At 45.1% G+C, this 143,473-nt stretch overlaps 3 protein-coding genes and 1 pseudogene across 10 annotated transcripts; 3 read left to right on the top strand and 1 right to left on the bottom strand.

Annotated features, from left to right (window-relative positions):
* The first annotated feature begins 1,690 nt into the window (after positions 1–1,690).
* Positions 1,691–2,622, top strand: LOC109558144 (olfactory receptor 9A4-like; annotated as a pseudogene).
* A 66,070-nt stretch (positions 2,623–68,692) lies between these two features.
* On the top strand, positions 68,693–94,788 carry KEL (Kell metallo-endopeptidase (Kell blood group)). Of its 8 annotated transcripts, none has more exons than XM_070788294.1 (19): positions 68,693–68,847; positions 69,240–69,325; positions 69,636–69,780; positions 70,041–70,217; positions 72,144–72,268; positions 72,574–72,720; positions 77,971–78,030; positions 78,124–78,351; positions 78,543–78,691; positions 81,206–81,365; positions 90,113–90,223; positions 91,279–91,377; positions 91,613–91,690; positions 92,344–92,444; positions 92,599–92,709; positions 92,857–92,924; positions 93,157–93,326; positions 93,680–93,775; positions 94,504–94,788. In XM_070788294.1, exons 2-19 carry the CDS (start codon positions 69,278–69,280, stop codon positions 94,663–94,665), a joined length of 2,235 nt encoding a protein of 744 aa, XP_070644395.1. In that variant the 5' UTR covers positions 68,693–68,847; positions 69,240–69,277; the 3' UTR covers positions 94,666–94,788. The 8 variants fall into 8 exon arrangements, with proteins under 8 accessions (XP_070644395.1, XP_070644393.1, XP_070644394.1 ...); XM_070788292.1 differs by having other exon boundaries at positions 69,211–69,325; XM_070788293.1 differs by having other exon boundaries at positions 68,693–68,902; positions 69,211–69,325.
* Positions 94,789–94,873: 85 nt separating this feature from the next.
* On the bottom strand, positions 94,874–96,290 carry LLCFC1 (LLLL and CFNLAS motif containing 1). The gene is made up of 2 exons (XM_070788299.1): positions 96,066–96,290; positions 94,874–95,519 (listed from the first exon to the last, which is right to left on the bottom strand). Exons 1-2 carry the CDS (start codon positions 96,205–96,207, stop codon positions 95,341–95,343), a joined length of 321 nt encoding a protein of 106 aa, XP_070644400.1. The 5' UTR covers positions 96,208–96,290; the 3' UTR covers positions 94,874–95,340.
* Positions 96,291–99,598: 3,308 nt separating this feature from the next.
* Positions 99,599–133,438, top strand: TRPV5 (transient receptor potential cation channel subfamily V member 5). Its single transcript, XM_019959601.2, has 16 exons — positions 99,599–101,100; positions 101,413–101,616; positions 103,546–103,643; positions 103,781–103,903; positions 104,367–104,504; positions 104,797–104,895; positions 105,056–105,231; positions 105,603–105,749; positions 107,570–107,782; positions 121,414–121,500; positions 123,187–123,263; positions 123,499–123,664; positions 123,963–124,029; positions 126,132–126,400; positions 130,819–130,925; positions 132,038–133,438. Exons 2-16 carry the CDS (start codon positions 101,489–101,491, stop codon positions 132,336–132,338), a joined length of 2,196 nt encoding a protein of 731 aa, XP_019815160.1. The 5' UTR covers positions 99,599–101,100; positions 101,413–101,488; the 3' UTR covers positions 132,339–133,438.
* Positions 133,439–143,473: the final 10,035 nt, after the last annotated feature.

Raw genomic sequence — 143,473 nt, 5'->3', positions numbered from 1 at the left:
TTTGTCTTAAGAATATATTTTAAATATTTAAATATATTGGGTCGGGAAGATTCCCTGGAGAAGTGCATGGCAACCCACTCCAGTATTCTTGCCTGGAAAATCCCATGGACAGAGGAGCCTAGTGGGCTATAGTGCGTGGGGTTGCAAAGAGTTGACTAACACTCTCAGGGAATTTTCATAATTTTTAATTTCCCAGGTGGTCCAGTAGCTAGAACTCTGCTCTCCCAGTGCAGGGGGGCAGGTTTGATCCCTGGGTGGGGAACTAGATCCCACATGCCTCAGCTAAGAGTTCACATGCCAGGAATAATACCCAGTGAAGCCAAATAAGTGATATATATAATTATATATACTATATAGAAGATTCGTCTTTGCTCTCGAGGAGCTTATATTCCATCATCACACATGGACAACGAACAAATAAAATGAAATTTCATGTCCTGTTTCTTGCTTTTTTTCCTATGGCATTCTTAGTAAACTAACATCTTCAATATTTTAATTTCTTGTTTGCAGAATGATCTTGAACCCCTCCTTAAATGTAAGCTCTACCCAGTCACAAGTTTTATTTGTTTACTGTTGCCTTTGTTTCATGTTCAATTAAGGAATAAAATAAACAATTAAATATTAACATAATATAAGGCAATAAGAGCTGGGAGGAGAATGGAAGTCCAGAAATGAGCAGGTCGGACCTATTTTAAGGATGGTGATTTTGGAAAGAGTCCTCTGATGAGATGACATTAGTGTAGTGGGATGGTTGAAGTGAGAGGTAGAGATTCTGGCATCCTGAGTGCCTGAGAGCCTTAGGTCTAAACTTGTTAAAGCTGGGTGCTATCTTTCCTTCCTGCCAAAACTTGGAAGGCAAATGGAGTTAGAGAAGAATTAATCTATCTGGAAAATTATCTCAGGCTCAAAGAGTTATTGTTTTGGAACACTTGCTGCTCTGTCATATGGAGATTCTAAAAGCCGGGAAAATCAGGGATGTTGTTCTTAGACCCTTTGCTTTTTTTCTGCTGACCCCTACCTGGGTCTCTGCAGTACCAATCAGGATGAAGGGTGGGGTAAATTTCAGACTTTTGTACATTCTCTGGAATGCTACTATGTCATCTGCTACAGCTAACCTCGGCTTCCCTTGTGGCTCAGAAGGTAAAGCATCTGCCTGTGATGCAGAAGACCCAGGTTCGATCCCTGGGTCTGGAAGATCCCCTGGAGAAGGAAATGGCCACCCACTCCAGTATTCTTGGATAGAGGAGCCTGATGGGCTACAGTCCATGGGGCCGCAAAGCAGCAACTACACTTACTTACACTTACACAGTTAACCTAAGTGGAAAGAACAACTCCCAGATCCAAGAGGCTGACTCAGCATCAAAACTGGCCTCCTTCAAGTCTCAACCTTTGTGCCCTGTGAGAAAGAACATCTAGAGGGGAAAAAAGACAAGAGAGGTGTTCTTCACACAAGTGGAGAGGATGGTATCTTCATCCATTCCAGGCAGTGAACTTTCAGCTGGACCGGAAGTGACAACATTTGGGTCTGACTTTGTGCAGAGCATCCTCATAGGGGCAGCTCACCTGGTCCCCAGGTTGGAAATGGTTCCTCATCCTAGGCTGTCCTTCTCTCTTGAGAGCAGGACCATGTGGAGCAGCGTTTCTCTTCTTTTGATCTCTAGGTTTCCCAAGGAGCAGAAACAAGAACTGAATGACGAGCAATCACTCAAGTGCCACTGAACTGAATTCTGCCTTTTAGGGTTCCCTGGGTCCCAAGAACTACATCAAATTCTTTTTGCTGTATTCTTTCTCTTCTACTCAGTGACAGTAATGGGGAACACGGTCATTGTTTGCATTGATAAACGTCTTCAGTCTCCCATGTATTTTTCCCTTGGTCATCTCTCTGCCATCATCACCTACATTATTGCCCCTTTGATGCTCTGGGGGTTGCTGCTCCCTGGGATGCAGACAGTATCTCTGACTACATGTGTTGCCCAGCTCTTCCTGTACCTTGCTCTGGGGACCACAGAGTTTGCACTGTTGGGAGTGATGGCTGTGGACGGTTATGTGGCTGTCTGTAACCCTTTGAGGTACAATACCATTATGAACAGCCACACCTGCATCTCGGTGGTGACTGGGTCATGGGTGTTTGGGTTCCTTTCTGAAATCTGGCCAGTCTATGCCACATTTCAATTTACCTTCTGCAAATCAAACGTGTTAGACCATTTTTATTGTGACCAAGGTCAGTTGCTCAAACTATCGTGTGATGACACTCTTTTCACAGAGTTTGTTCTGTTTTTAATGGCTGTTTTCATTATCATTGGTTCTCTGGCCCCAACAATTGTCTCCTACACCTACATCACCTCCACCATCCTCAGGATCCCCTCAGGCTCTGGCCGCAGGAAAGCCTTCTCTACGTGTGCCTCCCACCTCACCTTTGTTGTCATCGGCTATGGCAGCTGCTTGTTCCTGTTTGTGAAACCCAAGCAAACGCAGGCAGCTGAGTACAATAAGATAGTCTCCCTGTTGATTTCCGTGTTAACCCCTCTGCTGAACCCTTTCATCTTCACTCTCCGGAATGACAAAGTCAAAGAGGTCCTTCGAGATAGAGTGAAACGTGGCTGTCAACTCCTCAAGGATTAACTCTTCTCTCAGTTCCTTTTTTGTGGTGTATTCAACATTATGGATTATTCCAGGAACTAGAAAACACTAACTTTCCCCTCTTTAATCACTGTCACCATTAGAAAAGCCGAGTAGTGTGTATGACTCCTGATAAGGCTATGGAGGTAGGAAGAGCCCGTAAAAAGGCACCCACTGTCTGCTCGCTAGAATCTCATCACCTTAGTTTCTATTTATACTTCCACTGTTGAACTTAGAGAACCATATTCTTGTGATGTGGGAAGAATCAAAAAAAGTAAATATGTAGATGTTTGTAGAAGCCCTGTTAGTCAAATTATTGGCTTCCTTTTAATCTCTGAAGATATGTTTCCCAGGGGAGGAATGAAATGGGGGCAGTAGTGGGGTGAGATATATGGTATAATCAAGGTCCAAAGCCGGAGGTGTTCACTGTATTTCTTCAGCAGCTGTTGCTATTTCTTTTCTGACATTTTTGTGAAATTTTTTGACAAGGTGCCCATATGCTTTAAAGTACCCTATGTTTCTCTTTTCCTCTGGCTGTTTTTCATGTTTTCTCGGCCCCATTGCTACTGCAAAGTAAATATAACGTTGTATACACTTTGCCACAAAATGAACCTGGAGTGGTGATATAGGGATTGGAATGCTTCTCATTTGACAAATCTTGGTGACCACCTGGGGAAGAAGGAAAAAGTTCCATTCACTAAACCTCAGGGCGTTGCTTTAGCCTCTCCCCTTTGAGGTCTGTAAGTGATAGAGACTGGTAAGAGCAAAGTGACTAATTCTGGAAGGAGTATCCTGTGTTTGCTGCTGCTAAAAGCAACTCTTTCTGTCTAGACCTCTCCCATACTCAGACATCAGGCTGCATAATGCCTCCTGATTCTTTGTTTTCCAAATCCAAGGGCAGCACCTTTCTTAGGTCTGCTCTGTGGACAGACTACAACCAGCAAAGAAGCCCCCAAGTGATGCCCAGTTCCTGGGCAGTTTCAGAGCGTGGCAGTTTGGCAGTGTAATTGTCAAATTTTCATGTGGCTGGAGAAAAGGCTTTGGAGGTAGGAGTTTACTGAAATGATGATGCTCATGCATTCTGCCAGCCCTGAACTGAGAGTGGCGGCTAAGCTGCCCAGCAGAGGGTGATGGGGTTTCCTGAGAGCACTGTGTGAGGATACCTTCCTGTTGGTGAGCAGAGGCAAAACCACCGTGTCTACTGAATTATTTGTACTGAGGATGAGACGGTGAGTCAAATCAGCCCATATTCTGCTAGCCACCACTGGCTGAGAAAGGGTTGGAGGCTCAAACACAGATACTCCTTGCCCTGGTTCATTGCATGAGGTCCATCCTCACCAGAGGGATCCCACTGTTCTCGTTTGCCTGTGATTTTCTGTGTCCCAGGTTGTCCCCTGGTGCTGGATGCAAGTCAGGCCAGTGAAGAGCACCTTATAGCCTGGACTCCAGCACTCAGTGAAGAGTGCTGAGCATCATCATTTCAGTAACGCTTCAGTTCTCCCCGCTTGTCATCACCATGCCCCTCACTCCCTGCCCTTCTGGTTTTGCCTTCACCTACCCCTTCCCTGATTCTTCTCTGTCTCCTTTGTTCTCCAGGTCTCAGCTGCTTCTCTCTCTCTCCTTCTTTCCGCTCCCCATGTTGCCCCAGGAGTCTAGCCTCTGACCTACTGCTGCTGACACACTCCTCTTCCTTGCCCCCAACCCCACGCCACATCCCATTCTCCTCCTCCTCACTGAGTCAGTTGCAAACAGCCTCTCTCTCAGCACTCTAGTCGTCTTGCTGACTTTCTCAGATGAATCTGTAATCGAGTCTAGGTTATGAGAGGAGCAGGAGAGTTCCGGGTGAAGGGGTTAATGATTGGGACTAAAATCATCTTTTGTAACCAGGATTTTCTGTTTAGTCTTTGGTTGTAAGCAAAAGAATCTGTGAGTCTATTTGCATTAATCTGCTTGTGCTGCCATATTGAAACACTACCGCTTCAGCTTGAAATTTGGTGACAAACGACTGAAATTTATTTTACACAGCTTTGGAGGCTAGAAAGATCCAGGTTTAGACCAATTCAGTTTCTGATGAAGCTTCTCTTTGTGGTTTGTAGGGGGCCACCTTCTTTGTATGTCCACACAGGGCCTTTCTTGTAGTGGACATGCGTAGAGAGAGAATGAGTCTCCTTTATAAGGACACTCAGCTTACCAGTTAGGATCCACCCTTATGACCTCATGTGTGTGTGCTCGGTCATTGAGATGTGTCTGACTCTTTGTGAACCCATGGACTGCATCTTTCCAGGCTCCTCTGTCCATGGGATTTTCTAGGCAAGAATACGGAGTGGGTTGCCATTTGCTTTTGCAGGGAATCTTCCCAACCCAGGAATCCAACCCACATCTCCTGCATTGGCAGGCAGATTCTTTACCACTGAGCCACCAGGGAAGCTGTCTTATGACCTCAGTTAACCTTAATTATTTCCTTAGGGCCCCGTCTTCAGACACAGTTGCCCTAAGGGTTAGAGCTTCAACATATGAATTTTGCAGGATATAAACATTCAATCTCTAACACTATCACTCTGCTCCTACAGCACAAGCTTAGTCTCATCCAGAATGTCTACTTTGTCTTCATATTGGGAGCTGAGAGACAGATGTCTGTCCACTGGAGGCTCAAGCTTCCCAAGCTGTAAGCATCTTCTCTATAAAAATAAAATGAAATGCTTCATGCCCACTATGAAAGCTTAGTAGCTTTTCATTCCACTTAATTTTTCCTCTATATTCCTCACAATTGCACACAGTCATAATCAACATAAGTATCTAAAATGAAATACTAATTAGAGACTTCTCTGAATTTCTTATGCACACACAATTACTACACTGTAAAAATATTCTTATGTATACTTTTAGGTATGTCAGATTTAATACATTGCTATTTTTGCTTCACATAAACACTGATCTCTGTTAATATATACTTTGTATTCTTAGTGATATGTCATGAATAAAAATAAAAATAGAACTATAGAGAAGATTACTTCCAACCAAGCAAATTTTTAATATTTTCTCTTCTAGAAAGATTCCTTGGCTAAAATAAAATGCCTACCTAGATAGATACCTGTGACATGACTTTGATGAGACAGTCCCTTTTCCTGTTTTACTTTCTATAGGTATTCCTCTATACCCATACTTGACAATGCCTAAATTTTGGTGTATATGATACAAAGTAAAATATTCAATTTTCTTCTTGATAATAGTTTTCTAATTAGGAATTAAAGAATAAGAAGAGAGTAGTATTGTAATTAAAACTTCTGTGTCTTCTTATCACCACCACAAATATTAATTTTGTGCTTAATTTGATAGTAATTCTCAAAGCTAAACAAAATTACCATTTGGCTCCGGTTTGTCTGACTCTAAAGTTTGCTCTTAACCTCTTTATTTTGTTCTCTCATTAATTTTTCCAATAGAGACACTGAATATAACTTTTATATCATATGATTGATTTTTATATATTGAATTTTATATATGTTTAAAGTACTTTATATATTGAATATCTACTGCATTAAATAAGCTTTGTTAAATACTTTGAAAGCATGTAGGTAGAAGGGAACAGTATTAATAGTATATACCAAGTACCTTGTAATTTCTCTATATTTTTATTTAAGCCTGATAATATCTTGTAGGTTAGTAGTATGTGCATTTAACAAATGAGAAATAGAAGGTCAGAGGGGTTAAGTAACTTGCCGAGGTTTTCTTAACTATCAACCATATCACATCCATCAGATTGGAAAAAAGTAAAGCTCTGGGAATACTAAGTGTTAATGTGAATTCTGGAAAACAGACTTGAATTCATTTCTGATGAGAATAAAATATTATGTATGGTCTGTGTATTACAAAGTAGCAAAATGAGTAAGCATGAACTGCATATATACTATGACATATTTTCAAGTTGATTCTTTCTTTATCTGTATAGTGTGTACTGATAAGCCCATGAAAGGGATACTCAATCTCTCAGACAATGTTTCTTAATTTATAATATTTTCACTTGATTCTCTTATAATTTTTATCTCTTTTCTGCAATTCCTTTCTTGTTTTTGCATTTATCCGCCTTTTCCACTACATCATATAACATATTAACCATAGTTATATTAGTTTTGAATTGGGTAAATATTTTCTGGTATATCATTTAAAATTCTTTATTTTTTTTTCACTTTTCACTTATTTTTTTTTAATGGATACTCCAGGGCTTACCATATACATCTTAAGTAAGAATTGACTTCAGGTTTATACTAACAATGCAAGTTAGATATAGAAACTTTATTCTTACAAAGCTCTATTTCACCTCCACCCCCTCCCCTTTTGTGCTGCTGTATTCTTTTTCAATCTATATGTGTGTTAGTCACTCAGTCATGTCTAACTCTTTGTGACCCCTTAGACTGTAGCCTGCCAGGCTCTTCTGTCTATGGAATTCTCCAGGTGGGAATACTGGAGTAGGTAGCTATTCCCTTCACTGGGGCTGGTGTTGGTGGTGGTGGTGGGGGCGGGGTCTTCCTGACCCAGGGATCAAACCTGGGTCTCCTGCATTGCAAATTCTTTACCATCTGAGCCACCAGTGAAGCCTTTCCATCTATATAGTAACAAACTAAACAATACATTGTTATAATTATTATTTTATATAATTTTAAAGAAGCTGGAAGAAGAAAGGAGAGCAAGTAAATATTTATATTATCTGTTATATGAACCTTGTTTACCTTTCTGGTTCTCTTCAAATATTTCTCAGGTTCAAGTTGACATTTGGTGCCCTTTCCTTATTCCAAAACAGCTTTGTTCCTACTCACTTCCTTTGTGGTGTTATTGGCAAATATATTACATTTCTTTATTTACCCACTCAAGAATATAATCATATACTGCATGTTTTATACAGTTGCTTTTTAAAATGAATTAATGGAAGGCAGAAGGAAAAATGAGCATTTACTTCCCTAGTGGCCCAGATGGTAAAGAATCTGCCTGCAATGTGGGAGACCTGGGTTCAATCCCTGGGTTAGGAAGATCCCCTGGAGGAGGGCATAGCAACCCACTCCAGTATTCTTGCCTGGAGAATCCCATGGATGTCAGAGATCCCTCTGTCCATGGGGTCACAAAGAGTCAGACAGGACTGATGGACTAAGCACAGCATACCGTATTTTATAATTACAGAATTACCTCTACCCATGTTGTTGTGTGTGCATGACCCTGGATTCCAGTCACTATCGGGTCACTTGCTTTTAGTTAAAAGAACTTCCTTTAGTATTACTATTAAGGTGAATCTTGTAGCAAGAAAATCTGTTTTATCTGGGAATATCTTTCTTTTACCTTTATTTTCGAGAGAGAGTTTTTACTGGTATAAGATTCTTGATTGACCATGATTTTTCTTTAGAGCTTTGAACGTATCATCCCATTATCTTCTGGTCTTAATCATTTCCTATAAATCAGTTGTTAATCTTATCAAGTTTGCCTCTTATTGTGCTTGAGAAGTTATTTCTTTCTCTCTTGCTGCTTTGAAGTTTTTTTTTTTTTCTCTTTGTCTTTCAGCAGTTTTATTATTAGTATGTTTGTTTGTGGATCCTTTGCATTTATCCTACATGGAGCTCATTTATCTTTTTGGATGTGTAAATTGATGTTTTCATTAAAATTAGAAAGTTTTCAACCATCATTTTCTTGAGTATTTTTTATGCTCTTTTGTATCTCTCCTATGCTCTTGGCCATCCCATTTCATGTGTATTGGTGTACTTAATGGAGTCCCATACATCTCCATCTCCAAGGCTCTGTTAATTTTTCACAATCTTTTTTTTCTCTTGATTCTTAAAATTGCATAATTTCTATTGATCCGTCTTCAGGTTTGCTAAATCATTCTTCTGTCAGGAAAATTCTACTGTTGAGTTCTAATGAATTTTTCATTTCAGTTATTATAGTTTCAACTCTAGAATTTCCATTTGCTCCTTTAAAAACATAATTTTGATTTCTTTGTTGAAATCTTCTATAGGGAGAAACACTGTCATCGTGCTTCTTTAGCTTCTTTAACCAGTTTTTTTCTTTAGGTCTTTGAACATATATATATATATATTGGCTGCTTTGAAGCCTATGCCTGTTTAATGTGACATTGATCAGTTTCTGTCTTGAGCTTTTTCTCTTATGTGTGGGTCATAGTTCTTGTTTCTTTGCAGGTCTTATAATATTTCATTGAGAACTAAACATTTTAGATGTTATGTGGTGCACCACTCCTAGGGTTTATTATTGCAGTTTGCTTGCTGAAGTATTTAGTGTCCTGCCTAGACGATTTTAATAAAGTCCAATTTCCTTGGCAGCGTGCACCCTCAATGTCACTCCTCAGAGACCAAACTCTTAGGCAAACACAAAATCACCTTGAAGTGACACTGGTTTCAACAGGGCTTTCCCTGTCTCTTCCCCTGATCACACCCACCTGTTAAGATCCACTAATTACTGGATAACTGTTCTATTGTTTTTGACAATGCCCTGGGGCATAAATTGCTTCAAAGTCTTATCCAATTATATTTGGGTTCCTTCACAGAGATATTCTTTAAGGGAAGAATTTGAGGTGTATTCTGACCTCGGGAAGGTATTTCTTAGCTCTCTCTTTGATCCTCCCTGTTAACTGGCCCATAGTTTGCCTTGTATCTGTCATGAAGTTACCAGCCTCCTCCTTTACTCACCACCAAAACCTTCTCTGTTATTGAGAGTACCCTTCCCCACACTCTGTTTCAAATAAAGTCACTTCTTGCAGACCTGGCTCACCTCTTGGGAAAAATATCTGAGCTATGACTCTGGAGCTGGGGATGGGGACAGTGGTACAACTCTATGTGACAGCTCTGCTTTAGTTGCCGGGTGCTGGGCACTGGCAGTAGCCTTTGAACTTCTTGACTTGCCTTTCCTGGTGTGGAACCTTCATCCTACCTGTGAGCTTGATGAAGGGTGATTGGCATTCTCAGGGTGCCACTCATAAGGTAACACTTCTGTTGTATAGATGGAAACTGAGTATTGTAGAAGCAGGAAGTCCCAGACCCCTTGTCTGCACTCCCCTGAAAATTAGCTTCTGCAGCTTAGAGTTGTGCAAGAGGGATGAGAAATGCTGACCACCTGCTTTTTATGGGAATTTACCATTGCCCTTGACTTGAAGCTGGGGGAAAACAACCAGCTGTACCTGCCTGGAGTGGATTTCCATCACGCTGAGTTGGGAGGAGAAGAGGAAGATAGTGGATCATGATTCAAGTGCCACAGACTCTTGCTGTTTTAAGCAAATTTTAGTAGATTTTCTTGATAAATATTTCTTCATTTGTATATGCCTTTAATGTCATTTCCAGAGATATTAAATGTTTTTTAAAAATGATGATTCCCATGAATTATGCTTGTCCAACGAGCCAGTCAGTCTGAGATTCCCTATAAGTCACGGTTGTATTAAAGTCCCTCACTGATAGTTGCAGTATCAGGATCTGCTCTGAGTTTAGTTCTGTTGTTTTTTCTCTCTTGAAAATGGGTTGTTGTTGTTGTGTGTGTGTGTGTGTGTGTGTGTGTGTGTGTGTGTTTGAATGAGTCTCAAAAGGTTTTTTAACTTTATTTTTTTAAATTGGAGGATAATTGCCTTACAATATTGTGTTGGTTTCTGCCTTACATTAATATGAATCAGCCACAAGTATACATATGTCCCCTCCCTCTTGAACCTCCCTCCCACCTCCCACCCCATTCCACCCCTCTAGGTTGTCACAGAGTCCTGGTTTGAGCTCCCTGAGTCATACAGCAAATTGCCACTGGCTATCTGTCTTACATCGGAGAAGGCGATGGCACCCTACTCCAGTACTCTTGCCTGGAAAATCCCATGGATGGAGGAGCCTGGTAGGCTGCAGTCCATGGGGTCGCTAAGAGTTGGACACAATTGAGCAACTTCACTTTCACTTTCTACTTTCACGCATTGGAGAAGGAAATGGCAACCCACTCCAGTGTTCTTGCCTGGAGAATCCCAGGGACGGGGGAGCCTGGTGGGCTGCCATCTCTGGGGTCGCACAGAGTCTGACACGACTGAAATGACTTAGTAGCAGCAGCATCTGTCTTACATATGGTAATGTATACGTCTCCATGCTACTCTCTCAATTTGTCCAACCCTCAAGTTTTTAAATTAAATTCTGTATATGGTATATAGAACAGTTGAGACTGAGGTTGATAGCATTTATTCCTCGAAATTGGCAAGCCTTTTTTTTTGGAGGAGGATCCACTTGTAAATTTGAGGGGTCCAGTTAATCTGATGAGGAAGCTGAGCTGGATTGGGGGTATTTTGTTACCTTTAGTGAACTGTGCTGGAGAAGACTCTTGAGAGCCCCTTGGCCTACAAGGAGATCAAACCAGTCAATCCTAAAGGAAATCAACCCTGAATATTTATTGGAAGGACGGATGCTGAAGCTGAAGCTTCAATAAAAGACCCTGATGCTGGGAAAGATTGAGGGCATGAGGAAAAGTAGGAGACAGAGAATGAGATGTTTGGATGGCATGACTGACTCAACGGGCATGAGTTTGAGCAAACTCTGGGAGATAGTGAAGGACAGGGAAGCCTGACATGCTGCAGTCCATGGGGTTGCAAAGAGTCGGACATGACTGAGCAACTGAATAACAAGAACAAATATTTCAGATTTCTTTAGTGGTGGATTGTAGTCTTGACCTTAGCATTTCTAGAAGGGGTATATGCATTATTTGGATTTAACACAAAACAATGATTGCTTTAATACTTTACATTTGTGAAATATTAAAAATCCTCAAGTGTTACCACAGCTCTTTTTGACATTGTTGATATTTTCTTGCTCTGGCCAGATAGATATGTTTGTATGAGCAATAGTTCTGTATACCCTGGTCATTATTCTCAAACAATTGTTGCTGAGGAAGTCTGGTCTTGGTGAAACAATATTTTTATTTTCCTTTCTCTGAAATTTATTTTCTCTTGTTTCCAAGGCCACAGATGTGCTAAGGCTGCTAAGAGAAAAGAGAATAATATACATCAAAGCTGCTGTAAGAACTGTATAACACACATCAGCAGGCACTGCCTGGAGTGAATCTGTTGTTGTCTAGTCACTAAGTCATGTCTGACTCTTTTGCAATCCCGTGGGCTGTAGCCTGCCAGGCTCCTCTGTCCATGGGATTTCCCAGGCAAGAATACTGGAGTGGGTGGCTATTTCCTTCTCCAGGGGATCTTCCTTGCCCAGGGATTGAACCCATGTCTCCTGCACTGGCAGGTGGATTCTTTACCACTGAGTCACAAGGGAATCCCAGGAGTGAATCTAGAGGATGGTGAATCAGGAGATAGTTGGAATGTAAAGTTAAATAAGGGAGAGCTTGTCAATTTGGAGCCACTCATCCATCATACAGGATTAGCACCTTGACAAGTGTCCTGGGAAATGGGTCTGCTATAAGCTATTTCCTGACTCATGGAATTTTGAAAAAAAGTTACAGCCTTCATTAAGTTAATTGGTGTTGTTATTGAGTTGCTAAGTTGTGTCCAATTCTGCAACCATATGGACTGCAGCATGCCTGGCTTCAGTGATGTCATCCAACCATCTCATCCTCTGTCATCCCCTTCTCCTCCTGTCTTCAATCTTTCCCAGCCTCAGGGTCTTTTTCAATGAGTCGACTCTTCACATCAGGTGACCAAAGTATTGGAGTGTCAGCTTCAACATCAGTCCTTCCAATGAATATTCAGCGTTGATTTCCTTTAGGATTGACTGGCTTGATCTCCTTGCAGCCCAAGAGACTCTCAAGAGTCTTCTCCAGCACCACAGTCTGAAAGCATCAATTCTTCAGTTCTCAACCTTCTTAATGGTACAACTCTCACATCCATACATGTTTACTGGAAAAACCATGACTTTGACTTTATGGACCTTTGTTGGCAAAGTGATATCTCTGATTTTTAATATGCTGTCTAGGTTTGTCGTAGCTGTTTTTCCAAGGAGCAAATTGTCTTTAATTTTGTGGCTGCAGTCAATGCCCACAGTGATATTGGAGCCCTAATTAAATTAATTAGACATGCCTAAAATTGTCTCATAAGACTCTGAAGGAAGGGAGAAAAGGCATATAAAAGTGGAAATACTACTATGGAGTGCTACATAGGACTGAAAAACCCACCAGCTGACCACATTCTTTGGGAGTGAGGCCTGGTTGGCACTCTGCTAGCAAGTTGATAAAAATGCATGGTCTAGTCAAGGCTATGGTTTTTCCTGTGGTCATGTATGGATGTGAGAGTTGGACTGTGAAGAAGGCCGAGCACCGAAGAATTGATGCTTTTGAACTGTGGTGTTGGAGAAGACTCTTGAGAGTCCCTTGGACTGCAAGGAGATCCAACCAGTCCATTCTGAAGGAGATCAGCCCTGGGATCTCTTTGGAAGGACTGATGCTAAAGCTGAAACTCCAGTACTTTGGCCACCTCATGCGAAGAGTTGACTCATTGGAAAAGACTCTGATGCTGGGAGGGATTGGGGGCAGGAAGAGAAGGGGACGACAGAGGATGAGATGGCTGGATGGCATCACTGACTCAATGGACGTGAGTCTGAGTGAACTCTGGGAGTTGGTGATGGACAGGGAGGCCTGGAGTGCTGTGATTCATGGGGTCGCAGAGAGTCGGATATGACTGAGTGACTGATCTGATCTGAAGGTAAACATCAGCTGAACCTGTTGTGAGGAGATGCTTTTACCAAACTGGGCTTCCTAGTGGCAGTGGGAATGCAAGTAACTGGAATGCAGAGGCCATGGGCAGCACTTAAATTAACTGTCAGCTGCACAGTATGCCTAGGCGCTTTATTAGTCAGCAAAGTTGAAGTGGCAAGCAGGAGGAGCCTGGATTTCATGGACCTCTGGGCACTGCAAGTGGTGTTCATGGGGAAAGAGATAAGAGTAAGCAACACAACAAATACCGCCTGGTGTACACAGTTGAAAGAAATCAATAATGAATGAGAAGAAAGCTCAGACCACCAACCCCGGTGAAGTCACGATCCCTTTGATCAGTCTTCAGATTGGAACAAGTCCTCAGATCCAGTAACGTCAAATGTAAGAATCAGAGGTGCCAAAAGTTGGGCCCTGTAATAACACAACAAGTATATCTGGTGGATTTCTCAGATTTGCTCCCAAAACCTGCAACCATTCACTTGAGGAACCATCACTGAGGAAAGGGGAATATTCATATATTTTAAGAGCTGTGGGATAGAATATGTGAGTTGAAGCTCATACTCAGGGATCTAAAACACTGCCTATGCTCCCCTTATTAGGGAAACTTGTGGGAGCTAGGTAATTAATGGAATATGGGACCAGATTCATCTTACAGTGGTTCCACAGGACACGTCCATTTTTAACACTCTTTCTCCTTTTTCTTCTCTTTTCTCTTCTCCATTTTCCCTCTTTCCAGCTTCTCCTTTCCTCCCCTCTTCTACTTCTCCAGATTCCTCTCACCACCCCCACTCCCCGTCTCTTACACATATGCAAGCACACACACACAGTAACAGTGAACACTCATTCTGCAGCAGCCACTGTGCTAGGTACTGAGAAAGAGATGAAATCTAGATTCTTCCATCAGATCACTCATCATGAAGGAAGGGAGAAGGCTGCATTGGTGAGCAGCACATCATTGTAAGTTCCCCCACAGAATCATGCAAAGGGGGTATGGCAGGACAGAGAGGGAAACTCTAACTCAGCCAGGAGGGGATAGATAAGAGGTGCTCTCAGATCAATCATGTCTGGCTTCATATTCTTGAAAGAAAAGTTAACATTATCAGGCAGAAAATGAGGAATAACCCTGTGTTCTTAGGGCTTCCCTGGTGGCTCAGACGGTAAAGAATCTGCCTGCAGTGCAGGAGGCTCAGGTTTGATTCCTGGGTTGGGAAAATCCCCTAAAGAAGGGAATGGCAACCCAATCCAGTATTCTTGCCTGGAAATTCTCATGGACAGAGGAGCCTGGCAGGCTACAGTCCATGGGGTCACAAAGAGTTGGACACAACTGAGCAACTAACACCTTTACCTTCACCTTCACCTGTTCCACTCATGTTCCACTAGAACCTAATGGATTTCAAGGTTAATCTCTTGGCATGTATTTCTAATCATGGAAATAGACATTTCACAGAAGATGCAGCTGGTTTTCAACCAACAATCAGAACACTGAAAAAGTCATCTTTAAGTGGGGAATTCTCTCCAGGAACTTGGATTCTAGAAAATAACTGGCTTCTGCCAGATTCTTTTATTTCATTCTCACAGATGAACTACCTTCTTGAGGCCTCCCAGAATATTCTATGATTTGAGCAGAAAACTACTGCTGTTCAAGAAGCTATAAATGCAGAAGAGTAGCCTCCTAGTAGCCCAGATTCTTTCTCCTGAATTCCATCTTGTCTTTGGAAGATGATTAATGGAAAAACATGGAACTTATAACCAAACTCATGCTCAAGTCTTGCTCTACCATCTCTGAGTTGTATGATTCTAGGGCAGTATTCAACCTCTCTCTGAGTATTATGGGGTCAGACTCTTAGACAGTTGGAGACAAATAAAAATTCAATACATGAAGGAACAGGTCTATATCAGATTCTCAGTAATGTCAGAGGTAGAACAGCTGTTTGAGATCATCCACACTTTCCTTGTACATAAATCATTGTCCAAATCTATATGGCTAGTCAGTGTCCCTGATACAAATTAAACCTGGATCTTTGGGCTACAAGGCAGAAGGCAGACTGGGAACAAAAGTTGTGTACTCACTTATTACGCAAGTTCATGGTAAGAAACACTATGAATTGATTAAGTTCCTTAGGGAACCAGTAGAAAACAGGAAAGATTCACGTTCAAATCCTGAAAGGAATTTTCCGGGAAACAGAAGCGAAGCTACAATAAGAAAAAAAAGCAAAAGAGATGAATAGTGATAGACGAAGGGGTCGATTGACTACAGACAAGAGTACAGACTCAGAGTAAGATGACTCTTCTCTCAGATCACAGGCAGACATGATGCGAGCAGGCAGCTGGAGTCCACGGTGCAGAGAAGATGTTTACTGGTAAGCCTGGTAACGGCTGTTCTCTTCCTAAGTGTCCTGAGACTTCTTTCTTTATAAGTGAGATGCTCAAGGCCCAAACCATGCTAAAAGGAAAGGGAACCAGACCAAAAATGTTTTCTTTTTTTTAAAGGTTTAATTTTATTTCTTTTTTATTGAGGTATAATCAATATATAGCATTTCACTAGCTTCTGATATACAATATGGTCTTTCCTTGTGGCTCAGCTGGTAAAGAATCTGCCTGCAATGCAGGAGACCTGGGTTCCATCTCTGGGTTGGGAAGATCCCCTGGAGAAGAGAAAGGCTACCCACTCCAGTATTCCGGCCTGGAGAATTCCATGGACCATATAGACCATGGGGTTGCAAAGAGCTGGACACGACTGAGTGAAGTACAGTATAATGATTTGATATTTGTATATATTGCAAAATGATCACCATAATAAGCTTAGTTAATATCTGCCACCATACATAATTAGGTTTTTTTCTTTTTAAAATTTATTTTAATTGGAAGCTAATTACCATTGTGGTGGTTTTTGCCAAACATTGCCATGAATCAGCCATGTGTGTACATGTGTCCCCCATCCTGAAGCCGCCTGCCACTTCCCTCCCCACCCCATCCCTCAGGGTCATCCCAGTGCACCGGCTTTGAGCACCCTGTCTCATGCATTGAACCTGGACTGGCGATCTATTTCACATATGGTAATATACATGTTTCAGTGCTATTCTTTCAAATCATCCCACCCTCGCCTTCTCCCATAGAGTCTAAAAGTCTGTTCTTTATATCTGTGTCTCTTTTGCTGTCTCGCATATAGGGGTGCTGTTACCATCTTTCTAAATTCCATCTATATGCGTTAATATACTGTATAAGTCAGAAAGAAAAACACCAAAAATATTTTCTATCATGACTTGGGGACCTCTTAAGGAAGGGAGGTGGTAGTGACGGTGAGCAATGGTTCTAGAACATTGTATGTATGAGAGACAGAGTGTAAGCTGTCTAAATAGACTTCAATGAATTATGGGATGAATTATCCAAATAAACATTTTGAAAGAAGTTGGGGTACAGGAATAATGTGTTAGAAGTTTAGAGAAAGTAAAAAAAATTAGAGAAAGTTTATCTATGTCTAATGGCATGATAAATTGACCAATCTCTTACTTATATGTAGATTACAATTATACTTCTTTTTCTTGAGTTAAAGTATTATGTGTGAGTGTAAATTTGAATAGGAAACTGGAGAGTCAAGGAAGAGATCTGATAGTGACTAGATATCATCACTTAAGGCCATGAAATGTGTAGAGTGAACAAATATTATGGCTATGTTTAATGTATAGACTGAGAGGTCAGAAAAATGAAAGTGAAACTGAAAGTCGCTCAGTAGTGTCTGACTCTTTGCCACCCCATGGACTGTAGTCCATGGAATTCTCCAGGCCAGAATACTGGAGTAGGTAGTGGTTCCTTGCTTCCCAACCCAGGGATTAAATCCTGGTCTCCTGCATTGCAGGTGGGTTCTTTACCAGCTAAGCCCCAAGGGAAGCCCAAGAGTACTAGAGTGGGTGCCCGATCCCTTCTCCAGCAGACCTTCCTGACCCAGGAATCAAACCGGGGTCTCTTGTGGACTCTTTGCAGGTGTATTCTTTACCAACTGAGCTGTGAGGGAAGCCCCAGATAAATGAAATACCCATCTATTGAAAAACATTGATGATTTTGCTTTTTAGTATTGTAAACATTTTCTCAATTTGTTGTCGTTCAGTCCCTAAGTCATGTACAACTCTTTGCAACCCCGTCAACTTCAGGGGTTCTCAAGTAGGGGATATTAAAATGATCTGCTTTATAATTTTTAGTGTCAAGTGGGGGATTTTCATAATATTTACCATTTCAAAGGGAGTCTCATAACATAAGGGCTGCATCTGCCTTTCCCAAGTCAGCTGTGTGAGCCCAGGTTGTGTATAACCTGCAGACCGATAACAGGCACAGAGCATACACCCTTTTTGTGTGCAAAAAAATGTGTTGTATTCTTTACACAGGTGTGTGACTATGTGGTGCATGAGGAACACATTATGGAATAAATGACAAAGAAAGGCAAGTGGGCTGAGTCTCAATTGTTTAACTAGAACCCAAATGCTGTTAATAATAGTAACCAGAGATGATTTGAGATGTGTTTGGCTTGAAATAGTTTCTGCTTGATTATAGGCATTATTGTTGTTGTTTAAGCTCAACAGTCAGAAAACGAAGATCATGGCATCTGGTCCCATCATTTCATGGGAAATAGATGGGGAAACAGTGGAAACAGTGGCAGACTTTATTTTTGGGGGCTCCAAAATCACTGTAGATGGTGATTGCAGCCATGAAATTAAAAGACACTTTCTCGTTGGAAGGAAAGTTATGACCAACCTAGATAGCATATTCAAAAGCAGAGACATTACTTTGCCAACAAAGGTCCATCTAGTCAAGGCTATGGTTTTCCAGTGGTCACGTATGGATGTGAGAGTTGGACTGTGAAGAAAGCTGAGCGCCAAAGAATTGATGCTTTTGAACTGTGGTGTTGGAGAAGACTCTTGAGAGTCCCTTGGCCTGCAGGGAGATCCAACCAGTCCATTCTGAAGGAGATCAGCCCTGGGTGTTCTTTGGAAGGACTGATGCTAAAGCTGAAACTCCAGTACTTTGGCCACCTCATGCGAAGAGTTGACTCATTGGAAAAGACTCTGATGCTGGGAGGGATTGGGGGCAGGAAGAGAAGGGGACGACAGAGGATGAGATGGCTGGATGGCATCACTGACTCGATGGACGTGAGTTTGAGTGGACTCCGGGAGTTGGTGATGGACAGGGAGGCCTGCCGTGCTGCGATTCACCGGGTCGCAAAGAGTTGGACACGGCTGAGCGACTGAACTGAACTGAACTGAATCACTAAGTCAAACCCGACTCTTTGCGACCCCATGGACTGTCGCCTGCCAGGCTCCTCTGTCCATGGGATTCTCCAGGCCAGAATACTGGAGTGGGTTGCTATGCCCTTCTCCAGGGGATCTTACCCACCCAGGGATCAAACCCAGGTCTCCTGCGCTGGCAGGCAGATTCTTTACCATCGAGCCACCTGGGGAGCCCCATATTCATATTTATCTCATTTTGTCCAAGTTAATTAATGTTAATAAACTATTATTGTTACTGTCTACCTTCCGAATTAAGAACCTGAATCTTCAGAGATCGAGTCCAAGTATCACAGGTGTGTACCTTCTCAGAAATGTGTGTACACTCCCACCTAGTGGCGGCTCTAAATAATGCAGCGGCAGTGCCGAACTCTCAGACAATCGTCCGCAAAGTGGGGTCCAGGGAAGACATCATAGGGAAAAGCTAGAACCAGAACATATGCTCTTTTTCCGGAGTAGGGAATGGAGTGAAGAAAAGAAAGATAATTTTAGGAACGGTTTTTTGAAAACTTGATAATAAACTATTAGTTATTTCTGACATAAATTAGATTTTCAGAAATTGAGGGAGATTTATGAGCAGAGAGACTGCCTGAGAAGAGTGGTTTATTTCCATGAACAGGAAAACACAATTGAACGACTTTTAGCAGCTGGACTGAACTATGGTTAAGAAAGTAGAATAACTGAAGGAGATTCTGTACTGTTTTGATTCCCTCCAGATGAGCGGAAGAACTAGGGACTCATATCGGTGAAATGGTTACAACTGTTAAACCCCGGGCGCTATGTCTGGGAAAATCAGCTTCTCAGACGCGTACTTAACTGGGCTGGTTATAAACATGGGGCTGTGGGGAGTAGACATCAGACTGTTTTTACTGAGCAGGTTGCCCCATGTTAAGGATGAGAAATGTGGAGTTAAAGGGGTTCTGAATTACTTGCCTACACTCCTAAGTACTCAGAGGTCAACGTGGGGTTCAAATTCAGGTCTGTAATACCAGATCCCATTCTCTCCACTACATCATGTTGCTTTTCCTTGAACCATATGCATTTTAATGTTTATTTTAAATTGTATGTCTTTGTTGAATTATCAATAAGCTCAGATGGTATAAAGTTCAAAATGTCTAAAAGTGTAAGAGCAAGTGAAAATCAAATGAAAACAAAAAGGGCAAGTGAAAGCAATCTCTCTCCTACCCCAACCTTCATTTCCTCCTCTCTTGCCAGCCTCCTGTATACCTTTCCAGAGTATTTTATCTACATGTGTAATTAAGAAACGGTAACATCAAAATGATTGAGTCTTCAGTGTTAGAGCAAATTTTATGATTAATGCAGAAAGTCAAGAGGTTAATTAATTTAAGCCTCAAAATCAAAACTCCCTTGCCTACTCCAATAGACGTTAGAATTCGATCAAAATTAACTATAGAGTATTTTAAAAATAAAATGTAATTCATAATTTCATTCACTCACTTGAATAGTTTTGATTGACAATTAATGTAAGGCTTTAAAACAATTGCTTAAGTTTTCAGTAAAGCTTATATACATTCTCAACACCCTCTTGCAAAGCTTCCAAATCACCCAGAGTCTGTATCCCTTCTCTTTCTTTTATTAAAAATGTTCTTATTCCCGAATCCTTTTCTTGGTTATTAGATAGATCCTTATCCAATCAAGTTGATTTTGGCTAACGACACTCTCATCAAGGAACCTGAGCCCAAAATGAATTTTTTTCTGATTTTATTTCTGGATTATATTATGAGTCAGCTAGCTGGTCATTTCTCCAACCAAATGTCTTAAAGTTTTCAAGATGCTCTAAAACTCTTTCCCCACATGTTGTTTTGTCAGTATGAGTCCAGTTTTCACATGCCAAGTGAATCAGATCCACCACACTCGGCTTTACAGTACATTTTTGCACGATCTCCCATTTTTAGCTAAGTCACAGCTGAGCTTCACTTTCAGCTAATTAGTACTTGTTCTCAAGTCGGGCAGTTCTAACCCAAGCCAGGAGATGAGATGCAATCTACTTCCCCTCTCCTCTCCTAAAATGAGCTAAGCTGTAAAATGGGAGATTGCCTTGCTTTTCCTTTGCGCCAAGGTTTGGTTCCATCAGAAAGAATCCGACAGAACTCAGAATGTTCCAAAGCAAACTTGCCGTTCCAATTTGAGCAAGAATGGAGTATTTCTTTTCTAAATCTCAGCTCCTTGGTTGCCAAGCAACCATTAATTTATTGTAACCAGCTAATATTTAACATAATACATGATGATTAACTAGAACAGTATGCTTTTTCATATTCCTGACTGTATACAGCTCCAGCCAGATTGGAATGAGTATGGTTGGTCTTACAGAATCAAAAAATAAACCACAAAGAATTCTTGAGATTAAAAACGAATCCTCCTCATTCTTGTCTGAGCCCTGTTCTTAGAGAACACAGTGTATGTGGGGATTATGCAATCCAATGTCCACAAAATTGAAGGACGCCCTAGTTCTGGAAGACCCTTGTCCCTAAAGAGGAATCACATGGACTATGAATAAGATATAGAACTCCCTTGAGAAGCCCTGACAAGACTTCCATTAACTCGGTTAGGCTGGATCTTTTAATCTATGCTTTTTTTTAATGCAAGGACATTTCAAGGTGTGTGTAGCTGATTTATTAAATTAACTAAACTTAATGGAATAGGAAAAGAAAATGGCTTTATTTTCCCCCCAACATTTATTTCCTTCAGATCTCCCTTCCCTTCTGTGTGACATTTAGGATAGCTTCTGCAATTTTCTAGTCACTTTGCTTATAAAGACAGCTTCATATTGTCCCTGAAGATCCATTATCTGGTGTTAAACCTTGTGTCCCAGTCTGTGTTAGAATTTCAGTGTTGCATCTCATTTAAAGTGTTTCTTCTCCCTTGGTCATGCTTGACCTGTGACTTGAAGCCTTGCAGGTGGAGAGCAGAAACAGTTTGCTCATTCTCCCCTCCTTGCTGATCTACTTCTATTCTCCATCCCTGACCTGAGTCTTCTGATGTCAGGACAGGGAAGAGGTTAGGGGGAAGGGGACTGGAGGTTTTTTTTCACTTGTTTGGAGCTGTTTCTCCTTTCCTAAGCTACTGAAGCTGAAACTCCAATACATTGGCCATTTGATGTGAAGAACTGACTCATTGGAAAAGATCCTGATGCTGGGAAAGATTGAAGGCAGGAGGAGAAGGGGATGACAGAGGATGACAGAGGATGAAATGGCTGGATGGCATCACCGACTGGATGCATCCAATCGGTGAGTAAGCTCCAGGAGTAAGCTCCAGGAGTTGGTGATGGACAGGGAAGCCTGGTGTGCTGCAGTCCATGGGGTTACAAAAAGCCCATGGACATGACTGAGCAACTGAACTGAACTGAAGCTACTAATTCCCTTTGTGGGGTAGGAGTCCAAATAATATGTCTTTCTTGGGCACATTTGTGGATTTTTAAATATCCCTAAGGGACATCTGCATTTCACATTGCTTAGTGATCCTCTCTGCTTCATGCGTGGCTTGTTCAATTTACAGCCTCTCAATGCCAGGAGCTCCTCATCCCAGGAGGTAGCCCTTTTAGACCAGGAAACTTGAAGATGGTTCATATTTTCCACAGTATCTACGTGGCCCCTTTTGCCATATCAGTGATAGGAATGAAGGTTTGCTCTCATTGCCATATTTGATGAAGCAAGAGTTTTCCCTGCTGTCTCAAACCCTGAGGATAGTTGTTCATTCTGTCAGCTACAAATTGGCATTTGCCATCTTCCTCTACAAGGATTAAATCTTGTGCTGCTGCAGCTGCTGATTTTCAACACCCCCTAAAAGGAGTTCAGGGTGGAGGGCAGAAATGAAGCACTCTGTGCTTGCAGAAAAACTGGCAGAACAGGTCTTCAGATAGTTAGGAATTTTCAGGAGCCGATTTTATGATCTCAGTTCTTGTATATCCTCATATCTAGAAAAGCACTAAAGTCCTTCATGGTGACAGCTGCTCCTTATAACTAGCAAAAACCTGCAAAAAATATAGGCTTGATTGCACAAACTCTTTGCCTTCACCAAAAATCACATAGACACTGACCTTCCCCTCTTTGCCTCTTTGAAACAGTTTCTCAGAGCTATCTGAGATGCTGTCTCCCAGGCTATAGTCCTCATTTTGCCCCCAATAAAACTCAACATGCAACTCTCATGGTGTGCATTTCTTTAAGTCAGCAGTTTCTTTCTAAAACTGTCCCCATGCTGTTCTAATGGCACCAGAGTGGGCCCATGAAGTTTGCATGCAACCAGGCAGTGGGATAAATAATAGACAATGCCTGCATTTCTAATCTCCACAGTGGTTTTATCCTGGAGATTGCCTCTACATGCCTGAGGGCATGAGGGACAAGGGTGGGGGATGAACTGTAGAACTCTATGCCTATAAATCTCTTCCCTCTAGTATAGCCTTCTCTTTATAGCCTGGATGGAAGGTGAAATGAAGGTCAATGGATTGTCATTCCATTTTTAGTAAGCCTTACAGAGCTGCATCAGGCATTTCTCCTTTAGAATTTGTGATATTTAGCATCTCTTTGCTGTGCATTGGCCTTTGGAACTCTGTGGAAATGAAATGTCCATTCAATATGTCATTATATGGACAATCAGAAAATGAGCAACGTTTCCATAAAAGAGACAAAACTGCAGGGTGGTCTGATAGTTGCCACCTAAGAGTCCACTGATTATACTCGATGCCTCTGGTTTACTTGGGCTTCCCTGGTGGTGCTAGTGGTAATGAACCTGCCCGCCAGCGCAGGAGACGTTAGAGATGTTGGTTTTATCCCTGGGTCAGGAAGATCCCCTGGAGGAGGGCATGGCAACACACTCCGGTATTCTTGCTAGAGAATCCCACAGACAGAAAAGCCTGGTGGGTTTCTCTGAAGTGCAGTCCACTGTTATTTCCCCCCATACTTTTCATTCATTTCTTCACTCACAGCAAGATGGACCTGTAACCCCACTGCATTCAAACTGCTCCAGCCAAGGCAATCATTGTCTTCTGAACTGCTCTACTTCAATAATTGTGTGAGTTAGGAGCTCAGAAGTAAAGTCAACCAGGATGATACTTGTGGATAAAGGAATGTGGGAACAGCCAAAAATCTAAGGGAGAAAAGGAGGAGATAAAAAATATGAAAATTTTACCAAAGTAAGGTAAGAAAGAGGCAGAGAAGTTAAAGAAAAGGGTAGACTTTAAAAACAGCTTTCAGGATATTGAAAAATCCTTTCAGACAGGCAGGCCAGGAAAATGCAGTTACTTCTTGGGGAAAATATTCAAACATGCCATCTTCTTAGTGATTTCATATTTTCCAGAAGAGGTCAGCAAAGACAGTGATATCAGTCTTCCCTGTCTCCTAGAGGCAAAGCGGTTGGCTAGGAAGGGATGTTTACCATTTCACCTAGCATTTACACAGGTCTTTTACTTTCAGGACTTGTGTCTTTCTCTGGCCCTCTTCCCAGAGTTTCACAGCTGCCTGTGCTCCTGGTGAAGGGATGGATCAGAGGCTATATGTCTCATGAAATGACAGGCCTTAAATTGAAATTTATATACTTCCCTTGTAAGTGAGTAAGTTAATGAAAACTTCTGGCAAGTTAGCCAATGCAATTAGACAAGAGGAAAAAATGCAGGTATAAAATATTAAAAAGGAGAGGACAAAGTTAACCTTAATTTCAAATAATTTGATTGGCTGTCTGAAAAACTCAAGAAAAGAAACTAAAAGCCAGGAAGATGACTCAGTGATATGGCAGGATACAAAATTGATATTCAGAAATAAAATCCTTCGCATATACAGAAAGAAAAAACAAATCTGATTAGGTGACAGGATGAAGGAAAAGGACCTCATTTACAAAAGTAACAACAACAAAGAAATATAACTATTATATAAATTTTGTAATTTAAGTTCAAGGTCTACACAAAGAAATTTGCTCCTGAGAGACACAAGAAGGCTTGAACAAAGGGAAAGATGAACTCAAAATGCAAAAATATCAATTCTCCCTTAAAAGTTTATCCATAAGAATTATAAAGTTTCCATTAAAAATGACAGCAGTTTTTAAGCTAGAGATCTGATTAAAATCTGTGTATGATTATATAAGGAAAAAAATAGCCAAAAATGTTCAGAAAGAGAGTGATGAGTAAGAACACCTGTAGAAGAAGAACATGTAGCTATAATTCAAACACTCAACTACGATCATTTGAAAAAGGTGGATTATTCAGTATATGGTGAGGCAACTAGGTGGCCATTTAGGAAAAAAAATTAGGTTAAATCCATTCCTGCATACATTATACCAGGATGAATTTCAAATGAGTCAAAGGTGTAAATATAAAAGATAAACCATAAAGTTAGCTTAAGAAATTAAAGAATGCTTATAGGAATGGACAAGCCCTTTCTAAGTGTGACATAAAACACAGAAGTCAAAAAAGAAAAGATCAACAAATCTGATTTTAAGAATTTTAAAAAATATGATTGTTGTTGTTTTTTAGTCACCCAGTCATGTCTGACTCTGCAACCCCATGAACTACAGCACGCCAGGCCTCCCGGTCCCTCACCATCTCCCAAAGTTTGCCCAAATTCCTATCCATTGTATTAGTGATGCCTTCCAGCCATCTCATCCTCTGATGCCCTTTCTCCTTCTGCCCTCAATCTTTCCCAGCATCAGGGACCTTTCTGATGAGTTGGGTGTTCACATTAGATGACCAAAATACTGGAGCTTCAGCTTCAGCATCAGTCCTTTCAAGGAATATTCACTGCTGATTTCCCTTAAAATTGACTGATTTGATCTCCTTGCCGTCCAAGAGACTTTCGGGTGTCATCTCCAGCACCACAATTTGAAAGCATCAATTCTTTGGCACTCTGCCTTTTTACCATCCCATTCTCACAACCATTCATGACCACTGGGAAGACCATAGCCTTGACTATACAGATTGTCATTGGCAAAGTAATGTCTCTAGTTTTCAATACACTGTCTAGGTTTGTCATAGCTTTCCTGCCAAGAAGCATCTGATTTCATGGCTGCAGTCACCATCTGTAGTGATGTTAGAGCCCAAGATGAGGAAATCTGTCACTACTTCCACCATTTCCCCTTCTATTTGCCATGTAGGGATTACATGGGAAGTAAAGGATTCCCTGGTAGCTCAGCTGGTAAAGAATCCTCCTGCAATTCAGGAGACCCTGGTTTGACTCCTGGGCCAGGAAGATCCACTGGAGAAGGGATAGGCTACCCACTCTAGTATTCTTGGGCTTCCCTTGTGGCTCAGCAGATAAAGAACCTGCCTGCAATGTGGAAGACCAGGATTTGATCCCTGGGGTGGGAAGCTCCCCTGGAGAAGGGAACAGCTACCCGCTCCAGTATTCCGATTTGGAGAATTCCATGGATTGTATAGTCCTTGGGGCTCAAACGCTGGACTTGACTAAGCGGCTTTCACTTTCACTTTCAATGGGGGCCAGATCCCATGATCTTAGTTTTTTTTAATATTTAGTTTTAAGCCAGCTCTTTCACTCTCCTTTTTCACTCTCGTCAAGAGGCTCTTTAGTTCCTCTTCACTTTCTTCCATTAGAGTGATATCATCCATATATCTGAGGTTGTTGATGTTTCTCCCACCTGTCTTAATTTCAGCTTGTAACTCATTCAGTCATCTCTCCTGATGTGCTCAGTTCAGTTCAGTCATTCAGTCGTGTCCAACTCTTTGCAACCCCATGGACCACAGCATGCAAGGCCTGCCTGTCCGTCACCAACTCCCAGGGTTTACCCAAACTCATGTCCATTGAGTCAGTGATGCCATCCAACCATCTCATCCTCTGTCATCCCCTTCTCCTCCTGCTTTCAATCTTTCCCAGAATCAGGGTCTTTTCCAATGAGTCAGCGCTCCCCATCAGGTGGCCTAAGTATTGGAGTTTCAGCTTCAACATCAGTCTTTCCAATGAACACCCAGGACTAATCTCCTTTAGGATGAACTGGTTGGATCTCCTTGCAGTCCAGGAGACTCTCAAAAGTCTTCTCCAGCACCACAGTTCAAAAGCACCAATTCTTTGGCACTCAGCTTTCTTTATAGTCCAACTCTCACATCCATACATGACCACTGGAAAAACCATAGCCTTAGACGGACCTTTGTTGGCAAAGTAATGTCTCTGCTTTTTAATATGCTTTCTAGGTTAGCATGTAGGAAAAACAAACGGTGACAGCAGATAGCCCTGTCATACTCCTTTCTCAATCTGAATCAATTAGTCGTTCCATACAGGGTTCTAACTCTTGCTTTTTCACCCAGATACAGGTTTCTCAGGAGGCAGGTAAGATGGTCTGCTATTCCCTTCTCTTTGAGAGCTTTCCACAGTTTGTTGTGATCCACACAGTCAAAGGCTTTCGTGTTATCACCTTTGTAGACCACCAAAAATAAAGTAAATAGACAATGACAAACCAAGAAACCATACATAGGTTAATTTGCCTAATATATAAAGAGGTCCTACAAATCAATAAGAAAATGTATAACAATCTAGTAGAAAAAAAATTCAAAAAATAAAAACATGCAAGAATAACTTCATCTTCACTTAAAAAGGTACAGTGAAAATTAAAGCCACACTGAGATACCATTTCCACTTATTAAATTGGCAAAGATCAAGGGTTTATAACACGCTGTGGGAATATAGGGAATGTAAAGTGAAATAACCTGCAAACGGGGAAATTTTGTAATTTGTAATCTATCAAAGTTACAAATGTACCCTGTGACTTAGCAATTCCTCTTCTAGGAATTGTCATTCAGCTATTCTGACATGAGGATATGAATTCTATATTTGATTATTAAATGCATTGGTTGTAAAGGCAACAAATTGAAAACAACTTAAATATTGATCAGTAGGGAGATAAATAATGGCACATCCATACGATGGAATGGTTTGGAACCATTGATAAAGGAAAAAGAAAAAGAGGGGTCCTTCCATGTATGGATATATAGTAATTTGCAAGATATGTAGCCAGACGTTTGCGCATGTGTGCTACGTCACTTCAGTTGTGTTCGACTCTTTGCGACCCTACAGACTGTAGCCCACCAGGCTTCTCTGTCCATTGAATTCTCCAGGCAAGAATACTGATGTGGGGTGCCATGCCCTCCTCCAGTGGATCTTCCTGATCCAGGGATAGAACTGTTATGTCTCCTGCATTGGCAGCTGGGTTCTTTACCAAAAGCACCACCTGGGAAGCCCACAGCCATGTGTAGGACATGTGTTTAATATACTGCCATTTATACAAGAAAGGAAAATGTGTTTGCATGTATTTGCATATATATGCTTAAAATACTTCTGTGAATGTACACTAGAACCTTGATAACACTGACTGACTGTGGGGGATGGGGAGTCAAATGGATGGGGACAGATGGGAAGAAAAATGTTTCAAAATATTTTCTGAATTTTGAACCATGTGAATATATTATACTCTGATGCTTTAATAGCTGAATATGGTTATATCTTCCTTTGATATTCTGACACTTAAAAATTCTATGTTTGGTATATCCTGTAATCCTAGTTCTCTAGGTTTGCTAATTTATATGTATAGTAAGATCTTATTCATCCAAAATTCAACTATAGCTTCACCTCCCCTTTCTAGATTGGAGCTATGATCAGGAAATAGAAAAATAAGCCATCAAGCAGGCAAATTAGATGTCCGAGTCTGTGTACGAAATAAAATTGAGGCACGTCACTCACCAGAAGTCTATTAGGACTCCTTCATTCTATCAATTTAATGTATTTCTTCAAGATAGTTATATCAAGCTTGATAATATGCTTTACTCATGGCAAATCGATAGGAAGGGACAGGGTCTACTGAAAGCCCTGAGATTGTTAGCTCACATTCCAAGAGGCTTTGTACAGCTTTTCCTTTCAACACACCTCTTGGAATGTGAGCTAACCAGGACCTAAGACAGCAACATACTGGTTCATTCTGTGCAGGGACAAACCTCTGAGATCAAATCTCTGTGACGATGAGCTTCTAATGGTGGTCATGAGAGACCAAATCACATTCAGGTACTGTTAGCAGGATCTGCTGAGACTGGTTTTCATACCTGCAGTTTAAGTGAAATAGAAAAGCTTTAGACAATAAAGAGTTTAAAAGTTAGGCTCTTTAGAAAATGAAATGGTAGATTCCATATTGATAGTGTTTGGAGTATATTATTTAAAAATGCTTATTCTGTCATCAGAAAGGCATAATAACTGGTCAGAGATTCTTTTTTATAATGAACACAAGAAAATTCTAACACAAATTCTCAACTAATGAAAGCATCAATATCTAAAATTCACAGTGGATGGGCTTCCCTGGTGGCTCAGCTGGTAAAGAATCCGCCTGCGCTGTGGGAGACCTGGGTGTGATCCCTGGGTTAGGAAGATCCTCTGGAGAAGAGAATGGCTACCCACTACAGTATTCTGGCCTGGAGAATTCCATGGACCTTAAAGTCCATGGGGTAGCAGGGAATTGGACAGGATTGAGCGACTTTCGCTTTCATGCAAAAATGAGGCAAGAACAATAGTCTAACACAGTAAAACAGCTGCATAATATGTAAGAGCCCAGAAGAAATTCTAACTTCTTTGTAATGGAATGACTTCAAAAATCTTAAAAAAGTGTAAGGAATGGAAACCTCTCAGGAAAGATATGAGAGGAGTTGTAGCAGTCATGAAACCGGGGCAGGTTAGAGATAAGAAGCAGAAACATAATTATTAACTATCATAAGGTGATTAAGAATATTACTGGCATACTCTTTGACCTAACTATCCATTTCTAGGAATTGCTCTTTTAGATATACTTAAACAAGGGTGCAGACATATGGTCACAAGGATACGTATGCCCTTGCTGGAAACATACATATCCTTTGCTTTGGAATAATGAATCTAGGATAACTCGGCTACTAACTGAAAAGGGGCTTTAAACAAGTTATGCTTTACAATAACTTTCAATATGGAATACAATAAAATTGTATTGCAATATACAATACAATATATACAATGAAATAAAATTATACAATAAAATTCCATGTAGTCATTAAACAGGGAATACTGTATTTACACTCATGTATAAAACTAAGCACTTTAAAATCAAAAGATAAGTTGCAGAATATTATGTAAAACAGTAGTATGTTAAAAAGGTACATCTCTGTGTGTGTATTGTGTGTGTGTGTGTGTATTAGGATATGAATGGGAAAAAACTTAGATACATATCACACTGTTACATCAGTTGATTGGAGATTTGGGAGTATGGGCAACATACCAGAAACTGTTTTTTATTTTACCCGTAGCAATACTATTTGATTTTTAAAAATTATTTTTAAGTGTTTAGAAAGAAGGATGTTGTTGTTAACTCTTAAAAGTTCAATTGAAGGAATAGATTAGGAAATTAAACCCAAACTATAATTGTAGTAAGATGAAGTAATAAAAGCAACTGAGCTTGAGAATGGTGTATAATAATATGTCTTGGCTTTAAAAAGAATTCCTGAATAGGTGGTTTTAAATCAGTTATAGTTGTTCAGTCACCCAGTCATATCTGACTCTTTGCGACCCCATGGACTGCAGCACACCAGGCTTCCCTGTCCTTCACTATCTCCCAGAGTTTGCTCAAACTCATGTCCACTGAGTCAATGATGCCATCCAACCATCTCATCCTCTGTCATCCCCTTCTCCTCCTTCCCTCAATCTTTCCCAGCATTAGGGTCTTTTCCAATGAATCGACTCTTCACATTAGGTGGCCAAAGTGTTGGAGCTTCAGCTTCAACATCAATCCTTCCAAAGAATATTCAGGGTTGATTTCCTTTAGAACTGACTGGTTTGATCTCCTTGTAGTCCAAAGGACTCTCAAGAGTCTTCTCCAGGATAATAACTTCTCCTTTAAATCAGTAGAAGTTATTATCATGAATAGGATTGTTTAGTCTGCCTAAAACTCCTCCCTCCTTTCTCTGAGGCAGCACCTCTTTCTCTTGGTAAATGTTTCTTTCCCCTTTGCAAACATTTGGCTTAAAAAATATGCAATTTTCTTTCCAACTTCAAGCTCCCCACAAACATAACAGTCAGTCCAAAAGGCAGGTATCTAATCCAAACTGAGTCAATCATGTAAGCAACTACCTCACCCCAATTATAATTGATCATATAGGTATCTAGCTGACCCTGGCAAGACCAATCACAGCTCTTTTTCATCACTTTTCAAACTGGACTTGGAGGAGGAGAATCACTCCTTCTTTGGCAGTGAGAATTAAGAGACATGCATCCTTGGAACTGTAACTACCCATGTGAAGGAGGCCAGGCCGCACAAGATCACGGAGCCAATATTAGAAAGAACCCATGAAGAAAGATGGAGAGCAAAGTAATCCAGCTATAACTACTGCTTTGCATTCCTTCTCACTGTTACATGGGGGAAATTTTTTCCTTTTTGATTAAGTTAGTTCAAGCTGAGTTTCTGTCCTTCACAACCAAAAACATACCATTTAACTAAAGCAAAACAAAACAAAAAAGGATGGGCACACTAATACATTTATTTGCTTCCAACTTCATTTCATTGACTGTGTAGTAATGCTAAGTTGCTTCAGCCATGTCCAACTCTTTGCAACCCCATGGACTGAAGCCCCCCAGGCTCCTCTGACCACGGTATTTCCCAGGTAAGAATACTAGAGTGGGCTGCTATTTCCTACTCCCAGGGATCTTCCCAACCCAGGGATCAAACTCACATCTCTTATGTTTCCTGCATTGGCGGGTGGGTTCTTTACTACTATGTGAATCTAAAAAGGAGCTGATAATATTCACAAGGCTACAGATTTGGATAACTATAACTTTTAGAATATAAATCATAAAATTCTGAAATAGGAGAGTATTTGTATATTCTTAAAGAATATCTATTTCCCCAAAGAACATTTTTCTAGTTGAGTAATCAATCATTTGATGAAAAATAGTAGAATGAATATTCACAGGTTCAAAGACCAGGGAGAGATCTGACCACATATCTCATCTATAAATAAATTTAAAAGTTATTTTCAGCAGCTTACTGTGTGAAAAAACTAAGTTGAAAACAACTGCTAGGTGATTTCTATAATGCTGAGCTTGAAAGAATGTATGAGATCAAAAAGGGGAATAAGCAAAACACACATTTAGACATGGCACAGTTAGTGCAAAGCTTCATGTCAGAGAATGGAGTCCAAAGTTCCTGTTTCTGGTGTTTAATGTGAATAGAGATAAGAATGTTTTTGTTGTTTAACCTTTTAGAATTAAATTAAATAAAGCTACCTTCAACTCATTTTAGAAAATAGTACATGTAAATGCAGTCTATGTATAAAAAGGCGTAATTGTTAAAGCAAAACAAAATGACAAGTAGAGAAGGGAGAAAAACAATTTAGTAGAGTGGATTTCCGGCTTAACTACTAATTTTCAAAAAGATAAAATTCACTTTTCAAGAAAAGTCTCATTCTATATTTAAAAGCAAAGCCAATTTATAAAGTTTAGAAATAGAAAATGGACTAAGACCTCACTACTAATTTATAGAAAAAGTGTAAATAGCATTCAATATACTAGAAGACAATGCACAAATTATTAATCATAATAGTCACTGAATACATAGTGAAAAGGCAGAATAAAAAGAGAACATTTTAACAATTTTACATTGAGTCAATGTAAGCCTTAAAACATGTTGTTGTTCAGTTGCTAAGTTGCATCCAACTCTTTGCAACCTCATGGACTGAAGCACACCAGGCTTCCCTGTCCTTCACTATCTCCCAGAGTTTGCTCAAACTCTTGTCCATTGAGTTGGTGATGTCATCCAAACATCTCATTCTCTGTCACCCACTTCTCTTCCTGCCCTCACTCTTTCCCAGCATCAGGATCTTTTACTGGAACTTCAGTTTCAACATCAGTCCTTCCAATAAATATTCAGGATTGATTTCCTTTAGGATTGACTGGTTTGATGTCCTTGCAGGCCAAGGGGCTCTCAAGAGTCTTCTTCAGCACAGTTTCACTAAGGTAACAAAATACCTCCAATCCAGCTCAGCTTCCTTGTCAGACTAACTGGACCCCTCAAACTTACAAGTGGATCCCCCTCCAAAAAAAGGCTTGCCAATTTCGAGGAATAAATGCTATCAACCTCAGTCTCAACTGTTCTATATATAATGTGCAGAATTTAATTTAAAAACTTGAGACTGGGACGAATTGTGAGAGTAACATGGAAACGTATACACTCAGTTCAGTTCAGTCGCTCAGTAGTGTCCAACTCATTGTGACCCCATGAACCGCAGCACACCAGGCCTCCCTGTCCATCACCAACTCCTGGACCCATGGCCTCCCAAACCCATGTCCATTGAGTCGGTGATGCCATCCAACCATCTCATCCTCTGTTGTCCCCTTCTCCTCCTGCCTTCAATCTTTCCCAGCATCAGGGTCTTTTCAAATGAGTCAGCTCTTCCCATCAGGTGGCCAAAGTATTGGAGTTTCAGCTTCAACATCAGTCCTACCAATGAACACCCAGGATTGATCTCCTTTAGGATGGACTGGTTTGATCTCCTTGTAGTCCAAGGGACTCTCAAGAGTCTTCTCCAACACCACAGTTCAAAACAATCAATTCTTTGGCACTCAGCTTTATTTATAGTCCAACTCTCACATCCATATATGACCACTGGAAAAACCACAGCCTTGACTAGATGGACCTTTGTTGGCAAAGTGATGTCTCTGCTTTTTAATATGCTGCCTATGTTGGTCATAACTTTCGTTCCAAGGAGTAAGTGTCTTTTAATTTCATGGCTGCAATCACCATCTGCAGTGATTTTGGAGGCAGAAAAATAAAATTAGCCACTGTTTCCACTGTTTTCCCATCTATTTGCCATGAAGTGATGGGACCGGATGCCATGATCTTAGTTTTCTGAATTTTGAGCTTTAAGCCAACTTTTTCACTCTCCTCTTTCACTTTCATCAAGAAGCTCTTTAGCCCTTCATTTTCTGCCATAAGGGTGGTGTCATCTGCATATCTGAGGTTATTGATATTTCTCCTGGCAATCTTGACTCCAGCTTGTGCTTCATCCAGTCCAGCATTTCTCATGTTGTACTCTGCATATAAATTAAATAAACAGGGCGATAATATACAGCCTCGGTGTATTCCTTTCCCTATTTGAAACCAGTCTATTGTTCCATGTCAAGTTCTAACTATTGCTAGAACAAGAAGACCTGCATATAGATTTCTCAGGAGTCAGGTCAGGTGGTCTGGTATACCCATCTCTTTCAGAATTTTCCACAGTTTGCCATGATCCACAGTCAAAGGCTTTGGCATAGTCAATAAAGCAGAAGTGTTTTTCTGGAACTCTCTTGTTTTTTCCATGATTCAGCAGATGTTGGCAATTTGATCTCTGGTTCCTCTGTCTTTTCTAAATCCAGCTTGAACATCTGGAAGTTCATGGTTCACATACTGTTGAAGCCTGGCTTGGAGAATTTTGAGCATTACTTTGCTAGCGTGTGAGATGAGTGCAATTGTGTGGTAGTTTGAGCATTCTTTGGCATTGCCTTTCTTTGGGATTGAAATGAAAACTGACCTTTTCCAGTCCTATGGCCACTGCTGAGTTTTCCAAATTTGCTGGCATATTGAGTGCAGCACTTTCACAGCATCAACTTTCAAGATTTGAAATAGCTCAACTGGAATTCCATCACCTCCACTAGCCTTGTTCATAGTGATATTTCCTAAGGCCACTTGACTTCGCATTCCAGGATGCCTGGCTCTAGAAGAGTGATCACACCATTGTGATTATCTGGGTCATGAAGATCTTTTTTGTATAGTATTTTGTGTATTCTTGCCACCTCTTCTTAATATCTTCTGCTTCTGTTAGGTCTGTACTATTTCTGTCCTTTATTGAGCCCATCTTGCATGAAATGTTCCCTTGGTTTCTCTAATTTTCTTGAAGAGATCTCTAGTCTTTTCTTATTTTCCTCTATTTCATTGCACTGATCACAGAGAAAGGCTTTCTTATCTCTCCTTGCTATTCTTTGGAACTCTGCACTCAGATGAGTATGTCTTTTCTCTTTTGCCTTTCACTTCTCTTCTTTTCACAGCTATTTGTAAGGCCTCCTCAGACAACCATTTTGCCTTTTTGCATTTCTTTTTCTGGGAGATGGTCTTGATCACTGCTTCTTGTACAATGTCACGAACCTCTGTCCATAGTTCTTCAGGCACTCTATCAGATCTAATCCCTTGAATCTATTTGTCACTTCCACTGTATAATTGTAAGGGATTTAATTTAGGTCATACCTGAATGGTCTAGTGGTTTTCCCTACTTCAATTTCAGTCTGAATTTGGCAATAAGGAGTTCATGATCTGAGCCACAGTCTACTCCTGGTCTTGTTTTTGTTGACTGTATAGAGCTTCTCCATCTTTGGCCACAAAGAATATAATCAATCTGATTTCGGTGTTGACCATCTGGTGATGTCCATTTGCAGTCTTCTCTTGTGTTGTTGGAAGAGGGTGTTTGCTATGACCAGTGTGTTCTCTTGGCAAAACTCTGTTAGCCTTTGACCTACTTCGTTTTGTACTCCAAGGCCAAATTTGCTCGTTACTCCTGGTATCTCTTGACTTCCTATTTTTGCATTCCAGGGCCTTTAATGAAAAGGACATCTCTTTTGGGGTATTAGTTCTAGAAGGTCTTGTAGGTCTTCATAGAACCATTCAACTTCAGCTTCTTCAGCATTACTGGTCCAGGCATAGACTTGGATTACTGTGATATTGAATGGTTTGCCTTGGAAACAAACAGAGATCATTCTGTCATTTTTGAGGTTGCATCCAAGTACTGCATTTTGGACTCTTTTGTTGACTATGGAGCTACTCCATTTCTTCTAAGGGATTCTTGTCCGCAGTAGTAGATATAAAGGTCATCTGAGTTGAATTCACCCATTCTAGTCCATTTTAGTTCGCTGATTCCTAAAATGTCGATGTTCACTCTTGCCATCTCCTGTTTGACCACTTCCAATTTGCCTTGATTCATGGACCTAATATTCCAGGTTCCTATGCAATATTGCTCTTTACAGCATCAGACTTTACTTCCATCATCAGTCACATCCACAACTAGGTGTTGTTTTTGCTTTGGCTCCATCTTTTCATTCTTTCTGGAGTTATTTCTCCACTGATCTCCAGTAGCATATTGGGCATCTACTGACCAGGGGGGTTTATTTTCAGTGTCCTATCTTTTTGCCTTTCATACTGTTCATGGGGTTCTCAAGACAAGAGTATTGAAGTGGTTTGCCATTCCCTTCTCCAGTGGACCACATTTTTTCAGAACTCTCCACCATGACCCATCTGTCTTGAGTGGCCCTACACAGCATGGCTCATAGTTTCACTGAGTGAGGCAAGGCTGTGGTCCATGTGATAAGATTGGTTAGTTCTCTGTGATTGTGGTTTTCAGTCTGTCTGCCTTCTGATGGAGAAGGATAAGAGGCAGAGAGGGTGACAAAACAATGCATTTGAATTGTATTTTATATTCAGTCAGTACTCAGTACTGTCAGAGTGCATAGTATCAGGACACAGGTGACTGGCAAGTTCAGTAGCAGGCATGCTAGAAGCTCCACGTGTTAGATGTGGCAGCAGAAGGCAGCGAGAATTAGACTTCACAACCTAGTGACTTTCCGAGGTGGGTAGATGCCCAGGCAAACATAGATTTGGGAGAAGCAGAGTTCAGCACTTTGAGAAGGTCCCAAATGGGGCCTCAGATGCAGGACATGTTAGCACCAGGTAGTAACCAGGGACACATAACGGTAATTGGTTCATCTATTCATTGAGAGCCGAGGGTTCAGGGAGCAGGATCAAGTTTCCCAGGGAACAGCAGTCCTAGTGGGTGGGGATCACAGACAGAAATGGACACAGAAGTTCTATGGTATTGGTCATTGTAGAGGTCACAGTAGGCAAGTGATGACCCAGGAAGCTCATCCAGCCACCACGAACCATCCGTTAGGAGCACTCCTTGCAAACTCTCATAGTACAAACACCTGTATATAATCTTATTGGTTAGGATTACCTCACAGGATGGTGATTCTTAGAGACAGGAAAGGCAGAGATGGACAATACCAACATTACAAAATAGAAAATGAAAATATTAAAGATGTAGAGGGTCCAATTATTCAGGCAATTTAAATAAATGCTTATGAAATTAGATGAGAAAATGCAGAATACACTTGTATATACTGTCACCAAAAAAATTGTAAACAAGCCATAGATGTATTTTTAAAATATCAGCCACCAACCTCCTAACAGCAGGAATTCTGCTAAGAAATTCTCTAACCATAATCCATTTGAAGAAGAAATGAATAATAAAAATATTAACAAATTGTTTAATTTCTTGGTATAGAAAATAAAGTACTTTTTCTTGGTAAAAAAATACTTTTAGTAAGTAGTAATTGGCTTAGGAAAGAAATTAAGAATGCAATAAAAACTATTTTAAAGTAATAGTAAACATATTATTCTGTATATCAAAATGTGCTGGGATGTGACCAGAACAGTGTTTAGAAGAAAATGTACTCATTTAAAGGTCTTTAATAAGAAGAAATGTTTAAAAATAGATATTAAGGGAAAAACCATGATATGGTAAAATTCTAGAACAGAATGAAGTTTCCATTTAAAGCAAGATAGAAAAATAATGTAAAAGTATAAATGAATAACATGGGAAATAACTGGTGTAAATTATTTATAAAATTAAGAACTAGCTATTTGAAGAGGGGGAAATTAATAAACTTCTGATAAATTAAGACATAGACTAATTCTAGTGCATGGAGAAATCTGGATAGATGCCCACACATCTCCTGTCCCATCGCTTAGATTGTTCCAACATCTACCTATTAAAAATATCAAAGCACACACACACACGAGGGCACAAGCACACACACAGATGAAGAATCATAACATTCCCCCCCAATTAATCTTCTTTGTTGGCTTCTTCCCTTTCTGGTCAGCAAGTATTGGAGAGGCCCATGCTCTCATCTCTTAGATCGATCCCTGTGTGATGTCGTCTAGTCTCTTGGCATTAAAGGTAGTCTTTTAAAATTCAAATTTCCAATGTGTTATCTCTATCTTTGACTTTTCCGTAGATCTCTAGATGTTTATATTTAATTCCCTACTCAACATCTCAACTTCTATGCCTAATATCTTTCTCCAGGCACCCACTCACAGTTTGTTCCTCTCTCAATGCTCTTTCCCATAGGAAATGACACCACGATTCATCCAGCTATTCTGGTATCAAACTTAGGCATTATGCTTGATACATCTCTCTCTCTCTCTCATTTCATTGCACATGGAATCCATCAATTCATCTTATTGGCACTGTCTTAGAATATATCTAGATTTCAGCTGCTTCTTACCACCTCCATTGCTATGACTTTAATCCATATCTTCATCATCTCTTGCCTGGAGTTTGCAATGATTCTAACAGCCTCCTGTTTCTATTCAGCACCACCTCCCCCGGGAGACTGGGTGATTCTTTAAAAAACTTTCCAATGTCTTCCCATCAGACATAAAGGAAAATTCTAAGTCTTCCTTCCAGTTGCACAAGCTGACTGACTCCTTCAATCTAATGCCAGAACACATTATCAAAAAATGGAACTTCATCATCACCTCCCCATCTCTCTCCAATCCCTTTTCCTGCTTTATTTTTTCTCACAGTTATAGCCACCAAAAACAGTTATAACAGTTATAACTACCTAAAATTGCAGTATTTACTTGTATATTGTTTATTGTCTGGCTGTCTGTCCCTCTGGGTGCCATAGCATTGCACACACCCTGCCTCTGCCCCATCTTTAATACTTAAAAAAAAAAAATCTAGAAACAGCAATTTTCAAAAACAGGCAGAAAGGTGGCATGGAAATCTAGAAGGTAGTATATGGTCTGAAGCTGTGGGAAGCCTCAGTGTGTCATGGTCAGCGGCAAGTGAAATGAGCACAGTAGTTTCAACACACTCTGGAGGTTAGAGTTCTTACACAAAATTAAGAAGCTATGACCTCAGTTGAAAACAAGTGTAGTAATGAATATCTGCTAGAAATATAGGCAAGGCCTGGAAGTGCTCCCTGCAATCCATAAATAAGAGACTTGGAGTTGAAGGTCATTGGCTTAGATTTTATAGTTCCTAGGTCACTTCATGGCCAATAGATGGGGAAACAATGGAAATAGTGAGAGACTTTATTTTGGGGGGCTCCAAAATCACTGCAGATGGTGACTGCAGCCATGAAATGAAAAGACACTTACTCCTTGGAAGAAAAGCCATAACCAAACTAGACAGCATATTAAAAAGCAGAGACATTACTTTGCGGGCAAAGGTCCATCTAGTCAAAGGTATGATTTTTCCAGTAGTCATGTATGGATGTGAGAGTTGGACTATAAAGAAAGCTGAGTGCCGAAGAATTGATGCCTTTAAACTGTGGTGCTGGAGAAGACTCTTGAGATTCCCTTAAACTGCAAGGAGATCCAACCAGTCCACCCTAAAGGAAATTAGTCCTGAATAGTCATTGGAAGGACTGATGCTGAAGCTGAAACTCCAATACTTTGGCCACCTGATGCGAAGAAGGAAAAGACCTTGACTCATTGGAAAAGACCCTGATGTTGGGAAAGATTGAAGGCAGGAGGCGAAGGGGATGACAGAGGATGAGATGGCTGGATGGCATCACTGACTCAATGGGCATGAGTTTGAGTGAGCTCCGAAAGTCAGTGATGGACAAGGAAGCCTGGTGTGCTACAGTCCATGGGCTCGCAAAGAGTCAGACACGACTGAGCGACTGAACTGACTGAGGTGGACCTAGAATGGGTATATTTCTCTAAGTGCATCTCAAGGTGTCAACAAAGTGTGCCAGCTTTAATCCACATTTTAGGGGAGAAACTTAGATCAAAGAAAGGATGAGAGAATTATTTTATGACTTCTCAGTACTCCAGGGACAGACAATATATGGAAGTGCTGGGAGAGAAGTTTGGGGGTCATCATCTTGACGGTCTGCATGCCCTCCAGGAAGTTGGCTGTATGTTTCACGAACCTCAGGAAGCTCAGGAGTAGTAGCCTGCACAGAGGTGCATGTCCTGTGGCTTCAAATATCCACAGACAAGTAGCCTCTGGATCACCTCTTTTCAGGAGAACCACAGGGTGTGGTTATGACCCTTATCAAGAGTGGCTAAGCATTCCAAGCACAGTTTAACTCACTAGTCTTTTAAATATAGACTGTAAAAATCCAGCAACACTCTTGCATTTCAAACATAGCATTGGCACCAAAACCCAAGCTGCTGTACTAAAATCAAGCTATATCCGCCAGTTCTAAATTTATGGACCACAGACTTTAGAAAATGTAGAGGACAATCTGGAAAGCAAAGTAAGATAATTTTATGTCAGAATAGCATTTGGTTGGGCGACTCCAGTCCCCAGGAAAGAGTTGTCCTGAAGAGCCCTTACCAAGATAATCAATCACACAAGTAGATCTAAAGCAGCGATGGAGGCAAAATACACATTTTCTTGTTGTCATGTGACAAAGCTGAAAATCTTATTTTGTTGAGAAGTAAAAAACACCTGGGAGTAGACTTACGAGAATCTGGTCAAATGGTGGGATGAGGACACTTTTTATCTCTCTACTTTTAACTCCATCCCCTGAATATAAGCTCTATTTTCATATGGGCTTCCTACAGCTCTGGGGCTATGTGTTTTCTGCATTACACTAGTCAGACCTGGATAGTAGTAGAAGGAAGAAAACTTAAAACTGGACCAACTTAGGTCATATGCTCACTCTTGAACCAATCTGTGGCCAGCACAGCACAGGTCATATGTGCTGTTGAACCAATCTGTGGCCAGAAGACTGTCTAGCACCGTTTGATTAGAACTGAAATAATCACCTTGGTGAGGCTTTGGAGTGTGTTTGTCTGTGTGTGTATGTGAAATCATTCTGATTGTCTTAGGTCAAATAGTATGGTGGTAGAGTCAATTTCACCTAAACTGCATTTATCATGGGATATGAGTAGAATAGGTATTGAGGAATTCATTGAAGTTTTTACTGGATGCTAAATTTCAAATGATTTTTGTCTTCTTTCTTAGGGCTTTTTTTGATTTTCAAACTGGCTCCAATGAACTTGTATTTTGTAATAAAAAAGAACTGAAATAAAAAATAAAATTAGAAGTAAAGAGAATCTGTAGCAATGGAAGACATGTTGAAACTAAGAAATGTTAGGCACACTGAAATCAATCAAAAAGGTCAGTGAAATGAATGACTTGTTAATAAAAATACAATATATCAATACTGAATCAAGATATAAGGAATAAAAAGAAATGAAAGGGACAATATGTAACTTCCTTCCTCCACCTACCCTGTTCAATAGAATTTGAAATTTTTCTTTAAATTTTCAAAAAGTAAATGATCCCTTTTTGGCAGAACATTGTATTATGACTGGGGTAGACATTTGCCACGTTTGGGTCTGACAAGTATCTTTTGAACACCTTACTATTCGGGGAGAGTTTCCCATATTATAAACCCCTCTTTTCTAGGGTAGTACCGAGGTCATGCTCCCTGAGACTCTCCTGCAGTCAGGCCCAGCAGAGACACCTGTACCAGATATTAGTGGCAAAATAAATAATAGGAGAAAGAGTGCAGAGTGTGGATCAATTTGGAGCAAATGCTGTGTAGAGTTTCTGCTGTCTGTCCCCAGCATCGCTAATGGTGACCACAGGGTCCTGGCAGCAGTAGTGGCAGGAGAGGGTACTTTGGCCAGAGCACGGTGATCCTAGCGTTTTTGCTGCATAGACTCTGACTCTGCTTGTCTCTGATATCGCAATATCTTTGAATAGATTTTCTTTCTGACTAAATGATCTAGGATAAATTCTGTTGCTTGTAATAAGGAATCAAATTGCTTCATTATCCAGTTTGTTCTATGGGACAACTTTGGACCTATCTTGCAACTTGGCAACCATCTTAAAATTAAATTTTATATTTTAAGATATCTCAAGATTCACAAGTAGTTGTATGAAACAGCATAGAGAAATCCATGTACCCTTTACTCAGTTTCCCACAATGGTAACATCTTGCAAAACTGTAGTAAAATTTCACAGCCAGGAGATTGATGTTGGTATGACATTGATACAATCAACATATATAACACATCCATCACCACAGTTCAGGTCAGTTTAATCGATCAGTTATATCTGACTCTTTGCAACCCCATGGACTGCAGCACGCCAGGCTTTACTGTCCATCACCAACTCCCAGAGCTTGCTCAAACTCATGTCCATTGAGTCAGTGATGCCATCTAACCATCTCATCTTCTGTTGTCCCCTTCTCCTCCTGCCTTCAATCTTTCCCAACATGAATCAGTACTGATTCTTTCCAATGAATCAGTTCTTCACTGATGGCCAAAGCATTGGAGTTTCAGCTTCAGCATCAGTCCCACCAATGAATATTCAGGACTGATTTCCATTAAGATTGACAGGTTTGAGCTCCTTGCAGTCCAAGGGACTCTTAAGACTCTTTTCCAACACCACAGTTCAAAAGCATCAATTCTTCGGCTCTCAGCTTTCTTTATAGTCCAGCTCTCACATCCATACATGATTACTGGAAAAGCCATAGCTTTGACAAGACGGACTTTTGTTGGGAGAGTAATGTCTTTGCTTTTTAATATGTTGTCTAGGTTGGTCATAACTTTTCTTCCAAGGAGTAAGTGTCTTTTCATTTCATGGCTGCAGTCACCATCTGCAGTGATTTTGGAGCCCCCCAAATAAAGTCTCTCACTGTTTCTATTATTTCCCCATCTATTTGCCATGAAGTGATGGGACCAGATGCCATGATCTTAGTTTTCTGAATGTTGAGTTTTAAGCCAACTTTTTCACTCTCCTCTTTCACTTTCATCAAGAGACTCTTAAGTTCTTCTTCACTTTCTGCCATGAGGGTGGTGTCATCTGCTATCTGAGGTTATTGATATTTCTCCTAGAAATCTTGATTCCAGCTTGTGCTTCATCCAGTCCAGCATTTCTCATGATGTACTCTGCATATAAGTTAAATAAACAGGGTGACAATATACAGCCTTGATGTACTCCTTTCCCAACTTGAAACCAGTCTGTTGTTCCATGTCCAGTTCTAACTACTGCTTCTTGACCTGCGTACAGATTTCTCAAGAGGCAGGTCAGGTGGTCTGGTATACTTATCTCTTTAAGGATTTCCCACAGTTGATTGTGATCCACACAGTCAAAGGCTTTGGCATAGTCAATAAAGCAGAAGTAGATGTTTTTCTGGAACTCCTTTGCTTTTTCGATGATCCAGTGGATGTTGGCAATTTGATCTCTGGTTCCTCTGTCTTTTCTAAATCCAGTTTGATGATCTGAAAGTTCACAGTTCATGTATTGCTGAAGCCTGGTTTGGAGAATTTTAGCATTACTTTGCTAGCATGTGAGATGAGTGCAATTGTGTGGTAGTTTAGGCATTCTTTGGCATTACCTTTCTTTGGGATTGAAATGAAAACTGACCTTTTCCAGTCCTGTGGCCACTGCTGAGTTTTCCAAATTTGCTGGCATGCTGATTACAGCACTTTCACAGCATCATCTTTTAGGATTTGAAATAGCTCAACTGGAATTCCATCACCTCCACTAGCTTTGTTCATAGTGATGCTTCCTAAGGCCCACTTGATTTTGAATTCCAAAATATCTGGCTCTAGGTGAGTGATCACACCATCGTGGTTGTCTGGGTCATGGAGATCTTTTTTGTATAGTTCTGTGTATTCTTGCCACCTCTTCCTAATATCTTCTGATTCTGTTAGGTCCATACCATTTCTGTACTTTATTGTGTCAATATTTGCATGAAATGTTCCCTTGGTATCTCTAATTTTCTTGAAGAGATCTCTCGTCTTCACACTCCACTTTCACAGCTATGCCCACTTCCATACTATGCCTACCCTCCTTAACTCCTGGCAACTGCTAATTTGCTCTTCTTTTCTATAGTTTTGGCATGTAAAGTGTGTTATGTAAATGGAATGATATAGTATGTAATATCTTGGGATTGACTTTTTCCACTAAGCATAATTCTTTGGAGATTTATCCAGCATGTTGTATGTATCGATAGTTTGTTGCTTTTCATTGTTGATAAAATTTCCATGGTGTGGGTTACTATAGTTTGTTTCATCATCCACCCATTGAAGGACATCTGAGTTGTTTCCAGTTTATCTATTATGAATAATGAGCCACAAGTATTTGTATACAGGTTTTATGTGAATATAAACTTTTATTTCTCTGAGATCCATACCCAGGAGTACAACTGGTGTGTCATTTAGGAGTTGCATATTTAGTTTTTTTACAAACTACCAACTGCTTTCTAGAATTGCTATACCATCTTACATTCATGGGTAATGTATGAGTGATATAATTTCTCTTCATGCTCACTAGAGTTTGCTTGTTGCTATATGTTTTAGCCACTCTGATATGTAGTACTGATATCTCATTTAAGTTTTAATTTGCATTTCTCAAATGACTAATGATATTGAACATCTTTTGATCTGTTTGTCATCCTTATATCCTCTTTGAAGAAATACCTTTCCATGTCTACTGCCCATTTTCTTTTTTTAAATTAATTAATTTTTTCTTTCTTTTGTTTCAAATTATGAAAGTATGATAACACATTTACAGGAGACTTACAGGAAAATACAGAACAAAGTTACATATAGTTCCACTATGTGTCTGCTAAGTTGCTTTAGTCATGTCTGACTCTGCGATCCTATGGACTGTAGCCTTTCAGGCTCCTCCATCCATGGGATTCTCTAGGCAAGAATACTGGAGTGGGTTGCTACAGCATCCTCCAGGGGATCTTCCTGACCCAGGGATCGAACCCCCACCTCTTACATCTCCTACACTGGCGGGGAGTTCTTTACAACTAGCACTACCTGGCGATGGCACCCCACTCCAGTACTCTTGCCTGGAAAATCCAATGGATGGAGGAGCCCGGTAGGCTGCAGTCCTTGGGGTCGCTCAGAGTCAGATAGGACTGAGCGACTTCACCTTCACTTTTCACCTTCATGCATTGGAGAAGGAAATGGCAACCCACTCCAGTGTTCTTGCCTGGAGAATCCCAGGGACAGGGGAGCCTGGGGGGCTGCCGTCTATGGGGTCGCACAGAGTTGGACACGACTGAAGAGACTTAGCAGCAGCAGCAGCAGCAGCACTAGCTGAGCAGCCCAGTTCCACTATATATATTGCCCATCTGCTAACTGGGTTGTTTATTTTTTTTAAGGTTGAGCTTTGAGAAGTTTTAAAATGTGTTTGTGTGTCATGTATAGACGATTTCCCTGGTGGTTCAGATGGTAAAGAATCTGCCTGCAATGCAGGAGCCGTGGGTTCAGTCCTTGGGTCCAGAAGATCCCCTGGAGAAGGAAATGGCAATCCACTCCATGACTTAGCGACTAAAACAACAACAAACAAAGGATATTTAAATCTACTCTCAACAACTTTCAAATGTTTAATACAGTATTGTTAACTATAGTCACTGTAATAGATCCCCCACATTTATTCATATTATAACTGGAAGTTTTTACCATTTGACCAACATCAACCCATTTTTCCCACCCTTTGTCACTGGCAACCACCATTCTAATCTGTATGTGTTCAACTGTTTTTAGTACCACATGCAAGTGGTGTCATATAATATTTGTATTTCTCTGACTTACTGCACTTGGCATAATACCCTCAGTGTCTATGCATGTTCTCACAAATGGCATAATTATCTTATTTCTTACAGCAGCATAGTATTCCACATATTTTACCACATTAATATATACTATGTATATATTTATGGGCTTCCCAGATGGCTCAGTGGTAAAGAATCTGGCTGCCAATGCAGGAGCCATGGATTTGGTCTGTCTTTTTGGTAGTAGCCATTCTAACAGGTGTGAGATGATATCTCACTGTGATTTTGACTTGCCTTTCTCTGATGATTGCTGTTGTAGAACGACTTCTCACATATCTGATGTCCTTTTGTGTGCCTTCTTTGGAAAAATGTCTATTCCATTCCTCTGCCCATTTTTAATGAAATTATTTATTTCCTTGGTAATGAGTCACATGAGTTCCTTACATATTTTGTATATTAACCCTTTATCTGATATACCCTGGTGGCTCAGACCATAAAGAATCCACGTGCAATGCAGGAGACCCAGGTTCGATCCCAGGGTTGGGAAGATCCCCTGGAGAAGGGAATGGAAACCCACTCCAGTATACTTGCCTGGAAAATCCTATGGACAGAGGATCCTGCTGGGCTACAGTCCGTGGGGTTGCAAAAAGTTGAACACAACTGAGCAGCTAACACTTTCACTTTGGAAATCTTTTCACCCATTCTATAGGTTGTCTTTTCATCTTGTCGATTGTTTCTATTGCTGTGCAAAAGCAGTTAAGGCTGATGTAGTCCCATTTACTTATTTTTGCTTTTATTACCTGTGTTTTTGGTGAAATATCCATGAAATCTTTGCTGAGACTAATGTCAAGAAGCTTCTAACCTATATTTTCTTCCAAAAGTTTCACAGTTTCGGGTGTAAGATCTGAAATTAAAATTTTAACTTATTTTACATTGATTTTTGTGTGTGGTTTAAGATAAAGATCTAATTTCTTTTTTTTTTTTTTTTTTGCTTGTGGATATCCCATTTATTGAAGATACTATCCTTTTCCCATTGTGAATATTAGACTCCATTGTCTATGATCAGTTGACTATATATGTGAGGGTCAATTTCTGGCTTGCCTATTCTAGCCCATTAGTCTGCATGCCTGTCTTTATGCCAGTATCACACTGTTTTTGCTTTTTTTTTTAGATTGTATTTTGTTAGAGCAGTTTTAGTTTTAAGTTCACAGCAAAACTGAAACTAAAGTACAGAGATTTCCCATAGTTCCCTACCCCATCCAAGCAAAGCTTCTCCATTTTCGACATCCACTACCAGAGTGATATGTTACCATTGATTAATCTACATTGACACATCACAATCACCCCAAATCTGCAGTTTACAAGAGTTCATTCATGTATATTATATGTGTTTGGATGAAATTGTAATGACATATATTCATCAGGGTTGTTTCACTGTCCCCAAATTTCTCTTTGTTCCACTTATTAATCCTACCTTCCTCTTCTGAAATCCCTGGCAACCACTGATCCTTTTACCATCTCCATAGTTTTGCCTTGTCCAGAATATCACATAGTTGAAAAAATACAGAGTGAAGCCTTTTCAGATTGACTTCTTTCACTTAGTATACATGGAAGGTTTCTCTATGGTTTTTCATGACTTGCTAGCTCATTTCTTTTTGGCGCTGAATAATATTCCATTGACTGGATACACTACAGCTTTTTAATTCGTTCTCCAACTGAAGAACATCTTGGCTGCTTCCATGCTTTGTCAATTATGAATAGAACTGTTATAAACCTATGTTGTGCAGGCTTTTGTGTAGACATAATTTTCACTGACTCAATGGACATAAATTTGAGCAAATGCCGGGAGGTAGTGAAGGACAGAGGAGTCTGGTGTGCTGCAGTCCATGGAGTCACAAAGAGTTGGACACGACTTAGCAACTAAACAACCACAAAATTTTTCAACTCCTGTGAGTAAATACCAAGGAGCACGGCTGCTGGATCATACAGTAAGAGGATGTTTAGTTTTGTAAGAAACTGCCAAGCTGTCTTCCACAGGGGCTGTGCCCTTCACACCAGCAGTGAATGAGAGTTCCTGCTGCTTGGCGTCCTCATGAGCATTCAGGGTGGTCAGTGTTCTGGATTTGGGCCATTCTACCACCACATTCTTCCAGTGTGTGGTGGTATCTCACTGTTGGTTTCAATTTGCATTGCCCTGATGACATGTAGTCAATAAAGTCCATCCTAAAGGAGACCAGTCCTGGATGTTCATTGGAAGGACTGATGCTGAAGCTGGAACTCCAATACTTCGGCCACCTCATGCGAAGAGTTGACTCATTGGAAAAGACCCTGATTATGGGAGGGATTGGGGGCAGGAGGAGAAGGGGATGACAGAGGATGAGATGGCTGGATGGCATCACCAACTAGACACACATGAGTTTGGGTGAACTCTGGGAGTTGGTGATGGACAGGAAGGCCTGGCGTGCTGCGATTCATGGGGTCGCAAAGAGTCGGACATGACTGAGTGACTGAACTGAACTGAACTGAATGATATGTAATGTGAAGTATCTTTTCAAATGCTTGTTTGCCATTTGTATATATTCTTTGGTGAAGTGTCTTTTAAGATTTTGGAACCATATTTTGATCAGGTTGCTTGTTTTCTTAAGCATTATTTGTACATTTTGGATAACAGTTCTTTGTTGGATGTGTCTTTGGCAAGTATTTACTCCTAGTCTGTGGCCTATCTTTCCATCCCATTGACATTGTCTTGCACAGAACAGAAGTTTTAAATTTTAATGAACTCTGGCTTACTCAACTATTTCTTTCATGGATCATGCATGCCTTTGGTGTTTTAGCTAAAAAGCTTTTGCAAGGCCACAGTCTAGGTCATCTAGATTTTCTCCTATGTTATCTTCTAGGAGTTTCGTAGCTTTAAACTCGATATTTAGGTCTGTGATCAATTTGGTGTTAACATTTGTGAAGAGTATAAGGTCTGTGTCTAGATTCTTTTTTTATTCTTTTGCATTTGGATATCTACTAGTTTTATCATGATTTGTTGAAAAGACTCTACTATATAGCACAGGGAACTCTGCTCAATATTCTGTAATAACCTAAATGGGAAAAGAATTTGAAAAGAATAGATACTTGTGTATGTACAGCTGAATCACTTTGCTGTATACCTGAAAGTAACATAAAATTCTTAACTATATTTCAATATAAAATACAAATTAAAGAAAAAGAGTCTCCTGCTACATTCTCTTACCTTTGCTCCTTCATCAAACATCAGTTGGCTGTATTTATGTAGGCCTTTTTCTGGGCTATCTATTCTGTTCCATTGATTTATTTGTCTGTTCTTTCACCAATACCACACTGTCTTAATTATTGTAGCTATATACTAAGTCTTGAATTGTGTCAATCCTCTAACTTTGTTCTTTTCCTTCAATATTATGATGGTGAGTATTTTGCTTCTCCATATAAATTTAAAATCCGTTTGTCAATCCACAAATAACTTGCTGGGACTTTGATTGAGATTGCACTGAATTTATAGATCACTTGGAAAGAACTTACATCTTGGCAATGTTGAGTTTTCCTCTCCATGAAAATGGAATACTTTTTCATTTATTTAGTTCTTCTCTGATTTTGTTCATCAAAGTTTTGTAGTTTCCCTTATATAGATCTTGTACATATTTTGTTCTATTTACACCTATGTATTTATGGGGGTGGGTACTGATGTAAATGTTATTGCATTTTTGATTCCAAATTCTGCTTGTCCATTGAGGGAGTGCCATGATGTTTTGAATATATTTTGAAGTCAGGAAGCATGATGCCTCTAGATTAGTTTTTATTTCTCAAGATCACTTTGATACTCTGGGTCTTTTGTAGTTCCATATGAAATTTAGGATTGCTTTTTCTATTTCTGTAAAAGAAAATGTCATTGGAATTTTGGTAGAGATTGTATCTAACCTGTACATTGCAGAGTAGCAGAGGAATAACCATGTTCATCCGAAGGATGCTATTTCTAGATGATGAAAAACATGTAAATCTCAAGATACTCATGAGATCTGCATAAAAGAAGATAGAATTTTCTTCCCAGCTTTGAGTCAACGTTGATTATCTGGGCCTTGAAGCAACAACGCATGTGCCCAGTGCCTTGCAAAGCCAAATACCCTTCAAATCACTTGATTCTGTTTGCAGATCAGTTACCTGATGTCTTCTGTCCTTCTCTGTATCGTAAGGATCTAAGTTTCCTAAGGCTCCCTCCTCTGTGAATTTTAGGGAAATTCAGCCAAGAGGAAGAGGGTGGAGGTGGAGTTAGAGCCAGGGTATTTACCCTTCTCACTGTGCTTCAGGTAGCACCTCCGGTGCCAGTTGTATCTCCTCTGTGGTTATAGCTCCCACCGGACTGCTCTTTCTTCTACTGTCCAAGCTTGCTGAGCAGATCCAACATGACTCCATCTTTGCTGGGCAGCCCCAACTCCAAATCTCTGGTAGCTTTCATCCCTTTGTTCTCCAAGCCTAAAGGATCATAGCAACTTCTTGATGTTAATTTTTGGGTTGTCTCTCCCCTCCCTCCCTCCATTTGACTTCTCAACTCTTGCATCATCTGTGCATCCATTTACATGTGTCACATTTCCTGTTTGGAATATCTAGAGTGGTTTCTGTTTTCCTGGGAGGACTCCAAGTATTAAAGGCTCTTATAAAAATAATGCCAAGTTTGAACAAGGACACCAAGGTCTCTTGGTGAACCATGAAGCCGTATGGGAATAACACGGCGATATGTAAATTTGTATTACATTTATCTACAGCTGTGCTGGGTCTTTGTTGCTGCATGGGTTTTTCTCCCACTGCGGCGAGCAGAGGCTACACTCTAGTTGCCGTGTGCGGGCTTCTCGTTGCGGAGCACAGGCTCTAGGGCAGGCAGGCTTCGGTATTTGCAGCCCCGGGTTCTAGAGCACAGGCTCAGTAGTTGTGGTGCGTGGGCTTAGTTGCTCCACAGCACGTGGGATCTTCCTGGATCAGGGACTGAACCGGTATCTCCTGCATTGGCAGGTAGATTCTTCTCCACTGAGTCACCAGAGAAGCCCCTAAACAATTTTTAAAGTAAAGTAAAAAGAAAAAAAAAGATATAAATAAACCAATGTGGATGTGCTAAGTTGCTTTAGTCGTGTCCGATTCTTCTCGACCCTACAGACCCGTAGCCTGCCAGGCTCCTCTGTCCTTGGGATTCTCCAGGCAAGAATACTTGAGTGGGTTGCCATGCCCTCCTCCAGGGGATCTTCCAAGCCCAGGGATCAAACCAACGTCTCCTATGTCTCCTGCATTGGCAGGCGGGTTCTTTACCACTAGCGCCACCTGGGAAGCCCCAAATAAACCAATATTCAGTATTAAAAAATAAGTCTGTAGGGACGCAGTTCAGGGCTGGTATGGATTGTCATCTCCACAAAGTCCACAGCCACCCAGACACTGGATTCCTTCTAGTTCACCCATTTGCTGTGTCTCAAGTGTGAAACTTATTCCTACTATCCATGAAGCATGTCACTTCCAGACAGCAGACTGGAAGGAAAGACCAAAAAAAGCAGGAGGAGGAGATAAGCAATGGGAAAATGCCAAATATCTCCTAAGGAAGATTTCAAATAGCTACCACATGACACTTCTGTTTGAGTAACCTTTGGCCAGAACTTCCAAGAGTTGGGGTGGGAGAGCCTAGCTTGTTCCTTCTCTGGTTTCTGCTTATTTTTAAGGGTAAAAGAGAAACAGTTCGCATAAGCTGATGCTGCTGCTCTGACCTTGTATCTATAGAGACTTCTAAGACCTCCAGAGAAGGAAGAAAGAAAGACTAAAATAGAAACCTAGACTCACAAACTTTGAGTATTAGATGCTGCAGTTGTGGAAATTTAGGTAAAAATCACACAGCCAGTTTATAAGAAATGTAAGATTGAAAACCAGGTTTCTGACCCCTAGTTCAGTGATCTCTTCATGATGTATTGCCTCACGGGGAAGGCTGTTCTTTGTTTTCCCTATGGCATGTCGTTCCGCCGCTCAGTTGTGTCTGACTCTTTGGGACCCCATGGACTGTAGCCTGGCAGGCTCCTCTGTCCATGGAATTTTCTAGGCAAGAATACTTCAGTGGGTTGTCCTTTCCTCCTCCAGGGGATCGCCCAACCCAGAGATAGTACCTGTGCCTCCTGTGGCTCCTGTCTTGGGCAGGTGGATTCTTTATCACTCAACCACCTGGGAAGCCCATAGCCTCCAATCCAGCTACAGGTCCTCTCCTCAGCTTGTGGGGTTTACTTTCCTATTCCTTGAGTCTGGGCAGGCATTGAACTTGCATTGGCCAAGAGAATATGGCAGAAGTGATATATGAATTTTAAGCCTAGGTCTCCAGAGATTTGCAGCTTCCCCTCTAGTTTTCTTGGAATCCAGTTGCCATGGGGCCTCTAGAGGGGTCCCATGGAGAAGATTAAAGATGCCTTGGTCAACAACCCCAGCCAACCACCAAATAGGTGAGTGAGACCATCCTGAACAAGGCAGCCTTGAGCTGCCATTTGAAACCAAACATATAAATAAGCATAGCTGACACTCTAACTGTACCTAATTTACCAAGCCAAAGAACGGAGAGACAATACATTTTTTTAAGGCACCAAATTTGGACATTGTTTACTATGGAACAACAAATAACTGGTATATTTCTTAACGAGCCAATAGATCATATTTCTTGTGGATTTTTTTTTAAGCTTCACAAAAGAAGACCACATGATGTGTTCCATTCTCCTATTTTCTGTTGTTCCAAGTGGGAAAATCACTGTTAACCAATCCTTTAAGCAAAACAGAATACTCACTGAGCATTAAACAGGACCAGTCCATGTTAAATGCTTTATAGCATTTATATGATCAAGATAGGTTGATGCGTAAGTGTGGGCTTCCCTGGTGGCTCAGCTGGTAAAGAATCCGCCTGCAATGCAGGAGACCTGGGTTCCATCCCTGGGTTGGGAAGATCCTCTGGAGAAGGGAAAGGCTACCCACTCCAGTATTCTGGCCTGGAGAATTCCATGAACTGTATAGTCCATGGGGTCGCAAAGAGTTGGACACGACTGAGTGACTTTCACTTTCAGTTTTCATGTATAAGTATATGCTATGCTATGCTATGCTAAGTCACTTCAGTCGTGTCTGACTCTGTGCGACCCCATAGATGGCAGCCCACCAGGCTCTCCCGTCCCTGGGATTCTCCAGGCAAGAACACTGGAATGGGTTGCCATTTCCTTCTCCAATGCAGGAAAGTGAAAAGTAAAAGTGAAGTCGCTCAGTCGTGTCCGATTCTTAGCGACCCCATGGACTGCAGCCTAACAGGCTCCTCCGTCCATGGGATTTTCCAAGCAAGAGTACTGGAGTGGGGTGCCATTGCCTTCTCCTGTATAGTTCTCTCATTCTTCACATGATAAGAAAAGTCAAGCTCCTTGTCCTTGATCATGCAGCTAATGCAGTTGGTTTAATAAAGGAACTAGAGTCCTCAAGGCCCAAGACCAATTGCCTTTATTCTCTCTTAAAACTGTTCCCATAAAACCTGCTCTGTTTAGCCTTTTCATAACAACTGAGTGAAAATTTTCACTTCTGGGTAAAATCTTGGGGAAGTCCAGTAGCTTTTCAGTTACTTTAGGTAATAAGAAGCTCTCCAGTTATTTTTAGCTAATAACTAGTGCATTCTTGTCTACCCCCAAAACTTTGGACTGTTGTTGCCTTCAAATTTTTTCCCCTTCGCAAGTTTGCACTTGCCTCAAGCTTCATGGCTACAGTGGCAAATGCAGATTATGGTCAGGTTATGGTCTCTCTCTCTACCTGTCTTTTTTCTAACTTGCAACTGCAGCTTTGGTTACTTGCAGGCTGATGCTTGGGAAGGAAGGAGAAGTAAGGGATGGAAAAGGGTTCACTTTTAATCTGGCGCTATAGCCCTCTGGATAAGGCCGATATCCCAAGTTGTCTCTCTTATGGATTCCTCTGTGGGCTCTTCAGAGTTATTTTCACTAAAAACATCTGCCTCAAATCATCCAAACTGAATTACACTTCCCCTGGCTTAAGAAAGTAAGTCTAAGTGAAAGTAGCTCAGTCGTGTCCAACTCTTTGCAACCCCATGGACTATACAGTCTGTGAAATTCTCCAGGCCAGAATACTGGAGTGGGCAGCCTTTCCCTTCTCCAGGAGGTCTTCCCAACCCAGGGATTGAACCCAGGTCTCCCACATTTCATGTGGTCTCTTTACCAGCTGAGCCACCAGAGAAGCCCCAGAATAATGGAGTGGGTAGCCTATCCCTTCCCCAGTGGATCTTCCCAACCCAGGAATTGTACTGGGGTCTCCTGCATTGCAAGCGGATTCTTTACCAACTGAGCTTCCTGCCCTTCATAATTTTGCCTTTATTTTTAATTCCAAAGGTGCCTGTCCATCCTCTTCCTTCTGGGTGGTCCCTCTTCTGGCAGGAAGCCCTGCATTATGCACATTTCATATCAGCTCCTGGCCAGCTCCTTTCCATGGGAACCACAGAGCACAGATGGTGCCCTGAGTCTATAACAGTGTGCCTGTGTCCACGGCAGTGTTCTTTGCTGTACAGGTATCCAGACAAATTCTTTTGTCTTTATAATGTTCAGACACAAGTCATTTGCCACTTCCTGACATTTCAAGTTCTTCAAATCATTCTCTTTTATCTCCATATTTGGCTCAAAGTAAGTGGTAAACATGATTCACGGTGAGGCAAGGAAAAACCCACAGTGTCCCCAAACCCTTTTTAGAGAAGACATTCTCTAATGCCTTCAAGCTCTCAGCAAATTCTTAGCCTTGTCTGATATTCCATCAGGATCTGAGACAAACCAGAAGTGGAACAAGCAGGTTCAGAATCTTTTATCCTTTACTGCACAGATGATCTGATACTATTGCGTTGCTCTTGGAAACTCTGAAATGATATAAACAAACACATGCAAGTGGTGATACCAGTCTTTGTTGTTGGTCTACAATTTGCAAGACAGTGTACAAAACACACCTTTCTTTATTTAGTCCTATGGCAATCTGTCATGAAAGGTGTTGTTGTTTTTCAACTGCTAAGTCCTGTCCAACTCTTCGTGACCTCATGGACTGCAGCATACTAGGTTTCCCTATCCTGCACTATCTCCTGGAGTTTGCTCAAACTCACGTCCATTTTATTCAGTGATGCCATCCAACCATCTCATCCTCTGTCACCCCCATCTCTTCCTGCTCTCAATCTGTCCCAGCAACAGGGTCTTTTCAAATGAATCAGTTCTTCACATCAGGTGGCCAAAGTATTGGAGCTTCAGCTTCCGCCTTCTCCTTCCTTCCCATGACAGATCCAGCCCCAGTCATGGAAGGTAAGATGATTTACAGGAATTAGAGGTACAGATTCATTAGGAGATTTTCCCAAGATTGCATGACTGTAACCAGTAGAACCCAGATTCAAATCAACTCCTGCATGTCTAGAGCTAAAATTCCTGCTTTACACTAGACCACATCATTTCTATTGCAAAATACACTGAATGTATTTACTAAGGCTGTCAGGTGCAGAATGATAGAAGCAAGATAAACAGGGAGATGGGGGAGGTTAGACCACAGGAAAGACGTGACATATTGAGATGTCAACCTCTCTGCCCTGCTGCTGGGAAGGAAAAAGGGAGAGAAGATCTAAACAGTCTGTCAACAGTTCCAGCTAAAGGCAGATCTTTAAAAATAAAGGAAACAGAACTACAATCCAGGAAACGATATTTTTAAAATGATGTTCTGTGTGTGTGCCTGTATGTGTTTCAATAGAGGTAAAGGGATTAACTGAATTTTGGGAGAAACAAAGGAAGAGAAAGAGTAAAGGGAATAGCTTCCCAGGTTGGAGATATGACTGTGATTCTCAATTTCAATTCAGAGTAAACTTCCCCTTTTGGGTGACAATGCAGTTAATCAACAGCTAGTAAATGATATTGGTAGCAGATGCTCTAACTTAAGAATAAGGTGTCAGTAAAAAAAAAAGATGCAGCATACACATGCACATATGTAGCTGTCCGTATATAGACATATATATATACACACATATATCTCAATACACACACACACAATTGGGTATTACTCAGCCATTAAAAGGGCTTCCCTGGTGGGTCAGTGGTAGAGAATCGCCTGCAATACAGGAGACATGGTTTCGATCCCTGGGTCAGGAAGATCCACTGGAGAAGCAACCTACTCCTGTATTCTTACCTGGGAAATGCCATGGACAGAGGAGCCTGCTGGGCTACAGTCCATGGGGTTGCAAAAAAGTCGGATACAACTTAGAGACTAAACAGCAACAAAACAGCCATAAAAAAGAGTGATATATTGCCACTTGTGACAACATGGATGGAGGGTATTATGCTGAGTGAAATAAGTCAAAGAGAGAAAGGCAAATACTGTATGATGTCATCTACATGCAGACTCTAAAAAACAAAACTAATTGAACAAACTTAACAAAACAGAAACAGAGTTACAGATACAGAGAACAAACAGGTGCTTACCAGAGGAGAGGGGTTGGGAGGAAGAAAAAAAGTGGGTGAGGGAGATTAAAACGCACAAACATCTAGCATGAGTCAAGGTATGAAATGTGCAGTGTAGGGAATATAGGTAACACCTACGTAATGTCTTTGTGTGGTGACAGGTGGTAACTAGACTTATCATGGTGATCATTTTGAAATGCATAGAAATATTGAATTACTATGTTGTAGAAAAGGAGCTAACATAGTGTTGCAGGTCAATTATACTTCAAAAACAAACTAACTAACTAATTTAAAGAGAGATTGAATTTCTGGTTACCAGAAGCTGAGGTTGGGGAGGGGAAATTGGATGAAAGTATTTGAAAGGTACAAACTTCCAGTTATAAGGTAGATAAGTTCTAAAGATGGAATATACACTATGAGAAATAGAATTAACACTGCTGCATATTATATATAAAAATTGTTAGGAGAATAAAAAAATCCTAAGAGTTCACCTCTCAAGGCAAAACTTTGTTTCCAATTTCTGTATTTTTTCTTTTCCTTTTAATTATTTTTTAAAAACTTTCTATTTTGTATTGGGGGTATAGCTGATTAATAATGTGATGGTTTTGAGTGAACAGAGAAGGGACTCAGCCATAGGTATAAACGTATCCATTCTCCCCCAAACTCCCCTCCTGTCCAGGCTGCCACATAACATTGAGCAAAGTTCCATTGGGCATACAGTAGTTTCCTGTTGTTTTAATTCTGTATCTGTGACATGAAACATTTTCTGCTCTATGCTCTGCCAGTAAAAAAACCTTTTCAAATTGTAAATTTCTGAACCCAGGTTAAAAGAAGCCAGCTACTTTGGAAGCCATCAGCTACTTCCTCTCCAATAAGTGCTGAGAGTTGGGGGGATGCGAGTCTCAGCCAATCTGCCACATCAGCCATCTTTTACAGTAAACAAGGAATTAGGAAGTGAACAATAAAGAAAGCAGGATTGGCCCCAGATAGCTAGATGCATATGAAAGAATGATTTCACCAAGCCTGGACACTTGCATCTTCCCATACATAGAAGATCGTTGAATCTCTTCGTGTGAGAGATTTAGGTTTTCTTACTTAACCTTTCAATATTCAGATTACCTGTCCCTTGCTGCAAACTTGTATATAGCCTGGCTCCTCCCTTGCTTCCTCAGAGTCCGCTCTCTCAGGGTCACCTAAGATACTGTCTCCCAGGCCCAAGTCCTAACATTTCCACCGAATAAAACCAAACTCTCAACTTTTAGGTTATGTGTATCTTTTTCCAGTTGACATATCTACATGAGATGATGCATATTTACTAAACTTATTGTGATAATCATTTCACGACATATGTCAGTCAAACCATTATATTATACATCCTAAACTTAAGAGAGTACTATATGTCAGTTATGTATCAATTAAAAAAAAAACAAACTGGAAGTGGGGTTGCAGTGGGAACCAAGTCAGGGCATCTGGCCAGACAAAGGGGATTGTTTGGACACCAAAGACACCATACACAGCTGACTGCTATCTATGCAAATTTTCCCGGGCTCTAAAGTTAGACACTGTTTTATGTTGTCCCAGCCTATCAATAACTAATGTGGTTAAACCAGCTCTTGTGGTGCTTACTGTGATGGCAAGATACCTTTTAGCAATAACTACCAGGAAGCTCTGAACAAAATAAAGGTTTATTACTTACAAAACCTGGAAGTTACATAGCACACATGGGGCCACACAGTGAGGTTGAGATTAGGAAGAGAGAGAGAATGCAGGAACTTGGGGTTCTGCTTTTATTTGGGTCAAGGGCGGGGGCTTGTTCCTTGTTCTGGCTTGCTCTTTATTCGGTGAATTTAAAACATAAGAGGGAGAATTTAAAGCATGGGAGGAGGAATAAAACAAGTAGCCCAAATGGTCAGTTACTGAAATCAACCAGGATCTCTAATACAAAGCATCCTCAGTAGGGGAGGTGGCCTGGCCCTTCATCTATGGTTGGTGATAGTTGGCTTTGAAGTGGACACCACTTGAAAGGCACTTGCATCACAAAAAAGGAGTTACAAAAACCAAGAACCACCTGTCAGGATACCTTCTTCTGGAGCCTAGTTTCCTTGCCAACCCCTGGCAGCTTCATTCCATCTCTAGTTCTTGAACTCAACACAGCTTACTGATGACTTGGCCTCAATTTTGGAGTTTTTCTACTCATGTTTTCCAAAGGATCTCCACCATCTGTAATCCTCATTTATGGTCCACCTGGGGTATTATCCAACCAGGGCTGCAGACTGAGAATAAAGCTGTCTGGGTGTGGAGTAGACTATAGGACCTTTCCTGATTCTGCCGGCAATTGAAGATCCAAGGCATGAATGTAAGCCCAAATTCTCACAGTTTGTACAAGTTTAAATCTGCATAATCAAGCTCAGTCAACCCTGAATACTCATTGGAAGGACCGATGGTGAAGCTGGGACTCCAACATTTGACCCACCTGATGTGAAAAGCCAACTCATTGGAAAAGACCCTGATGCTGGGAAAGATTGAGGGCAGGAGGAGAAGAGGGTGACAGAGGGAGAATGAGGTGGTTAGATAGCATCACCGACTCAATGGACGTGAATTTGAGAAACTCTTGGAGATAGAGAAGGACAGGGAAGCCTGGCTTGCTACATCCGTGGGGTCACACAGTTAGATATAACTTAGTGACTGAACAACAACAACAGCAAATCAAGTTCAGGGATCAGCATTGAAGGATGTGTGCTAGACCTAAAAGAGGGGACAGAGCCGAGAGTCAGCGGAGAACCAGAAAGAAATTAAGGGATCCAGGTCTAAATTAAATTGGGGAGTTTTGAAGAAGTTTTTTTCTGTGGAAGTAGGGTGGCATTTGCATGAGTGGACATGCTGGCGTAAAGTTTCATGGATGAAGGAATGCTACATCACCATGTGTCCTGAGATGCCCTGCAGTGCCTGAGGGCAGAACAAGAGCCACCATTTATGTCTGTAGGCTTTCTCACGTAGAAGGCTAGCCAATTTAGATTCCTGCCATTTCTTTCCTGGATAGTTTTTGCTGGCTTCACTTAGATGTTAATATTTCTGCTATCACACAGGTGAACCAAACCCTCTCACACCAGCTAGAAAGTATGTGAGGTTTTCAATAAAGTAGGTGCAATGGTTTGGACTATTATTTAGCTGATATTAATTATTCTTCCCCTCCTATGTGCAAAGTGTTCTCCCTCCTGGTCTGTTGATGTTGACTTTGGCCATATGATTAACTTTGACCAAAGGAACCCTGATAAACATGATAAAAACTGAGTCTTAATTGTTGTTGTTATTTAGTCATTAAGTCGTGCGTTGCAACTCGCATGGACTGTAGCCCGCCAGGCTCCACTGTCCTTGGGATTTCTCAGGCAGGAATACTGGAGTGGGTTGCCATTTTCTTCTCCAAGATCCCTGCAATCTTCCCAACCTAGGGATTGAACCGCATCTCCTGCATTGCAGGCAGATTCTTTACCACTGAGCCACCCACCTGGGATGCCTGAGTCTTAATTGCTTGTGTGGTTTGGCTTGAACCTTGCACTCTGGTGATTCTTTATGGGAAAACATGGCTTGCTTAGCTTCTGCCCCTTCAGCCTGGGCCCTGGAAGAAACACATATGCAGCAGACTTACATAAACATATAGCCTAGATCCAGGCCCATCCCAAATGCAGCCCAAAGCACAGATGAACATGGTTTACATCAGTGGAGACATACTAGATCTTTGATCATGAGAAAAAATGCTTATTTTTGCAACCACTGAATTTTGCATGATTTGTTATCAGGCATTATTATTGGCATTAGTTGACTAAGACAGTAGACTTAGCAAGATCTTATGCAAATTCTTTTTGAGGACATATATATTGAATTGAAACCTGTGTTGATTAGAGTCTCCTACATCCAGAGTATTGCCCTGGATATCTGTTGAATTGCAAAGAAGAGAGTGGTGCACACATGCTAAGTCACTTCAGTCATGTCCGACTCTTTGTGACCCCATGGACTGTAGCCCACCAGGCTCCTCTGTCCATGGATTCTCCAGGCAAGGATACTGGTGTGGGTTGCCATTTCCTTCTCGAAGGGATCTTCCTGACCCAGGGATAAAACCTGCTTCTCTTTTGTCTCCTGCACTGGGAGGCGGGTTCTTTACCACTAGTGCCACTGGGAAGCCTGAAGAGAGTGGCAGTTTGGAGTAGATACCAAGAAAAGTGAGGATAAGGATCCCCCTTTTGAGATGTGTCAACTTACATGTAAACTTCAGGCTTTGGGGTGTTACCTTCAAGTTTTTGCCATACTCAATACCAACCAAACTATTACTGTTAAATATATTTTGGTTGATTCACTATTTTATTTGAATAGGGATTATGTATTCTAAAGTGAAAAGTGAAAGTGAAAGTTGCTCAGTCATGTCCGACTCTTTTCGACACTATGGACTATATAGTCCATGGAATTCTCGAGGCCAGAATACTGGAGTAAGTAGCTGTTCCCTTCTCTGGGGAATCTTCCCAACCCAGGAATCAAACCCAGGTCTCCTGCATTGGAGGCAGAGTCTTTACCAGCTGAGCCACGAGGGAAGCTGAAGAATATTGGAGTGGGTAGCCTATCCCTTCTCCAGCAGATCTTCCTGACCCAGGAACTGAACCAGGGTCTCCTGCATTGCAGGTGGATTCTTTACCAACTGAGCTATCAGGGAAGCTATGTATTCTGCTGCTACTGCTGCTAAGTCGCTTCAGTCTTGTCCAACTCTGCGATCCCATAGACGGCAGCCCACCAGGCTCCGCTGTCCCTGGGATTCTCCAGGCAAGAACAATGGAGTGGGTTGCCATTTCCTTCTCCAATGCATGAAAGTGAAAAGTGCAAGTGAAGTCTCTCAGTCATGTCCGACTCTTCGAGACCCCATGGACTGTGGCCTACCAGGCTCCTCTGTCCATGGGATTTTCCAGGCAAGAGTACTGGAGTGGGTTGCCATTGCCTTCTCCATATGTATTCTAATCATATCTATAAAAGAAAATATATGCAAATAAATTAAAATAGTAAGAGCATTCCATCTACTTGCCACTTAAATTGTTTTAAAAGCCATAAATTCTTCTTTACCAAATGTGATCCTCAACCCTCAATAATGGCTTTTTTTTGAAAGAGCAGTTCAAAATGCTCCAAACTGACCCAGGAATGTGTTTCTTCCTTGTCTTATCAAAGTCTTCGGCATTGCCTATAACATCAAGGCTTTCTCTGGCTCATTCAGAAACAGGCTTATTGCCCCTTAGGAGGTAGCTTTTAGTTGTTTGTACCAAAATCAAGCAGTCTTAGAAGATAATTGCCACTGATGGATACACCTGAGAGTTCCATCATGTGTAGACAAATGACACATTCTTGATTTGGATCCCTTAACCACTGTGGATGGTGGCTGATTGCGGACACACAACAAAGACCACTTATTTCCAAACGGGATATTAGATGTTTGAGTGTTTGGAGAATAACACCCCTCAAGGCAGCCGCAGAATAAAGTGGTCAGCAAGGATAGATAGTTCAAAGAGTTTAGACAAAAGACCGACTAGGAAGAGATTTCCAAACACTAAATCTTAGTGATGAAGAGATTTAATTGTTAAGACTTTGGTTCCATTCCCAGCTCTGATAATTATTGACTTTATAACTCTGGGTAAGTTTATTGTACTGGGGAAGGGAATGGCAAACCACTTCAGTATTCTTGCCTTGAGACCCCATGAACAGTATGAAAAGGCAAAAAGAATAGGACACTGAAAGATGAACTCCCCCGGTCAGTAGGTCCCTTACGATTATACAGTGGAAGTGAGAAATAGATTTAAGGGACCAGATCTGATAGACAGAGTGCCAGATGAACTATGGATGGAGGTTTGTGACATTGCACAGGACACAGGGATCAAGATCACCCCCAAGAAAAAGAAATACAAAAAAGCAAAATGGCTATCTGAGGAGGCCTTACAAATAGCTGTGAAAAGAAGAGAAGCCAAAAGCAAAGGAGAAAAGGAAAGATATATCCATTTGAATGCAGAGTTCCGAAGAATAGCAAGGAGAGATAAAAAATGTTCCTCAGTGATCAATGCAAAGAAATAGAGGAAAACAACAGAATGGGAAAGACTAGAGATCTCTTCAAGAAAATTAGACATACCAAGGGAACATTTCATGCAAAGATGGGCTCAATAAAGGACAGAAGTAGTATGGACCTAACAGAAGCAGAAGGTATTAAGAAGAGGTGGCAAGAATACACAGAAGAACTATAGAAAAAAGATCTTCATGACCCATATAATCACGATGGCGTGATCACTCACCTAGAGCCAGATATCCTGGAATGTGAAGTCAAGTGGGCCTTAAGAAGCATCACTATAAGCAAAGCTAGTGAAGGTGATGAAATTCCAGTTGAGCTATTTCAAATCCTAAAAGATGGTGCTGTGAAAGTGCTGCACTCAATATGTCAGCAAATTTGGAAAACTCAGCAGTGGCTACAGGACTGGAAAAGGTCAATTTTCATTCCAATCCCAAAGAAAGGCAATGCCAAAGAATGCTCAAACTACTACACAATTGCACTCATCTCACATGCTAGTAATGCTCAAAATTCTCCAAGCCAGGCTTCAACAATATATGAACTGTGAACTTCCAGATGTTCAAGCTGGTTTTAGAAAAGGCAGAGTGTTGGGGGCCAGAGTGAGGTACTCCGCCCATGGCAAAGGTCATGAGGAAGGAGGCTCGACATACGCAAAGGCGGGATCGAGCCTCAGGAGTCCCCCTGGAAATCCTCGAGCGTCTACCCCCATAACCAGAGCCTGCCTACTTTACTACTTTGTGCTCTTACCTACACCTCTGACTTTACAGGGGGCTGTCCCCCACGACCTCTTTCGGAGAAGGAGTTAACCTAGAGATCCAGTTAATAATAATTCCTGGGCGTGATAAGACTGTTTTAACCTACAAACTCCTCTGAAGGTTCTCTAGCCTGCCTGACAGGCTTGTCCGGCCACATGTGATTGCTCACAGCCTCCCAACTGTGAGAGGCATGAGATGCTTTAAACCTTCTAAAAACAGGTTCCTTAGAAAAGTTAGAAAACTATTAGTATAAGTATAATGGGCTGATTAGAAATTGTATTGGCGAAGGGTTTTTCATTTGTTGAGCCAATGTTTGTTGCTAAGTCTCCACATCCCCTGCCCTTACACACATTAATGAATATATAGAAGAAATAAGTATTAACCTTTGATATTAATCACGTTAGACCTTAGGCTAAGTAAATTCTTTCCTTAACTAAAACCCACTACACCCTCACCCTGTAGGAATGTAACTTTATTTGGGTGGTGTCTGTTTTGAGAATAATCAGCCCTGGAGAAATAAGTGTCCTGATTGACTGACCGCTGTCACAAGGAGAGGGTCGTAAATTGTCAGCAGGCCCCCCTGGCCAGAAGATGATGTAACACCCCTAAGACCTCTGTATACATTTGTGTGAAGCACCTGACTTTAATAAAAGTCAGGACTGCTGTCCCCACGTGACTTTTGTATAACATCTCAGTGTATAAAAACAGACTCTGGAAAATAAAGAATTGGGATCAGTTTCTCGAAATACTGGTCTCCCCAAGTCGCTCTCTCTCTCACTCTGGCTGAGTCTCCATCTGGAGCGCGGAACCCACCATGCTTACTAATTATGCCTGGGCTTCTAAGATCCGACCGGGGAGGCCTCAGTGTCTCCTCTCCTTCGGGAGAACAGAAGGACGCCTGCGGCCTACGTAAGTGGTGCAAACTTCTTGTCTTGAAGTTTTATTGGTCTCCCGCGTAAACCAAGCTACTCAGCCTCTTTTCTCCACTGAATTTTCCTACTGAGCTATCCTTATTCTATTACTCTTTATATCTTTAATTAATATCTAATTGAAGCTATTGTATCCTGATCCTCGCCTATGCCGTCTCTCCTTCGAATACCCTGGATCAGCCGGGGCAGGACCCCGGCAGCAGAGGAACCAGAGATCAAATTGCCAGCATCTGCTGGATTATTGAAAAAGCAAGAGAGTTCCAGGAAAACATCTATTTCTGCTTTATTGACTATGCCAAAGCCTTTGACTCTATGGATCACAACAGACTGTGGAAAATTCTGAAAGAGATGGGAATACCAGACCACCTGACCTGCCTCTTGAGAAATCTGTATGCATGTCAGGAAGCAATAGTTAGAACTGGACATGGAACAACATACTGGTTCCAAATAGGAAAAGGAGTACATCAAGGCTGTATATTGTCACCCTGATTATTTAACTTATATGCGGAGTACACCATGAGAAACACTGGGCTGGATGAAGCACAAGCTGGAATTAAGATTTCCAGGAGAAATATCAATAACCTCAGATATGCAGATGATAGCACCCTTATGGCAGAAAGTGGAGAACTAAAGAGTCTCCTGATGAAAGTGAAAGAGGAGAGTGAAAACGTTGGCTTAAAACTCAACATTCAGAAAATGAAGATCATGGCATCTGGTCCCATCACTTCATGGGAAATGGATGGGGAAACAATGGAAACAGTGGCAGACTTTATTTTTCTGGGCTCCAAAATCACTGCAGATGGTGACTGAAGCCATGGAATTAAAAGACACTCCTTGGAAGAAAAGTTATGAACAATCTAGACAGTAGACATTACTTTGTCAGCAAAGGTCCATCTAGTCAAGGCCCTGGTTTTTCCATTTGTTATATATGGATGTGAGAGTTGGACTATAAAGTAAGTTGAGCATTGAAGAATTGATGCTTTTGAACTGTGGTATTGGAGAAGTCTTGAGAGTCCCTTGGACTGCAAGGAGATCCAACCAGTCCATCGTAAGGGAAATCAGTCCTGAATATTCATTGGTAGGACTGATGCTGAAGCTGCTGCTGCTGCTAAGTTGCTTCAGTCATGTCCGACTCTGTGTAACCCCATAGACGGCAGCCCACCAGGCTCCTCTGTCCCTGGGATTCTCCAGGCAAGAATACTGGAGTGGGTTGCCATTTCCTTCTCCAGTGCATGCATGCATGCTAAGTTGCTGAAGCTGAATCTCCAATATTTTGGCCACCTGATATGAAGAACTGACTCATTTGAAAAGACCCTGATGTTTGGAAAGATTGAAGGCAGGAGGAGAAGGAGACGACAGAGGATGAGATGGTTGGATGGCATCACCGATTCAATGGACATGAGTTTGAGTAAACTCTGGGAGTGGTGATGGGCAGGGAGGCCTGATATGCTGCAGTCCATGAGGTCACAAAGAGTTGGACACAACTGAGCGACTGAACTGAACTGACCAAAGTTTACTGTACTTCCATGTAGCTCAGTTTTCTCATCTATAAGATGGGAGGGGAAAAAAGATCTTATCTCCCTCATGGAATTACTTCGAAGACTGAATGGGAACATATATGGAAACAAAGCAGTTATTGTAGCCCCTAAATGGCAGGAAATTAAAAGAAGCTTACTCCTTGAAAGAAAAGTTATGACCAACCTAGATAGCATATTGAAAAGCAGAGACATTACTTTGCCAACAAAGGTTCGTCTAGTCAAGGCTATGGTTTTTCCTGTGGTCATGTATGGATGTGAGAGTTGGACTGTGAAGAAGGCTGAGTGCCGAAGAATTGATGCTTTTGAACTGTGGTGTTGGAGAAGACTCTTGAGAGTCCCTTGGATTGCAAGGAGATCCAACCAGTCCATTCTGAAGATCAGCCCCAGGATTTCTTTGGAAAGAATGATGCTGAAGCTGAAACTCCAGTACTTTGGCCACCTCATGGGAAGAGTTGACTCATTGGTAAAGACTCTGATGCTGGGAGGGATTGGGGGCAGGAGGAGAAGGGGACAACAGAGGATGAGATGGATGGATGGCATCACTGACTCGATGGACGTGAGTCTGAGTGAACTCCGGGAGTTGGTGATGGACAGGGAGGCCTGGCGTGCTGCAATTCATGGGGTCGCAAAGAGTCAGACATGACTGAGAAACTGAACTGAACTGAAACGGTAGGAAGTACTCAGTAAAAACTGTGTTCTGAATGTGGCTGCTCTGATTTTTGACATCATTATGGTATCAAACAAAAGATCCTGGGATTGAAATGCACAGAACCATGAACGCAATCGGGAGGCAGTGTCAGTGAAGGTCTGTGAGCGTCTGCTCCTGGGCCTTGCGCTGGTTGTGAGCTGGAGCCGCCTTGCCTTGGAGTTCAGCCGGGGATGTGGAGTGACTGGGCGTGGCTGGGGAGGCGTGGATGCTGATCATGATGCAAGGTGGAAGATAAGGTGCTTTAGGCTCCAGAGGCGGCAGCCAGAACAGAGGCTTCTCCGCCTTCACTAAGGCCGAGGGATGGGGAGGGCTGGCCTGTCAGCCTTATCTCTGACTTGGCCCGGAGCCTAAGTGGCTGTTTACAGGGCTGGTTATAGGGCATGCTTGTGCCTCAGCTTGCTCTTATCTAATCTGAATTGTCCTTCTTATCATTTCCTCGAGAAACTGCAGCCTGGAGGACTTGGTTGGTGGAAAAGGATCAGGGAGGGGCGGTAGGTGTGAAAGAAGCTAGAAGTCCATCTGTAGAGAACTGGACTTTGGGGGAAGGGAAGGGAACAGAGAAAGCATGGTGGATTTGTATCTAAACAGACCAAAACCTCTCAAAGTCCTGAGTCATCGTTTGGTTCTCAATCCTTAACCTGCTGGCTTGACTGTTCTGCAGCTGAGCTCAGGCATTCAGTTGTCTGACTGTGAACCCATGGACTATAATAGCCAGCCAGGCTCCTCTGTCTGTGGGATTTTCCAGGCAAGCGTACAGCAGTGGGTTGCAATTTCCTCCTCCAGGGGATCTTCCCAACCCAGGGATTGAACCTGCATCTCTTGCATCTCCTTGCATCGGCAGGCTAATTCTTCACCACCAAGCCAGCTGGGAAGCCCCCTAATGTAGACACATGTTATTTTAAGAATCAACTCAGTGGATCACTGTTCTCTTAGACATTCAGAAAAAAAATGGGGAAGCTCATATGTGGCTGATATCTGCTGACTCCCACCCCACCCCACACCACCCCCATTCAATTGGTTTCCATGACTTTGTTTTCCTCTGTAAATGTTTTCTCTCCATGTGTTCTCCCCTCTGCCCTCACCCAGGGCTGGGCCTCTCTATATCACTCCTGTTCCATAGAACCAGCACTGTTTCTCTTGTCTTTTATCAATCCAGAACCCCAGCACCAGCCATTTGTAGGGATTATTTTCATCATGTCATACTCTTCCTCAAAAGCCTTTGGTCCCTTTTTTTCTGACTTTGAAGTTGTGACTTTTCTTCAAAACTTTCATGATGCTTTACAATCTGGTGTCCGTCAACATAGGAGCTTTATTCCTCATCTCCAGCCATGGAGCCGACCATCCTTACCCACATTCCAACAAATACACCATAACACAGTACTGGTCAGGAAATACTGCAGAGGTATCATCAGTGTGACTGTCCTAGTGAATCCCATTTTGCCTGAGATGGAGAAACAAAGAATGATGGTGAAATACTTTCTTTCAGAAATGTGCTAAAACCCCAGGTGAGGACTCAGTATGATGTGGGAAAGAGAATTTCTGGCTTAGAATGCAGTTCATTCCTACAAGTGTTTACAAAATATCTTATGAGGCTGTGAAAGAGAAAGGAGCCTTGTTTCTGTTACCAAAGAGCTTGTAATCAATAGAGAGATGATATACAAGTTTGCAAAGTCACTTCGGTCATATCAGACTATTTGCAACCCTATGGATTGTAGCCCATGAGGCTCCTCTGTGTGTGGGATTCTCCAGGCAAGAATATTGGAGTGGGTTGCCATACAAGGCAACTGGGTAATAGCATAAGAGGGTCAGTCATGCCTCTCTCAACTGGAAAAAAAAATGCACACCTTGAAAGTTGAGAATTATGTTTTATCTGGTGGACTTAATGAGGATTTAAGTCCAGGGTACAGCCTCTTAGATAGCTCTGAGGGACTGTTCCAAAGACGTAATGGAGGAGCCAGGTTATATAAGAGATGTTGCAAAAATAGCAACAACATAAAAGGTAGTAGAATATCAAAAGTATCTTAGTCACCCAGTTGTGCCTGACTCATTGTGACCCTATGGACTGTAGCTCGCCAGGTTCCTCTGTCCATGGAATTCTCCAGACAAGAATACTGGAGTGGGTAGCCATTCTTTCTCCAGTGGATCTTCCTAACCCAGGGATCGAACCTGGGTCTCCTGCATTGCAGGTGGATTCTTTACCACTGAGCTACCTGGGAAGCCCATCAAAAGATTACTGCTAATTAAAGAAAAAACCATACATCTCAAGTTCATGACTTTAATGCTTGTCTATGTATGGGAAGATGCAGTCATCAGGACTTATTGACATTATTCCTTTGATATGTACTGTACTATCTAGGGCTGGTATCCTGTTTTTCCTCTGTCCTGAATCCTCTCAGCATGCACCGTTGGGGCAGCTGTAGTGGCTGATGGCTTGATGGCTGAAGCATCCTTTGCTTACCAATATGACAGGCAACATTCTTTGTCCACACTTCATTCTTTGTGGAAGGTGTGAGACCAGGTGAGGTATTCAAAGGGAAATATCATGCATTTTCCAAATGGTGAAACTTACCTGCCTGAGAGTTTAAGTGGTCATTCACAGTCACAGAGCTAGTAATGAGCAGATTAGGGTCTCCTAGCTTGTTGTTCTCTTTCCTGGACTGTTCTGCCTGCAAACTGCAGGGCTGTGATGCTCCCAGGGAAGCCATTAAGCATGCTTGGGAGCAGAGGGAATGGGCATGGAGCTGGAAGACCTCCCAGGGGAGGGGACGTTTGACCTGAGAATTAAAAGGCTCAAGATGTTTCCATCATATTAGGAAAAAGAGAAGAAAGAATATTCCAGAAATAAAGTCTGTGAGCAGAGGCATAGAGCAAGGCAAGAGGAGCCACCCAGGGCAGGATTGCTTGGGGAATGGAGACTGCCTCCCTTTGCCTCCCCTGAGAGGCTGAGATAAAGGAGCCAGGAGAGGCTGGGGTGTCTCCAGACCGATAAACAGGCTCCACCCAGAGGCCAGTAGCATGTGTGGGGGGACAGGGACTGCGGGTGGCACATGTGCCCTTTCTTTAGGAAAAAGGAACTGGGGTGGGGGTCAAAGCGAGGTTATTTCCTGAATCCCCGTCCTCAGACTCAGCACCTAGAGCAGAAGCAGGACGCATTCTGAGAGCAAGAGAGACGGCCAGACAGACGGCAAGTCCCCTGGAGAAGGCCATTCCCTTTGGGAGTCAGATGCCTAGGGTGGGAGGTGGGGCCAGCTGGTGTGTGTGTGTGTGTGTGTGCATTCTCTGTCCCTCTCCAGAAAGGAGGGATGTGGGACTTGGAGAGTAGGAACCGGGGAGGAGAGGCAGGTGATGGGAGATGGAGGAGGCAGGAAATCTCAGGAAGAGAGGTTCATTCTGAAGCCCGCCTAGGAGCACTGCCCTGGGATGAACATACATGTATGTGTGTGTGGTGGGGGGGGGGGGGGCACACAGGTAAGGGGGTAGGTGGGCAAGAGGAGGTCTCAAAATGACCTGATATAACTCTCTGTGATGTACCCCCTTCCTGAACCAGCTTCGCTGTCCTGCCTCCTCCACATCCAGTTCAGGAAGGTGGACACAAAGAGTCGGTGGGGAGAGCCATGTGGACTGAGCAAGCGAGTGGATCGGGGACACGCAGGAGACGGGAGGTAAGTGCGCAGGGCAGCATTCTGACAGCCCTTCCAGCTCCCAGGGGTCCAAAGAAGGCTGGGTCTGGGAGAATAAGGGGCGTTATCTCTGTACCAGGGGGTCCCAGCACCAACTAACGGGGCAGAGCTCTGACAATCCTTCCAGCTCCCAGGGGTCCAAAAAGGCCTGGGTTCGGGAGAATAAGAGGCATTATCTCTGTACCACGGGGCCCCAACACCAACTAACTGTTCCTTCTTCCTCCTTTCCCCCTCCCTCCCCCATCCCAATTCTCTCCACTGTGTGTTTTTTGTTTCCCGGTTCTCGGCACAGAGATCTCCAGAAGAGGAGCTGCACACCACACAGGATGGATGGTGGCAAATGACCTTGCGGGCGCTAAGGACCCTTCTGCTCTTCAGTATAATCCTTGGTCTTTCTCTGCTGCTTTGGGGCTATGTGTTCCAGGGCTGTGGTCCTTGTAAGCGAGATCCTAGATCCCCCCACAGCCCACTCTCCATCCACCCATCCATCCTCCCAAGACCCACCACACATCCTGACCCCTGGGGGACCCGGGTTCCCAGCCTCGTGCCCCGTGAATCCCTCTCCTGCCCATCAGTCAGACCATTTCCTCCTCATCAGGGTCCCTGTCCCTTTCCCTAACCAGACACTTCTTTGCTTTGCCCCTTGGGGGGAGTCCTCATCGCTTCCTCTTTCACAGCTCTGAGCTTTTCCCCACAGCCCCTTGCAAGACATCTGTGTGTCAGGACCTCCTGGATCTCTACTTGGCCTCTGGGAACACCAGTGTGGCCCCCTGCACTGATTTCTTTAGCTTTGCCTGTGGAAACATCAACAGGACTGGCAGTCCTTTTCAGGCTCTTGCAGAGGAGAACAAGCGACGAGTTCGAAGAATCCTGGGTAAGGGAATCAGGATGGAAGATTCTCTTGCTGTAGGTGCCATGGAGCCTGGAATGATCATGACTGTCCCTCCCAAGCCTGTGTGGCTGGGGAACAGCCAGCTTGTACCATGCTCCACTGGCTCCTAGGGAACTGCTAGGTTTGCTTCTCCATCGCCATACATTTCACAGCAGATCCTGCCTCTCTTCCATCTCTTCTGGTCCCTCTCATCCTCATTTCTTTACCTGGTCCCCATCCCCTCACCTTTCCCATCCATCCACAGATATCTGTGTTATCTCCCTTAAATTTTCAGTCTCTACCCTGTGCCCGATGTCTTCCCACACTGGCGTCTCCTCAACACCTATTGCACTTTAATCCTTTTCTCCATTGCCCTCATTCTCCAGCCTTCAAATCCTTCTTGTCCCCTAATGCTCTCTTGTGGGTCTTACCCTCTCACTCTCATCATTCCCCAGATCCCCGCTCTCACTATTATCTCCTGTCCTCCCTGAAACCTTAGACAATGGCATGCCAGTTGAACTGGAAGGAAGCTGAAACTGGGGTGCCAGAGATGGGTGATTGGAGATGATGGTGGGAGGAAAGAAGTGACAGAGTGGGTGAGAAGTGGTGGACGGGCTTTATCTGGTTGTGTGTAAGGGAAGAAATATAGAAGGACACAAAAGACATGCTGGAGGAAGGGGAGGACCAAGTTAAAAACCCTGGAGGTAGGAGAGTTTCTGTAGATGGTGGTTCTGTTGAAAAGAACCAAGAGGCGAACCGTGAGGCAGGAACCCAGGCCACCCAGGAAGTAGGAAGGTGATCCCAGGATGTCGGTGGACAGTGATGAGGACTGAGGAATGAGAATACAACCAAAGAGATGCATTTTCCTATCGGGGAGCCCAGAGAACCTGTTGACAGTATCAGTCGGAATTTGGAAGAAAGAAATGTATCCCTTTGCCCTCCTTCTTTTGATGGGAAAGAGTGGAGGTGGGTATTCCCTGCATAGCAGAGGGCCAGGCTTTCAGGTACGGTACAGAGATAAAAAGAAAATGTACCCTTCAGACAGATTCTGTGGCCCACAATAGAACAAAAAGATATCAGGGGGCCTGAGTGAGTGGGGTTAGATAGGAGAGAGTGGAGGGTTCCAGTGGTGTGCGTTTGGGTAATTGTCATGTGTGTGTTTGTTTCCTGGGATCAGAGAGAGGGGAGAGTCTGGGCTAGGGGAGCCAGCACTGGTGTCTTGGCTTTGCCAAACCCTTCCTCATGTTCTTCTGCTCCTATCCCTTGAAAGTTCTCTGATTTCCCCGATTTTTCTAATTCCTTCGTTCATCTCCCTCTTACCTCTCGTTTCTACTCTTCTGCTTTTTCCATACTCTTCCCCCTACACCCTTGTCTCTTCCTCTTTATTGCCCTTCTTACATTTACTTTCCTTTTTTTCTTTTTTTTATGGTAGCCATTCCACTCGTCTTGTGGAGTATGAGATCTATCTTACTCACACCCACCCCCCAAACCAAGGATTGAACCTGGGCCCTTGGCAGTGAGAATGTAGAGTCCTTACCAGGGAATTTCCTCACCTTTCCTTTATCTTCCTCTCTGTCTTCTCCATGTTCTTATTCTTCCAGCAAATTGATCCAGCTCATGACTTGCCTGGTGGTACAGTGGTAAAGAATCTGCCTCCCAAGGCAGGGAATGTAGGTTCAATCCCTTGTTGGGGAACTAAGATTCCACATGCCACAGGGCAACTAAAGAAGCCTACATACCTCATGAACCCAGCAGAGCAAAACAGAAAAAAAAGAAGTTGTTCCCCTCATCCTCATGCCTGGGTTCCTCCCCTTCCCTCCTTTTCCCTGGGAATCCTCCCTTCCTTTCTTATAACCTTTCCATCTCCCACCTTCCCTGCTTATTTCCAAGCTGCCTCACTCCTTTAATTCTCCCCTGCTTCCTTTCTAGAAACCCCAGGTTCCTGGCGCCTGGCCCCTGGGGAGGAGAAAGCCTTTGAATTCTACAACTCCTGCATGAACATGAGTGCCATTGAGGCAGCAGGGGCCAGTCCCTTCAGACAGGTTATTGAGGAGGTGAGACTGGCACATCTACTTTTCTGGATTCGGAAAGCACACAAGACCAGTGTGTGCTCAGGGCTGCCATATTTTCTTCCCCATAGAGGATGGATCTCTTTCCTAGGAGTTTGGGAGGGAGGTGGACATGGCAATGATCTGTGGACATATCAAGACCTTGGCTGAGGGTAGGAAAAGGGGGACAGAGCTGGAGCCCTAGAAGCGGCAGGGGACTCAGGGTAGAAGTCAGGATGTAGCAATGGTGGTGAGGGATGTGCTCTGAGAGACTATATCCCTGTGTTGAGCGCTGTTTCTTTTCTTCCCAGCTTGGCGGCTGGTCGATCTTCGGTAACTGGACTCCGTTAGATTTTAACCAAACTCTGAGCCTTCTGATGAGTCAATATGGTCACTTCCCATTCTTCAGAGCCTATTTGAAACCTCTTCCCACCCCTCCGTACCTGCCAGTCATCCAGGTGAGGGATGTGCTGGCAAAAATGCAGGCCTGTCTCAAATTTGTTCTTAGACCAAAAAAAATGTGCGATTCAGGAAAGCAACCTAACTTTGTTGTTGTTATGGTTCAGTCACTATGTCCTGTCTGACTCTTGGAGACCCCATGGACTGCAGCACGCCAAGCTTCCCTGTCCTTCATTATCTCCTGGAGTTTACTCAAACTCATGCCCATTGAGTCAGTGATGCCATCCAACCATCTCATCCTCTGTCATCTACTTCTGCTGCCTTCAATCTTTCCCAGCATCAGGGTCTTTTCCAGTGAGTCAGCTCTTCCCATCAGGTGGTCAAAATATCAGAGCTTCAGTTTCAACACCATCCTTCCAATGAATATTCAGGGTTGATTTCCTTTAGGATTGACAGGTTTGATCTCCTTGGTGTCCAAGGGACTCTCAAGAATCGTCAGCACTGCAATTCAAAAGCGTCAATTCTTCGGCATTCGGCCTTCTTTATGGTCCAACTCTCACATCCATACGTGACTACTGGAAAAACCATAGCTTTGACTATATGGACCTTTGTTGGCAAAGTGATGTCTCTCCTTTTTAATACACTATCTAGGTTTGGCAGAACTTTTCTTCCAAGGAGCAAGTGTCTTTTAATTTTGTGGCTGTAGTCACTGTCCACAGTGATTTCAGAGCCCAAGAAAATAAAACTGGTCACTATTTCCACTTTTCCCCTTTCTATATCCAATGAAGTGATGAGGCCAGATGCCATGATCTTAGTTTCTTGAATATTGATTTTTAAGCCAGCTTTTTTACTCTCCTCCTTTACCCTCACCAAGATGCTTTTTAGTCCCTCTTCACTTTCTGCTATTAGAGTGGTATCATCTGCATATCTGAGGTTATTGATATTTCTCCTGGCAATCTTGATTTCAGCCTGTGATTCATCCAGTCCAGCATTTCGCATGATGTACTTTGCACATAAGTTAAATGAGCAGGGTGACAATATATAGCCTTGACATATTCCTTTCCAAATTTTGAACCAGTCAGTTGTTCCATGTAAGGTTCTAACTGTTGCTTCTTGACTTGCATACAGGTTTCTCAGGAGATAGGTTAGATGGTCTGGTATTCCCATCTCTGAGAATTTTCCACAGTTTATTGTGATACACACAGTCAAAGAGTTTACCATAGTCAATGAAGCAGATGTTTTTCTGGAATTCTCTTGCTTTCTCATTGATCCAACTAATGTTGGCAATTTGATGTCTGATTTCTCTGCCTTTTCTAAATCCAGCTTGTACACCTGGAAGTTCTCAGTTCTCATACTGTTCAAGCCTAGCTTGAAGGATTTTGAGAATTACCTAGCTATCATGTGAAATAAGAGCAATTGTACAGTAGTTTGAACATTCTTTGACATTGCCCTTCTTTGGAATTGAAATGAAAGCTGACCTTTTCCAGTCCTGTGGCCGCTTCTGAGTTTTCCAAATTTGCTGACACATTGAGGGCAGCACTTTAATGGCCTCATATTTTAGGATTTTAAATAGCTCAGCTGGATTTCCATCACCTCCACTAGCTTTGTTGGTAGTAATGCTTTCTAAGGTCTACCTGACTTCACATTTCAGGATGTCTGGCTCTAGGTGAGTGACTGCACCGTTATCTTTAGGGACATTAATGTTGGAACCAGGGACTTGAGGTGAGATTAGGGGAGTTCTGGGAAGACCGTCTTTCTGGCCTTCCTTGTTGCTTATCTGAATCATCCCTGGAACACTGGACTCTTTCCCCCTGTGGCCTGTTCTGCTCTTCTCTTCTTTTCTTTTCAGTTTCCCCAGAGGGAGCTTTTTAAACCAAGAGCTAATTATGCTATTGTCTCTGTTTAAATGCCTTAAATGGCTCATTGGGTCTTCAGGATCCAGTTCTTAATCCTTAAGGAAGCCTTGCAAGCCTCCCTCTTACAAACTCCTCCAGCCTTATCTCCTCCTTATGCCCCAAGGCAAGCTTGTGCACTTATAGCTCCAAGGATAGTTCTCAGTTCTTTGTGTTCATGACTCCCTTTGCCTGCAACACCACTCCTCAATTTGCACACTCAGCCTGGAAAATTCCTATTTTTTGCATTTTGGTTTTGATGACTATCCCTTCCAGGATGTCCTCACCCTCCCCCTGGCTGCAATGGAGGTGGGCCTCTCTGTTCTCTCATTTCACGTGCTCTCAGCCTTGAACCCTGTCTTGAAGACTAAGCCTCTTAAGGACAGGCTCACACTTTATTCATCGCTGGTCCTCAGAACCTGGCACAGGGCCAGGCAGCTAGAGGCCCATGCCAGGTGCTTGTTGAGTGGGTTAATAAAACCTTGGAGGCATCGGTATTGTGGGAGGCAGCGTGATGCTATATATTTGGCCCCTACTTTCCAAAATTCTGCAAAACTACATGAGCATGAATATACAAGAACTGATAATCCTTGTGAGGTATTCTCAAGTTCAGTTCTCAGGGTGTGCTGAGGAGTGTAACTGGTGCAGCCTTGGGAAATTAGTTAAGATCTGAAATGGTTAAGGAGAAGCTCAGAGGGGAGAACTGGACTGAGCTCTGAAGCCTGGTTGATTCACCTAGGTGACAGTGAAGCTAAAGGGTCTTAAAAGGGCTGTAGGGAAGTCCTGAGATTAGGGAGGAGCCAGGAACAGTGTGACCCCTCTGCAGGTCAGTGAGGAGACTGGTCTCTTGAATACAGGATTTGGGGTTGGGGTGGGGTGCGGTGGAAGGCAAAAGTAAAACTGAAGACATGAGGTTGAACCTGACTATTCCCAGCTTACAACATCAGACTGAGGTGATAACTTTTGACATAATAAGGGGTGGGGGGGTGGGGGGTCAGGCGGCAGAAAGAGAGAGCTATGGAGGCTTTTCAAATGTGATGGTTTTACATAATGCCCAGGTAGAGTCAGTGTTTTTTGAGGTCAGCCTGGAGGTGCTGAGGAACCTAGTTGAGCAACCTTGATTCCAAATGGAGATGATTATGACAGAAATGGAAATTGGGGCCAGGAGGATGTAGACAACTTCATCCTAGTGGTGATTCATGGTCCATGGTGATTCAAGAGGACCTGGTGACAGACTGAACATCAATAAAAGAAGTGGAGAAATTAGAAAAGGACCCCACAGAGTTGGTTTGGTGTGCATGGAAGGAGGGTGGCTCCCATTGCCTTGAGACTAGATGGTCTCTGAGGGGAAATGCAGGTGGAGAAAATGACTTGAAGAGGGACATCCCAATGAGTTGGGGCCAGAGAGGAGGAAGAAGGGCCAGAAAGTGGGAGTCAAACCAGTTCCACTGAGTCACAAAGAACAGGGGAGAGGCCAGTTCAGGAGGGAGGAATCTTTGATTCCAGAGACTTCTGAGCTCAGAAAAGTAAGGAATGAGGAGACACCATAGGAAACCTTCTACTGGTTGTCGTTCAGTCCCTAAGTCTCATCTGACTCTCTGCGACCCCATGAACTGCAGTACACCAGGCTTCCCTGTCCTTCCCCATCTTCCAGAGTTTGCTTAAAATCATGTCCATCGAGTCAATGACACCATCCAACCGTCTCATCTTCTGTTGCTCCCTTCTTCTCCTGCCTTCAATCTTTCCCAGCATCAGGGACTTTTCCAATGAGTCGGCTCTTCCCATCAGGTGGCCAGAGTATTAGAGCTTCAGCTTCAGCCCTAGTCCTTCCAGTGAAATATGCAGGGTTGATTTCCTTTAGGATTGGCTGGTTTGATTTTCTAGACATAATGTCAAAGCAATCATGAAAATGGATTCAGCTTGTATGGAGTTAGAAAGGAGGGAAGTTGAAGTAGACGCATAGATGACTTTTAGTTTTTTAAAGTTTGGACATGAAATGTGACAAAAGAGTCAAGTGAAAGCTTTTTTCAAGATAGCAGAAAAGTTTATAGCTCCAGGTAGAAGTAGGGGATTGAAGTCAGATAAGACAAGCCAAAAACATGGGAGAAAAACCCTTCAGGACAGAGATAAGGACATACCAGTGCCAGAACTAGGGCGAGGCACACGAGGGGAGTGGGCTATTTTCCTGGGGTGCAGAACTTAAGAGGGTACCAAAAACTCACTAATCAAATAGTATTTCAATAAATATTTTTTAAATGTCAAAATCAATGCAAAAATCCATGATGAACAAAATATCACTTTTTTGTTCACTGTAAATTAAAAAAAATTTTTTTTTTTCCTTCCCAAAATGGATCAAAACTCAATTGCAGACTTTTGGGGAGATATCTATGATTTTAAAAAATGATAAAAAAATACATTGTGGATTTTAGGGGGAAATGCATGATGAGCAACGTTTTACTATTACATTTTGGTTTTTTTTAAAGCATTAATTTAGATTTTTAAAATTTCAATGAAAATATGATTGATCTTGATTACTGAGTTTTCAGTACCTCTCTTTTTTTATGGAGCATAATTGCTTCACAATGTTGCATTAATTTCTTTACAACAAGGTGAATCAGCTGAATGTATACGTATATCCCCTCCCCCTTGAGCCTCCCTCCCACGGCCCCCATCCCGCGAGGTGAGCTCTCTGTGGTGTGCAGCTGGTGCCCAATAGCTATCTGTGTTCCGCACAGTAGTGTATTTATGCCAATACCAGTCCCTCCGTTTGTCCCATCCTCCCCTTCCCCCACCCCGTCAGTATCCGTTTGTCCATTCTCTACGTCTGCGTCTCTGTTCCTGCCCTGAAAACAGATTCATCTGTAACAGTTTTCTAGATTCCATATATATGTGTCCATAGATGATATATATTTTTTTCTTTCTGATTTACTTCACTCTGTATGACAGACTCTAGGTCCATCTACATCACTACAGATGACCCCATTCCATTCCTTTTTCGTGGCTGAGTAATATTCCATTGCATATATGTACCACTTCTTCTTTATCCATTCCTCTGTCCATGGACATTTAGCTTCCTTCCATGTCCTGGCTATTTGCACCTGATATGGGCATCTCATACCATTTATCCTAGACCTGGCTCTGGCATAGGCAACAGTTCCCTACAGGACAAGGGTCATTATGCTTCTCTCTTGCTGAGCACCCACAAACTAGTTGAAATGCCTTCTTTGCACATTTGCATGTTGGTACTTTTCCCCTTGTCCCTTAGCCCCAGTCTCTCTCTTTTTTGCCTTTCCCGCTCCTCCTCTTGGCCCCCCACATCCATTTCCTGAGTCTCCCTTCCTGGTCCATCCCATAGCCCCACACCTGGCCTCTCCTTCCTGCACATTTCCCACTTCTCTCAGCCTCTCTTGTGTCCAGATAGACCAGCCAGAGCTTGACGTTCTCCTCAAGCAAAAACAGGAACCGAACTATGCCCAGGTAAGATGGTGCCGCAGACCAAGGTCCTGACCTCTGACTCTGGAGAAAGGCAGGGGTCGATGGTGGCTGTGACTGAGGTTGCCTTTCCCCCAGATCCTGCGGGAATACCTGAGTTACCTGAATCGCCTGGTAACCTTGCTGGGAGGAGACCCAACCAAAGTGGGAAACGATGCCTCCTATTCCCTCTTCATTAACTCACAGCTGAACCAGTTCCTGAGGCCTGGGGAGCAGCAGCAGGCCCAGGGCAAGGTCTTCGAGATGGTCACAATTGACCAGTTGCAGGTGCCTCGAGCCAAGGGCTGGGGGAAGATGGGCATAAAGGTCTTGCTCCCAAACTTTTTTGATCTTCATGTCTTCTTTCTCCTCACTTCCTTAATTCTTAGTCCACCCCCTAACTTTTCTGACTCCATCCTTTCCCCAACCACCCCCTTTCCAATCCCTCTCTATCCCAAGGGAGGGGAACCCCCATCTCTTTTCTGGTCCCCCCTCAACCTCTGTCTCTCTCCTTTAAGAGAGTGGCCCCTGCCATCGACTGGTTGTCCTGCTTGCAAGCAACGTTCGCACCGATGTCCCTGAGCCCCTCTTATCGCGTCGCAGTCCATGACCTGGAGTATTTGAAAAACATGTCACAACTGATTGAGAAGGACCTGATGAAGCACAGGTTTGCCCCACTTCGGGGGTGGTGATGGAAAGAAGGTCTGAGGACCTGGAGGTCTCAGAGACAAAGGACACTGGAGAAGGCAGGACAGTAAGGGCCTTGCAGGAAGATGGGAGTGATCCAGGGCCATGTGAAGGCAGGGAGCGGGTGGGATGGACAGCCTAGGAGGGCATAGAGGAAACAGGAAGAGGGTCTTGGAGGGCATGGGTAGGGAAAATGCACACAGAACAAGGGATCCAGGTAACCAACAAGACACAGGGTGTACTGAATGGAGCAGAGGACAGTTGCGGCATTTGTGTCTTGTCAGAAGCTGAGGGGTGTGGGTGGGAGAAGGAGGCACATGGAGGAGTTGGTGGAGGAGATGAAGGCTGGGAAAGCTGGGGAAAGGCTGCTCCCCAGCTGTATTTGAGGATTCTGGGCCCCTTGTGGGGAAGATCAGGAAGGTCTTGATGGACCCTGAAGGTCAGGAGAGGTTGGGCTCACTGCTGGCCCTGAGACTGTGTGGCCACCCCTTGGATACAGTGGCTTCCTCCCGGGACCTTGGACTCAAAGCCCTTCTTCATAGTAACTCAGTGGCAGCAACATCTAGAAGCTCCTTCAGAGGGAAGCAAACAACCATTCACACGGGTGCGAACAGGTCTGTAAGAATAAAAGTCAAACCCAGTGAGAGAGTTGCCAGCAGGGCAGAGAAAAGTCCTGGGTCCCAGCTCTGGTATTCTTAGAAGATGCCTCTTAAGAGGAGCTGAGGTGTCTTGGTTGTGGAAGTATTTGAATCTGTTTTGTTAAATTGAACTCCAGCCTTCTCCCCACTGTGAATTGAGAGGTCTCCCTCTTCATTTGGTTCTTTCTTCCGTCATTCTCCATCGCCAAACCAAACCACAGCAAGCAAGTGTTAGTGTTAGTCATTCAGTCGTGTCTAACTCTTTGTGACCCCATGGACCATAGCCCACCAGCTCCTCTGTCCATGGGATTCTCCAGGCAAGAATACTGGGGTGGGTAGCCATTTCCTGCTCCAGAGGATCTTCCTGACCCAGGGATCAAACCCAGGTCTGCTGCATTACAGGTGAATTCTTAATCATCTGAACCACCAGGATAGAAAAACTCTTTTTAAAACAGACAAAAGTTTTGAACAGTGGTTGCCAGGGGCTGAAAGGTGGAGAAATAGAGAAAGGTTGGTGAAAGGGTGCCAACTTTCAGTTATAAGATGAACACTCTCAAGATCCAGTGTATTCAGTTCACTTCAGTCACTCAGTCGTGTCTGACTCTCTGCGACCCCATGAATTGCAGCACACCAGGCCTCCCTGTCCATCACCAACTCCCAGAGTTTACTCCCCAGTCCCTCCCAGCATCAGAGTCTTTTCCAATGAGTCAACTCTTCTCATGAGGTGGCCAAAGTACTGGAGTTTCAGCTTTAGCATCATTCCTTCCAAAGAAATCCCAGGACTGATCTCCTTTAGAATGGACTGGTTGGATCTCCTTGCAGTCCAAGGGACTCTCAAGAGTCTTCTCCAACACCACAGTTCAAGTGTATTGGGTAGGTCAAAAAGTTTGTTCTGGTTTTCCTGTAAGATATTATGGGAAAGATTGAGGGCAGGAGGAGAAGGGGGCGACAGAGGATGAGATGGTTGGATGGCATCATTCACTCAGTGGACATGACTTTGAGCAAACTCTGGGAGATAGTGATGGACAGGGAAGCCTGGTGTGCTGCAGTCCATGGTGTCATAAAGAGTTGGACATGGCTGAGCAACTGAACGACAACCCATGGAAAAACCTGAACAAACCTTCTGGCCAATCCAATGTAATATGGTGACTATGGTTGATAACGTATTACAGGCCGAGCTCATATAATTTTGCTTTGCTGTATTTCACTTTGTAGATACTGCTTTTGCTTTTTTTTTTTTTTTTTTTAACAAATTAAAGGTTTGCGGCAACCCTGTGTCAAGCGAGTCTGGGGGCACCATTTTTCCAATGGCATTTTCTCGCTTCATGTCTCTGAGTTACATTTGGGTGATTCTCATGATATCTCACCCTTTTTCAGTATTATTTTAATGGTTAAAGTGATCTGTGAGCTGTGAGCTTTGATGTTACTATCCCAATCATTTTGGAATTTTTTTTGCAATAAGTGTTTTTAAATTAGGGCAAACAAGAAAAAAAGAAAAGCTCTTCTTGACGTGTTCACATGTCAAGCAGTTATTCTCTATAAATAAGGTTTCCCTCATAGCTCAAATGGTAAAGAATCTGCTTGCAGTGCAGGAGACCCAAGTTCAATCCCTGGGTAGGGAAGATCCCCTGGAGAAGGAAATGGCAACCCACTCCCGTATCCTTGCCTGGAAAATCCCATGGACAGAGGAGCCTGGTGGGCTGCAGTCCATGGGGGTCGCAAAGAGTCGGGCACAACTGGGCAACTAACACATACAAACTAACACATACTAACTGGGCGACACACATACAAAGGGAGGGTTTCTGGTGGCTTTCCCAGAGCCTGGGGTATATCGTCGGTCTCTTTTCTCTCCACAGGGACTTTCTGCAAAGCCACATAATCTTCGGGCTGGTGAAGACACTTTCTCCAGCCCTGGACAGTCAGTTCCAAGAGGCACACAGATCGCTGAGCCAGAAAGTGGGGGAACTGACAGGACGCCCACCCATGGTGAGGACAGCAGGGGAGGAATTCTTCCAGGTGGGGCACTAACGGAGCATCTGCCATCTGGGGGGACACATGTGGACATAGCTCCCTCAGGAAGGGGCGTGGGAACTAGATGTCCCCCAACATCTGGGCCTCCCGCAGAAGCCCTCAGCGCTTACACTGAGAGCTGGGACGCCAGGGAATGGACCCTTGGGCACATGTCTGGCTACCTCCAGGGCCTTTTTGCTGAGTATTAAAATCTAGATAGAAAACTGTAAGCTGCTCAAGAACTGCTTTTCCTTTGTCATGACCCCTAAACTATTTGCTGGGTTATCCTGAGCACTGTGACTTGAGGAGCTGGATGTACAGGGTTCCTTAGAGTGAGACGCGGTGTGGCGGGCAGGAGGTTCCCTAGAGTGAGATGCGGTGTGGCGGGCAGGAGGTTCCCTAGAGTGAGACGCGGTGTGGGGGGCAGGAGCCTTCGCTCTGTCCAGGTGGTTCCAGTGTTCCGTGTCCAGATGTGCTTCATCAAGAGCTCATCCTTCATATCCCTGGGGTCTGTCGGCCACACTGTGGGCTTCGTGGTGCCAATTCTGATATATCAGAGCACAGAGCTATGTACCAAACACGCTCCACTAACCAAAGTCCACTCTGACCGTACTCAGGACTGTGAACTTTGAAATCCTAGGTGGATACATCCCAATGTAAGCGGAAGCATCTAGAACATTAGATGCCCTCCAGCCTCTGTGACGCTTCAGGGCAGTCTTGTTCATCACTGGGTTTCTTTTTTTAGTAATTTGTGGATCATTTCTCTGCCTTGGAGGAATTTGTGGCTTTGGCAAATCTGAACTATCTACAGAATTTGAAGAAGGGAATTGTAAACACAGGGACTGGAATGTAGTTATTGCCGATGGAGACTTTAAACTGTGCTAAGCATTTTTCTAAGCCCTTTAAATGTAGGAGTTGATTTGATCCTCACAGCAGTTCCACAAGGAGGGCAGACCATGCCGTCCCTGTTTTATTGGTAGGTAAACAGAGACCCAAAAGTTAAGGATCTCATTCAAGGTGGTATACCTGCTAGGTTGTTAGAGCTAGGATTTGAACTCTGGCTTCAGCATCTGTGTGCTTAATCTTTGCAACAAACAAACAAAAAAATCCACAAAACACAAAACAAAAAAAATTCCCTAGGATATTCTCTCAGGTGGGTAGTCCCCAAGAGCCTTCTGCCCAGTCTTTCTCTTGACTCAGATGAGACAGAGCCCCAGGCCCTCGTAGTTGGGGTTGCTAGAAAATCCCTGGCAACAAACAAGTTCGTGTAAATTCCAGGGGCCTGGTAGTACTTTTGGAAGGATGTAAGAATGCCGACGTTGACATTCACATTTAAAAAATTTAGAAGGCTTACAAATTTCTAAAGTCATCACCCTTTATACACACATATATCCTTTATATATATATTTTATAATCCTTATCTCTCTGCATTTGTTGTTGGTTAGTTACTAAGTCACGTCCGACTGTTTTGTGAGAGCACGGACTGTAGCCCACCAGGCTCCTCTGTCTATGGGATTTCCAATGTAAGAATGCTGGAGTGGGTTGCCATTCCCTTCTCCAAGGGATCTTTCTGACCCAGGGATGGAACCCATATCATCTGCATTCAACAGGTGAACTCTTTACCACTGAGCCACCAGGGAAGCTTTTAGGGTGTGTAATTGTCCTTGGACTTAAAAGCTGAGTCAGACTCTACCAACAGATAGTTCTGTGACTTGATGAAGCCCCTTCCCTGGTCTGGAATGGTACCAAATATGACACATAATAATAATAGCTGAAATATGTTGAGTAGTTACTCTATATCAGGCGGTGTTTATTTTATTTACTACTCTCAGAAATACTCTGAGGTCCTCAAAAGGACAAGTAACTTTCCCAAGACCAAACACCTCATAAGTGAAGAAACAGACTCCAAAACAGGTCTGCCTGACCTGTGAGGTCACATTTTTAACAACAAACTGCAGGGTTGAGAAATAGTGGGTGGTAACAAAAAATGCTTTGGCAAATTCTTTCTGTAAAGATCAAGATAGTGTATTTTTTTGGCTTAGTGGTCTATGTCAGCTGTGTTGCAACCATTCATCTCTGTCCTTGTAACATAAGACCAATCATATGCTCAGTAAATGAATGGGTGTAGCTGTGTTCTAAGAAAGGTCTTGTTTAGATGCTCTCTGAATTTCCAAGATGGAGAGATCAGGGTTTAAACGGTCAGTGAGATAGCTGAGCAGGAGGTAGGCCATAAGGAAGCAGTGTCTAGAGAGAGGAAAGGGTTTTCCGGGAAAGGAAAGAATGTCGTCTCATTGCGACGAGAAGCCTAGTCGAGGCTTGGTGCAGTGTGAGGGACCCTCTTGGTGGCTCTGGCTGAGAAGAGGTGACAGGGCTTGCTGGAAGGCTGTCCTGCTTGCCTGGGGGGTTGAAAATCAGCCTGGAAACCAGTGCAACTGAAGCAGAGAAAGCAAAGAGAGTAAGAATAGGGAGGAAATCAGTGCTTCCCAGATGGCTCAGTTGGGTAAAGAATCTGCCTGCAATACAGAAGACATGGGTTCAATCCTTAGGTCAGAAAGATCCCCTGGAGGAGGGCATGGCAACCCACTCCAGTATTCTTGCATGGAGAATCCCATGGACAGACGAACCTGGGAGGTTACAGCTCATGGGATCGCAAAGAGTCAGACACGACTGAAGAGACTAAGCATTGTGGGGGAGGAGGGCTGGAGGTAATGGAGGGAGGAGGAAATCAAAGAGGGCTACTGCTACTGCTGCTAAGTCGTTTCAGCCATGTCCGACTCTGTGCGACCCCATAGACAGCAGCCCACCAGGCTCCCGCGTCCCTGGGATTCTCCAGGCAAGAACACTGGAGTGGGTTGCCATTTCCTGCTGCTGCTGCTGCTGCTAAGTCGCTTCAGTCGTGTCCGACTCTGTGCGACCCCATAGACAGCAGCCCACCAGGCTCCCGCGTCCCTGGGATTCTCCAGGCAAGAACACTGGAGTGGGTTGCCATTTCCTGCTGCTGCTGCTGCTAAGTCGCTTCAGCCGTGTCCGACTCTGTGCGACCCCATAGACAACAGCCCACCAGGCTCCCGCGTCCCTGGGATTCTCCAGGCAAGAACACTGGAGTGGGTTGCCATTTCCTGCTGCTGCTGCTGCTAAGTCGCTTCAGTCGTGTCCGACTCTGTGCAACCCAGGAGAGGATTATACCAGGCCCTGGTCAGTCACTGTAAGGTCTTGAGTTTTTCTCTTCATGTAACAGGGGCCTGTAGAAGGATTTATCTGTTTTATGTTTTAAAAGAACATATTCTGTAGGTAAGCAGCAGTCTCCTGATGGATGTTTGGTGAGAGGGAGTGGAGTCAAAGACACCACGGAGCTTTTGGCCTTAATTGGACCAAAATGTGTATTTCTATCCGATGGTCATGAATTACAGATGTCTCACCATGTTCTTCTGAATGAATTCCAATTTGTAATGCTCTGATTCAAAAGGACTGTCAGGTCTCATCTGACCGTATTTTATTTATTAATTTTGGGTATATGTAGTCAGTGAAAATGGCTGTTAAGCCAAGTTTTTCTCTTATTAAACTCGAGAAGCTGAGTTTGGGAAATTAAAAGCAGAACTTCACATTTGTGTCTGTTAAGGGTAAACTATTTACATTCACGCCGAAATGTGTGTTTACTCAGGGGATTTTAGCCTTTGTTTCAGCGATCTGTGATTTCTGCCTTGAGTCATTTGTGGTTTTGTTTACTGAGTCTTCATCTAGATTACTGGTAAGATTCTGCAGAGGAAAGAGTATTGATTCAGGTTATTGAAGACCAGTGTAGTCAGCAGTCCATTTATGCAACAAATATTAATTGAGTCCCTATTATATGCCAGACACTTCTCTAGACTCTTTGGATTCTTCATGAACAAAATAGATATAAATCTCTGTCCTCAAATGCTTCTATTCTAACGGAGACAGAAAGACTATAAACTAAATAAAATACATTGGATGGTATTGGAAAAAAAGTGAAAGTGTTAGTTGCTCAGTCACGTCCCATTCTTTGTGACCCTTTAGACTTGCCCGCCGGGCTCCTCCATACATGGAATTCTCCAGGCAAGAATATTGGAGAGGATAACCATTCCCTTCTCCAAGGTATCCCGACTCAAGGTTCAAACTCAGGTCTCCTGGATTGCACACAGATTCTTTACCATTTTAGCCACCAGGGGATGGTATTAAGTGTTATGAAAAAATAAAAAAGGAAAGAGGGAGAGAGATACCCAGTGTGGACATGTTACAATGTTCAGTGGGGCAGTCAGGGAAGCTCGTACTAAATTGGAGACATTAATCACTGGCATTCCCTTCTGGGTCAGCCAGTTCAGAATCCACTCAAACAACACTGTTATTTAACATGGATTTTTCCATCGATTTCACAAGGACATAACTTACAGTTGTACCAGATGGTATCTTGAAATCAAGATAGCACCAACAGAATGGAGTAGAACTTGAGAGTTTACAGAGAGCGTTCTGTGTGGTATTTCCCCTGTTATCCCAAGCAGCTCTGTGAGCTAGGCAGAACAGGCATTAGGCTCCTATGTACAGCTTGTGTAATTGAAGTGCGAGGGTGTAAGTTATTATAGTAATTCACATTTAGTAAATGCTGAATTCTCTATGCAGAGGGAGAACCACCGTGTTCCTGGAGGATGAATCTGGCTCATGGGTGTGTTTCGTTGGACTCTAAAGATTTTTACAAACTTTTCATGAATGGCTGACTTTCAAAAATTAGGCGATGACACACAAAAAGAGTTCCAGCCCTTTTGGTTGTTGTTTTCAACGTGAGTGCTGAGTTAGCCTCTTCCCAGGGCAACAAATGACTGGAACTGAGGGATGCAGCCAGTAGGCCTGGATATGGGGTTGCCATCACCCCTTCTGGTCCTGGGGTTCTGAAGTTGGGCTGCTTCTGTTATTTATGGTACCTCACGGCTCCTGTTTGAGTTTGTGACTCTTGATCTACTGTTCATTCTAATTTAGTGACCCTTTAAAAATGATGACATTTATTTTTAGTGCTAAAAATATATTTATTCATATCGTCACATTACTTTTAAAAACTATTTTATTTTGAACTATAGCTGATTAACAATGCTGTGGTAGTTCCGGGTGAACAGTGAAGGGACTCAGCCGTACATACACATGTATCCATTCTCCCCAAACCCCTCCTCCCATCCAGGCTGCCACATAGCACTGTTCACACTTTCCTGTTCTATACAGTAGGTTCTTGTTGCTCAGCTGCTCAGTCGTGTCTGATTCTTTGCAACCCTGTGGACTGTGGCCCTCCAGGCTCCTCTGTCCATAGGATTCTCCAGGCAAAGACACTAGAGTGAGTTGCCATTTCCTCTTCCAGGGGATCTTCCAAACCCAGAGATCAAACCCATGGGTTGAATCCACGTCTCCTGTGACTCCTGCATTGCCAGGCATATTCTTTACTACTAAGCCACCTGGGAAGCCCTCCGGTCCTTGTTGGTTACCCCTAAAAATGATGAAATTTGAAAATAATTTTGACATTATTCATCCCCAGTTATCCTACACTGGCCCTCAGAGTGTTAGTCACGAAGTCGTGTCCTGAATACTGGAGCGGGTTGCCATTTCCTTTTCCAGGTAATCTTCCAGATCCAGGGATTGAACCTGGGTCTCCTGCATTGCCACTAGATTCTTCACTGTCTGAGTCATACCAGTGAAGCCACCAGGGCCCCAGAAGTTACACATTATTTTCCAGGTGTTCAAAAATAGTCGGTTTAATGATTCATTCTAGAATTGTGTTTCAAAATGCGCATTAAGGATTCCTGGCTCACCTGTAATCTCTAAAATCTACTTTCCCCTTACTGAAAATTGCGCAGAAATCCACTTCCCTCCAGACTCTTGGAGTTTTTCTTGATTTCTGTCATGTTTGTCATTACTCATGGTTCAAAGGTTCTATCTGCAAATATTTTTCTTTCTTTTTTTAAAATGTGTTTTATTCAAGTAGAGTTGATTTAGAGTGTTTGTTAATTTCTGCTATACAGCGAAGTGATTTTGTTTTATATATATATATATAAAATTTATAGAGCACGTTCTGGGTAGTATTTCCCCTGTTCTCCCGAGCAGCTCTGTGTGCATATATATATACATACACACACATTGTTTTTCATATCCTTTTCCATTATGGCTTATCACAAGAGGTTGAATATAGTTCCCTATGCTATACAGTAGGACATTGTTTATACACTCTCTATATAATAGTTTGCATCTGCTAATCTCGAACTCCCAATCCATTTCCCTACTTACATCTCTACAATTTTTTCTGTTTCTTGATCTATTGAGCCTCATTATCTTGGATTTTAATTATTTCTTTCATCCTTTATATTTTAACAGTGATTTTTTTTTCTTTCTCTACGACTAATATGGTATACTGTATCATCTCATGTCTCAAGAGACAACTCAGATCCTGATAACCCCCAGCAGATGAATACATAACCTGTCAACCTCCACCCCTGAGACTTAACATTCATTTATAGATCCTGGAAGTGACTTTCTTGCATATAGAACATACGACTCAGCACAGTTGTGACCAGAAGAGTCGCAGAGTGGCACAGGGACAGCAGTGAGTGGTCCAAGGTGGTCTCTATGTGCTTCAGGAACCAAGTCAGGGTCTACCATGGCCCAGGCTATGGGCTCTGGCATGGAGCTGGCAAAGGCTGCTAAGGGCAAGAATCGGCAAAGGGGATCAGGAAGCAACTCAAGAACCAGGAGGGCCAGACAGGGCAGGCAGACCCACATCATCAAGCTCAAGGCTCACGTGCTCGCTGCTGTCTTGGGTGCAGCCCTCCACCACCTTCCGCTGTCTGCTGAGAAGCAGTCTCAGAACTGAGCTTGTCCTCAGGAGGCTGCAGGAGATGAAGCCAAAGGTGGCCAGCAGAGTCTGCCCCTGTCCCCGGCATTGCTGTCAGACCCAGGGGCCTTTCTATTTGTTTTCCATGTTTGTAAGCTTCAGAGCATCAACTAATACAGTATTAAAAGTGTCTGAGTCCCTACTCACCAGGAGAAGGTACTTAATAGACCTCATGGCGATGGGGCAGACAGGAACACAGAGACATGGGCAACTGGGTCTGGAGCAACCTCCAAAAAGATAAACATTCTAATAGGCAGGCCCAGGAGTGTCTTCAACAACAACAGTAGTGGCTTTCCTTTCTCTTTCCTCTTCCATTGGAAGCCCCATAAGTGATCTCCAACCTTAGGACCAGAATGTATGGTGGCAGCCCATGTCACTTTCCTGACAGGAGGCCCCGGGGGGTAAAGAAGTAACAGGAATGAAGTCTAGTGACTTCATCCCACTCAACCCTAATTAACATATTAATATGTTTTTCCTAAGTTCCCACTCAGCTTTCCCTACTCGCGCTTCCTTGAATTTGTCTCTCACCTGCCCTGCGTCATTTCTGCAATGCCATCCACACCAGCATCTCTCTCTTGTTCATTATTCTTTCCACCCTGCTGTTTAAAACCACCCTGATTGCCAAAGTCCTCTTTGAGTTCTTATCTATCTGTTTCTCCACCTTTGAAGGTGTCCATCATCTCATCCTGTATTCTTTTTAAAAAATATATTTATTTTGTTTTATTTATTTGACTGTGTCGGATCTTAGTTGCAGCACACGGGATCTTCATTGCATGATGTGGGATCTCTAGTTGTGGCATTTGGACTCTCTAGTTACGGTGTGGGCTCCAGAGCAATTGGGCTCGGTATTTGTGGTATGGACTTCATTGCTCTGTGACATGTGGGCTTTTAGTTTCTCAACCAGGAATCGAACCCACGTGCCCATCCCCTGCATTGCAAGGCAGAGATTCTTAATCACTGGACCACCAGGGAAGCCCCTCATCCTATATTCTTTTCCCTGATTTGGCAGAAAGCTCCTTAGCTCTCTGAATTGCATATATTTCATCTTTTCTTTTTTCCTCTTCTCCTACCAAGCAATATGGTATCTAAAACTCGATTTTGCTCTGATAACTTTCTTCTTTATAACAGAAGGTCCTACCATTTGCAGAGTGGGGGAGGAAGGCAGGAGGCAGGGGAAAATTTCCTTCTTCAATTCCTAGTTTAGGTAAAGAAGCTTGGGAGGAGGGGTGTCTTCACTGGGATCCCTGAGCCATGCACGTGTTGGGAGGGGTGTGCGGTAGGCAGGGACGAGGTGGCAAGCAGACCTGCCAAAGTGAGAGGGCTGGCTCTGTGTGAGTGTATTAGTCGCTCAGTCGCATCTGACTCGTTGCGACCCCATGGACTAACCTACCAGGCTCCTTTGTCCATGAAATTCTCCAGGCAAGAATACTGGAGTGAGTTGCCATTTCCTTCTCCAGGGGATCTTCCTGACCCAAGGATCAAGCCAGGGGTCTTCTTCATTGCAGGCCGATGCTTTACCGTCTGAGCTACTAGGGTTGAATCTAGTCCTGTCCTTCCCAGGAGCCCTTTAGTTATCAAGAAGGATGCTTCCCAGAGGCCTTGCTTTCAAACTCAGTAGGCAGTAAACAAGGATAGCTTGCCCAGCCCAGGCTCATGACTAATGCTGGAGAAGTCCTGAGCCCCTTTGTGCTAAGCAGCAAACTCCCCATGTGTGTCACCAAAAGGGTTTATAGACCAAAGGGAGACAGACCCAGAAAGTCCAGAAAAGAGAACGTCCCCTGGGGGAGAGGGTCTAGGCAAGACTGGCCTGGAAAAGTGGATGAGGAAGAACCCTTGACAGGAGCCGCTCATTCCAGCTTTGTCTCTGCAGCCAGTCCACCCTCGCTGGATGACGTGCGTGGAGAAGACAGAAGCTTTCTTCGAGCCCACACTGGCCACCTTGTTCATCAAGGAGACTTTCAAACCCAGCACCCATAGTGCTGTGCGTGAGAGCTCCTCTTCAGCCGACGTCCTCCCACCCCTTCCCACCCAACCCATCTTCTCGACTTTGCCCTTCTTGATGGTTTCTGTGGTCAGAGAACCAGGCAGTTAGAGAATCCAGAGAGGGACATGCAGAACCCCTAGAGTCTGCATGGTTTAGCTCTGAGACACAGAGTCCACGCGGCACATACCAACCTGAACAAGCCATCCGGCTTTACTGCTCATGTGTTTCTTCAACCATAAAATGAGAAAACTGAACTCCGTGACCTCTAAGCCTACTCCTTGTCTGTCTATGATTTTTGAACAACTTGTGAAACGATGTAAGAATGGCATGCTATCACTGTAAGAAGCACCCATGGTAACTCCTGAATGCCTTGCAGAGGCTACCATGTGGGTGGTACTCTTGCAAGCGATTCACAGGCACTGCTTTAATTCCTGGTATCAAAGAGGGGTTAAGTGATTTGCCCAAGACTACACAGCTACCCCAAATAGTGGAGTCAAGGTTTGAACTCAGGTTGCCGATGCTGTCATCTATTTTCCTCCATCTAGAAAGGAAATACACAGGATGGTAGATGGCGGAGAAAGTGATAACTCCACAGTCAGGCTTTAGCTTGTTGGGAAGCAGACAAAGCCGGGAAGATGGGGAGAGGAAATGCAGGCCTTCAGGAAGATGGCTGAGGAGGGCAGAGAGCAGAGAAGGGGATGGTGGTCCTCTTCCTCCCCCAGCTTTCTGAATGGATTGCCTGGCCAAGAGGATGGTGTCTCCCCTGCAGGCTGAGGTCTCCCCTCAGACAGGAACTATTTCCCCCATCAGCTGTTAGGAGTCACCCGTCCCCACCTTCTTGTTCTGTGCTTGGTACCGCCTTTCCATCACCACAGCTCTCTGTGCCCTGAGTTTTTGCTCACCTAGCAGATACCACTTCCTCTTTCTGAGGTCTTCCTCCCCCAGGCAGCTCCTCAGGGCCAAGGCCCCTTCCTGGAGGGCTGGCAGGCAGGACCCAGGACTAAGACTGATCCTGATCCTGTTTTCTTCTCCCTGCGCCCTCCTGCCTGCAGGCCATGGAATTATTCACTACCATCAAGGATACCTTCATCTCTCACCTTCATACAGTTCCCTGGATGGATAGAGAGACCCGGGCAGAGGCCCAGGACAGGGTAAGGCCAGAAGGAGACAGCATGGGGATGTGTAGTGGGAGTCAGCAGAGGTGGGATCAGGACAGCACAGTGACTGGGGAAGGGTTCTCAGGGCACGAGGCAAGTGTAACCACCAAAGTGCCACACGGACATCCTGGTGACACTACCAGAGGAGGGGACAGGGCAGTGAGCAGGAGAAAGTCCTTATGATAGACCCGAGGTCGCTAGAGTCCTCTACCTTCATGTCTCTTCCCAGCTTACCCAACTGCAGGTGAAGATGGGGCCCTCTGAGTGGGCCCTGAAGCCAGACCCGGCCAGACAGGAATACGACGACGTGAGTCCCCACCCTTGCCAGGCCCTTTCTAATCCTCAGCTCCCTCATCCTCTGCGCTATCTAAGTAGCAGACAGTCATTTTCCCTGGTTGACCCTAACCCACCCCTTCCCTGCCCTGGTGCTGACTGGGCTCGATGGGCGAGCAGCCACACAATGGGGCTTCCCTGGTGGCTCAGTGGTAAAGAACCTTCCTACCAATGCAGGAAACATAAGAGACACGGGTTTGATCCCTGGGTGCGGAAGATCCCCTGGAGGAGGGCGTGGCAACCCACTCCAGTATTCTTGCCTGGAGAATCCCATGGACAGAGGAGCCTGGTGGGTTATATAGTCTGTGGGGTCGCAAAGAGTCAGACACGACTGAAGCGACTTAGCATACACAGGCACACTGTAGGTTTTGCCAGCAGAAGAACAGAACTTTTTCAGGTAATGGTGAGTGTGTGTGCACTCTCACACCCATGCATTTGTGTGACTTGCTTGAGTGTGTGTGTGTGCTGATGTACGTGAAGCTGGTTCACAGTAACACACAGTGGTGTCCTGGCACCAGCTTTCCACTGTTGTGGGGATGTCTCTGGTTCAGACAGCCACATCAGGGTGCATCAGTGTGCGCCTGCATTTGTCTCCATGTATTTGAGTCACATCCTGGCTCCTCCCAGGTGCAACTTGGACCCAGCTTCCTCCAGACCTTCCTGAGCTGCGTCCGCTCCCGCCAAGCCAGAGTCATCCAGGGGTTCTTGCAGCCTTTCTCCAGTCACAGGTATGAGAGCCAGGGAGACACAGACACCACATCCCAGAGACAGCTGTCCACAATTCCCAGGAAAGACACAAAGGTTCGGGGGAGCAGCAGTAGTCCTTCAGGAAGGACGTCGGGTAAATGATGGAGCTGGAGTTTGGGTGTGCTCTTCCCGCAGGTGGCAGGTGCTCCCCTGGGGCCTCAAGGCTTCCTATTCAATACCTGACCACGTGATGGTCTTCCCAGCCGGACTCCTCCAACCCCCATTTTTCCACCCTGGCTACCCCAGGTATGGGCCATTCTCTGAGGTGGGCAGGAAGTCTCCTGAGAGTCATGGACCAGTGTTATGATGAATGATGGACAGGACTTGTGGTTGGAGAACTGGGGCCAAACCTTGGAAGGACTCTGAGAGTCAGATGAGCCCTTGTCTCCCTAGAGCTGTGAACTTTGGCGCTGCTGGCAGCATTATGGCCCGTGAGCTGTTGCACATCTTTGACCAGCTCTGTGAGTAGCAGCGGGCCACTGGGAGGACTGGCAGGTGGGGCCAACGGGAAGGCAGGTGAGGTCCCCAAAGTTGGCCCAGAGGAGGAGGCAGGGAGGCTGTGCCAGGGCTCCAGGTGAGTGTGTCCTGGAGCTTTTGCAGCTCTCCCAGGAGCCAGTGCAGTTTGTAGAAGCCCCACAGCTTCACCCCGGCATCACTCCTCACAGTTTCCCCCGCGTGCCCCATTTCCAACAGTACTCCCTGGAGGCTGCCCAGCCTGTGACACCCGTGCCCTGCAGAAGGCACTGCTGTGCCTGGAACGCCTCTATGCTGCCTTACCGTCACCCAAGGGAACCTCCTTCAATGTCTCCCGCACGCTTCTGGAGGATGCTGCAGACGCCGGGGCACTGGCCATCGCACTGAAGGTAACATATCCCAAGGGCTGGGATCTAGTTTTACCAGTAGAATAGACAGCCTGTCGCTAGTGTTTCCTTCCACCATCCCTCATGCAAACATGGCAAAGCTTTCTGCCCTTCACATCCCTACTGAACAGCTGGCAACTTGAGGGCTCCCCACCCCCACTCCACAAGCCCTCTTTTCTAGGCTATCCATAGATCTTACAGCAAGGATGTCTTCTCCTGGTTCAGATTAGTGTGTCAGGGCTGAACTTGGGAAGGACCAGGAGCTGGCTTTGGATATTGTATATAGGGCATCAGACTTCCAATTGGCTACGGGTCTGGAGCCTAAGGGCAACTCTCCATCCCACCCCCATATCCAGGCATACAAAAAGAGGCTAGTTCTGTTCCGTGGGGAAACCATCCTGCCCAACCTAGACCTCAGCCCCCGGCAACTCTTCTTCCGAAGCTATGCCCAGGTAAGCCGCCGCCATCTCCCACCAGGGCTTAATCCACGTGGGATAAATACCCTCCTGTTATTGCTCAGAGAATCTCTCCTGCCTGAAACATCTCCCCCCCAGTGTCCCCAGCCCTCTGCTGCACAAATCCACACCGTCACCCATTCACATATGTGCCCTGGGGACCATCCTTCATCCTACTATAAATTCTTCTACCGAGTCCAGCACTCCCTTCAAAAAAAAAGAGGAAAAAAAAAATCCTAAATTCCTCCTTGAGATGAGACCAACTTTTGTCTTCTCTCATTTCTTCTAGAAATACCGACCCCTTCCAAAAGAGCCTTAACAGACTATCCACTGATCATATTCCTCCTTGGAGACCCCGACCCTAGGTGGGGTCCCCACCTGAAATACCCCCCCGCTCAGTGCCCTGTATTCCCTCAAAAGACACTGTCCCTAGTCCCCCGGGACACTTGAAGACCCCCACAGAGTTCTCACAACAGACCTGCCTCTAGGGCACTTTAAGATGTTATGATGACACAGTTCCACCCTCACCAGATACCCGCTGCCAGATTAAATGACCTACAAATGGCAAATATCTTCTTTCTCCCCGAGGCCCTTGGAGCACTGCTGTCCCCGCTTTTCTCTTTGTCTGCTCCCTTGTCATCGCCTGGTCACCAGGTCTGCTGCGTCCTGCTGATCTGAGGCTCTGCTGTTCTCCTCACCCCGTGTGGACCTCTTTTTCTCCCCAGGTGATGTGTAGGGACCCCAGCACCCAGGATCCTCAGGACATTCGCAGCCCTCCTACCCTTCGAGTCCACGGGCCCCTAAGCGACAGTCCAGCTTTCACCACACACTTTCGCTGTCCCCAGGGGGCCCTCCTGAACCCCCCCAGCCGCTGCCAACTCTGGTAACCTGGCCGGTTCCCAATGAGGTCTCAGTACAGGTGTATCGGCATCTCTGCGCCCCATCCCTGGAATCAGGGCAACACCTCCTCTGCCCGTCCATTCCAAAAATAAAAGCTGGCCCTTGGCTTCTGCCTGTCTCCTAAGAACAATTTCCTGCTGTGCCTTGTGCCTAGAAGTCAGAAAAAATGAGAGCAGGCCAAGCAGAATTCCATGGACGTGAGCTAAAGCAGCAATCACTGAGCTGAAGGTTGGTGGGCCAAAGGTCTCGCGACTAAGCAGACTGCTTAGAAACAGAATGAAGCTGCCCCCAGCTGCTTACAGGAGTTGATTATTACTTTCATTGTTGCTGCCTCCTCTCCCTGGTCTGTTGAATAGAGCCAGGAGAGGCTAGGGGAGAGAAGGGCAGGGGTCTGGTGTCTCAGCTCTTGGAGATGGCACTCAAAGTGTGGGGAGGCAAGTGGGCAGTGGCCGTGGATGATGCTCGGACAGCAAGGGCTCTGTCTGATGCTGCGACCTCTGGGAGAGGGCCGCTGGCGGGAGCCAGAAAGCCACGTGTTCGTCTCCCTTGGGAGAAGCGCCCTGGAGCCCTTGGGGGAGAGGGTCAGTAAGCTATCATAAAGCGGAGGTAGATGTCCAGGTCCTCATCCAGGAACCAGGCCACCACTTCCGCCTCAACGTCCCTCATAAAAAAACCATAATGCTGGCCAGGTTAAAGCAGAAGGCGAGGTCAAACAGGTGGTCACGGATCGCCGCCACCTCTGAGGTCTTGTCATCCTCCTGCTGGGCCATGTCCACCACCTGCCACATCTCGCCCACTGAGGCGGCCATGAAGTGCTCTTCAAACTGTTCTCGATCTTGGTCTGGAATGGGGCAAGGGGACGGCATGAAAGGAGGGGTTCTGCCTGCCCTGCCCTGCCCCTGCCATGCCCTGGAGATGAGGAGGAGTTGGGGAACGTGGGTGCCCCTTGGCCCACAGCCTTGTCCTTGACCACAGAGGTGATGCTCCTGGCGGGGGGTGGGGTGCAGTCCCTCTGTCTGTATGCGATCATAGTCCCCACTCAAAGACATGCATATCCCACTGCCAATGCAAACTGCCTCCTCCAAAGTGTTACCTCATTTGGGGAGTGAGGGGCCATCTTAGAGAAGGATGAACTTCAAAGACCCTCTTTCCATCTCCACAGGGCCCCATGCACATCAGCTGGCCCCAGAGTGCCCTGAACATGGCTCTGGCCAGGAACCATGGCTCTAGACCCTTTATAGGACACTCCACTGCAGCAGTACAACAGGGCCCGGGGCGATAGCCCGTAATCCAAACCTAGCTCAGCTTCCCCTCCAGCCTGACAAGTGATCTGGCTCCACAGAGGTCTGATCCCCGGCTCCAGGGGTCCTCCTCCTTCTTCCCCTACCTGTAGAGGGTGTCTTCTCTTTCTGACTCCTCTCATCTAGGCCTGGGCTCCCTCTCTGGGTCTTCACCCCCTTGACTCGCAGCAGCAGCAGGAGGGCGCCCAGGAATGCTGCCCTGCAGAGCTGGGAGCCCAAGGAGCTCATGGGCCTGCCCAGCCGCTGCCCTTGGTCTTCACTCGTCCCAGTGCCCTGCTGGCTCCCCCGCCTCCTCCCTCCCCTGTCCGTTGTCCCGGCCCTTCCCCCTTCCCAGCACCGTTTTCTCCCTTCCCTTCCAGAGGACCTGTGATGTCATGAGCTCTGTGACATCACAGCCATGGGCTCAACCCTCATCCCAGCTCCCTAGAGAGTTCCACTGGCAGGCAGGAGCATGGAGAGTAGTCCGCAGGGGACAATAGAGGCTCCGGGGAGGACTGCCGTGGACCTCAGCAGTGGAGGACCACCGCAGTGACCGAAGAGTCTGTGCAGTCCTTTCACGGCCGTTATGTCGTGAGATCCATGTGGCAACCAGGACTCAAAGTCGTGGCATCGCCGTACCCATTATATAGATGAGGAAACCGAGGTTCACAAGAGAAATGACTTGCCCATCGAAGGTCACACAGATAATAAGGTGCAGAGCAGGGCTCTTGCAGATTCTTTAGATTTTAAAGATCACACCTTCCCACCCCACTCTTCTGTGCAGCCTTTCTCAAAGGAAAGCAACTTGCATAAACTGAGGCCCAGACCTATGTCCAAACGAGTCTCTTCAAGTCCTGGGCTGTGCGTGAAACTCAGTCCATCCAAAATGAGGGCAGGGGAGGACTTAATTGGAGGAGGAGGTAGGTACCTGCTTTGGGTGTGAGAGCAGAGTACTCTGGACCCAAGTGGAACCGCCCTCTCATTCCTTGTCCTCCCCTGGACTAGTTCTAGCTTTGCCCTCTTGTACTGACAGACGAATGCGTCTTGCCTCATTTCACATCCTTCTGTACTCAAAGCTCTTAAGTGTTTAAACTCAGTCTCTAAAGGGTGAGAGGAAGAGAGTCTTCACAGAAAAACCAGCATGGCAGAGGCGAGGATCCCAAGGAATGGATCTCAAGAAACCTGCCTTCACATCCCAGTCCCCGCCCTGCCCATAACCCTGGTGAGCACAGACCTGTTGGCAGTAATAGGTTGGGGCTAGCTGACATCTGCTTCCTGGAGCAGAGGGCTAGGGACACGGGATGAAGGCCATCTTTGGAAAACCAGAGTCAGATACAAGCCATGAGGGACAGCCAGGTGCCAGGACCGTGAGCTCACATCACTCCCGGCATCCACACACGCATGCCTGAATGAGCCATCAGATGCAGGGGTGAGACACGTCCAGAAATGGGCGCTCTTCCTCAAAGGGAGCAGGTGGCCGAACAGCAGGGCCAGCAGAGCCTCCTTCCCAGGGATGCCGCCCTTGCCAGCCGACAGGCTCACTGGGAGACTCTCCCCTGGACGGCCGACACAGCCTCCTATATACTTCCGTGATCCAAGCCCGGTGACAGGGTGACTGGGGAGCGGTACAGGAGGTCACCTGACGACGGGAGAGGCAAGTTTCAGTAAGCGGGTGACCCTGTTCACCCTTCCCTTGCACTCCTTGACCTGCAGGTCCAGGAAATGCTGCTTGCCTGGAAAGAAATCACTAACCTCCTCCTGGCTATTTGGGGGAGGAGTTTCTGTGTTTCTGGCTAACTGAGAAGCCATCTCCAACTCTCTGAGTTTGGAGGGGGCGGGTGGTTGGGGTTGGGCCTGTCTTAGGGGAGCAGCTAGAGCCGAAAGGACCAACTGGCTGGCACCGACCACCACAACTCTAATTTCCTCACCAGACACCTGCCTGATGCCCTGTGCCTAGGAGATAAATCTTCATGGGAAACCAGGAATCCCTTCATGTTTTTTTTTTTTTCTTATTACAAAAGTATATTTTAAAATTATGGAAAAAAGGCAAATAATTCCACCATCCAATGACAATTCTTCTTCATATTTTTAAAGATAGTATTTGAATTCTTTCCCTACAGGGCTGTGGGCAGGTAGGGTGGGAGTGTATGACCAAATATTGAAATCCAGGCTTACATGCTGTCCTCCTTTCTGGGCTCCCCTGGTGACTCAGACGGTAAAGAATCTGCCTGCAATGTGGGACACCTGGGTCTGATTCCTGGGTTGGGAAGATCCCCTGGAGAAGGGAAGGGCTACCCACTCCAGTATGTATAGCCTGGAGAATTCCATAGACAGAGGAGCTTGGTGGGCTACAGTCCATAGGGATGCAAAGAGTCGGATACAACTGAGTGACTCACACTTTGCTCCTTATCATATCAGAATAAGAGGTCTGGGGCCTTTGATGCCAACGGGCTCTGAGATAAAACAGTGAGGTTTTATCGGGGGCCCTGGACCAGCTCTCATCTACTCTCACGAGACCCTGGGGCATCACCATCATGCAGGGAAGCATCTGCCTGCAGGAGGGAGGTTGTAGCACTCCTGGTTTGCAGAAAGCTCCCAGAGGATGAAGACTGATGAGAGAAGGGAAGAGAGGGTGGCCATGCAGGACCTGACAAAGGGGACGGAGGACTGGGGAGAGAAGCCAGAGGACAGAAGAGGAGAGGGCTCCCCAAAGATAAGGAAGTGAAGTGAAAGTCACTCAGTCGTGTCGGACTCTTTGCGACCCCATGGACTATACAGAGGAGAAGGCAGTGGCACCCCACTCCAGTACTCTTGCCTGGAAAATCCCATGGACGGAGGAGCCTGGTAGGCTGCAGTCCATGGGGTCGCTAGGAGTCGGACACAATTGAGCGACTTCCCTTTCACTTTTCACTTTCATGCATTGGAGAAGGAAAAGGCAACCCACTCCAGTACTCTTGCCTGGAAAATCCCATGGACGGAGGAGCCTGGTGGGCTGCAGTCCATGGGGTCGCTAGGAGTCGGACACAATTGAGTGACTTCACTTTCACTTTTCGCTTTCATGCATTGGAGAAGTAAATGGCAACCCACTCCAGTGTTCTTGCCTGGAGAATCCGAGGGACGGGGGAGCCTGGTGGGCTGCCATCTATGGGGTCACACAGAGTCTGACACGACTGAAGCGACTTAGCAGCAGTAGCAGCAGCAGGACTATACAGTCCATGGAATTCTCCAGGCCAGAATACTGGAGTTGGTAGCCTTTGCCTTCTCCAGGGCATCTTCCCAACCCAGGGATCGAACCTAGGTCTCCTGCATTGCAGGCAGATTCTTTACCAGATGAACCACCTGCTGCTGCTGCTGCGTTGCTTCAGTCGTGTCCGACTCTGTGCGACCCCATAGTCGGCAGCCCACCAGGCTCCCCCGTCCCTGGGATTCTCCAGGCAAGAACACTGGAGTGGGTTGCCATTTCCTTCTCCAATGCATAAAAGTGAAAAGTGAAAAGTGAAAGTGAGGTCGCGCAGTCGTGTCCGACTCTTCGCGACCCCATGGACTGCAGCCCACCAGGCTCCTCCGTCCATGGGATTTTCCAGGCAAGAGTACTGGAGTGGGGTGCCATCGCCTTCTCCAACTGAACCACCAGGGAAGCCCAAAGAAGCCCAAAGATCAGGAAGTCATTTCTAAATCTCCAGCCTGCCAGGTGGGATGAGGGGACAGTTTGGTCTCCTTCGGGAAGCTTGTTCCTGTTCTCCACCCCTCCACTGAAAAAGAACAGTACAGACAAAGGCGTGTGCAAGTGGGAAGGGAAGACCCAGAGGTGGAGGGCCCCTTCCCTCCTCCGGCACCCAAGGACCGTGCCCTTGGTGCCAGCCTGCGCACCTGCTCTGTGCGGCTCGGACCGGGCCCTCCTGCCCCCACTCCCTCCAGCACTAGCATTATAGGCTGAGTATTACTGGGCAGGCGCTCCTTTCCTCTGCAGCCCTGCTTATCAGCATATCTACACCCCCACCTCATCCCTATCGCTCCCTCCATCTCCTTAGACTGGAAGTCTCAAGGCTTCGGAGATCATTACAGCCCCACACTGCCCCACCCCCAGCAAAGCAGAAAAATGTCCCGCAAGGTGACCCCTCCCCATTCCCAACCGGCATCTGCCCCCTCCCTGGGGGAGCCCATGCTTCCTGCTGCCTCAGGCACTTCCTCTTTCTTTCCTTACTTATTTTCCTTTCAGTTCTCATCCTTCTCGAAAGGTGGTTTTGTCCATCCTTCAGTCTCTAGAGAAGTGCTCTCTCTTTCCTACAGCAAAGGAAGTGAGGGGTCCTTGCCCCGGAAGACCCCCAAGGTGGAGGGTCCCCAGCCTATCTCCACCCACGCCTCTCATCTTTATAAGCAGAAGGTTCCCAAGGAGCAGTGAGGTCTGATGGGTGACTTGGACCTGAGGTTCCACTTGGCAAGTCAGCTCCAGTTTTGCCTCCCACCGGCCGTGGGGAGTCACACGCATCTCTCTCTGCTCCATCTTCTCACTTAGGAGAGAGAGACACTTCAGCCTGCACCCAGGGAACTTGGGGATCTCTTCAATGACTACAGTTCAGGAGATATATCTGAATATGTCTCTTTGAAAACAATCAGGAAGAAAAATGGAAACTGTTATATCATAAAATAATTTAACACTGTCTTATCTTTACTCCTGCTCCTCCTGTTGACTCACTCCTGGAGGGAGTCCTGTGATTTCCTCCACCACTGCTCAGTCCCTGCTGCCCAGCCTCTGTGGACGTTCAGGGCTCACTGGGGTCTCCTCTGCCTGGAAGGGAGGAACTGGAACGGAAGAAGAGGCCCTGGGCTTCTCCAGGAGGAGGGGCAGCCAGGAGACCTGCTGGCTGCAGGGGCTGCGGGGTACTAGGCAGAGCAAGAAGTTCTGGGGGCTTTTGAACCCCTCTGTGGAAGAAGAATCAACTGTCCTTGAGCTGTTATGACTATGTTTTACAGACTCTGCTGTGACAGCATGTAAGTATCACTCCAGTTTTACAGATGAGAAGACTGAGGCACAGAAAGCTCACCTAACTGACCTGTAAGGACAGAAACCCAGGATTCAAACCCAGACCTGCCTGACTGCAGAGCTGGAGGGCTTTGCTTCTCAACTCTCCTGCATCCTAGGTAATTGCTCAGCTGGCTTGTAGGACCCACCTTTGGGCTCTGTCCTGGCTCCCAGGTCAGATTCCTGGGCCCCACCCCTCCCCTGGCCCGGTCTCAGCCGCCCTAGCTCACTGATAGGAACGAGCTCCCTCCCCCCTGGCTCTGAGGCAGGCTGTGTGCCTCAGGGGCTTTCTCTAGAAAGAGCTCCTCCCCTCCAGGTAAAGTCTCTCTCTCCTGGCAGGGCCCCCAGTCCCCTCCATGCACGTGTACACCCTGCACAGCGCCACGCCAGATCCACTTGTGACCCATCCCTCCTCCTCGTCTCCGCTTCAGCTGCCGGCTGCATCCTAGCCCTGCTCCCTTGAACCACCTCCTCCCCGCGACTGGCCACTGCCCGGAAGGAGAAGACATGGGAGCACCTCCATCCAAGGCCAGGGGTCTCTGGATCCAGCTTCAGAAACTGCTGACCTCCTGGCTGGTGGGACAGCAAGACTGGGATCAGCGTCTGGACGAGATGTACATGCTGCAGCAGCAGAAGTAGGCTTTCCCCCTCTCCCTGAGCCTCAAGCCCTCAGCCCACTTGGGTCAGTCTGCCCTGCCCACCAGAGCAGCCCAGAGTTCAGTGCCCGGTGCTGGGATGGGCCCATGCATCTGTTATGGAAGCCAAGCTCCTATGTCAGCAGTGGAAGAGGGGTGTGGCATTGGGTCCCGGGAAGGCTGGGGCAGGGTGATGCTTGGGCTCTCACTTACTGAAGGTGGGGTGGTGGGTGCTAGGGACCCAAAGATACCAGACAGGAGAAGCCAGCATGTATGGCAGGGGTGAGTGGGGCAGGGTGGGTGCAGGCTAGTGGGGAACGGGGTGCTGGGGAAAGGTTAAGATTCTGTGGGTTTTAGGACACTCAGGTGAAGAAAGAGTGAGGAGTTACTGTTAATGAAAATGAAATTGATGGCCTGGCAACGGGACAGCTCTGGTTTGTGCAATACCTGGAACTGACTAGCTGACTGTGGAAACCAGATGACCCTGAGGAGTCCCAGTGGGGACTCCTAGAGCCCATCTGCGCTTCCCGAGTCTCCTGTGTGCAGGCTGTGTTAGATCTGGAGCAGACAATGAGGCTTGAGCCTGTCTCTGGCACACCTCCGATGGGACTGGTGACTCCGAGGAGCAGAGCATTTTATGGTCAGCCCTGAGGTCTGGACCCTGGAAGACTAATGGGGGCAGGGACCCATCCTGAAGGCAGGCTTCTCCCGCTGGGTGTTCGGGGGACTTGGCTCCCATCAGAGAGTTGCCATTAGCAGATCTGAGCGGGCAGCCAGGGCTAGACTCACGGGCATTGGCTTCTCCAGGCTAGAGGCCAGAGTACGGAGGCTGCGTGCAGAGCCTCTGGACTCTGCAGTCCTGGCCCTGGTTGCCCTGAGGTGGGCACGCTCACATGGAGGGTATGGGTGAGATGGGCAGCAGGCTGGTCCCCACTCCACCCGATCTCTCTGGAGAGAACTTCAGTGAGGGGCGGACCTGAGCCATACCTTGAGATCAAAAGCTTCTTCAGATAAAAAGCTTCTTTCCCCTGGCTCGGGGGACCATTGGAAGAGAGGAACGGGGGGCTAGGGGTCATCACAGGAACCGCCCACCATCAGTCTGTTTACCGGCCCTTCACCTCTCCCCTCCTGACCCTCAACCTGCCATCCGTGTGTCCACCTTCAGAGCCAACACATACTTGCCCAGCAGGAACCGGCTTCGGCATTATCTCTTGTCTGGCTCACACAGGCAGGGGAGAGACAAAGATTAACCCGCAGAGGTACCACAGGAGGAGTATCTCCGTGGGGCTCCTCCCACCCACTCTGAGATGCACACACTCAGAGAAGCTCACAGCCACGCGCTCTTGCAGACAGCACGTTCAGACTCTTGAGTCGAAGGAGGACACTTAAGGAAGGATGGATCCTTCATAGTCCATCTCAGAACTCTCCCTCCCCACAGCAAGAATGTGCATCTGGATAGCCCCCAGGGAGTCAGAACAATAGCTGGCCTCTCTCTCAGCCCCCTCCCAGTCTCTCCGGCTCCTCTAAACTAAAGAGAGCCGGTTCAGCAGGCCTGGGAGCAGGGATGAAACTGGGCAGAAATTCCCTCTCCTCCACCCGCTACTGATTCCCAAGTTCCTGAAACATGGACTCAGCTAGAATGACTTGGCCAGGCCCACCAGGACCAGCCATTCCCTCCCCCGTGCCCCCCTCCCTCAGGTACTCTGCTGCTTAGTCAGCTGAGCCAGGAGTCCCCCCACCACTGGTGGGAAGAGGTAGTAATGCCGCCCCACGGGGACCCTGAGCTAGGGTCCAGGAGACAACACTGCAACGTGTCACCATGCATTCCGTGTGGCCGCTGTCCGTCCAGGAGGACAAGGACTCTCTTCCTCTCTGCTCTTGGCCTCTCTGCCATTCTGTCTCTGCCTGACTCCGTTCATCCTCTGCCAGGATTCGAGAGTCTCCTCTGCTTCGGGCAGCCAAGGACAATGACCTGTGTGTCCTGAAGAAACTTCTGCTGGACCGAAACTGTGACTTCCGGCAACGAGGTGAGATCCGAATTAGAAGTGGTGGAGATGGGGCAGAGGCCCCGGCCATGCCCCGCAAGGCACTCTGAGGGTTTCTGCCAAGGGGCGGTGGAGCGTGTCTCTGGAAAATGTTGATGTCCCTGTCTCCTCTGCTCCAGGGGCTGTCGGGGAGACGGCACTGCACGTGGCCGCCCTCTATGACAACCTGGAGGCTGCCATGGTGCTGATGGAGGCTGCCCCCGAGCTGGTCAAGGAGCCTGCCATCTGTGAGCCATTTGTAGGTGAGGTGTCTCCATCGTTTTTCAAGGTGGACCCAAGTAGGGGAGACTCTGAAGTCACCTCTTACAATGAGCCTCTGAGGGTAGGTCGGGGAAGGAGTGATGGGTGCTCAGGAGTGTGGGAGGAAGGCAGAGGTCCTGGTCTTGGCTGTGAGTGTCTGGGACCTGCTTTAGCCATTTGTTATTTCCCTTCAACTCCTTTCACGTTCCATGAAGAACGGAACTCTCTCTCTTTCATAGCTGCACTAGAGTGATTACCCTTATATGCCACCCGCAGTAGTCAAGAGGCGGAGACAGCTAAGTGGACCTGCCTGAGGGACGTCTGGGGCTCAGTCTCACACCATTCTGCTGAGTCAAGGGAGGAAATCCATGCAAGGATTTCAGGGATCTCCTGGAAGCCAGGGGGGATGCCTTGTCTCCGAGAGAGTTGGGAACAGACACCCTGACAGACGGCTCTCTTGTCCAGGTCAGACGGCCCTGCACATAGCAGTCATGAACCGGAACGTGAACCTCGTGAAAGCCCTGCTCGACCACGGGGCCAGTGTCTCTGCGAGGGCTATAGGCTCCGCCTTCCGCCTCACTCCTCACAACCTCATCTACTTTGGTGAGAGCAGGACCGGGGCTGGGAGGATGGGGGTGGGCACCAGTCAAGGGAGGGTGGGCTGAGGAGGCCCCGTGCCTGGGGAGACTAGGAGAGGTCGGCCCTCATAAGGCCAAAGGCCAGAGCCAAGCCTCCACCCACACCCCAGGTCCCCTCCAGAATCCCCGCCTCTGGTCCTGCTGACAAGGGGCCCTAGGCCCAGAGCGGAGACCGGGGAGGGAGTGGCGGTTGCTTGGAGACACCGCCCCTCCCCCCTCCCCGCCTGCATCTCACGCCCGGGCCTCTGCCTCTCCAGGGGAGCACCCTCTGTCCTTTGCCGCCTGCATGGGCAGCGAGGAGATTGTGAGGCTGCTCATTGAGCACGGTGCTGACATCCGGGCCCAGGACTCCCTGGGTAAGAGCTGGGCTGGAGGGGGCGCTGGGAGGCTGGGGGTGGCAGGGGAGAGGGGAGGGGCTGGGACCGCCCTCAGGCCCCCCCGGGGTGGGGGGTTGTCCTGGGGAACGGCAGGGACTCTGGTCCCAGGGGTCACGTGACACCCCGTGTCCTCTCCCAGGAAACACAGTGTTGCACATCCTCGTCCTCCAGCCCAACAAAACCTTTGCCTGCCAGATGTACAACCTGCTGCTGTCCTACGACAGGCGAGGGGACCACCTGCAGTCCCTGGACCTCATGCTCAATCACCAGGGCCTCACCCCCTTCAAGCTGGCCGGAGTGGAGGGCAACACTGTGGTGAGGGGCCCTCCCCCAGGCCCACGGGGGTCCTTCTCCTGACCCTTCTTCCCAAACTCCCCAAAAGGGAGTACCTCCATCTCCATCACTAAAATCCTCAGCCTCAGGAATTTCTGACTCAGGGGGATTACAGAATCTTACCTGAGAATATCTGCTGTGGTAACCCAAAGTTCCACTCCCCTTGCCTATTCTCTCCTTCAGATCTTTATAGGATTTGTGGGAAGGAAAGACAGCCCCAAATTAAAGGTTCAAGTCAACAGAGGCTTGTCAGTTCCCAGCTGTCCACCAGATCCAAGGAGTAAGCAACCGTGGTGTTGCCCTTGACCTGCTCTTTACATGCTGACCCCCGTCTCACCCCTGTGTCCACCCAGATGTTCCAGCACCTGATGCAGAAGCGGAAGTACATCCAGTGGACGTGCGGGCCGCTGACCTCCACTCTCTACGACCTCACAGAGATTGACTCCTGGGGAGAAGACGTGTCCTTTCTAGAGCTTGTGGTCTCCTCCAAGAAACGGGAGGTATGGACACCACGGAGGATTAAGGGCTGTCAGGCGTCTGTGCAGAGCCCGTCTGTTTACCAAGATCCTCAGCTCTAGAGGCTTCCCTGTAATAGATGGGGGTGAGGGTAGACTCCTGAGACTTTGGGAGAAAATGCTGATCAATACCCCTTCCCTAACTCTGCTCTCTCTGCTTAGCTCTGGTCCCTTCTGCTTACCTTTCTCATACTAACACTGCATACGAGTTCTCCAGATAGATGTTGCTTCCTATCACTTATTCATTCAGCATATTGAGTTTCTTGCTGGGTCCCAGACACTGTACCAAGAACTGAGAATACAGAAACAAACTCAAAAACAGTTCCTTTCAGACAGCTTTGTCAATTTCCCATCCCTGTTCTCAGTAACTGTAATAGCCTTCAAGATAAACATTGGGGTCTATACTATGAATGGTACCTAATGACGCAATGGTACATAATGGTGCAACAGACTGGAGGTCCGTTTACATTGGCTTGGATGGACCAGAAAAGATGTCACAGGAGATGTGCTTGAGCTGGGGCTTCTAGAAGGAATTGGGAATCACCAGGCAGATGAGGAAAAAGAGAGATTTCCAGAGAGGGAAAAATGCATGGGTCATTCAAACAGTATTGGATTGGGTGACATGAGGGAAAGGAAAGTTTGTTGAAGATTTATAAAAAGAAGAAAATACTGATGCTTTCTGGAACCTCCAAGATGGTGGCAAAGTACAGTTCTTATTGTTTATCTGCCACCCAACAATTTCCTAGAAACCCTCAAGAGCCACAAAACTCAGATGATCGCTGGTACTAACAAACAGAGGATCTGGTTTATCAGAGGATCTGATGAACAAAGTGGCTGGTTGCTATGAACTTCTTCAGAGCAGGATTTCTTAGGGATTGGAAGCCCAGCCTTCACCTTCAGTTCTATCAGGCAACCAAGATTTGTTCATTATGATGAAAATAGAGGCTCTCTCACTGGAGCTTCTTCAACCTCCTGCCTTGTTCTGCCCAGCAGGTCTAGAAAGCCTCCCCCATCCCAACCCCGTCTCTCTTCTACTCTGTAGGCTCAATGGGAAAAGGTACTTTTTCTGCTTGTGGGTAGTCCCTCCAGCTAAACTCTGACTTTGCCTTTTCCTACTTTCTTAGATGCATCATGCCATCTATCATCCTCTTTCAGGAGCATCTTTAAAGTCTCATTGGCCACTTAGATCTGAGCATTAACCTACCCAGCTTAGATTATGGCCACACCCGACTCTCCAAGTCCTCTGTTGTTCCTCTCATGTCCGTAATACTTGTAGAGCAAATCTGACTACATGCTTGCTTGAACCTTCCAACAGTTTTCCATTGCATTCAGATAACAAAGTCCAACTCCTTAGCTTGGCATTCATGAGGTACCGTGATCTGGCCTTCAGCTACTTCATACAGGATAATCCCTGCACCCTCCAAAAGATTCTGCCACATCCCCCTCATATGCCAATGTCTTCTCACCTCTTCCTGCCTTGGCAACTGCTGCTACTATATAAAAGACCTTGCCTAACTCTCCATTCACTCAACTATCTCAGCCATCTATGTCTCGTCCTTCAGAGTCTCTGAGGAGCTCAGAGATCCTGGTATTTACTTCTGCCATGGTTTATCTGCAGCACTAGCCTGAGGCACCACAAATAGTAGAAACTGACTAGTCATCTGTAAAAGAAATGAATGAAAAGATGAACTGAATGAATGACACTTGTGCTGATCATGATGCTGCCTGCCTGGGACCCTGTGGGGAACCTGGTGCTGCAACTCACTATGTTGGTCATCCCCTGCTGCCCTCTTCTTCTATGGCAGGCTCGTCAGATCCTGGAGCAGACCCCAGTGAAGCAGCTGGTGAACTTCAAATGGAGAAAGTATGGGCGGCCTTACTTCTGCATCCTGGGAGCCTTGTACGTGCTCTACATGATCTGCTTCACCATGTGCTGCATCCACCGCCCTCTCAAGGCCCGTAGTGGCAACCGCACAGACTCCCGAGACATCACCGTATTCCAGCAGAAGCTGCTCCAGGTGACTCTTAGAGGGGATAAGAGGGGCTGTTAGCATGGGGTGATGGCACTGGAAACCAGAGCCATGCTGCCCAGGAAATATGCCACTCCCTTGACTCTGGCAGGGGCAGGCTCCTGATTACCTGGACATAAATTAGGCGGGAGTTAAGGGGACCAAAGCTGGGGCTTAATGAATACAAGTGGACTTGTCCAGGGAGTGATGGCTTTCTTGTGAACTTTGAAAGAATGCTTAGTTCACCTGTACCTTTGTAAAATCCCTTGTTACTCACAAAGGTCTGTAGACCAGACCTTTGTAAATGTGACCTTCAACAGAAGCCTTGTTGTTCTAAAGGGAGGAAGAGTGTGCTCCAGGTCCATTTCCTGAGTCTGCCTGTGAGTAACACAGACATTCTTCGGACCTTCATTCGCTTCTGAACACAGAATGAGTGCATTGAAAGTGAGGTATCAGCTGTCTGACCACCTGTCAAATGTGCTGCAGAGGATGCCTAGATTGGGTAGCAGTTAGAAGGAAATAGTCTCTAGGGTCCCTTTTACTCTGGTTAGCTTGCCATTCTGTGAGTCACCTTCAGAGACCTGGGGTGAGGATGGCTGACTAGAGATGTGGAGTAGATGTCCAGGTCTGCTGTTGAAAGGAGGAGACTCCTTGGTGTGACAGAATGAGCAGGCTCTCATGAGTGCTTCTGGGCATGTTGAATGTACATGTTCATTTAATAGGTAACCAAAATTCTTGTCCTAGTGACCTGAAAATACCTAAAAGGGAGTGCAGGCATGTGGGCAGAAAGCAAAAGACACAGGAGGAACAATTTTGCCAGGGAAGAGCTCAATGGCTAGAGATTTATGCTCAATGCAGAATGGGTCAGCTAGAGGTATAGCTCAACCTGGACTTGGAAAAGGGGCAGTTTGGGGGAGTTAAAGAACAAATAACCTAAGTCGAGTTAGCTCAAAGGCAGTGGATACTCAAAGAAAGGACAGGGCAAAGAGCCTTATTAAATGCTGAAGTAGGTCAAGTCACTCTAAGCTTTTAGAATTGCCTCTTGGTGTATATACAGTGTGGCCATGTGTCCAGAGCCTCTGACTGTCACAAAGCAGGGTTTGCTGCCTGCAGAACACAAGGCTGAGTGTGGTGGGGCGGCCTTGTTCGAGGTGGGCATAGGTGCATTTGGGGGAAGCTGGGTTCCCTGCGTCTCAAATGGGACACGAAGGTTGTCCCTGGTGTGGAGACCATACACCAGGAAATAAGGACGTGGAAGGGATGGCCAACTGAGATGGGCCAGTGATAATGATGAAGGAAATGGATAAGCATGGGGGTGGCTGGACATTTCCAGTGCTCCTGACTCTGATTCCTCAGATGCATTCTTTGCCAGCCTTCCTTTGTTTCAGGCTGACTGGGGGGGATTTTCTGGATCTAGAATGCAGATCCAGAATGTAGATAGCCTTCTAGCCAAAGAGTTGGGTGATGCTGAGCAACTGACTACCACCAAGGCTCCTTCTTCTTTCTTACCTTCTTCTTACCACGGTGTCTCTTTCTCTCTGGGGGAGGACTAGTTATGTCCCTGTGAATATAATGTTCCTTTGACCCAGATAGTCTAGATAGTCTAAATTATTAGCAGCTACTTCCCCTTGCCTCAGGACTAGATGAAGCATAATTATAGCTAAGTGCTCTAACTTTCTTTCCATCTTCTTTTTCCTTTCTTTTCCCCCTTCAGCATTTTTACCCTTTTGCTCACTTTGATAAAATCTACATTAGCCCAAATAGAAGACTCATGACTTTCAAATATTCTTTTCTTGGTTGGGTAGGTGGGGCTTAAGAAAGCAGCTGTGAGCAGTTTGAATAGGGAAGAGCATCAGGGAAGGTCTGTGTATTTTCGGCATGAGCCCTTGGGCCTTGGTCCTGAGTTGATGGGGCCCATATGTTCCTCTTAGCAGGAAGTCAATTGGGATTAGATCAGGAGCTCCCAAATTTATCACCATGACTTGAAAGATTCTGCTTTCATGATGCGCCACATTTATTGAATAATATGGAATTCTTTTTTTCTACATTTCTATTGCTTGAGAGTCTTAGAAATATGAAAATGTACCAACATAGGGTCTTGATTAATGCAGTTGTTGCCATATTAATCAGCCTACCGAGCTTTCTCTTAGATAAATGAGTACTTTTATATTAAATTCTATTAATAAATCTGGACACACAGAGCTCTCAGTCACTGTAGGATTTTCTCTGTGGGTCTCATGGGATCTAGAAAAGTCACTGGACTCCACGACAGTAGCCCAGAGCACCATCGCAAAACACTGGAAAGGAAAGAAAATACTCCTTTATTTATACAAGGTGGCATAAACTAGGCAAAAGCAGTCATAGGAAAGGGTGGAGTTTGGGAGATATTTTAAGAAATGTCTTCACTCTAGGATGCTTCATTGCTCAGCCATAAACGTTATGCTATTCCCAGACTTCCCAAGAACTCTCTTAATTAATGAGTTAATTTCTTGTCTTCATTCAATGTTTACTTGGTTTAGGCAGAACAAAGTGCATTATAATCCTAGTTCCCCTAGACTGCCAAGTGAGCATAAAGTTCGAAGTCTGGGATTAGGTGGCTTAGATTTAAGCCCTAACTCTAAAACCAAATAGCTGTTTGACTTGAGCAGATCCTATGTCTTGCTAGATCAGTAGTTTTTTAACCAAGACTACTTATTAGGGCTTCTTTGGTGGCTCGGTGCTAAAGAAACTGCCTGTCAGTGTAGGAGATGCAGGTTTGATCCCTGGGTTGGGATGATTCCCTGGAGAAGGAAATGGCAACCCACTCCAGTATTTTTCCCTAGGAAATCCCATGGACAGAGGAGTCTGATGGGCTACAGTCCCCGGGGTCACAAAGAGTTGGACACAGCTTAGTGACTAAACAACAACATCGACAAATTAGAAACATAGAAATCTGGTAAAAAAAAAAAAAAATTATGGATCCCTAAGCTGCCCCATACCTGAGGCATCAGAATGTCTGAAATGGTGGCCCCTGGCACTGGTATTTTAAAGAAATTCCTTGATTGATCCTCATACTCAGCTTGGCTTGAGATCTGCTAAGCTTTCTAAGGTGAAACTGATCACTCTGATTGTTTAGACCCCTGATTTGCTGTTCAGCAAGCGGGTATTGATCTCCCATCATCAGATTTCCTTTCTGTGTTTTGATGATTTTCCTTGATCTCTCCAATGCCCTTTGCTTCAAATTACTTTGCTAATTCATTCATTAGACAAACCTCTACTGAGAGCCTAAGCGTGCCCCAAGCATTTATTGTAGGTATTGGAAACTCAACCTGGTCTGAGCAAAACACACTTCACCTCTGCCTTTTGCCATTTGCAGACTGATTGACATTAATTAAATGAATAGATATTTCAATGCAAACTGTGATTGTTACAATTCACATGAGTTTTGCTTATGATCAGAAGACAGGATGCTGAGAGACTCCTTGAAGGAGGAAATGGCAACCCACTACAGTATTCTTGCCTGGAAATTTCCGTGGACAGAGGAGCCTGGCAGGCTATAGTCCATGGAGTCACAAAGAGTCAGACATAACTGAGCATTCATGCACCGATGAATTCAAGGTGGAAAGTGAATTCTAGGCAGAGACAATGCATATACAAAGGCCCTGGGGCAGAAGAGTCTTGTGAATGTCTAGGAACTGAAAGAAGACTGGTTAGAATAGAGGGAGCTGGGGCAGGAGCCTCCAGATTAGGTTGTCTGGGCAGATCTTTCCCAAATCATGTAGGATGTTGCTGGCCATCCCAAGGATTTTACTTTTTATCCTAAAATTAATGAGAGGCTCAGGATTTTAAACAGGGGAAACACTTGATAATTCCTACATGTTGCAATTCCTCACAAACTCCGCTATTTAAAGTGCCATAGTTATTTGAAACCCAGCTGTACGCCAGCTCAACACTGTTTTACTTGAGGGTCCTACCCAACTCCCTTTGGAACAAGCACAGCAAATTAAAGAGAAGGCAGAGGTGGGAGAAACGGAGAGCCCGGGAGGTAAAAATAACATCTATTGGGCGCTGGCTTTGAGCACTTGCCATGCATTTTCCGGTGCTTCTGAGATCTTGTGAAAAAGCAGATTCAGAGAGGAAAGCTGATGTGGGCCCTGAGTTTCTGCGTTTCTGACTCGCTGCTGGGTGAGGCTGGTGTTGTGATTCTGTGGACCGCATTTTGGTTGCTAAAGAATTATACTGGGTGATCCTCATAGATGCCCTCATAAGTAAATGAAATTCTTATAACCGTTTTAAAGATGGTGAATCTGAAGTCGTGAGAGGTTAAGTACTTTGGTAAAGATGCTCGGCTAGTAAGGGCAGTACTGGTTGGGGTTCCGGTCTGTTTCACTTCAGAAGCTTCAACTTTAATACAAAGCCAGATCATTTCTCCCTCCAGAGAAATATGCTGGATTCCAGGTTTCTTCCTCAGAGGGACCCACTGCTTGAGGAACTCCTGTTTCCAGGCTTCGATAGGTAGCCAGTGCCTGCCACACTCACCTGTACCTGGGCACACCTGATATTCCCCCCCCGCAAGATAAGAGGTGCTGTGCTGGAGTGCAGGAGTGGGGAGTCAGTCAGACGTGGAGTTGCCTCTGACCTCTAGCCACTGAGCTACTGCCTATGCTCCAGTGTTGATCATTGGTTCAGTTCAGTTCAGTTCAGGAGCTCAGTCGTGTCTGACTCTTTGTGACCCCATGCACTGCAGCACACCAAGCTTCCCTGTCCATCACCAATTCCCAGAGCTTGCTCAAACTCATGTCCATCAAGTCGGTGATGCCATCCAACCATCTCATCCTCTGTCATCCCCTTCTCTTCCCTCCTTCAATTTTTCCCAGCATCAGAGTCTTTTCCAATGAGTCAGTTCTTCACATCAGGAGGCCAAAGTATTGGACTTTCAGCTTCAGTATCAGTCCTTCCAATGAATATTCAGGACTGATCTCCTTTAGGATTGACTGGTTTGATCACCTTACAGTCCAGGGGATTCTGAAGAGTCTTCTCCAGAACCACAGTTCAAAAGCATCAATTCTTCAGCTTGTTGTTGGTCAATGTGGACCCCAGTTTTTTATGTGATTAACCTTTTGGTGGCTAGGGGTAAGTCCTGCTTCTGTGGGAATGGATAAGGATGTCTCCATAGAGAAAAGACATCTGCTGGCTTAATCTTCCTGAGAAAACACAAAGACTAGGACACAAAATAAGCCCCTGGAAGGTAGACTTATAAGGTAACCATGAGATCTTCCTCCCTTTTTGGCCTAGTGATTCTCACTTGGGGATCTGTAGTAGAAATATTTACATCTTAAAAAAAAAAAGATGCTTGATTCTTGCACCAAATTAGAGTCTCCAGGGTTCACCCAGGCATATGTGCTGCAACAAAGCTTCCCAGCTGATTCTTGTATGTATGTATGTATATGTGTATGTGTGTATATGTATGTGTGTGTGAATGTATGTGTATGTGTGTATGTGTGTGTCTGTATATGTGTGTGTATATGTATGTGTGTGTGTGAATGTATGTGTGTATGTGTATGTCTATATGTGTGTGTGTATATGTATGTGTATGTATGTGTGTGTGAATGTATGCGTATGTGTGTGTGTGAATGTATGTGTATGTGTGTATGTATATTTTTGGCTGCACCGAGTATTCGTCATGGCGCTCGGGCTTTTCTAGTTTTGCAGTGAGCAGGTGTGGGCTTAGTAGTTGTAGCATGTGTGCTTGGTCGCAGTTGCTTAGTTCCCCAACCAGGGATCGAACCTGGACTCCCTGCATTGGGAGCATGGAGTCTCATCCATTAGATCACAAGTACCACCGCCCCCCCAACTAACCAGCTGATTCTGATGGGCAACCTGGTTAGGAATCCCCGCACAGTTTAGAGGATGAGAGGAATGATTGTATGAATGACGACCAAGCAGGTCTCTTTCTGGGAGCTTCATTGCTCTGCAAGAATCTTGGGGAGAAGGAGAGGGTCTCAGATGTGGTCTGACAAGTGTCTCCAGTGCCTTCCCCCTCCTAGTGGTTGCACTTGCTCCCCACCCTTCCCCATGGTGGTACCTGGGCCCTGCTAGGCCCACCCTTCTCTGGGCATTTCCTTCAAGACAATGAGCTCAATCAGCTGGTGAGCAGGACACTCTCTGTAAGCCAATTCTTAACAAAGTAAGGCCAGTCAGCCTCCAAGGGGCTTTGGCCATTGACAACTCCTGAAATTCTAAGCCATACAGAGAGGTTAAGAACTCTAGTCATTGTTGAAAGACGCTTATTTTTTAAAGGAGCTGGGGGGGGAGGATTTTCTCAGTGCATCATTAACTAAGCCTACTTAGGTGACCTTGAGCTAGGAATCTGGAAATTCCAGGCGAGCCCAGTTCGTCATCATCCTTTCTCCATTTACCTCCCTGCTCTCGCTTCCTGGTTCCCCTCTGCCTCCCTCCAGCTCTTAGATCATGCTCAGCAAGCACCTGTCTGCTTACCTGCTTCCTTCTCTCCTTCCTTCCTTGTGAACGCAGCATCTACTGTGTGTGCATTGTGGATAAAAAGGAGTTAGAGGTCCCTGCTTTAAGGGAGCTCTAAGATTCTGGGTGCGACAGAAAATGTCCAGATAACTGCAGTGTGCTGGGGAAGGGCTGTGACCAGACACTGGCATCATGTTCCTGCAGGGAGACAGCTGATCTAGACAGAGGGGCAGGGAAGGAGACCCAGGAGGAATGCTGTGACCTGGATCTTAAGGTTAATGGTGAACCAGAAAACCCTGCTGGAGGAAGGCATTCTGAGAATGGGGCACAGTTCATACGGAGACCTGTCTTACCAGTTGAGGACCCTAGTAATCAACATGGCTGGAGCTGACACAGAATATGGGGACCCAGGGCAGGAACCAGACCAGCAAAGCCATTGTGCTGAGTCTTATATTTTAAAAATAGAGGAAAAAGAAAAATAAAATATAAGACTTTTTTTTTCTCTTTTTTGGCCTCACCTGATGGCATGTGGGATCTTGACTCCCAGACCAGGGATTGAACCTGCGCCCCCTGCAATCGAAATGTGGAGTCTCAACCACTAAACTAGCAGCGAAGTCCCTCATCTCACAAAGCACAGTTCTAACTAAAAGAACACATGTGCAACCCCAGCAAGGGTTCTGGGCATCACGCTTGATAGTCTGAATATTTTTCATTCCTGTTTCACAGTGAGCACTTCTAAGTAAAGAATACATGCCCATGACTTAAAAAATCCAGTGGCAGGTATAATGAAGACCACCAGTGCACTGGCCTGCCCACCTCACTCATGCCTTACTTCTTGGAGGCAACCAGTTGTTCCCTCTTTAGGCTCTTGGTCCCTGTTGTTACCTCTGTCCCACTGAATAATACACTTCTATCTCTATTCATTAACTAAATTTAGACATTAGCTATTGAATTTCTACTATGATACAGATTTAGAGAATACTCATCACTCCCATCTCCCCCCCTCATTTTTATCCCAAAGACATGCTGGAACTAGGAAAGATATTAAGCAGAGAAACCAGGTCATGATATATGCATTTGAAAAGGTCAGTGCAAAAACAAGGTAAGGAGTGGGTTGAATGAGCGGGCAGTGGGTACAGGGTGCCATGGGTTTGCTTTAAGGCAGTGGTGCTATGGATTGAGAGCCAGTGGAGCATTTGAGAGAATTTGGGAGGCTAACTGAACAGGACTTCAGTAAAGTGAATTTACAGTTAATTTTGCCAAACATACCCTTGGTCCCCAAACCTTTTCATAAGAACCACAAATCTAGAGAGCTACAGATGGGTCTTTCCTTATAGATAGGAAATCTTGAATGAAATCCCCAAAGAATAAAATTCTAAAAAATTCAAAGAAAAACTTATTACCACGTTGAGTTTAGAGTTTAATTCTAGAAGTGCAAGGGTGGTTGATGAAAAGGGGATTCTGATTGTCAGTTTAACAGACCTCAGAAAGTCATTCATTATAATTCAGTGCCCCTGTCCATGTTTAAAACACTAAAACCTTTCTCCACTTTGTAAAAGAGTATCTCTTCCAAACAAGAGCCATATTACACATGAGTGTGAAATACTAGAATTTATCTTGAAATCAAAGAAAAGGGAAATGTTTTAAAAGTTCACTACTATCATTATTTTTCAGCTTTACTGAGATATAATTGACAATTGATATTGTAAGGTATTTAAAGTGTTCATCACAGGGATTTGATATCCATATACATTGTAAAAGGATTCCTATCATCTATTAACACATTCATCACCTCACATATTTATTTATTTTTGTGAGAATAATTAAGTTCTGCTCTCCTAGCAAATTTCAGTTGTATAATGCAGTGTAATTAACTATTAGTCACCTTGTTTTACCGTCAGACCTTATTCCCCTTATAGCTGAAATTTTGTATCCTGTTACCAATCTCTCCTTATTTTATCTGTGCACCCAGCCCTTGGCAACCACTTTTCTACTCTCTTTTTCTAGGAGTTTGCCTTTTTTTTTTTTTTTTTTATTCCACATGTAAGTGATATCATGCAGTATTTGTCTTAATCTGATGGGCTTATTTCACTTAGCTTAACGCCATCAAGTCATCCATATTGTTACAAATGACAAGATTTCCTCTTTTCTCATAGGTGAATAATATTCTGGTGTGTGTATGTATATATATACACACATATATATGTGTACCTGTATGTATACATATGTATGTGTGTGTGTGCATGCGTGCTAAATCATTTCAGTCGTGTTGGACTCTGCGACCCTATGGACTGTAGCCCACCAGGCTCCTCTGTCCATGGGATTCTCCAGACAGGAATACTGGAGTGGGTTGCCATTTCCTACTCCAGGAAAGCTTCACAAACCAGGGATCAAATCTGCATCTCTCATGTCTCCTGCATTGGCAGGCGGGTTCTTGTCCACTTGCACCATCTGGGAAGCCCATGTGTATGTGTGTGTAATATATATATCACGTCTTTATCCATTATTGATTGATGGACACTTAGGTTGTTCCTAGAGCTTTGCTACTGTGACTAATGTTGCAATTTACACAGAAGTGCAGATATCTCTTCCAGATTCTGTTTTCGTTTCCTTTATTTTTTTATTTATTTTTATTTGGAGGATAATTGTTTTATGATGCAGTTCTTTTGGATATATACCTAGAAGCTGGATCATGTAGTAATTCCATTTTAACTTTTTGAGGGGCCACCCTTCTGTTGTCTACAGTGGCTGCACAAATTTATGTAGTGTACAATAGTGTGCAAGGATTCCTTCTTCTCTGCATCCTTGTCAACAACTGTGATTTCTTGTCTTTGTAATATTGGCCGTCCTAGTCGGTCTGAGGTGATATTTCACTGTGGCTTTGACTTGCGTTTCCCTGATGATGAGCGGTGCGGAGTATCTTTTCTGTACCTTTGACATACAAATGCCAGCCCTTTGTGTGTCTTCTCTGGAAAAAAGTCTGTTCAGGTGCTCTGTCCAGCTTTTAATCGGATTGTTTGGGTTTTTTGCTACTGAGTTGTATGAACTGCTTTTCTTTTCATTGCAACTTTCACACATGCATGTTACCCTTTGTTTTCCAGAGAGAGGGGTTTTATTAAAAAAAAAAACAACAACAACCTTATGAAAGGGTCTGTGTGGTGGTCTTGGAGAGCAGCAAGGAAGGGGGCTTTCAGGAGATTGTGGTGCTCTGCAGGCTACTTTAAGTGACAGAGAGATGGAGACAGCTACTTTAGGGCAGTCAGACACCAAGCGCGTGTGTGTGTCCAGTCACTGAGTCATGTCCCACTCTTGCAACCACATGGACTGTAGCCCACCAGGCTCCTCTGTCCATGGGATTTTTCAGGCAAGAATACTGGCGTGCGTTGCCATTTCCTCCTTCAGAGGATCTTCCCAACCAAGGGATCAAACCCACATTTCCCAGGTCTCCTGTATTGCAGGTCGATTCCTTACCAATGAGCCACCAGGGAAACCCCAAACCAAGTGGAACAGAGGCCAAAGCTTGGTATCTCTGGACACCTCTGTTACTAGTGAACTTGAGCAGGGGAACTCCTGCTCAGAAAGGAATCTGTTGAACAAGCAAAGTGGTGCTCATGAAGGGCAGACCCAGGAGGCGTAGATGGTAAACAAAACTGTCCCTCAGATCAGATCAGATCAGTCGCTCAGTCATGTCCGACTCTTTGCGACCCCTTGAATCACAGCTCGCCAGGTCTCCCTGTCCATCACCAACTCCCGGAGTTCACTCAGACTCACGTCCATCAAGTCAGTGATGCCATCCAGCCATCTCATCCTCTGTCGTCCCCTTCTCCTCCTGCCCCCAATCCATCCCAGCATCAGAATCTTTTCCAATGAGTCAGCTCTTCTCATGAGGTGGCCAAAGTACTGGAGTTTCAGCTTTAGCATCATTCCTTCCAAAGAAATCCCAGGGCTGATCTCCTTCAGAATGGACTGGTTGGATCTCCTTGCAGTCCAAGGGACTCTCAAGAGTCTTCTCCAACACCACAGTTCAAAAGCATCAATTCTTCAGTGCTCAGCTTTCTTCACAGTCCAACTCTCACATCCATACATGACCACAGGAAAACCATAGCCTTGACTAGACGAACCTTTGTTGGAAAAGTAATGTCTCTTCAAACTGTCCCTAGTATTCATTTTTTACATTTTCATCCCAAGGAAGAGAGTTGATACCATTCTCCTGCTGTCCTCTAGGGGTGCTCTAATCACCACAAAGCTCCTGGCCAACAGGTATCCTCCTCCTCTTAGTTGAGCCAAAGAAAAAGTTGGTGGCAATTTTCCAGCTATATGCAACCAAGGTCCTGGATTCCCTGGTGGCTCAGATGATAATAAAGAGTCTGCCCGCAGTGTGGGAGACTCGAGTTCGACCCCTGGGTTGGGAAGATCCCCCGGAGAAGGAAATAGCAACCCACTCCAGTATTCTTGCATGGAAATTCCCAAGGATGAAGGAGCCTGGTGGGCTATAGTCCATAGGGTTGCAAACAGTCAGACACGACTGAGCAACTTCACTTTCACTTGCATGCAACGAAGGTCCAAAGTTTTCTTAAAAATTGTGTATAGACACATATATGGCACAGATGCCATTATTTTATTTCTATATCTAGTGTTATTTTGTCCCTAAAATTAACAAACTTATTATTTATCCTACTATCTGATTCTCAAAAGGAGTTTGCCTGTTTCACAGTGAAAGACAGATGCAACGGGAACATTAAGATAAAGAAAAAGAACAAGATCTATGATCTGAATTTTTGGATGGAGGATAGGGTATTCAAAGACAGTTGCTAGAGCTGGAGATTAAAAAAAATAAAAAATAAAAGACCTCTGAGCTTCCTTGAGAGCAAAGCAAAAGGGAAACCACTCACTATATGATAAAATAAAATTGTCCAGTCTCTCAAGAGAAGTAAACATCAGAAAAGTTGGCAGGATATCAGTTCTTTAAGGAACAGCACCAGCAAAAGAACTGAAGTCTAGTCACAGATTGTTAGAGAATGTTGTTTACTAAAGGTACACAGTCACCAATTCCTTTCCTGCTCTTCCCTGGTCCCATATGATTTATCTGAAACATTTCTACCATCTCTTAGTAACTCTGGTTCTACTCTTCCCTAAAGATTATATCCTTGGCTTCTTCTGAGCTGACACATACCCTCTTTGAGGCCACAGGATATTTGATGGGTGCCTTCTTTATACCCTAGAGCACCTCCTGAGGTGGTGATTTAGTTGCTAAGTTGTATCTGATTCTTGTGACCCAGCACACCCCCCCCCCCCGCCCCCACCCATTGACTAGCTGTCCAGGCTGATCTGCCCATGGAATTCTCCAAGCAAGAGTACTGGAGTGGGTTGCCATTTCATTCTCCAGGGAGTCTTCCTGACCCAAGGATTGAACCCAGATCTCCTGCACTGCAGGCAGATTCTTTACTGACTGAGCCACCAGGGAAGCCATGAGCACCTCCTACTACGTAGCATCTCTTCCTGTTTCAAAAGTTATGCCTCTCACTGGACCAGTGAGCACACTACTGAAGTAGCCCATAGAGGTTCCGTTTATCAGTAGAACAGAGATGACTGGTGGTTCTCACGCCTAACGAGGGATCCCATCCTCTTCAGTGGAGATCATCCCTAGGGATTCTCAAGTCCTGTCTTGGGTGCACAATTCAAAGACATGATCTAGGAGAACAGAATTCCCAAAAGTCTGAGGGGAACTTTTGGGAGTGTGTGTTGAAATTATTTGTACAATTTCATCTGGAGGTTATATATACATGATCAGTTTTCCAGAAAGAGGGCCTGTGGTCTTCATGATATTCTCAGATGGGCTCATAACTTCAAAAAAGTTAAGGAGCATTATTGTAGAATTTGATTGCTGCATCTGGGTAACACTGCAAGCTTTTAACTGTGAAGTAAGGTGTGCAGAGGAGGATGGTTTTTATTCATGTTGACCTTAGGCCTATACCTTTGACACTTACCATCCAGGATAAGATCAAGTTCTTCCTTAGAATCGAAAACCATAGAGTGTCTCTAGCCCTTTTCTCTGGAGAAGGAAAGGGCAACCCACTCCAGTGTTTTTGCATGGAGAATCCCAGGGACGGGGGAGCATGGTGGGCTGCCGTCTATGGGGTCGCACAGAGTCAGACACAACTGAAGCGAGTTAGCAAGCAAGCAAGCCCTTTTCTATATTGCCAAATCATAATAAAACCACAATGAATTTACCTATGGGGCTTCCCAGGTGGCCCTAGTGGTAAAGAAACCACCAGGAGATATAAGAGATATGTTTGATCCCTGGATCAGAAAGATCCCCTGGAGGAGGACACGGCAACCCACTCCAGTATTCTTGCCTGGAGAATCCCATAGACAGAGAAGCCTGGTGGGCTACAGTCCATGGGGTCACAAAGAGTCAGACACGACTCAAGTGACTTAACACAAAGCATGAATATATCTATAGTGCTCTGTGGCTTATAATACATCCAAATACATTATCTGATTTGGTCTTCACAAAAACCCTAGGAGGTAACCATTATAGTCTCCATTTTACAGATGAGACATCCCAAGCTCAGGGAGTTTTAGTGACTGATTCAAGGTCTCACTGGAGCTAGAAGGTTCTGGGTCCATCCCAGAACCCGAGTTCTGTGGTGTGCTTATATTCTACCTGCTGGGAACCACAGCAAGGTTGGAAAAGCTGGCCTTTCAGCATAGCTGAAACCAGCCCAAGCCACTAATAACTCTTCCTGTTACTTTAACTTTCTTAACCTGATGCACTTAAATGCGACCTCAGCCCCTCAGTACACACATCATCGTAAGTTATAATTCAACAGCATAAGAAGTGAGTTGTTAAGTGGTAACTCAAGTTGTTAGCATATGGAACATATATATTGTATTGGGTTGGCCAGAAAGTTCATTCAGATTTCCCGTAAGATGGTATGGAAAAACCCAGATGTATTTTTGGCCAACCCAGTATATTGCATCTTGGTTTACTTAGACCCATGCCCTGGTCATAGACTGAGCTGCAAGGACAAATACAGTGGGCGTGGGTGGTGATGGTGATGGTAAGGGGTGCTCTTATTCATCTTGGATAGAGCTGAGTTGCTTTAGACCACTTACTCAAAAAGATTTGCCTCTCAGTCCATCAGAAAGCACTTCTGATCCTGAATGTCTCACCACAGGAGGCCTACGTGACTCAGCAGGATAAAATCCGGCTGGTGGGGGAGCTGATGACGGTCATCGGGTCAGCGATCATCCTATTCCTAGAGGTGAGGTGCAGCTGAGCCCTCAGACTGAAGTCTTTTATCTTTTTTTTTTTTTAACACCAAAAACATTTTGTATTGAGATATAGCCAATTAACAGTGTTGTAGTTTCAGGTGAACAGTGAAGGGACTCAGCCATACGTAGACATGTATCCATCCTTCCCCAAACTCCCCTCCCATCCAGGCTGGCACATAACCTTGAGCAGAGTTCCCTGTGCTGTCCAGTAGATTCCCATTGGTTAGCCACTCTAAACACAGCAGTGCATTCATGACCTTCCTGAAGTCCCCAACCACCCCTCCACCCCCAGTGACCAGGAGTTTGTTTTCTGAGTCTGTGAATCTCTTTCTGTTTTGCAAGTAAGTTCATTTGTATCATTTCTTTTTCGATTCCACATATAAGGGATGTCATGTGATAGTTCTCCTTCTCCATCTGACTCACTTTACTCAGAATGACACTCTAGGCCCATCCATGTTGCCACAAATGGCCTCATTTCATTCTTTCTAATGGCTGAGTAATAGTCCATTGTGTGTGTGTGTATATATACACCGCATCTTCTTTATCCATTCCTCTGTTGACAGACATTTAGGTTGCTTCCATGTCTTGGCCATTGTAAACAGTGCTGCAATGAACAATGAGGTACATGTATCCCTTCAGATCCTGTTGTTCTCTGGATATATGCCCAGGAGTGGGATTGAGGGTCATATGGTAGTTCCGTTTTTAGTTTTTTAAGGAACCTCCATACTTTTCTCCACAGTGGCTGGACCAGTTTACATTCCCACCAGCAGTGCAGGAGGGTTCCCTTCCTTCCATACCCTCTCCAGCATTTACTGTTTGTGGATTTTTTGATGATAGCCATTCTGATCAGTGTGAGATTATATCTCATTGTAGTTTTGATTTGCATTTCTCTAATAGCTAGCTATGTTGAACAGCTTTTCATGTGCCTATTGTCCTCTTTAAAGAAATGTCTATTCAGGTCTTATGCCCATTTTTTGAGTGAGTTGTTTGTTTTGATGCTCCTGCTGCTGCTGCTAAGTCGCTTCAGTCATGTCTGACTCTATGCAACCCCATAGACAGCAGCCCACCAGGCTCCTCTGTCCCTGGGATTCTCCAGACAAGAATGCTGGAGTGGGTTGCCATTTCCTTCTCCAATGCATGCATGCATGCTAAGTCGCTTCAGTCGTGTCCGACTCTGTGCGACCCCATAGACGGCAGCCCACCAGGCTCCTCTGTCCCTGGGATTCTCCAGGCAGGAACACTGGAGTGGGTTGCCATTTCCTTCTCCAATGCATGCATGCATGCTAAGTCGCTTCAGTCGTGTCCGACTCTGTGCGGCCCTATGGACAGCAGCCCTCCAGGCACCTCTGTCCACAGGATTCTCAAGGCAAGAATACTGGAGTGGGTTACCATTTCCTTCTCCATTTTGATGCTACTAAGTGTCATAAGCTGATTGTAAATTTTCAAGACTAATCCCTTATCAATCACATCATTTGCAAATATTTCCTCCCAATCTATGGATTGTCTTTTTGTTTTTTGTTCCCTTTTCTCTGCAAAAGTTTTTGAGTTTAAGTAGGTCCCACCTGTTTAGTTTTGCTTTTATTTCCATTATTCTGGGAAATGGATTTAAAAAGATGTTGCTGTGATTTATTGAACTGAAGTCTACAGTTTTCCTCCCCCGTCCGGTCTTTTTCCAGATCCCAGATATCTTCAGGGTCGGTTTTTCCCGCTATTTTGGACAAACTGTCCTCGGGGGGCCATTCCATGTCATCACGTGAGTGTTCTTCCTTCCGGCCCCCTGCCTTCCCTTGCCAGAAACATTTCAGGTCTCCCTATCCCTTTCTGGGACTCTTGCTTCCAGGGACTTTTCTCCTCTGGGTTTGTGTGTGTGACTGTGTATGTGTAGGTGGTTGAGTGGTGGGTTCCGGGCAAGTCAGCGCCACGCTAGAAGGGACCTAGAATATTCCCAGCCCCTCCTCTCATTAGCCCCCTCCCCTCTCTCCCCCCAGCATCACCTATTCCTTCCTGGTGCTGGTGACCATGGTGATGCGGCTCACCAACACCAGCGGGGAGGTGGTACCCATGTCCTTCGCCCTGGTGCTGGGCTGGTGCAGCGTCATGTACTTTGCTCGAGGATTCCAGATGCTGGGCCCCTTCACCATCATGATCCAGAAGGTCAGTGCTTTCTCCACTTCCTCTTGCTTTCAGACATCAGACTTTTCCCAGACCAAGGGAGGGAGTGGGAGCAAAAATTTAAAAAAAAAAAAGTGCTTGCCCCACAGTTTCTCCAACTTTCAGACATTAGACCTTTCCCAGACCAAGGGAGGGAGTAGGAGCAACAACAACAGCAAAAAAATGAGGCTCCTACTAGGTCTGATGGGACTCTGGTGACTTCTGATCTAGCAGCAGTAGCTGCTGAGAGGCAGGTGGAGACATGGTCCCCCACCCTCCCTCCCCTCTCTGCTCTCTGCAGATGATTTTTGGAGACCTGTTGCGTTTCTGCTGGCTGATGGCTGTGGTTATTGTGGGATTCGCCTCAGGTGAGAACATCACTCGCTTCTCCTCCAGAGCATGGGATTCAGTTCTCCAGAAGGTTCTCTCTCACTCTTGCTCTCACTTATTTCTCGTTTGCACTCCCTTTTGCTTTTTTTTTCCTCCTAGTGGAAAGTGAATTGAAAAACCTGCTCATATGCTTAGGATCAGGGTCACTCAGGTTGGCCTAGAGCATGAACTCATGTGCTCTAAAGCTCTGGTCAATCATGTTTATGTTGACTAACTGCCCTGCAGCATCTTTCAAGGAGAGATAAAGAAAGGGCTTTGAAGAGAGACAGATATGAAACAGGAAAGACAGGCCAGTTGTGAAAGGTGCCATAGGCAAACAGTTCAGTATTTAATTCTTCTATATTGACACTTCAGAAGAATAAATGAAAAGCATTCAATAACACATCAAGTGCCCCCCCCTTTTTTTCCATTTATGTAGTCAAAGTTTAAAGAAAAGAAAGGAATTTGGAGAAGGAGGTACAACAAAAGGGTTTGGAGGGTTTGAAGAATGAGAGAGGAAAACAGAACAGTTGTGAAGAGAGGCTTGAAGCACAACGGCCAGAGGGGACCCAGTCATGGCCCAAGGAGTAGGGAGAGGGTTCCAGGGAAGGAGGAGAGGAAACATCCAGAGCAGAGTAGGTGAGACAGAGCAGAGGGAGGGAGAGCACAAGTGAACAGGAGAAGAAAGTTCTTCAGAGAAGGCAGAGAGAGGAAGGAAAAGCAAACACTGGTGCCTCTAATCCAGTTCTCCATGTCTGCGGCTGAACCTCTGGAAGGCAGGTGGATGTACAGGGTGATGTGTGAGGACCCCAACCCCGGGCTCTTCGTACAAAGGGTGCCATTCCTTCTTAGGCATTTCCTCGCTTAATGGGGGTTCCCAGAAAACAGTAGATGGAAAAACTACACCAAGATGAGAACTCTGAGAGGGTAAAACTTAGTCTGTCCGTTTGGAGGATTCCTCATGTTCCCTTCCTCCCCACCCTCATCTATACGTATGCAGAATGAGGGGATGTAGCAGAGCCATTTTCTACAGATCTCCCAAAGCATCTGTTCTTGGTTCTTGCAAAACCATGCTTTGTCATAGACCCTAGCTCTGCTCTTGGGGTCACCTTATTTAGATTTCCATTCCCCATACAGGGATGAAGCTTTCAGAGGTTCTGATGCTGTAGTAAAGTTTCCAGGATAGCTAATACTATCCAGTAGTCTACACATCACATTTTTTGCAATGGTCCAAGAACACTCAGGAAATCTCAGAGTAATGGATGACTATCTAGAGAACACTGAGATTTTTTTTTCTTAGGTTCTTTTCTTTTAGACTTTTCATGTGCTCAGTTCTTTAAAGCTGTTGGAGATTTCATGCATTCTTTTTTTTTTCTTATTGCTTTGATTTTTTATTTTATTTTATATTGGCAAAGCATTTTTATTTTTTATTTATTTATTTTTGTTTTAATTTAATTTTATTTTTTAACTTTGCAATATTGTATTGGTTTTGCCATATATCAAAATGCATTCTTGTAACAATATGCCTTTTAAATATTTGGTTCTAAAAATGTAAAATCCAGGTAGGTGACATATACTATATATATCTATTGATAGATAGATAGATGATAGACGTTAGCTAAATTCTGAGTATTGCCATTATCCAGAGTGATAAGCTTGGTCATAGGATATCTCAGGGTTAGCCAAGTACACAGGGAAAATGTGACTTAAATAATATGTATAATTTACACATCTACATCTGTGTGTGTGTGTGCATGTATGTGGGCTTCCCAGGTGGTAAAGAATCCACCTGCCAATGTAGGAGACATGGGTTCGATCCCTGGGTGGGGAAGATCCTCTGGAGTAGGAAATGGCAACCCACTCCCGTATTCTTGCCTGGGAAATTCCATGAACATAGGAGCCTGGCCGGCTACAGTCCATGGGGTCACAGAGTTGGACATGACTGAGCAACTGAGCAAGCATGCACACGCATGCATGCATGTGCGTATGTGTAATTGTATGGAGATATATACTGGAGGTAGAATGAACACTGACCAGGCCCAGGCTTATTGTGATAACTCCCTGTTTCCTGATCTCCATGCCTTCTTTCTGGGCGGAGCAGCGTTCTATATCATTTTCCAGACAGAGGACCCGTCCGCTCTGGGGGAGTTCTACGACTATCCCATGGCGTTGTTCAGCACCTTTGAGCTTTTCCTCACCATCATTGATGGGCCCGCCAACTACGATGTGGACTTGCCCTTCATGTACAGCATCGTCTACTTTGCCTTCGCCATCATCGCCACGCTGCTTATGATCAACCTGTTGGTCGCCATGATGGGCGACACACACTGGCGGGTGGCCCATGAACAGGACGAGCTCTGGAGGGCCCAGGTGAGTTTGTTAGTGTTAGTCTTACTGAGGGTCAGGGGACGGAGAGAAAAATCAAAGTGGGATCTGTCAGGGTAGATGGCTCTTAGGAGAGTTATGGAACAACCCAATGCGGGTGGTCATCTCAACAGAGGAATTTTTGAATAGATGGAGGAGAAGAAGTTGATAGGATGGTAGCATAGGGTTAGGATCAACACCCAGGAACTGTGTGTTGACCACAGGAGCAGGGTAGATTCAGGAGTCATCCTTGACTCCAGAGGCAACTAGAAACTTTCTTCTTATGTATTCTATACTCTGATTTCTCTTCAGATCATATAAATCTTTCACCTTTTAACTTTCTTGTCCTTATCTGTTCTAGCTTTTCATTTGAACCTTATCTTGTATTTGCTTTTATAACTGTTTTTCTATTATTTTTTCTTTATATCACCATAGCCTAAAAAAATCTTAGAGTTGGCAGTGTCTTTAATGGTCTTCTAGTTGAGCTCCTACCCAGTGTATACTCATATACTCATTCATTGGTCAGAGGGTAATTCAGTGTCTTCTTTAATGCTAAGTAATCATCGAAAAAGCAAGAGAGTTCCAGAAAAACATCCATTTCTGCTTTACTGACCATGCCAAAGCCTTTGACTGTGTGGATCACAATCAATTGTGGGAAATTCTGAAAGAGATGGGAATACCAGACCACCTGACCTGCCTCTTGAGAAACCTATATGCAGGTCAGGAAGCAACAGTTAGAACTGGACATGGAACAACAGACTGGTTCCAAACAGGAAAAGGAGTTTGTCAAGGCTGTATATTGTCACCCTGCTTATTTAACTTATATGCAGAGTACATTATGAGAAACGCTGGGCTGGAAGAAGCACAAGCTGGAATCAAGATTGCTGGGAGAAATATCAATAACCTCAGATATGCAGATGACACCACCCTTATGGCAGAAAGTGAAGAGGAACTAAAAAGCCTCTTGATGAAAGTGAAAGTGGAGAGTGAAAAAGTTGGCTTAAAGCTCAACATTCAGAAAACTAAGATCATGGCATCTGGTCCCATCACTTCATGGGAAATAGATGGGGAAACAGTGGAAACAGTGTCAGACTTTATTTTTTGGAGCTCCAAAATCACTGCAGATGGTGACTGCAGCCATGAAATTAAAAGACGCTTACTCCTTGGAAGGAAAGTTATGACCAACCTAGATAGCATATTCAAAAGCAGAGACATTACTTTGCCAACAAAGGTCCAACTAGTCAAGGCTATGGTTTTTCCTGTGGTCATGTATGGATGTAAGAGTTGGACTGTGAAGAAAGCTGAGCGCCAAAAAATTGATGCTTTTGAACTGTGATGTTGGAGAAGACTCTTGAGAGTCCCTTGGACTGCAAGAAGATCCAACCAGTCCATTCTAAAGGACATCAACCCTGGGTGTTCTTTGGAGCTGAAACTCCAGTACTCTGGCCACCTCATCCAAAGAGTTGAGTCATTGGAAAAGACTCTGATGCTGGGAGGGATTGGGGGCAGGAGGAGAAGGGGACAACAGAGGATGCCAACCCTGGATGGCATCACCGACTCGATGCGCGTAAGTCTGAGTGACCTCTGGGAGCTGGTGATGGACAGGGAGGCCTGGTGTGCTGCAATTCATGGGGTCGCAAAGAGTTGGACACGACTGAGCGACTGAACTGAACTGAATTAAACTGAAGACCTTATTATCATGTGGATTTGGGTAGAGGTTGGGAGGAGAGAGCTATTTCATATTTCAAAAGTTTTTGTTATTAGAAAAGTCCATACTGTATTGAGCTGAAACCTATCTTTCTATAAGATAGAAAAGCTGGGCCACCCTTTGGCCCCTGTTTTTTCCTCTTATATAATGCACAACACATTCTCCCTTCTGTGTGCCGTTAAAATATCTGAAGAGAGACATTGTTTGTCCCCTTGGACTTTCCATTCATTAGCACTAATTATTTGGAGGCTTCTTCTGTGCTGGAAAATATCTGGGATCTGGCAGCACAAGCAAGATGATGTAGTCTGTGCCCTCATGGGGCTTACAGGCCAGTTGGAAAGACAGACATTAAAACTTCATAGAAAGCCTTGTAATTAGAAGAGCAAATGTGTTGTAGGGAAATGAAGATGCTAAGAACAAGAGGCAAGAGAAGAGTTGGACTGGAAAGTTAGAAAGTGCTTTCCTGATAGACTAACATTTAAGATGAGCCTCTAAACATGGGTAATAATTCATCAATTATGAAGAATAAGGGGGTACTTCCTGGGTGGTCCGGTAGCTAAGACTCTGAGATCCCAATGTAGAGGGCCAGGGTTAGATACTTGGTCAGGGGACTAGATCCCACACACCAAAACTAAAACCTAGTGCAGTCAAATAAATATTTTTTTAAAAAGAAGAATAAGGGGACGGAATGGGAGTTAGGATTTTTATCCATTGGGACACTTGGCTATGGGGACAGAAAACCAAACTCAAATAGACGGGAAAAAAAGACAGTGGGAAGACGTGTTGATCCTCATAACTGGAATGTTTAAGATCTCCATCTCACCCATTACATAAGTTTCTCTGCTGTTCTCTTTTGTCCTGACTCCTCTAAGTCAGTCTCTTGCATCATGTTGCTGAGATAGCTTACAGAAGCTCTAAACTGACAAAGGAGTGAGCAGATACCATTCCAGTGGCCCCACTCTTTTTATTTATTCTTCTTCTTTTTTGCTGCACTGGATTTTTGTCCTGGCATGGGGGCCTCTTTAGTTGCCAGAGCAAGGGTTCTAGAGCTCCAAGGCACAGTAGTTGCAGTGACCTTAGCTGTTCTGCAGCATGCGGGATCTTACTTTCCTGACCAGGGATCCAACCTGAGTCTCCTGCACCGGAAAGCAGATTCTCAACCACTGGACCACCAGGAAAGTCTCAAGGGGCCCCATTTTTACCGTATTCTGGGTGACTCCTGATGCTGTGGATCTGTAGCCTTGAAAAGAGCTGGACCCATTTCATTGCAACAAGTTTGGTCATAGGTGGATCCTTCCATTTAAGGTTAAGACCAAGGATTGGAGAACTGGTGGTGGTGGTAGAGTTTGGGGGAGAATACATGAACCAACCAGGACTGTGTGAAGTCCAGTCTGTTCTAACTGATGGACTGACAGCAGAGAAGAAGTGATTTTCTAAACATCAGATGGACTCTGTTTCCAGAAGAAGATGGGGAAGCTGAATGATGGCACAGGAAGAAATAATAAGTGTCCCTTTCAAGATAAAGAGAAAGCACTATCTAGGGAAAGGAAATAGAATGATTGAAAGTCCTGAGGGTGGGGGGAACTTGGCACAACTCAGGAGCAGAGAAAAGACCAAAAGAATCGTGGAGTGCTGAGAAAGATGGGAGCAGAAGATGAAGTAGAGAACTAAGTTATTTTAGGGATTCCTAGGTCGTTCCATCAATCAAGCTTCCTGGACCCAATCCATCCTGAATGACCCTCTGTTCAGACCTAGATCCTGGGCCTTTCAAAGCTAGAACAATCTTGATGTGATTGGAGGAAAGCAACATAAAGAGAGATCATCCCTTTTCTGGCTTTGAACATTAAACTATAAATAGCACCTAAAATGGAGTCAGATTTTTTTGTAAATATGCATTTGGCTCTTATCAAATATGCAATTGGCTCATGATCAAATAGAACCCTCACTTTGTTACATGACTGATTTTACTAAGCCCCTTTACCAGGTTTCCCTGTCCTTAACACTGACACTTTAGTCCTATAAATGTAGGACCTTGCATTGGGTTTACTTAAACTTCACATTAGTGGTTTTTGACCAGCATTCCAATCTGGTAAGATCATTTTTATATTGCTTTGTCATCGTGCCTATTACATATCCCTCCCAGTTTTGTGTCACAGGCATATTTGATAATCTTGTCTTATGTTTCATCTAAGTTATTAATGAGGGCTGGGTAAAGGACAGGCCACATGCCATGCCACTAGAATTTTCCTCACCAAGTTTGGAGTCATTAACCCACTCTTTTCCTTCTTAGGATATGGGTGTATTTTTCACTGCAGATTCCCTCAACATCAGCAGTTATCATTTCATCCCCAAGATCACAGAAATTCTATTTAATCATTTTATTTAAATTCGAATAATTGGTCTATGGCTTTCCTCTGTAAAAGGAAAAGATATTAGTTTGGATGGGATGGCTCATTTTCCATGAATCTGAATGGTAATGCAGGGGTCACTGTTTTATTCAAAACTCTCATAAAATAGTCCCTCCTTTTGCGGTGAGTGATGAGGCAGGCAGTAGCATAGCGCCTCACACGGGCAAGGGGGTGGATGGTGGATGTCACGCATCCCTTCTGATCTGGTGCCCTCCTTCCCCTCCGGGTTCCCTCTGTCAGTAGCCCCAGGGTCCGCTCAGCATCATGGCTCTTTCTGGGTTCTTGCCCTGTCTCTCCTCTCCTCCTAGGTTGTGGCCACCACGGTGATGCTGGAGAGGAAGATGCCTCGCACCCTGTGGCCACGCTCTGGCATCTGTGGGTACAAGTACGGGCTGGGGGACCGCTGGTTCCTGCGGTGAGTGACCATGGAGACCTGTGCACTGTCCACCTGTGTGAGGCCGTGGGAGCCAGGGTGCCCGGTTCTGCACGTATGACCCTCCTCTCCATTCTCGGGATGCCAAATTGGACCCGGAGGGGAAGTCATCACTCTCTGAAGTGAGACTGTGTTAGCCTGTTTAGGGGAGGGGTGCGGAGAGGTGGCGCCAGCCGTGAAGTCTGAAGGGCAGTGACATGTGAACCGCGGCGAACACATATTCACGCTCCACTGTGGGCATGCGCTCCTCAAATGGGTCTAGTCTTGTTCCCACCTGACCCCCACTTCCAGTAGATTTATTTATTATTTTTCTTATTTGTTTATTTTTTTCTGGTTGTGCTGGGTCTTCATTGCTGGTGGGCTTTCCTCTAGTTGCAGCAAGCAGGGGGCTACGCTAGTGCAAGGGCTTCTCGCTGCGGGGGCGTCTCTTGTTTCGCAGCACGGGCTCTAGGGTGTGTGGGCTTCAGTAGATCCAGCCCCGGCCTCTAGAGCACAGGCTCAGTAGTTGTGGCACACGGGCTTCCTTGTTCAGTGGCACGGGGGATTCTTCCCGGACCAGGGATCAAACCCGTGTCTCCTGTGTTGGCTGGCGGATTCTTTACTGCTGAACCAGCGGGGAAGCCCTCTAGTGTATTCTTAGAGCTTCTAGTCTAGCCTGCAAGCTAAGCTGCTTCTTCATACCCTACCTTCAACCTCCTGACGTGGCTTGCCTCTCTCATTTATTACCTGACTTGCATCTCCTCATCCTTATGACATGCTTATCTTTTAATTGGCTGCTTTCTCTTTCATACTCACCCACATTCCCCCCACCATCACCCCCTACCCCCCCCCTCCCCCACAACCCCCCCCCCCCCCCCCCCCCACACACACACACACACAGGCCCTGCTACCCTCCAAATCCTGAAGGCGCAGCACTTCCGGTCTCTCTCCCAGTTTATCCTCCACTTCCCTTGATTTGATCCTAGCAGGTCTTCCGGCTTCAACGCTGCTCGCTTCCTCCCGCTCTGCTCTCATTGCCGGTTCCCACTTGTGCCGCATTCACTTTGGCTTCTCCTCATGATCAACTGAGCCTTTCTCCTTTTTCACCTCTTCAGAGTTGAGACCAACCAAGACCAGAATACTTTGCGAGCACGTCGCTACGTGGAAGCTTTCAAGGGCTCAGACAAGGAGGAAGGACAAGGGCATCCCCCTGAGAAACGGCCCTCGGTGACTGAAAGCGGGCTTCTAGCCAGAGCCTCCCTGGCCCTCCCGACCCCTTCCCTGTCCAGGACCACCTCTCGAAGCAGCGGCAGTCACCGAGGCTGGGAGATCATTCGACGCAACACCCTGGGACACGTGAATCTCGGACTGGACCTTGGGGAGGGGGATGGAGACGATCGGGTTTATCAGTTATGATCAGGACCCTTGTTACTCTCGTCCTGACTCCAGGTGGGCCTGGGTGAAGGCAGAGAGACAGAGATACTGTTTGTGAAGCATCGCCCTTCCTGCCTGTTAACCCTGTGAGGGGTGGACAGAAGAATTCTCCCAGGCCATCCATACCTCACCCATCACCTCAGCATTCCCAGGAATGAGTACCTTCTGGCTTCTTGGAAGTCTCACATCTTGGGAAAAGAGGGTATCTGTTCAAGCAGAGTTAGGCTTGGCAACTAAAGATACCAGGTAGGGATGCTAGGCCAAAGGCTGGGTCATCATGTCCTTTTCTGCCCCATGAGGTGCTAGACTGTGAGCTGTGACGTCTCCCAGGGCTTCAGGAAGCACAAGCCGGGCATGGCCCTGAGGTTGTAAGCCTCACCTCTTCCTGTACCTCATAGGACCCTCTCCCCACCTCACAGCCAAACCCACACTAGAAAACTGCAAGAAAAAAGGTTATTTATCCTCCCTTTATTTAAAAAAAATGTATTATGATATGCAGAACATAAAATGTACCATTTTAAGCATTTTTTAGCTGTGCCGTTCAGTGGTATTAAGTACATTCACATTGTTGGGCAACCATCACCACTATTCATCTGGGGAATTTTTTAAACCGAAAATCGTATACCCATAAAACACGAACTCCCCATCATTCCTTCCGCATGGTCCCTGAAACCAATATCCTACTTTCTGTCTATGATTTTAAGTTTTCTGGTTACCTCGTATAAGTGGAATTATCCAACATTAGTCCCATTGTGCCTGGCTTATTTGATGTAACATAAGGTTTTCAAGATTCATCCATGCTATAGTGTGAGTCGGAATTTCATTCCTTTGAAAGGCAAATATAATAACATCTCATTGTATGTTTAGATCACTTTGTGTTTATCCATCCCTCCACTGATGGACAGTTGGGTTGTTCCACCTTTGGCTCTTGTCATACCGCTGTGAACACTGGTGTACAATTATCTTTCCAAGTTCCTGCTTTCAGTTTCTTTGGATACTGAAAACTTCCAAACTTCCATTGATCATCTCAGGATCAAATGAAGGGAAGTGGAGAGAGGTGGAGAATAAACTGGGATAGAGACCCAAAGGGCTGCACATTCCGGATTTGGAGCAGCAGCGTTTGTGTGGGGGTGTGATGGTGGGAGGGATGTGGGTGAGTAGGAAAGGGAAACAGCCAATTAAAGGATAAGCGAAAGCAGTTTTGTGAAACTTCTAGCAGTTCTCTAGAACTGGAATGGCTAGATCTAATGGCACATATTTATTAAATTTTTTGAGGGACTGCCATCCTGTTTCCGGCAGCAGCTGTACTGGTTTACATTTCCTGAAGCAATGCACAGAATTCCAATTTCTCCACATCCTCACCGATGTGATTTTCTGATTTATTTTTTTAAATTTATAGTAGCCATCCTTTTGATTAAGCAATGGTATCTCTGTGGTTTTGTGCATTTCCCCAATGATTAACAGGGCTTCCCCGATAGCTCAGTTGGTAAAGAATCCACCTGCCATGCAGGAGACCCCGGTTCAATTCCTGGGTTGGGAAGATCCTCTGGAGAAGGGATAGGCTACCCACTCCGGTATTCTTGGGCTTTCCTGGTGGCTCAGCTGGTAAGGAATCCACCTGCCATGCAGGAGACCCCGGTTTAATTCCTGGGTTGGGAAGATCCCCTGGAGAAAGGAAAGGCTACCCGCTCCAGTATTCTGACCTAGAGAATTCCATGGACTGTATAGTCCATGGGGTCGCAAAGAGCTGGACATGACTGAGTGACTTTCACTTTCACTTTCAATGAGTAACAACACTGAGCATCTTTTCAGTGCTCACTGGCATTTGAATATCTTTTTTTCTTGGAGAAATGTTTTTTCAAGTCCTTTGTCCAGTTTGTTTTGGGGGTTTGAGGGTTGGTATTTTTCAGTTGTCTTATCCTTGTTTTTTGAGACTTAGAGTCTAAAGGGTATCTCATTTGCATCCTGGTGTGTTTTTAAATATGGGTGGTAAAGTATTCCTTTCTCTGCATGGATGGCCCCATCAATTATTTTATGGGACCATCCCTGGCTTGTCGCTCAGGTTGCCTGTTAGCAGCTGTTCATCTTTTTGTCTGGAGGTAGCAGGCTTCCAGCTATGTTTCCTGCGACAGCTCCCCTCTGCCCCCAGCTCCGTTGCCCCTGCACCGAGGTGTGGGTGGACAGCAATCATAGAGCATGGGCCATCCCTTTCCAGGAAGGAGATTGGAAACTAGGTGTCTGGGGTACCCATCACAGCCTCGCTTCTGTCTCCAGCCCTTCTCATCCCAGCCCTGTCAACACCCTCACCACAAAGCTGTAGCAACTTTTTAAGAGGACTGTGATCTGGAAGAGCAAAAAGGTAAGTGGGATTTGTGAAACTGCTCTAGGTTCATCCAGATACACACGCAAGGCCCAGGTGAGTGTGGAATGGTGAGGGATAACCCTCTCACACACACACACAGAGGTTCACAGGTGGTATAGTTTCTAAATGTGCTCAGTCAGCGTGATTGCTCCTATCTCCGTTCACAATGGAAGCTCCCCCTCTCCTGTGTAAAACTAAACTCCCATCTGTATTCCAGATAGTTTTCTTTCTGTCTCCTCAGGCAGCTCTGTCCACCACTGTATCCTATAACTCCTCTCATTATTCTAACTTCAACCTCTCTCTCTCCCCAAGCGATGCTAGTCAGCAAATAACCGCGCTCTGCTCTTTCCTATCCTCAAAGAGATTGTAATTGCCTTCCTTCGCCTTCCAATTTCTCCTTTCGACTCCTGCCCTATCTTTTTACTCCCTTTTCAGGGCCAAACTTCTTAAAAGGAGACTCTGTTGTCTGCTGAACTCACACTGAGTCCCCACCCCATTGTGGTTTGACCTTGCCCCTCCAGCTACTGACAGGAGTCTCATCAAGGTCATCTCCCCATAGCTGACCCTGCTGAAGCACCTGAGTCTTGTGCAAACTCTGTAGGGTTCAATACCACTGGATCACTCACCCCCTCTCAGCATGCCCCTAGTGCCATGCTCGCCTCCCACTCTGCCTGCTTCTCTTCTCCCCATCTCTTAGATAGTTTTGGTCCATGAAGCTCTCTGTTTTCCTCACCAGCTGGGAAGTTCCTGCTGCCTCCATGGATGATATTGACACACACGTTTGTGACTCAAGACTTCTTATCTTGGCTTTGGTTCTGTCTCCTGAGCTCCAGGAGACAGCTCAGATGCCTCTCTATTAGACAGCTCTACCTGGATATTTTACAGATATCTGGAACTCGACATGTCCCAAACTGAACAGCTTTTCTTCCTCACCAAACCTGCTCCTCCACCAGCATTTCCAATCAAATAAAAGCAGGTGAAATTGCCTAAGCCCCAAACCTAGGCGTCTTCCTCCACACACCCATATCAACTCTCATTTGCAGTCAGTCTCAGGTCTGGTGGATTCTACTCCCTAAAACATCTCATTTGAAAAAGAATAACTTTTGAGTAGATGATACATCCCATGGCCTGAGATTCAAAGAGCACATAAGATATACAGAGAAAAAAGCATTCCTGCCTCTATTCCAGCCCCTCAGGTATCCACCTCCTTAGGGACATTCAGTAGTAAGTTAGTTCTTTATCCTTCCAAAAATACTTTATGTATGTCCAAGCCTACCTATGTATGGGCTTTCCTGCTGGCTCAGAAGGTAAAGAATCTGCCTGCAAAACTTGGGTTTGATCCTTGGGTTGGGAAGATCCCCTAGAGAAGGGAATGGCCACCCACTCCAGTATTCTCATGTATGCTGCTGCTGCTAAGTCACTTCAGTCGTGTCCGACTCTGTGTGCCCCCATGGCACCCCACTCCAGTACTCTTGCCTAGAAAATCCCATGGACAGAGGAGCCTGGTAGGCTGCAGTCCATGAGGTCGCTAAGAGTCGGACACGACTGAGCGACTTCACTTTCACTTTTCACTTTCATGCATTGGAGAAGGAAATGGCAACCCACTCCAGTGTTCTTGCCTGGAGAATCCCAGGGATGGGGGAGCCTGGTGGGCTTCTGTCTATACATGCCTTTGAAAACATGTGCAATGTAGTACAATGTACTAAAAAGAACAGTTCTTGTTTTTTCACTTCTTTGAAGACTGTTGCACTTGTCTCTACCCTTTTGCTAATCTTCCGAAACAGGCCCCTACGGTCTCCCCACTGCCTTCCAGGAGTGGGTTCCTGTAATCTTGTTTTTTCCCACTGTAGTCTTGGTTTTTTCCACTCCACCATCCACACTGGAGCTACATTGATCTTTCTCAGATGCAAGTCCTGCCTAACCTGTGGTCTGGAAGCCCTTCCCTGAGCTGACACCTGGCAACCTCCCTAGCCTCTTAACCCTTGTCTTCTCTGGGCCTCTCTTTCATCATGATAATCATTATTGGTTCCTCCTCTTTTTTTCTCCTTTTCAGCATTCACAGTTTCTGGATCTTTCTACCTCTCTGCACCCATCCTCCCTTCCATCTTTGTAACTTCTGCTCCTCCTATGAGTCTCAACAATTGTATATTGTGTTTGTGTGTGTGTGTGTTGGTGGGCAGGGGGTGAGCATGGGGGAATGGTCCATAGGCTAGATTGCAGTCTGCCTGTTCAATTTCCAAGCCACCTATATTTTCTTTTTATTATACATCCTGAACTTTGGGTGCCCACTTTTTTGAAACATCTGTTTTCCTTAACAGACTGTAAGCTCCACAGAGGAGAATGTGATGCCCATATTATTAAGTATTGTGTTCCCAATGCTGGGCATAATTTCTGGTACAATGTAGTGTGTAATAAATATTCATTAATCAAGTCTATGAATGAGTGACCTGATTTTATTCTAAGTTCTTCTATGGACATATTTCAGGTATTTCTTTCACCTGTCAAAGGTAGTAGAGAGAAAAATACTGGCCTTTGTGTAGGATTGTAATAGTTAAAGACATCATAGGGGTGGAAGCACATTGCAAAGGATAAAAAAAAATGCTAATGTCAGTCATCACTGGGAAATTTTCTCTGTGTATATATGCTTTTGTGTGTTCAAGAGACAGACAGAGAGAAAGGGAGTGGGGGTAAGGAGAGGATGTGGAATATTATGAAGAAGGAGAAAAAGAGGGAAGGATTCCAGAAGCAACGCTCTGAGGCAAAGGTTGGGAAACCTGAGGCATGTGGTACCCACTGTAAGAAGTACTCAAGGCATGAGATTCTTGAGATTCTACATCTATGGGATTCTATTCTACGAGCTTCTGCGTCTGCCTGTGGGAGTCCTAGTATGACATGAAAAAAGAAAGACACCCAGGCATTGCTGAGTAGCAAGATAGATGCTGTAAGAGAATCCCCTGGGTGCTGGAGGGTTAAAGGAGTGTTTTAGACCCAACATGACGAGGGTGAAGCTGCCAGGCTCATGGGCTATAGAGACCACAGAGACTGGACGAGCTGGGGGACAGAGGAGAGGAAATACCAGGGTCCCTGCTTTGGGAAGTCTTCTACTGCTACTACTAAGTCGCTTCAGTCGTGTCCGACTCTGTGCAACCACACAGATAGCAGCCCACCAGGCTCCCCCGTCCCTGGGATTCTCCAGGCAAGAACACTGGAGTGGGTTGCCATTTCCTTCTCCAATGCATGAAAGTGAAGAGTGAAAGTGAAGTCGCTCAGTTGTGTCCGACTCTAGCGACCCCATGGACTGCAGCCCACCAGGCTCCTGTGTCCATGGGATTTTCCAGGCAAGAGTACTGGAGTGGGGTGCCATTGCCTTCTCCATTGGGAAGTCTTCAGGTCCCCCCATAAACACTTACCATGTCCCTCCTTCTCTCCCCCTGCCCTGAATAGAGAAGTGGAACAGTCCGGCTCCCATGCACCTGACCTGCCAGAGGCGGGCAGCTGATGGGAGGACACGTAGCTCTGGATTTCAAAAACGTATCACCTCTCAGCTGTTTGCTAAGTATTTGATTGACAGGGTTCTGAGTTCTGGTGACATGGAGGCACAACCCTGGGGAAGGACTCTGCCTGCAGCCAGAGAAGAGTGGGCAGGGTCCAGGCTTCCCACCCCCATGCCGGGCTGCCTCTGTGGGCCCTGTGAGCACAGATCAGAGGCACAGGGGGCAGCACACAAGGCCCCTCCTGCCTCGAGATCACTCCACGAAATTGGAGAAAATGCCTTGACTTTGGCATGGGAGCTAGCATCATTGACCTCTCTGGGCTGGGCCCACTTGTTTCTGTTCAGTTCAGTTCAGTTCAGTTCAGTCACTCAGTCGTATCTGACTCTTTTCGACCCCATGGACTGCAGCATGCTAGGCCTCCCTGTCCATCACCAATTCCCGGAGTTTACTCAAACTCATGCCCATCAAGCTGGTGATGCCAACCAACCATTCTCATCCTCTGTCGTCCCCTTCTCCTCCTGCCCTCAATCTTTCCCAGCATCAGGGTCTTTTCAAATGAGTCAGCTCTTTGTATCAGGTGGCCAAAGTTTTGGAGTTTCAGCTTCAACATATGCAATGAACATTCATGACTGATTTCCTTTAGGATAGACTAATTGGATTTCCTTGCAGTCCAAGGGACTCTCAAGAGTCTTCTCCAACACCATAGTTCAGAAGCATCAGTTCTTCAGCACTCAGCTTTATTCACAGTCCAACTCTCACATCTATACATGACTACTGGAAAAACAATAGCCTTGACTAGACAGACCTTTGTTGACAAAGTAATGTCTCTGCTTTTTAATATGCTGTCTAGGGTGGTCATAACTTTCCTTCCAAGGAGTAAGTGTCTTTTAATTTCATGGCTGTAGTCACCATCTGCAGTTTCTTAAGGCTAAAAAAAAATAGGACAATGTACCAGGAAAGAACTCCTTTGACACACTGAGTGGTGTCACATCGATGGGAGTTTGGGTCAAGGGGCCCCTCTCTCTGCCCCCAGGAGGGCAGCCAAGAGGGAGTTGCCTGGGTGGGACTGGACACACCGGTCTCCCGCGGCCTGCACCACTTCTCTGTTGTCTGTGGCATCGAGGAGCTGGCTGTGGGGCCAGGGCGGGGCTGTGCGAGGCCAGGCTGCCGTCCAGGGTGGGGCCCAGGGTGGGGGTCCCACTCACCTGTGCAGTGTGGCAGGCATCTGAGGAGGGGGCTGCCACGTGCATGCAGGGGCCAGTGTTTGCTTTTCTTCCTCCTGCTTGTTGCTTGCCTGACCCCTTCCTGATCAAGCGCTGGAGTTGACTGAGTGGGACCAGCACAAGTTTCCTCTAAGAAACACCACCTCTGCCGCCTCCCTGCCCCCCACCACCTCCACCTCCATTGACCAGGGCTGGCCTGCCTTGGGTTCTGAGCTAACTGGAGAGCCAGAGCCCCTTCAGGGTGATGGGTGCAAGGCAAAACCCAGTCTCAGGGGCCCACTCCACCATGGGGCTAGCTGATGGCTTCTTTATTGACTTTTTTGGGCTGTGCTTGGTCTTCACCGTTGCACAAGGCCTTTCTCTAGTTGCAGTGGGTTGGCTTGTCAGTGCAGTGCTTCCCTTGTTTTGGCCCCTGGGGCTCTAGAGCACAGGCTCTGTAGTTGTGGTGCATGGGCTTTGTTGCCCAATGGCATGTGGAATCTTCCCGGACCAGGCATCGAACTCCATGTCCCCTGCATTGGCAGGAGGATTCTTAACCACTGGACCACCAGGGAAGTTCCGCTGATGGCTTCTGACTTGTCTGCCTGCCATGATGGGGACCATGGCACAGCAGCACACACGTGGAGGCACGAGCATTTCAGCAGTGGAGGCAGCCGTGATCACACTATCTTTGCCTCCCTAGGCCTACGTCTCTCTCAGGCCTTTGCTCTTCATCTCTCTCTGGTCAAGGCCCCCAGATTCAGAAATAAGAAGGTAAGGGAGCCACACAGATGCTTCAGAGAGTGGTATGAAGCTGACTTCTGACCCAGGCCCTGCAGATTGTTTCCTGCCCCTGCCCCCAGCACGTGACTATGGTGGATGTCTAGTTTCTCCTCCCAGGGACTCTCAGGCTCCCTCCACCCTGGTCTCACAGGTCTGGAGGAAACAGCTGCCAAGTGGTCCTCCTTTTCTCAGAAGTCTCTGCCTTTCATCTTCTCTCTCCCACCGAGGGTGAATCTGGTAGGCAAGACGGGGGTGGCTCCCACGCCCCATGACTTTGGTCAGCTGTCAGCACCCCCGGTCCCAGGCTCAGGACTGGCAGGCTGCACGAGTGCCACACCCTCCCTTCCTCCCAGCTGCTGCCCACTGCCCACCTTCTGTGGGTCCGTTACCCTCTCAGGGGGCTCAGTCATGTCTGACTCTTTGCAACCTCTTGGACTATAGCCCTCCAGGCTCCTTTCTCCATGGAATTCTCAAAGCAAGAATACTGGAGTGGGTTGCCATTTCCTTCTCCAGGGGATCTTTCTGACCCAGGGATCAAACTCAGGTCTCCCACATTGCTGGCACATTCTGACCCCCAGGGAAGCCCCTCTGGGGGAGCAGAGGCTGTTTCCTCTGTGTTTGGCTGGGGTCTGATGTACCGCACTCGCACACTCAGTCCCCTGCCAACTTCCCTTGTTCCCCTGTCACCTCTGGCCCTGTCTCTTGTACACTGAGCCCAACATTAGCCTTTGGGGCCTGAGAAATGAAATAGTTTGCAATTTCCTTGGTACCAGTCACTGTCTATAAAACATAGTCCAACATATACTCGAGTTGGGGAGAGAAGAGCATGGTGTAATTTAACCTCTTCCTCCAAGTATCTGCAAGCAATAAGCAGGGCATGGCCAGGTCAAGAGATGGTTTTAATTCAGTGCACTTCTTTGCAAGAAAGGCATGAAGAAGAGAACATGGGCTGGGACTTGCCTGGCAGCGTGAGGATGGATACAGAGAGAAGAAAAGGGAGAATATGACATTGGAGTTGAGCTTCAAGCTGTGAGCTAGAGTTTAAGAATCAGATAATTCCTAATGTGATAGAGTTTAAGATCAGATAACTCCTAATGTGATGTGAGAATACGACTATAAAGAAAGCTGAGTGCCATAAATGGATGCTTTTGAACTGTGGTGTTGAAGACTCTTTAGAGTCCCTTGGACTGCAAGGAAATCCAACCAGTCCATCCTAAAGGAAATCAGGCCTGAATATTCATTGGAAGGACTGATGTTGCAGCTGAAACTCCAATACTTTGGCCACTTGGTGTGAAGAACTGACTCATTGGAAAAGCCCTGATGCTGGGAAAGATTGAAGGCAGGAGGAGAAGGAGATGACAAAGGATGAGATGGTTGGATGGCATCACTGACTCAATGGACATGATTTTGAGCAAGCTCCAGGAGTTGGTGATGGACAGGGAAGACTGGCGCGTTGCAGTCCATGGGGTCACGAAGAGTCAGACACGACTGAGCAACTGAACTGACTGAATTCCTAACGTACAGCATCTTCCTGAACTGGGGCAGGATTGACATGGTTACAGAGATGGTGGGGGAATGCCACAGACCCTAATTCCTCCCTATGTAGTTCATCGGTGAACAAGAGAGTTTGATGCAATCAGTCTCTCTTTAAAAGTATTCTATTTATTTATTTTGACTATCCTGGGAGGCACGTGGAATCTTAGCTCCCCAACTGAGGATTGAATGGAGTCTTAACCACAGGACTGCCAGGGAGGGCCTGATTACACAGTCTCTTGGGAGGAGAAGGGATGAGGTTCATCAGATGAATGATACAGAAAGCTCACTGTGTGGGGGAAACAGGCAGCGATTGGCTGGGCTCTGATCCCAGGAGGGAATGTGGCCACGGAAGGGTAAGCTGGTCACTGAAAGGGCTCCAGGACACAGAGACAACAGCAGATGAGAGGAGTGAGAGGATAAAAATAGAGGCTGTGATTGTACATTTGCCTCTGGCCAGGCATCCCCCACGGTTGCCCCACTGAGTCTCCTAACCTGTTAGCTGCTGCTGTTCCTCTACAGAAGGTCACAAAAGCCCAGAGCGGCATCCCTGACAGTAAACAGTTCATCCACCCGCCACCTGCCATGGTGGGCACAACCTTGGCCACAGACCACACACCAGCCCCTCCAACGTGCACTCCTACGCGCACTCCAACGGCAGCCCAGGGCTCTGTGGTTTCCTGCACTCCGGCTCCTGTGCAAAGATTTCCAGGACAGCCCGGACTGCCTGCTGGTTTCTGGACTTTTTCCTGTAGCTTGGGGACGCATCAGATTTAGCTCTTGGAGCTGGAAATCAGCCTGTCCTAGAGAAGTGGGGAGGAGCCAGGGAGGGAACCAGTGGCCTGAGAACTGCCCCCAGGGCAGCCTGCTGATGCTAGACTGATGCCCCCTGGCCTGTGAACTGATTGTATCAGGAGCTCACTGGATACTCTGCCAGGGCCTCTAGCGGACGCCAAACTGGGAGGAGATTGCCAATAAAATGTGCCCCTGAAGGACTGCTGGGAAGGCTACCATTTTCAGTAAAGGAAAGGGTTTGGCTTTAGGCTTGGGTTTTCTACTGCTCTTTTTTAAAAACTGTTATTGGAATACAGTTGATTTACAATGTTGTGTTAGTTTCTGCTGAGCAGCGAAGTGAATCAGTTCTACGTATGCGTGTGTGCGTGCCTCGTCACTTGTCGTCTTTGACTCTTTGCCACGCCGTGGACTGTAGTCCACCAGTCTGGATCCTTTTTCACATGCACTGATGCAGAGCCCATGGCCACCCTCTAGGGTGGGGCCAGTGGGGCTCTACCCACTCAGGGCACTGGGTCCTTGAAGCCTAGGCATTTGGGCAGGGGAATGGAGGAAGGTGAGGTGGTGAGAGTCATTTTCTCTGTTTCCTAGTTCTTCTTATTGCTGTGGCCTGACCAGGGGACCTGCCTATGGAGGGTCAGAATTGCTCAAGAGCCGTCTGTCTAGACAAGGCACGGTTTGGCTTCCATCCATCCATAGTAGCCGCTGGCTACCTCCGGGCCCCTGGTCTGGCCTCTCCCTCTTTCTCTTAGCCTCCCACTGCACCCTGCCCCTACCCCCCTCCCCGGGTCACTCAAGTATTTGCCTTAGAATCTGCCCAGTTCCTAGTGCCCCTGCCAGGCTCTGCCCTGCAGTCCCTAAGGGGAGCCCCACCCCGTCTCCTGACTGCCTCTCCATCAAGGGGTGAAGAGGAGGCCCAGAGCTCCCTCTCCCCAGGTCAGGCCTGCCTTT

The sequence above is a fragment of the Bos indicus genome, chromosome 4, assembly GCF_029378745.1.
Source record: "Bos indicus isolate NIAB-ARS_2022 breed Sahiwal x Tharparkar chromosome 4, NIAB-ARS_B.indTharparkar_mat_pri_1.0, whole genome shotgun sequence".
Taxonomy (NCBI): domain Eukaryota; kingdom Metazoa; phylum Chordata; class Mammalia; order Artiodactyla; family Bovidae; genus Bos; species Bos indicus.
The sequence above is the reverse complement of the archived record's forward strand: the minus strand, read 5'-3'. Positions and strand labels throughout refer to the sequence as shown.

Bases quoted from the DNA above. Each gene is read 5' to 3' on its own strand.
- KEL (XM_070788294.1), top strand. From the start codon at position 69,278: ATGTGGACTGAGCAAGCGAGTGGATCGGGGACACGCAGGAGACGGGAG. The intron at 70,218-72,143 runs GTAAGGGAATCA...CTTCCTTTCTAG, and splicing joins ACGAGTTCGAAGAATCCTGG to AAACCCCAGGTTCCTGGCGC. The intron at 93,776-94,503 runs GTAAGCCGCCGC...TTTTCTCCCCAG, and splicing joins TCTTCCGAAGCTATGCCCAG to GTGATGTGTAGGGACCCCAG.
- LLCFC1 (XM_070788299.1), bottom strand. From the start codon at position 96,207: ATGAGCTCCTTGGGCTCCCAGCTCTGCAGGGCAGCATTCCTGGGCGCC. The intron at 95,520-96,065 runs GTAGGGGAAGAA...GCCCCATTCCAG, and splicing joins AGAGAAGACACCCTCTACAG to ACCAAGATCGAGAACAGTTT.
- TRPV5 (XM_019959601.2), top strand. From the start codon at position 101,489: ATGGGAGCACCTCCATCCAAGGCCAGGGGTCTCTGGATCCAGCTTCAG. The intron at 104,505-104,796 runs GTGAGAGCAGGA...CTGCCTCTCCAG, and splicing joins TCACAACCTCATCTACTTTG to GGGAGCACCCTCTGTCCTTT. The intron at 107,783-121,413 runs GTGACTCTTAGA...GTCTCACCACAG, and splicing joins TCCAGCAGAAGCTGCTCCAG to GAGGCCTACGTGACTCAGCA.